This window comes from Quercus lobata, chromosome 2, assembly GCF_001633185.2.
Source record: "Quercus lobata isolate SW786 chromosome 2, ValleyOak3.0 Primary Assembly, whole genome shotgun sequence".
In the NCBI taxonomy this organism is placed as follows: Eukaryota; Viridiplantae; Streptophyta; class Magnoliopsida; order Fagales; family Fagaceae; genus Quercus; species Quercus lobata.
In genome coordinates, this window is record NC_044905.1 from 77,248,904 (window position 1) to 77,393,082 (window position 144,179).

General features: G+C 35.3%; 9 protein-coding genes and 2 pseudogenes across 11 annotated transcripts; 9 read left to right on the forward strand and 2 right to left on the reverse strand.

The window, feature by feature from the left end:
* Positions 1 to 6,042: 6,042 nt before the first annotated feature.
* Positions 6,043 to 10,416, forward strand: LOC115976701 (WAT1-related protein At5g40230-like). 2 transcript variants are annotated; one of them, XM_031098156.1, is made up of 8 exons: positions 6,043 to 6,302; positions 6,608 to 6,676; positions 7,191 to 7,304; positions 8,748 to 8,985; positions 9,265 to 9,423; positions 9,504 to 9,652; positions 9,823 to 9,950; positions 10,158 to 10,416. In XM_031098156.1, the coding sequence occupies exons 1-7, from the start codon at positions 6,112 to 6,114 to the stop codon at positions 9,938 to 9,940; spliced, it is 1,038 nt and encodes a 345-aa protein (XP_030954016.1). In that variant the 5' UTR covers positions 6,043 to 6,111; the 3' UTR covers positions 9,941 to 9,950; positions 10,158 to 10,416. The 2 variants fall into 2 exon arrangements, with proteins under 2 accessions (XP_030954016.1, XP_030954015.1); XM_031098155.1 differs by having other exon boundaries at positions 6,044 to 6,302; positions 6,605 to 6,676.
* Positions 10,417 to 12,505: 2,089 nt separating this feature from the next.
* LOC115971267 lies at positions 12,506 to 12,928 on the reverse strand. The gene has a single exon (XM_031091079.1). The coding sequence runs from the start codon at positions 12,926 to 12,928 to the stop codon at positions 12,506 to 12,508; it is 423 nt and encodes a 140-aa protein (XP_030946939.1).
* Positions 12,929 to 21,831: 8,903 nt separating this feature from the next.
* On the forward strand, positions 21,832 to 28,496 carry LOC115957466 (WAT1-related protein At5g40230-like). Its single transcript, XM_031075714.1, has 8 exons — positions 21,832 to 22,028; positions 24,083 to 24,148; positions 25,683 to 25,796; positions 26,957 to 27,194; positions 27,474 to 27,632; positions 27,713 to 27,861; positions 28,033 to 28,160; positions 28,390 to 28,496. Exons 1-8 carry the CDS (start codon positions 21,832 to 21,834, stop codon positions 28,395 to 28,397), a joined length of 1,059 nt encoding a protein of 352 aa, XP_030931574.1. The 3' UTR covers positions 28,398 to 28,496.
* A 4,562-nt stretch (positions 28,497 to 33,058) lies between these two features.
* LOC115978288 (WAT1-related protein At5g40240-like) lies at positions 33,059 to 36,373 on the forward strand. Its single transcript, XM_031100312.1, has 7 exons — positions 33,059 to 33,308; positions 33,404 to 33,466; positions 33,614 to 33,727; positions 35,072 to 35,312; positions 35,496 to 35,654; positions 35,729 to 35,880; positions 36,016 to 36,373. Exons 1-7 carry the CDS (start codon positions 33,118 to 33,120, stop codon positions 36,170 to 36,172), a joined length of 1,077 nt encoding a protein of 358 aa, XP_030956172.1. The 5' UTR covers positions 33,059 to 33,117; the 3' UTR covers positions 36,173 to 36,373.
* A 13,604-nt stretch (positions 36,374 to 49,977) lies between these two features.
* Positions 49,978 to 56,315, forward strand: LOC115971272 (WAT1-related protein At5g40240-like). The gene is made up of 8 exons (XM_031091093.1): positions 49,978 to 50,183; positions 50,291 to 50,353; positions 50,485 to 50,598; positions 51,155 to 51,401; positions 51,510 to 51,668; positions 51,741 to 51,892; positions 52,058 to 52,176; positions 56,302 to 56,315. Exons 1-8 carry the CDS (start codon positions 49,990 to 49,992, stop codon positions 56,313 to 56,315), a joined length of 1,062 nt encoding a protein of 353 aa, XP_030946953.1. The 5' UTR covers positions 49,978 to 49,989.
* A 698-nt stretch (positions 56,316 to 57,013) lies between these two features.
* On the forward strand, positions 57,014 to 64,310 carry LOC115971281 (WAT1-related protein At5g40230-like). The gene is made up of 7 exons (XM_031091103.1): positions 57,014 to 57,210; positions 57,296 to 57,361; positions 57,502 to 57,615; positions 62,953 to 63,193; positions 63,306 to 63,464; positions 63,537 to 63,685; positions 64,136 to 64,310. The coding sequence occupies exons 1-7, from the start codon at positions 57,020 to 57,022 to the stop codon at positions 64,308 to 64,310; spliced, it is 1,095 nt and encodes a 364-aa protein (XP_030946963.1). The 5' UTR covers positions 57,014 to 57,019.
* Positions 64,311 to 66,063: 1,753 nt separating this feature from the next.
* LOC115971288 lies at positions 66,064 to 94,763 on the forward strand (annotated as a pseudogene).
* Positions 94,764 to 100,944: 6,181 nt separating this feature from the next.
* LOC115971299 (WAT1-related protein At5g40230-like) lies at positions 100,945 to 105,044 on the forward strand. The gene is made up of 7 exons (XM_031091136.1): positions 100,945 to 101,153; positions 101,266 to 101,331; positions 101,432 to 101,545; positions 103,688 to 103,928; positions 104,041 to 104,199; positions 104,272 to 104,420; positions 104,876 to 105,044. The coding sequence occupies exons 1-7, from the start codon at positions 100,963 to 100,965 to the stop codon at positions 105,042 to 105,044; spliced, it is 1,089 nt and encodes a 362-aa protein (XP_030946996.1). The 5' UTR covers positions 100,945 to 100,962.
* A 2,508-nt stretch (positions 105,045 to 107,552) lies between these two features.
* Positions 107,553 to 117,540, forward strand: LOC115971306 (annotated as a pseudogene).
* Positions 117,541 to 129,069: 11,529 nt separating this feature from the next.
* On the forward strand, positions 129,070 to 133,461 carry LOC115976704 (WAT1-related protein At3g28050-like). 2 transcript variants are annotated; one of them, XM_031098158.1, is made up of 8 exons: positions 129,070 to 129,465; positions 129,575 to 129,640; positions 129,792 to 129,905; positions 131,135 to 131,369; positions 131,484 to 131,642; positions 131,738 to 131,889; positions 132,947 to 133,100; positions 133,358 to 133,448. In XM_031098158.1, exons 1-8 carry the CDS (start codon positions 129,275 to 129,277, stop codon positions 133,418 to 133,420), a joined length of 1,134 nt encoding a protein of 377 aa, XP_030954018.1. In that variant the 5' UTR covers positions 129,070 to 129,274; the 3' UTR covers positions 133,421 to 133,448. The 2 variants fall into 2 exon arrangements, with proteins under 2 accessions (XP_030954018.1, XP_030954019.1); XM_031098159.1 differs by having other exon boundaries at positions 129,071 to 129,465; positions 132,947 to 133,113; positions 133,358 to 133,461.
* Positions 133,462 to 133,881: 420 nt separating this feature from the next.
* On the reverse strand, positions 133,882 to 140,858 carry LOC115976703 (protease Do-like 9). Its single transcript, XM_031098157.1, has 9 exons — positions 140,174 to 140,858; positions 138,238 to 138,437; positions 137,945 to 138,125; positions 137,481 to 137,672; positions 136,130 to 136,362; positions 134,804 to 134,905; positions 134,638 to 134,688; positions 134,444 to 134,548; positions 133,882 to 134,352 (listed from the first exon to the last, which is right to left on the reverse strand). The coding sequence occupies exons 1-9, from the start codon at positions 140,751 to 140,753 to the stop codon at positions 134,242 to 134,244; spliced, it is 1,755 nt and encodes a 584-aa protein (XP_030954017.1). The 5' UTR covers positions 140,754 to 140,858; the 3' UTR covers positions 133,882 to 134,241.
* Positions 140,859 to 144,179: the final 3,321 nt, after the last annotated feature.

Sequence of the window (144,179 nt, forward strand, 5' to 3'; positions counted from 1 at the left end):
TTCTGTTGAACGGTAGCAGCATCTATGACACACATTACTGAAAAGTGAGGAGACTCGAGATAGGAGACAGACGCATGGCGGAGAATCCGCGTGATAGTAGAAGGGAAAATGAGCTTATCATGGGTCACCATATCCCTATAGACATCTATAAAGGAGAGTACAAAGTGAGAGGGATAATTTATAATAAGTCCCTCAAGTAGGGATAACAAAAATCGAGCATAAGGCTCAGTAATAGAGTTATAGTGAGACAACAGAAAAAGAACAAATGTCATCATCATATGAAAGAACCTCGGACCTTTTGTAAAGTCTGAGCAAAGGGTGTTTTGACGGTCACCCTAAGATGAAGGTGTCTCACAGAAAAAAAGACGAGAGTTCGTTTTTGGACACAGTCCGAAGACAATCATAGCCGGGGTAGTTAGCAAACTCTACCCTTGGTACATGTGGCACCTCGGATATAAGATTTGGAGTGACTACAATGCGAGTACCTCAAACGCGAGTGATAAAATGAGGTACAAAATAATAAAATCCGTGCATATTGGGGTAAAACTCCTGTATGATCACGGAAGGACAAGTGATCGGGGTGCCACACAGTAACTCCTAACCCCTACTATAGATGATAGTAGGAAGGTCAGTATCGGAAAAGTCCGATAGAACGACTTGGCGTTCCGCATGAATGCCGCGTTGGGAAAAGTTCTCTCAAAAGTCCTTACGGGCTTTATCATCATGGAACTTGACATGAGAGGGGGTAGAGTCAGAAGTAGATACCCCGGAACGAAGAGGGTTCTGAGACGGAGTAGACTTGCTCTTTGGTGCCATAGAGAAAACTGAGAGAGAGAGAGAGAAGTACCAAACACAGTTAATATCAATAAGAATGAAAAAAATTGGTACGTATGCATGAAAAATGCATGAACATGTGACATGCAAAAGGAAAAACATCATGGACTCAGCCCAATCCAATCCTACTAGCACACATCATTTCAACATATTAAGCACACATTTAAAATGCATGAATTATTGTTAAAATGCAAATGTGATGCAATGCATGATGATTTAAAATCATTTAAACAAAAACCAGCCCAAAAATTTTGTGAAAAACTCATCAATTTTGAAAAACCCCAAATTTTTCAAAAATCCCAAAAAGTTAGGTCAAAAGACATGAAATGCATGATAAAATGAGAGAAGAGAGAACATACCAGAGAAAGAAAGATCAAACAAGGCCGAAAAACTTCTAGGTTTGAGGTTTAGAGAGAGAGAGAGAGAGAGAGAGAGAGAGAGAGAGAGAGAGAGAGAGATGAGTTTGGAGAGGTGAAGAGACAGATTTTGTCCGGAGAGATTGGAGAGAAATGAGATAAAATAGCGCTAAGGCTTATATATAGAAAGCACGATTCTCGATGGATCGAGAGGTGTTGAGAGGTGTCGAGGTTTAAATCTTGCCAGATGTAGCTATCAAGGAGCTATTGAAAGGTGTCCACAGCAAAGTGACCTCGATGGATTAAGAAGCTATTGAGAATCTATCGAGCATACAGAAACTTTCTCGATGGATGGAGAAGTTGTCGAGTAGTTATCAAGACAAATTCTCAAAAACTTTGAAAACAAGAAATTATGATAACAACTATTGAGAAAGGAAGATCAAGAGGCTCGATAGATAGCCTAACTGTCGAGAGGTATCGAGAAGCTGTTGAGATTGCTAAAAAAAAAATTTTCAAGAAGAGAAAACGACAGATATGAATGCAATTAAGCATGCTACTTAAACAAAGATCCAAACAACATTTTAAACTCTTAAAATCATCTCTCAATAAGAGAAATGTCAAGCATTTAGATCCAAAACACATACACACACACACACACACACTAAACAAGTCTAACCAATTTAATATTCCAAAAACAAGTTAAGACAGTTTAGTGAGCATACATTAACACATGTATTCCTTGTGATGGCCAAATTACATTGTACCTGCACATGTATCAAGAGTTGTAAAGAATATTGTGTGTTGTGTGTGAAAAACATTGCAAGATTGCATGTGTCTACATGTTATGATGATTTGTGATATGTGAAAATCACTTTAACTCACACACAATCATAAGTACTTGATGGAGACTATCACTTTCGAGATATATCCTATAATTCCCACATCTATTAAAGGATACGCTTGCAATCATGTATAAAGCATTTTGATTCTTTTTGCATGTATTTTTTTTTTTTTTTGCATATTTTTCTTTTAAGCAAACCATGCATGAGCATGTAAGAGAGAGAAAAGAAATACCCAATTATGTTAAGCTCTTAACATTGCACTTTTACTATGCCGAAGCATACATATGTCGTTTTATGATTGGAGGGCAACAGTGTTGAGATGGTTATTTATGCCTTTCTCTTAAAATTTTCTAGTCATTTCTGTAAAAAACAGTGATATGAGTGTTAAGTATAAGAGATTACTTAATCTTATTCATCATAAACATGAGCCACAATGCTTACTTACTTAGTTGTGCATAGAGATACTCATCTAAGTTACAAAAGACACAAAGTTTAGAAAACTTCGTTTCAATGGCCATCCAAGGTACACAAATATCAATGTACACAAAAAACACATTATTTTTGTATTTTTCTGATTTTTTATTTTTTTTAATGTAAAACAAAATAAAGCAAAATTGAAAATAAACAAGCAAAAACATGTTAAACAAAATAAGGCATAAAACTAGACCAACTCAAAACAAGAAAGCAAAACACACAAGTAATGCATACTCAAAAACAAGAAAGGGAGAGAGAGAAGAAAAAAAAAGTGACTAAATCACTTAGAGCCTTTTTTCTTCCACACATTGGAAGAACCTTTTCGTTTGGCAAATCTTGGATCTAGCCGTGAGGGGGAAGAATTGAGACCATTCAAGTTCAAAAGGAACATGAGGACTTTAAGTAGATCTCCAAGAGGAGCAAAAGAGGATGGAAATTGATTCTAGTTTCCAGATGAGATCATACTGTTGCTCTGTTGAGTGGCTAATCACTTATAGCAATTAGGTCGAGTATGTCCAGTTGCTCCACAGTGATGACAGAGATGTTGCTTCTTCTGTTTAGATTTTTGAGTATTTCCCTTCCTAGCCCTAGGTTTTTTGATCTCTTTCTTATCAAGCTTAGAGGGTGCTCCTAAGATAGATTTATCCTTATCTATGTTCTCACTAACTAAAACAGTTTTCACATCATTGTTCTCAGATTCAACATTATTAGCAGGTAAAACAAAAATAGTAGTACTAGTAGAAGCAATATTAGGAGAAGAGAAATCATACCTTAAATCGGTTTGATCAGAAGCAGATTTCTGGAAGTTAAGCATCTTGTCGAGCTTTACATTTGAAGTCCTTTCCAACTGAGCTCTGACTTGGAATAGCTTTGCCTTAAGCTTCTTGGTCTTCTTAGCCAAGATATTGTTTTCAAATCGTAGTGCTCCAATAGTCTGATTAGTTTCATTAAACTTTGTGGAGATTTCTTCTCGTTCAAGCTCCACATCACTGAGCTTCTTGGTGGCCAACCTATACAATTTATCATGCTTTTCCGAGACCTTATACAATTTTGCATAGGTTGTGTGGATGTCATCCTGTTCATCCATTTTCTCAAACTTAGACTCCCTCAAGTCCTCTTCTTCATCCACTTCTTTATCAATCCCATCAGTAGGATTCATAGTGGTAGTGAAGGCATTTAGGATTCCATCATCCTTATTATTCAAATCATCCTCAGGCTCATTGTCACTCAAGGTAGCAGTAAAGGCCTTACTTTTCCCGATGGTCTTGAGATACGTTGGGTACTCTTGTTTCATGTGTCTAAAACCTTGACATCCGAAACACTTAGGTCCAAAGGGAACAATGTACTGACCGCCTTCCTTAGCATCCTTCTTTCCTCAGTCTTGGTTCTTGAACTGGACTACTTGCGGTCATTATCAAATCCTCTTGTATTGGCATTCTTTATGAATTGCCTTGTGATATAGGATTTCATCTTAAAATCTTCATCATCAGAAGACTCATCAGTATCACTACTTTTGGCCTTCAGTGCCATGCTCTTGCTTGATTTCCCGATCCTTGTCAAACCCAACTCATAGGTCTGCAGATTGCCAACTAGCTCTGTCAAAAGAATTTTGTCAATATTCTTTAATTCCTCAATTGCGGTGATCTAGGCATAAAATCTTTTAGGTAGAGATCTAAGCACCTTTCTAACAATCTTGGGTTCTAAAATGGTTTCTCCAAGATTAAAGGCTGAATTCACTATGTCCTTGAGCTTGGCATAGAACTCATCGAATGACTCATCCTCCTCCATCTTGATATTTTTAAAGCTTGTAGTAAGCCTTTGAAATTTTGAATCCTTGACAGCCTTAGTTCCTTTATAGATTGTCTGGAAGATGGTCTATGCTTCCTTTGCAATTTCAATGAAAGATATCTTCTTGAACTCCTCATTCGTGACTGCACTGAATAAGGTATTCAATACCCTGCTGTTGAAGTTAGTCGCTTTGATCTTTGCATCATCACAATTAGCCGGCGCTTCCTTAGGCTTGGTCCAGCCTATCTCTACAGCTTGCCACACTTTTTCATCTAATGATTGTAAGAAAGCTCTCATGCGTACTTTCCAGTATGCATAGTTAGTGCCATCAAATAAAGGAAGTATAATCAATGATTGTCCTCTATCCATAACAACAGGGGTCAATAGATCACATAACAATGATTAACCATAATCAGAGTGTGCCTACTTTGATACCACTTGATAGGCCAAGAATGTATTGACCCCTTGTGATGAATTAACCAATTAATTAGTTAAGTGAATTAATTAAGTCAATTAACATGCAATACGTGTGGTAGCACAAATAAATCACTAAATAACTAAATGCAACAGAAAATAAATTTGACATAGGTGATTTGTTTACGAATGGGGAAAACTATTGAGGCAAAACCCCACCTGTTGAATTTAAGGTCACTACTCCTGATAATCCACTATTATCAAAACAAGCGATTACAAGTAAAAAGAATCCCAGAATTAATACCAACCTACAGTCGAACCCTTATCCCAATACCTAATTGGACTTGTTCTGTAGTGACAATCTCTCCTTTCAATGCACGACTCCTAGTATATAACTAACTAATTGATGCACAGATTCAAGTACGTGACCAACCACCAACTTGAGAAGGATGTTGACTGCAAAGTTCTTCAGTTTATCAACACAATGAAGATCACGAACCTCCTTAGTTACAAAACCCCATGGCGTACAAACGTAGCAACTTCTTGAAGAGAAAGATGAATTAAGGCATATGTCTTCGATCATAATATGCTTGTGAAAAATTTTTGCATTCAGTTTCATCAGCTATGACGGCCCTTAAGATAATCCTTATAAATGTTTAGGGTTGTAAGAAAAAAAAAAAACATAAACATGTATACACGGATTTGTGTGAAATCAGATCTGAAAAACTGATTTTTGTAAATCTTGATAGATAGCTAATCTATCGAGCAGCTGTTAAGCATCGAGCTTACACAGCCTTTTAAATCTCGATAGATTTTATTTGTCGAGGTTTAAAATCAAGCATTTTTTCACTTGATTCTTGGACAAATTTGCATGGTTTTAACACTTGGACTTAAAACCTTATTCCTTAAAGTATTAAACACATCCTAAATCTACTCATTTACAAGTAAAATACGTTTTGTTAAAAGATCAGCTAATTCTATATTGACATATATTCCTAATATGATTCACATATATTCTAACATTATTGATCGTCAATATTAGGCTTGCCCTTATACCCCAAAAGGACCAATCAAGTTGCTATTGGAATCTTTATAATAATTTATAAACTCAAGATCCACCCGATAAACAACAGTGTGGGATACGAATTATACTTAGCAAAACCCATATTCATAGAATTCAGTGTTATTAAATACACCAAATTTTAGGTATCATTACTCAAGTCCACCAACCAATCAATCATACCCTCCACCAATAGAAAACAAAAACTAATAACGTCAGCATATAACTATTCATTGAAAGCAAAACCAATAATTTGCACGAGGAGAATGACATCATAAAATAACCACTGAGGGATGCAAAGTTATTACGATAGAAATCATTAGGCTGAGAGAGGGAGAGAGAAATGGCATGGAGAAATTGTTACAAGGGTGCTCTTCCATTTACAGCCATGGTTGCAACAGAGTGCATAAACGTTGGCTTAAACATCTTATACAAAGCGTCCACTTTGAAAGGACTGAGCTTCTATGTCTTTATTCTCTACTCCTCTGCCATTTCTACCCTTGTTCTCCTCCCTTTGGCCTTCATCTTTCGTGGGTATGTCTCTTGATTTCCATTTCTATATATTAGTGAAACAATACTCGATAAATTATATTTTCAAACTTATTTCAATCTTAAACTTTCAAAATATTTTATGTAAACCTCAAAGTTTTTTTTTTTTTTTTTTTTTTTTTTTTTTTTTTTTTCCAAAAAAAAAAAAATTCATTTAAAATTATATGACTGAATTATTTCATTTAAACCTCAAAGTTTGGAAAGAATCATTTTCCAGATTTTGACAATGTATTTAGTTATAGAATATTTGATGGAATATTAACAAAAATGCTACTTCATACATGTAGAAGTAGAACAGCCGGGCTTCCTACAATCAAGTGGCCTCTCATCAATAGAATTTTACTACTTGTACTGATTGGGTAAGAATGTATTACACAGAAAAGCTTTGGCAATTTGATTTTAGATTTGATAGATACGATAGAATTTCAATCTATGTAATCTGCTCTATGATGATTAATCTTTATCATTATGCTAAAATACTAATTGGTTCATGGTGTAGAAAAGGTTCGAACCCTAAATCTTTTGTTCAATGAAGATTTTATGAGTTGAGCTAACTGAAATCCACTTATTTTTTTGAGTGCATTTGGTTCCCTTGATGTAACCAAATCATACTAGCTTCCAACTTCCAAGAAATGTGGGATATGTTGGCTGTTCATAATTTACGGGAATGTTAGATTATTACAGTGTAAAGATAATGTGATTACCCATCAAATGGTTGCAATGACTAAATTGCCACCCATGGAAATATGAGATTTTATTTTAAATGACTCAATTGCCCAAATAGTAGTAACACATGCATAACTCCAAAATATGTGTCTGAAATGTGTATTTTGGTCTTATGCTTATATTTTTTATGTTTGCGAGGATATACAGGTTTTTAGCTCAGTTGTGTGGCTATAAAGGAATAGAATACAGTTCACCGACTCTTGCTTCAGCCATCAGCAATCTCTCACCGGCTTTTACCTACATACTTGCTGTTATTTTCAGGTCTTTCTTCTTCATTCTGATCAGCAACTTCACTCAAGTTATTTTTGTACCTAATTTTTTTTATTTATAATTCAATAGTTAAGGAGGAGGGATTTGAACCATGAACGTTTCCATTAGAAATCTAAGGAATTGCTAATTGAGTTACAAGGCTTTTAAGTTTTGATGGTCCCTAAAACATGTTGCAATTGTGACCCTAAATTAAAAAAAAATTAAATAATATATTTTTGCAAAGTATTGTGTACTACCACTAATAGTTTGTTTCTTTTAAAGTGGTTGAATTCCTTGATAAATATAGAGTCGTTTACACACTTATAATCTACCATTCATCCTCCCTACCTACTAAAATGCACTCATTAATTTAGGAACAACAAAGAAAAAAAAAGGAAAAAAATTTGTTAAATCATTATTTTAATGATGATCTTAATTAATATAGCTTGCTTGCCCGAAAGCGATTAGGAGTGATGATATTTGCCCCTAAATTTAAAAAAAATTAAATAACATATTTTTGCAAAGTATTGTGTACTACCACTAATAGTTTGCTTCTTTTCAAGTGGTTGAAGTCCTCGATACATATAGAGTCGTTTACACACTTATAATCTACCAGTCATCTCTACCTACTAAAATGCACTCATTAATTTAGGAACAACAAAGAAAAAAAAAAAGGAAAAAAAATTGTTAAATCATTATTTTAATGATGATCTTAATTAATATAGTCTGCTTGCCCGAAAGCGATTAGGAGTGATACTATTTGCCCCTTTTTTTATGCATTTGTTTATTCTTTTTGTGAAGTGACTTTTGTTGTGAGGAACTCAATTAGTTCATAAAATAATGATCACAGCAATATCGTGGTTTTTGTTTATTACATAAGATAATAAACTAGTCTATTACATAAATAAACAAAACAAAACAAAAGAAAACCCAAACATAGAACAGGTTGCCAAAATATACAAAGCATCTCAGGCCCTTAGGCAGAAGCCCCTGAGATGAGATATTCAAGAAAGTTGCAGTTGCTTCTCGAGCATAAAATCTTTCCTCACCAAGAATTTTGCAATGTAAGTTGATGACAGAAACTCTAGATTTAACGCCTTTGAACATGCGAATTTTTAATTTTTTAAACGAGAGGTAGAGTGATTGATTACATATCAGATATGGTACAAAGAATTACAAAGTGGAGAAGGTCTAATATATAAAGAGAGAGAAAGAGGTCATGCGCTCATTGCCTTACCTGATGTATTATTGAGCCTTTATTTATACATTTCTGCTTTGTGATAAAATTTAAACTTCTTAAACCCACCTCTTCCTTATAGATAGATACAAGCATGTATAACCGTAGTACAATGATTACGCATATTGCTTTAATCAGTGAGTGTCATGAACGCATTTATTGTTGATTACTATCACTAATTTTCTTCCTTTCCTCTATTTTTATTGGTTCTTCAAAAGAATGGAAAATCTAGCCTTGAGAAGCTCAATCACTCAGGCTAAAATCATTGGCACATTAGTATCAATATCAGGAGCATTCGTAGTGCTTTTCTACAAGGGCCCTACAATCATATCTCCATCTCAATCACTATCTCTTTCACTTCATTCTCCGCGAGGCACATCAGAAACAAAATGGGTGATAGGTGGCCTTTTACTTGCTGTTGAGTACCTTCTGTTTTCAGGCTGGAGCATTGTTCAGGTACTTTTATGTGATAGGTGATACTTCAAAGTATGAATTTGATTAAATTGGATTGGATTGTATGACTGTGTTATGTGCAGGCATGTACCAAGTCCCACATTGGGTGTTTATTGGGTAGGTCTTGGCTTGGCTTATATAAATGATTATGAGTAGCCCTGATTGTAACTTGATTAGTCCTTTCGATATATAGCATGAATGTGAGTAATACTTTTCTTGTCTCATGATGTTATGAGACAGACTTTAGAGAAGCTAAAATTGAATTCTCTGCATTTTTTATAGACCCAAGTAATGAAAATATATCCAGCAGAGATAGTTGTGGTCTTCTTATATGCCCTGTGTGGAACAATTATATCTGCACCAGTATGTTTAATGGCAGAAGGAAACTTACGTGCTTGGACGCTAAGGCCTGATGTAGCATTGGTCACCATTATATACTCGGTAAGAACCAAGAAACGTGGACAATACCAAATGATAGAACAAGTTATTGATAATATCTAACTTTCATTCTCCCCAATCAGGGTTTCTTTGGTTCATCCATCAGTGTTGTTCTCGCATGGGCCTTGCACTTGAAGGGGCCTGTGTATGTTTCAATCTTTAAGCCATTGTCAATAGTCATTGCAGCTGCTATGGGTGTCATATTCCTTGGTGATGCTCTCTATCTTGGGAGGTATATAAATCTCTCTTTCTCATCAAAATGCACATTTACGCATGTATATAGAAACACAAATTACCTTCTCCTCTAGACTAAAATGCCAATTAGAGTACTCTATCAAAAAGAAAGGATCAGCTAATTTTCACAGTTCATTGGAATTTTTTCTTTTCTTCCTAATGTTGCAGCCTCATTGGATCAATAATATTATCAATTGGATTTTATGCTGTCATATGGGCAAAAGCTAAAGAGGAATTGAGCTTGGGATCTTCGACTGATGATAAGACCCCTTTGTTGAATAGCTAGAAATTTGAAGGTACGTAGAATAGATATTTGCAGATGAATACCAGCTGATTAAAGATTGAATAGCACTGAGCTGCTTGCAATCCAATACCTCAATGGTATTTTCGCTTTTACAGTAAAAGTGCAGCTTGGAAGGGCTAAAGATGTGGGTTGATATCTGACTACCTACAATCAGCAATTAATCATTTGTTTTGTTTTGTTTTTGAAATGAGCTTCTTAGGTTGCTGATGAAGAAATGAGTGTGTAGTGTTTGGGGAGCAAGGTTATTGAAGAACAGGGGAGAGTGATTGACTGGTTCGAAGTTGTCACCATCCAAGAAGTAGAGAGAATAGAAGAAGAGAATTGAGAATGGGAAAGGAATCTGAATTACATTTCATGTATGTCAATGGGTCAATTACAAGTATTTACAGGTCATTCTGACAATGGCATTAGCCAATGAGAACCAATACAACTTAACCACAACTCAACTACGGGTATAACTAGCTCAAGTGACTAAAAAGTAACAACTAACTAATTAACTGTCACACCGTATCACTAACATCTTTATCACTTGACAGCTTATCACAGCATCATTACTGATCATTCCATCCGATAAATGCTGTCACTCAACAGTCAATATAACAAAGAAGGAGAATGATAAAGGAATTTGCATTGCATTTCAGATATGTCAGTCAATGTATCAATTACAAGTATTGATAGGAAATTCTTGCAATGACATTAGCCAATGAGAACCAATACAACTCAACCACGACTCAACTACTAGTATAACTAACTCAACAGACTGACAACTAACCGTCACACTCTATCTCTAGCATCTTATCACTTTACAGCTCACCCGCAACTCTTTCAGCATTTCTAGCTAGCTACATGACATAACCCTCCCCTTAAGAGAAACTTCGCCCACAAGTTGAGGGTAATGCTCTTGAAGAGCATGCAAGATCTCCCAAGTGGCATCTTCTACAGGGGTACCTTGCCAATGAACCATGACTTAAGAGATGACTTTGTTATGAATTTTCTTCATCCTCCTCAGCTTTAGGCTCAGAAAAAAATGACACCTTCTGTATCAACATGAGGCAGGGAAGATAAAGGAATCACATGAGTTCCCAATTTCGGCTTCAAGCAGGACATATAAAAAAACTGGATGAAGCTCAGAATGAGATGGTAAGTCCAACTTATAAGCCACTTAGCCTACTCTTTGAAGCACCTGGAATGGCCCATAGTACTCCTATATAATCACATTGAGCCAATATTTCAGATTATAGTTAGTGGCCAACTAGAACACACAAAAGATCTTCTAAAAAAAAAAAAAAAAAAAAAAAAACACACACACACACACACACACACAAAAGATAGCACTAAACAGAGCAAAGTTGCCTTGGTTCCTTTGTCAGCATCATTGGCAAATCATTGGTTGAACCGTTGAACTTGATATATGTTCTTGCTGCTGGTGGTTGTAACTCCCCCTGAATGATTTCCAGATTTGTTTGCAGATAAGTCATGCTTAGTAAAGAAACCAAAATTGCATTTGTCCGATTTACATGAGAGCATAAGTGGTTATTTACCATCACTTCCCTGCTTGTGGGCAAGAATAGAGAGAAAAGGAGAGACAGAGGACATGCTTTTTATATCCAAGATGAAACTTCTTACAGTCATCATTCATCATTGAAGCTCTCCAACATGCAGCTAGGGTCTTCCAATTCTTGACAAGTTAAACGTTCAAACTTCAAACCAGTAACCTACAGAAACATATATGCGTGTCTGTGTGAAATAGGGTGAGAGAGAATTCAGCAAGTGTCAAAGATTGAATGCCAGTCTTGCCTGAAATTTGTTTCACGAATCTAAAAAATATAATGTCGGAAGCCGTTAAAAAAGAAGGAAAACTAATGGTCATGTCACACATTTGGCGTTGATAAAGTTCAAGCCACTTATTATAGAGAAGGACTCTTGGTAAAACATAGTATTATTTTGCTAATGTCATTGGGGAAAATAAAATTTAAAATGGAATCCACATCTCTAATGGTTTAGATTAAGGATATGGATACTTTAGAAAATAACAGTAAAATGAGGAACACATTAACTGTTAAAAACAAACAAAGAAAAGGTTGTGCTATTTCAAGTGATTCCAGATCCTCTCTGCTGAACACTAAGTGACAGCACATTAGACAATTCTTCCTCACAGACTATGTCCTCATAAACAATACTAATGGAACCATTGAGCACCTGTTCCATATTTACTAAAGGAAACTATATAAGTCCTCATAAACAATACTAATGGAACCATTGAGCACCTGTTCCATATTTACTAAAGGAAACTATATAACGAATATCATAAAGAATCCCTCTTTTGCAAAGCAATTCCCATAAAGAAGAATAGAGAACCACTAAGAGATAAAGCATGAAGTACAATCAGTTGCCAAGGTTACGTCTGAACTCTGAAGCAGCATAAAAGGAAGAAAATCCAAAAACAGTGGCGAAGCAGAGAAATTTTTCCGGGGGGGCCAAGTTTTTTTTTTTTTTTTTTGAGAATCCAGACCCAAGGGTCACAACTTTATTAATAAAGAGAAAGGACTACAGAGAGTCACGGTACACAAGAGGAGCTATGTCATCAGGTGTGGACTCAATCCACACCTGCAGCTCATTACCAGATTTGGCTTTTCTGGCAAGGTAGTGGGCAACAGAGTTGCCTAATCTTTTTACATGAGAGAAAACACAAAAACTAAGGTCATTAGCTAATACAAGGGAATCCTGGATGATATGGCCAAACTCGGAGTTGCTGGTCATTCCATCCTTAAGGGCCATGATAACAATCTCAGCATCCCCTTCAACAGAGGCTGCAAAAATGGACATCTCCTTTGCGAATAAGATTGCTCTTCTACACGCTAAGGCTTCCACCGTGGCAACTGAACAAGACAGAGGAATTCTTTCAGCCAAGGCACCGATGACCGAACCTGCAGAATCATGGATAACCATGCCCAATCCAGCAGCACCCATTTCCTTAAAAATCGCCCCATCAAAATTCACCTTATACGTCGAAGGATTAGGAGGAATCCACCTACTACTGCTGCCAGAGACCGAGCGCTGAACCTGACGAGGAAACTGAGCTGAAGAGAAATCATGGAGAAAGGTTGAAGCCTTAGCACGTATTGTATGAAGGTCGGTAGAGCAGCCCCGGGGGGGCCAAGTTAGTTGTGCTTACTTGAACTCAAAATGCATTAAATCTTATGAACTGAAATTTCTAATAATCTATTTTTCTATGGACACAGTTAAACAATTTGTAATCCAGTATCACGTTATAAGGAACCAATTTTTATTTACTTAGTTTTATATCTTTGAGCTCTTTTAAGGGGTTAAACATCTAGAGTTTCCATCACTTGGGTTAAAGAATTGATTAGTAGCTTCCCAATTTTGAATATTTGTTCTTTTAAACTATACGTTAGTAATGAATATTTGTTCTCTTAGATTATAAATTACTCACATTTTAAAATTCAAATTAAATAACCAAATTTTAAAAAAAGTGTTAGATTCTAAAGACTTAGGTATTTATATATTTAGAACTCTAATGTGTAATGTTGGCAAACCATGATCAAAACAATGTGTTTAGAAGTGTTTTAGTCTTGCTCAAAGTTGTGCATTTATGTAAAGTTGGAATCGAGCTAATGCAGAAAAGATTTATGCATTTCGGCCAGGCTCGATCGATCGAAGCTTAGGCTCGATCGATTGAAACTCAGACATAATGTTTTTTTCTGCAGATTTCCAACTCAACCCTAGTTGTTTTAAAACGTTTTAGGGTTTTCTAATTTGTTCTAAGTATAAAAGGCAAACCCTAACCACATTTTAGTGTTGCTCATATTGCAGTTTGTGTAAATCTCTTGTGAGATTTAGAGGAGTTTTCCTTTACACAAACTTAGGGTTTTCAAGGAGAAGATTTATCTACACCTTGATAATCAACTCGGTTGCTGCCATTGAAGTTTAAAGAAAACACAAGTGGGTGTGCTTGTATCTGGTGGTGAATCCAAGAAAGAAGGAGTCCGTGGATTCGGAACTTGCATGCAGTCGTTTTAGTAAGTTCTACTGGTTGGTAGTAATAAGAAGTCGAGCGTGGGGGCTTGTAAGTCTTATTGTATGAACTTCGATTCTTTCAAGATAGTGGATTCAAGTTTACCTTGAGGATAGATAGGTCAAATCCTCCCCAGGTTTTTACCGATTTGGTTTCCTGGGTGATCATATCTTGTGTTATTTATCTTTCCACTGCTTTGCATGATATGATCTTTGTGATTGTGATAACCTAGATTTGTTAAATTGGACTAAGTAACAACTTGGCTAATTACCTAGGTTAAATCAATTGAGTTTTAAAGGGGTCTAAAAACCATAAAAAAGAAATAGAAAAAAGAGTGAACAACGAAGTGTTAATGTTAAAAAAAAAACCACCGTACACCCTTGGTGCGATAGTCACTCCATAAGTATAAGTGCTTGTAGAGTGTAGCGAGCAAGAGACGAGGTTCAAGTCTCTAGGAGGGAGTTTCACACATATATACACTTAGATTAGGTTAGAGTAAAAATCTATCTTGTATAAAAAAAAAATGTTAAAAAAAAAAGTAACCTAATATAAACTGTAGGGTTAAGGGCCCAAATCATATATTGGGCCTTGGGCCTAAGCCGAGAGTATGAGCAGCCCGAGGAGGAACAAATGGTAATGAATGATTCAGGTTCAGGATTTAGTGAGCAAGATATGAATGGGAAGTTAGTCCGAGGCGCAGAATAACTCCTCGGATACGAAAAGTACAATTTAAATATGTATTCCAACAATTAGGGTGACCTTCCAAGAAGCTCCATTAATAGGGACATGCATCATGAGCATACGAAAAGGAGAGGAATCCAAAAATATCTAAGGGAAAGCTGTTACCACCGTATTGAATGTACTGCAGCTACTTTTCTAGCCGCATTTATGTGGAAAAGACCATTGAACAGTGCTGCTTTGGATTTGAAGGGAACTATATAATGTAAGGGACCTTCCATGAGGAAGGGATGGGAAAAATAGAGAAAGAATATTGTAGCAATCAAAGTTATACTTGTACCCAACTGTTATTAATTTGTATGAAAAAAAAAAATACCTCCTTGGACAGTGAATTCATTCAGTTTTATTTTCTTTGCTCTTATTTGATCATCTTTTAAATTCATACTAACCGTTGTTAAATTCATTAGAGCCTAGTTCTTCGACCAATTTTCTACAAATTTATTGTACTTGGCTCATTGGGCCAAGATTCCATACACCTTGGGCTTAGGTTGCAAAACGTGTCCTTATATAAACAATTATATAATATATTGTTATTAAATAACATAAAATCAACAAAACAAATATCTATTATTAAATATCTTTTATCAACTAATAAAGTCTCTTATGGTTAAATAAAAGTTTGGGGTTCAATTCCCGGCTACTTACATAAAAAACCGATTGGTATCTTAGTTTGATAATAAAGATATATCATTAGAAATTGACACCATAAGTTGAATCTCTCTCTCTGATAAAAAGATATTATTAGGAGCAGACACCATGATCATAGGTTTAAACTCTCTCTTAAAAAAAAAAATAAAATAAAATAAATAAATAAATCTATATGGGAAATGTGTTGTACAGCTATACAACACTTCATTCCTAGGGTAAAATACTATTTGGTCCCTAAACTTTATAAAAAGTTTGCTTTTGGTCCCTAAACTTTAAAAAGGTTTTTTTTTTTTTTTTCCTAAACTTTATAAAGAGTTTTTTCAATAGTTTAGAAACAAAAATAGAAATGAAAAAAGAACTTTTTTAATAGTTTAGGGATGAAAAACAAACTTTTGGTAAAGTTTAAGAACATAAATAAAACATTTTCAATAATTTAATGATGAAAGATGAACTTCTTAAAATTTAAAGATGAAAACTGAATTTTTAATAAAGTTTGGAGATTAAAATAATATTTTATCCAAGATTCTATCTTAGATATTCAATAGTCTATTCGGCCAAGAGTTTCCATAGTAGTTTAAAGGATGAAGACACAGAGTAAGAGAGGGGGAGATGATATCAGTTGTGCAGGCGAGGAATGGTTTCACGGACTCCTAGCAAGGTGACCGTCGGTGCGGTAAATTGACACATAGCAAGGCGACGTGATGGGGAAAATTTCATGATGCCTATAATTTTTTTTTTTTTTTTTTAATGGATAAGTTCAAAAATTCTGTGGAGTCTATTCTAAATTTTGAGAGAGCAAACCCTCCAGGGGGGCTGATGAATACGTTTCGCCATTGTCCACAAAGATAATGACATGAGTACACGGAACTCGTTACTCATACTTGTTGGAAAGTAGGTAGGATATGACCTTAGCATGGCCAAAGAAAGCTTTAACAACAATTTTGGTGACAGTCAATATTAGGCTTGCTCTTGTAACATTTGTAATACCCCTAAGAAGCACTAGTCACATTTACTTTTATACACCAAAAGGACTAATCAAATTGCAATCAGAATCCCAAATTCTTGTAATCATTTATAAACTTAAAATTCACCTAATAAACACCCACATGAGATTTGAATTATACTTACGCAACTCATATTCAGTGGTGAAGCTAGAAATATTTTTTAAGGGGACTGAGCTAAGCTGTATAAAGTTCTTAAGTATTCAAGTTTCATGATTAAAAAATTACTTTATTACACAAATTATTTTCAACTCAGCAAAGTTTTGTCATCACATTAAAATCATTTACAATTGATTATGAACTAAATTTTTATTTAAAAATATTTGTAAGGCCTCAAATGTTTAAATTTCCTAATTAAATTAATTATAATAAACAACTCTATAATAATGGCTTAAGTTAAGTGGTCAAACACTACTATTAACTATTAACTATTAACTATTAATTAAACAAAAAATAATAAAAATTACTATTATCGAATTTAAGGCAAGAAATAAAATAATAAGTCTAAAGTACTAGCACTACAACTTTAATAAAATAATACAATTTAGGGTAAATTTCACTAACCACCCCTGAGGTTTGGGGTAATGCCAAACAGATCCACAACTTCTCAAAACTAACCAATTTGGTCCAAGTATGACTTAATCTCTAAACACACTTAACAGATGTTAGTTTTTAACTCTATTCTCTCTCTTCTCCCCTTTGACCCAAACTTCTCTTCTCTTCTCACTCTATCTTAGGCGTTTCTTCTCTCTTCTCCTCTCTGACTCAAAGCTCTCTTCTCGCTCAAATCACCACTATAACCACTGAGACATAATCGGCGACCTATAGCAGAAGGCAGTGGAATGGGCTTTTTCTTCTTGATTTTTTTCCCGGTATGCCACTTCGTGAGCAAGGAGAGCCACGCATGAGCTACCTCTGACTCGCCGATCCAGTCGGTGATGTCACTTTTTGCCAGGGATGTGGGCACAGGTAGGTGATCAAACTTTCTTTAGCAGCTTCAACGGAGTTCAAATCTCGGCGGTGAATCTTGGTTCGAATCTCGGCGGTGATCAGACTTTTTGATTTGGTATTTTCTGGTGTGTTGGTTTTTTTTTTTTTTTTTTTTTTTTTTTGAATTGGTGGCGATGGTTTTTTGTTTGTGGGTCTCATTGATTATGGGTTGGGTTTGACAAGAGGTGGGTTTTGTTGAATTTTCTGGTGTTTCTGGGGTGGGGTTTGTGAACCTTGAGTTTGGGTTTGTGGGTATTTTCTGTGTATATGAACCGGGGTGCGTGGGTTTAGTGGTTTGGGCGGCTGAAATTGGTTTGGTTTGGCCGTGGGTTTTTTAATTGGTTTGATTTGGGTGACTGACTGTAAATCTGTGGTGGTTGGGCTCCTATTTATGGTTTTGGTTTGTGGTGGTGGGCTTTGAGACGATGGTGGTGAGGTGGTGGTTTTCTTGTCTCAACGGGTAGATTTGTGGGTTGTGGTGGTTTCTTTTTTTCTTTCGGGAGCGATTTAAGTTCGGACTTGTCATGAATCGGCGGCGTATGTGGGTTGTGGACCTATGGTGTTGTGGTTTGGTGGTGGTCACACGGTAGTGGTCTGAGATAGAGTGAGAAGAGAGAAGAGAAGTTTGGGTCAGAGAGGAGAAGAGAGAGAAGGGAGAGTTAAGAAATAACGTCTGTTAAGTCTGGTTAGAGATTAAGTTGTACTTATGACTAAATTGGTTAGTTTTGAGAAGTTGTGGACCTAGTCGGTATTACCCCAAACCTCAGGGGTAGTTAGTGAAATTTACCCTACAATTTAACAATAAGTTAATAAAATAAGCATAAAAATGAACTACTTCACTCCATCCAAGATTCAAAACGTGTAAGAGCATTCACTGGCCACTGCATAATAGAAAAAGTTCTAAATTTTACACAATTTGGCCTAAAACAATCACGAAACAGGCTTTGATTATCTACAAACTCCATCCAAGATTCAAGTGTGTATATTTACAACCTGCTATAGTGATTGTATATTTACTGTAACTATGTATTTAATATTTTATTGTTTTTTCTCTCATCTGCTCATTATAGCTTCTCTCATTCTCTCTCTTCCCCAAACTCTCTTCTTTCCTCCTTCTCCATCTTCATCTTCATCTCCATCTCCCTCACTCACTCTCTTTTCCTCTAAATTCCTCTAAACACAAAGTCGGTCAACTAGCCACCACCGTCTAGCCACCAAACCTAAGCCAAAAATTCTAACAAAATCACCAAGTTCCCAAACCCAAGAGAGAAACCAAAGTTAAGAGATTTTGGTGGTAGCTTGTGGTGGTTGATTGGCTGAACCCATGGTGTTCGGCCATGGTGGTTGATAAGTATAATTCCTAAAACCTAAGTGATAACTGACTACCCTGTAATAGCTGATGACCCTAAAGTAGTTGACGACTTTGCTCATATTCTCTTGACTGACCCCAAAAGGTTGACGATCCATATTGGGGATGATGGGAGCAACTGAAGGTTATCAATGCATGGATTAGAGACGACCAAAATGATGTTTCATGGAAGGATAAGTTGATTGGATGAAGTTAACGGGTCCAACATGTCTCATGCATGGTTCACACGCATAGGTATATAAGGAAATATCTTGCACTCCACACTTAACCCTAATCAAGAAGACTTCTACAAGGAAAGGATTTCACAAGATACGCGAAATAAAGAGTTTTTCTCCTACAGGGAAACATCTTCTTAAACAAGGCACTGATGTCAGCCAAGGGAGTCAATATCGTACCGGAGGCTGTACCGATTTGGCCAGCGGTACGATATATTTCGGATACCAGCATACCGTTTTGGGTTTACCGCTATTTTTTATATTTAAAAAAAAATATATATATATATATATACACGTATGTATGTATGTGTGTGTGTGTGTATATTATAATAAATATAAAAGTTTACCATAAAACATTTCCTCAATTCAAAACTAATTATTCATGGTTTTAGACTTAGTATCAAAAAAAAAAAAAAAAAAAAAACACAATATAAAAAATAGAAAACTTAAAAGTTATCATTACATACTAAGAAAACAAATAATATTAATAAGTTAATGAAAATAAGTTACCATTCTGCCCTAACAAAAATTCAAAAATTACAAAACTTAAAAAAAAAAAAAAAAAAACTTTTTTGTATAAGCCGGTACGCCCGGTATCGACTAGTATTGCCCAAAATTGGCCGGTACACCCAGTACATGGCCAGTACACCCAGTATTTAAACTGGTACGAAACGTTGATGTTTCGATACTGGTATACATACCGGTACGGTACATACCGATCGGTACAGTATTGACTACCTTGATGTCAGCTCTACACTACTATAAAAGCTTCAAGACCCTTACAAGTCAAGGTACGCATAATTTCCCTCAGCTTTGACATTCTAGAGTTGTGAAAAGTTCTAACTTAACCTTCGGAAGATATTTGGCTGGCACCACACCGGTGTTCTCTGTTAGGCCTTCTCTTTTTGTTGTGCAGGTATTGTTTCGAGTGTGCAAAAGCTGTGCGGCTCACTGGTAATTTTTCGGCATCATCAATGGTTTAGGCTAGGTGGAGTTCGGGTTTAGAGAGCTTGAGAGAGAAAAGGTTTAATTTATTTAGGTTTTGGCCGTTGTGGTGGTTAGGTGAACTTCAACCATGGACATACAGGTTTGGCTTTGTGATAGTGAAGAGAGAAGAGAGCTGAGAGATGAGAGAGATCATTTTATTTTTTGAGGAAAAAATGAGAGAGAACTTGAAAAGAGAAGAGAAATAGTTATAAAAATACTAGTCTCATCACACGAGCCTTGTTCGTGCAATTAGGCTGCTTTTTTTTTTTTTGGTCTAGTGTATGTGAGATTAGGAATTAAAGAAAAAGAAAATTCAAAAAAAAAAAAAAAAAAAAAATTAAATAAAAGAAACTAGTGAGTCTTGATAAAGTAAAAATAAAATAAAAGGTTGAACGTGGTCTTGAGGGAAATATCAAAGCGGACTGAGATGGTTTTTTTTTTTTTTTTAATATATTTTAATTTTTGGATAAGTTTGTTTTGAAGACATGGATTAATAGAGAGTGTTATATTTTGTAGGCATTTTATGTGGAGTTGAAAATATATCTTTACCAAGTTATTCTCAAGTTTTGTTCCTAGTAAACGTAAGGTTTAAGGGTTTTTCTGAATCACATAAAAGTTCAATTTAAAGAGAAAACTCTTTTTATAGATACTATAGATGAAGAAAAAAAAAATAAAATAATAAAAAATAATTTCTTAAATAAAATAAAGTATATAATAGATAATTTAACGTAAGTATTTTATAAAAATATTTGTGTTAAATAGGAAAAGTAAGTCATTTCGCTAAAATAGACAAAAATAAATAAATAAACAAATTGATATGATCAATGCTCTAAGTGTCAAACATCAAATTGTCAAACTAAAGTACCAGTACTATACTCTTTCCGAATAAAAAGGCAGAACTCTTTTTTGTTTTGTTTTTTTTTTTTTTTTTTTTTTTTTTTTTTTTTTTTTGCAACAATACTTTTATTCATAAATTGAAAAAGCAGAACTCTTAACTCTTAAGATTCAACCTGAAGAAACAGAGAGACTGAGAGAGATACCTCTGTGAAGATAGATTGGCAAGTCAATTCTTCAACAGCGTGAACTGGATTACTAGTTAGAGTTGTACTTGCAAGTTTGGTGGCGTAAGGGCAATTTTTTTTTTAATTATTTTTTTTAATATCAACTTTTACTTTTACATTTTGGGAGAAAACGGCTGTGAAATTTAGAGTTTTTTTATATATTAACTATGCAAATTTTTTGGAGTTTATTTTTTATTTTTAATTAGGAGCCTTGGTTTAGAAAATATCTGGGTTTTATTTATTGCGATATTCATATTTGTTAAAATTATTATTTTTGGGGTGCTTCGGGGGCTGAAGAAATGGGCCAAATTCTTTTTTTTTTTTTTTTTTCCTGAACAAACTTAAGATTTGGGGACTGATACATGCTTATATATTTTGCCAAAATCTTAGCAGCCAATAAGTAAGTTTTTTTTTTTTTTTTTTGAACAAACTTAAGATTTGAGGGCTGATACATGCCTATATTTTTTGCCAAAATCTTAGGAGTCAATAAGTAAGTTGTTCTTAACCTTTATGGTTTTTAAGGGACGCCACCCTAGCTCCGCATATGATAGTCATATTCATACAATTCAATCTTATCAAATCCACCCAAAATCAGGTATCATACCTAAAGTCCACCAACCAATCAATTATGCCTTCAACCAATAGAAAAAAAAAATTAAAAAAAAAAAAAATTAGGAGGAGAGAGAGAGTACGAAGATTATAATATAATTTGCACATGGAGAATGACATTATTATAAAATAACCACTGAGAGATGCCTTTTTACTCTGTTCATTAATAAGAAGCAAACAAAGGGTGTTGGAAGTTACAATAGAAATCATTGGAGAGAGATGGCATGGAGATATTGTTACAAGGATGTTCTTCCATTTTCTGGCATGGTTGCAGCAGCGTGCGTAAACGTTGGCTTAAATATCTTATTCAAAGCATCCACTTTGAAAGGACTGAGCTACTATGTCTTTATTCTCTACTCCTCTGCCATTGGTACTCTTGTTCTACTCCCTTTCCATTTGGCCTTCATCTTTCGTGGGTATGTCTCTCGATTTCCATTTCTACCATAATATTAGTGAAACAATCTTGATAAATTATATCTTAAAACTTATTTCTACCACAAATTTCTTTTTCAATCTTTTCTATCCCCTTTACAGTTTGGTTTGGATTGATAGCCTTGAGAATGTTCTTCTAAAGAGGAAGAATGTTCTTAAGCCAAAATTTCACCATTTTAAGAAATATGTTTTCACATCTTGATTTTTATGTTTTTGTTATTTATTATTATTATTTTTTTGTGTTTTTAATTGTAAAAGTACAAAGGTGGGTTATGGAAGCTTAACAGATGAACCTCAAGTGGCAAAATAACAACTTTTAAACCACAGGTAAACAACTTTAATTTTGGCCAAACCACAATGAGTAGGTTGTAATTTGCCATTTTTTAAAACTTTTTTTTTTTCAAAAAATAAAACATTTTATTTAAACTAGGGGTGTCCATTAGAACCCGGAAACCGACCCACCCGCCCAAACCGCCCGGGTCGACTCGAAAACCGGCCGACCTGACGTCGGTGACGGTCGGAGACGGGTCTCCACCACCAAAAACCGATTTAGGCGGTTCGGATGGCGGGTTTTCTTCCTTAAAACCCGATATACTCGATCCTACCGACGAAAGTGAAGAAAGAAAGCCGGTTTTACCCAGATCCGTTTAGATTCGTCGATATTCCGGTGAGAAGTTTGGTAGTTTTTGGTTAGATTCGGTGAAGATCTTGGTTTTCTCTTTAGATCCGGTGAAGATCTTGGTTTTCTTGCTTAGATCCGGCGGGGAGATGAAGATTTTGCTTGATTTTTACTGAGATCCAGCTTGATGTGGTGCTTTTGCTTCGATTTTGCTCAGATCTGGGATTGATTTTTGCTTCGATTCTTGCTTGATGTGGTGCTTTTGCTCAAATCTGGGCTTGATATAGTGCTTTTTGCTTCAATTTTTGCTTAGATCTTGTGATTTTCTCTGAAATCTGGGCTTATGCAGTGGTTTTGAGCTTCAATTCGGCGAAGATTCCGTGGTTTACCTCAGTATTGAGGCCGACCGACGCGACCGTCGTTCACCGGAGACCGATTCGACTCGACCCGAGGTCATCGGCGGTCGGTGGCGGGTCGTTCGATCGGCCACCCGATGTAAGCAGGTCGGTTGCGGGTTGGACATAAACCCAACCCGGACCGACCTGTGGACACCCCTAATTTAAACCTTCCATACCAAATTCCGTTAATCTCATTAAAGGGAAAAGTAATTTATGCAACAGGCGCATGAGATACCATCTCCTCATTAAAGGTCACTTGACCGATTAGGTTTAATTTTTTTAATTATAAGGTTTAAAATGAAATTACTTTAAAGTATAACTTTTAAGTAAAATCATAGAAACTATGAGTATTAAATAAAAATATTTGAAATTATAAGATTTAAATAAAACTTATCCAAAACTATGAGGTTTAAATGAAAATTACCTGGAACTTTATGGTTTGATATTACAACCTCATTTATGAGTAGTTTCTCTACGAAGAAAAAAAAAAAATCATATATGAGTTTTTTTTTTTTTTTAAATATCTTTCATGTTCTCATATCATTTATAATGTGATTTTACATCAAGATTTTGAGGACAAGGTTTCTTCAAACTCCACTTATAACTTTTTAGTGAACGTGAACGTGAACTTTGAAAATTTAATTGTTAGATTACATGTTTTTTTTATGTTCTTAACATGTATGTTGAATGTTCAAATAAGATATTATTTACTATTTGATCAAAAAATTTTATTTTATGCATAAGTTTTTACCATAAAAACTTGAAATTTAAACATGTCATTGACGACATAGTTATTAATCTTTGATCTTCTTAAAATTTTGTAAGCACAAAATATAATAAGAACATGTAATCCAAAAGGTTAGATTTTCAAATTTTACATTTAATAAAAAGATATAAGAGAAGCTTGAAAGATATCTCTCCAGACTATTTTAGAGAGAAACCTTTTTCCAAATTTTGATGATGTATTTTGTTATAGAATATTTGATGAAATATTAACAAAAAAGCTTCTTTATACATGTAGAACAACTGGGCTTCCTACAATCAAGTGGCCTATCATCAATAGAATTTTCCTACTTGGCCTAATGGGGTAAGAAAGTATTACACCAAAAAGCTTTGGCAATTTGATTTGAGATAAATACAGTAGAATTTCAACTTATGACATCTGCTCTACAATTATTGTTTTTTATCACCAGGTCAAGATACTAATTAATTTATTGTGTAGACGGGGTTTAAACCCCAAATCTTTTGTTTGATGAAAACTACGAGTTGAGCTAACAGAAATCCACTAATTTGTTTAAATGCATTTGGTTCCCTTGATGTAACGAAATCATACCAGCTTCCAACTTCATAGAAATGTAGGATACATTGGTTCATAATTTATGGGAATGTAAGATTATTACAACTAGTAAGTTGCCCGTGCAATGTACGGATAATTTTGTGATATTTTATGTAAGACGATTTTGGATAATGTTGTACATATATTATAAAGAGAAGGTAAACTAAATTAGATTAAAGAAATATATACATTTTGAGATATTAAAAATTAGTTTAGTAACTTCACTGCATATTTGTATTCTTCTCAGGGTAACAATATATATATATATATATATATATTTTTTTTTTAAAAAAAAAAAAAAAAATCATGAAACAAAAAATTAATGCAAAAGAGTAATGAGACTATGAAAATCAACTAATTTGTGTTGCATTCACATAGACATGGTGTAGGCAAGTGTTTATGTATGTATTTTATAAATGATTTAAAATTAAACCATGGTAGAATTTGGTTTTACATTGCTTACCAAATATTCTCTCTATTTATATACTCAAAACAAAAACTATCCAACCAAACTACCCAAACCTAAATCATATTTGAACCCCTAATTTAAGAAGAAAAAAGAAAATAAATTACCAATAGGGGTTTCGGCATCTTGATGGTGATGGAAGATCAGTATAATGGAGGTGGTGACCCTTCAGATTTCTCTCTCTCTCTCTGTTTCAAATGTTTTGTCAGTCTCAAATATTTTATTTTGGTAATATATAGTGAAATTGTGCGTTTTATTTAACAATCCACAACATTTTTGTGTCTCTTTATCTCTCTTTAGAGCTTTATCTGGTTAGTTATTACTATTAGTCATTAATTATTATTATTTTTTTGACCTTTTTAAAATACTAAAATAGTGGGTATGCTAAAAGACATGAAGAATAGAGAAAGATGCTGTGTAAACTTAGGCAATTAATGAGATATTAATGAGATAACTGTAAAATAAGTTAACGTGAACTTAAAAAAAAAAAAAAAAAAAAAAAAATCCTAATGAAAGAAGTAAAAAAAGACTAAATGCAAAATTAAAGTGCCACTTAGTAGGACCTCATGCACTCTCGCATGAGGTCTCTGCTTTGATATATATATATATATATATATATTGATTGATTGATTGATGTGAAGATAATGTGACTACCCATCAAATGGTTGCAATGACTAAATTGTCACCCATGGAAATATGAGATTTTATTTTAAATGACTCAACTGCCCAAAATCAGTAACACATAACTCCAAAATATGTGTCTGAAATGTGTATTTTGATCTTATGTTCATATTTTTTTATGTTTGGGAGGGCATGCAGGTTTTTAGTTCAGTTGTGTGGCTATAAAGGAATTGAGTTCAGTTCACCGACTCTCGCTTCAGCCATCAGTAACCTCACACCGGCTTGGACCTACATACTTGCTGTTATTTTCAGGTCTTTCTTTCTTAATTCTGATCAGCAACTTCACTCGAGTCATATTGTACCTAATTTTTTATTTATAATTCAATTTTAAGAATGAGGGATTTAAACCATGAATGTTTCCATTAGAATTACCATGAAGTGCTAATTTTTTATTTATTTGAGAAACACACACGCATATATAGGGTAAGGGGGACGAGATAAGGGAATACACTTATACACCAACATTAAAACTGCATGATAGTGCCTAAAATTTGTAACATGTTGCAATTGTGACCTTAATTTTTTTTTTTTTAAAATTAAATAATATATATATATATATATATATATTTTAAAGTAATTTGTACTTCCACTAATAGTTTGTTTCTTTTCAAGTGGCTGAGTCCCTTGATGCATAGAGTTGTACACACACTTATAACCTATCATTTATCCTCCCTATCTCATAAAATATGATCATGGCAATAGCGTGGTTTTTGTTTTTGATACTTTACATAAATAAGACAATACACTAGTCTGTTAGCTACTTTAAGAAAACAGCAGAAGAAAAGAAAAGAAAACCCAAACATAGAACAGGTTACAAAAAATATACAAAACATCTCAGGCACTTAGGCAGAAGCCCCTGAGATATTCAAGAAAGTTGCTGTTGCTTCTTGAGCGTAAAATCTTGCCTCACCAAGAATTCTGCAATCTAATTTGATGACAGAAACTTCTCTCGAAAGGTATCCTACTAGTTTAATGTCGAATTTGTGACCAGTCACTCCTTTTGCATCCTGCATATACATAAACCAGCAATTTATGCATAAATAACCAGCATCACCATGGATTAAACGGCTTTGGATATCAGTACTCCAAAATTAAAGCTAAGAAATAGAGGGGTTGATTATACATTTGATATGGTACAAAGTGGAGAAGGGCTAATATATAAAGATAATGCAGGCGGCCATGCGCTCAGGGCCATACTTGATGTATTATTGAGCATTCTATTTATACATTTAAGCTCTGTGATTAAATTTAAACTTCTTAAACCCACCTCTTCCTTGTATATACAGGTATGTCTAACTGTAGTACAATGATTACGCCTACTGCTTTAATCATTGAGTGTCATGAAAACAATTATTGTTGATTACTGTCACTAAATTTTCCTCTTTCCTCTATTTTTATTGGTTCTTCAAAAGAATGGAAAATCTAGCTTTGAGAAGCTCAATCACTCAGGTTAAAATCATAGGCACATTAGTATCAATATCAGGAGCTTTGGTAGTAGTTTTCTACAAGGGCCCTACAATCATATCTCCATCTCAATCACTGTCTCTTTCACCTCATTCTCCACGAGGCACATCAGAAACAAAATGGGTGATAGGTGGCCTTTTACTTGCTGTTGAGTACCTTCTGCTTTCGGGCTGCAGCATTCTTCAGGTACTTTTATTTGATAGGTGATACTTCAAAGCATGGATTTGAATAGATTGGATTGGATTGTATGAGTGTGTGATGTGCAGCATGTGCTAAGTCCCACATTGGGTGTTTACTTTGTAGATCTTGGCTTGGCTTATATAAATGATTATGAGTAGCCATGACTGTAACTTGATTAGTGCTTTCAATATATAGAACAAACGTGAGTAATAATTTTCTTGTCTTGTGACATTGTGAGACAGTCTTTAGATAAGATAAATTTGAATTCTCTGGAATTTTTTACAGACCCAAGTTTTGAAAATATATCCAGCAGAGATAGTTGTGGTCTTCCTATACGTCTTGTGTACAGCAATTATATCTGCACCAGTATGTTTAATGGCAGAAAGAAGCTTACATGCTTGGACACTAAGGCCTGATGTAACATTGGTGACCATTTTATACTCGGTAAGAACCAAGAAAAGTGGGCAATACCAAATGATAGAACAAGTTATTGATAATATCTAACTTTCATTCTCCCCGATCAGGGATTCTTTGGTTCATCCATGAGTATTGTTATCGCATGGGCCTTGCACTTGAAGGGGCCTGTGTATGTTTCAATCTTTAAGCCATTGTCAATAGTAATTGCAGCTGCTATGGGTGTCATATTCCTTGGTGATGCTCTCTATCTTGGGAGGTATATAAATCTCTCCTTCTCATCAAAAATGCACTTTTATGCATGTATATAGAGACACAAATTACCTTCTCCTCCAGACTAAAACACCAATTAGAGTACTCTATCATGAAGAAAGGATCAACTAATTTTCACACTTCGTTGGCATTTTTTCTTTTCTTCCTATTGTTGCAGCCTCATTGGAGCAATAATATTATCGATTGGATTTTATGCTGTCATTTGGGCTAAAGCTAAAGAAGAATTGAGCTTGGGATCTTCATCTGATGATAAGACCCCTTTGTTGAATAGCTACAAATTTGAAGGTATGTAGAGTAGATATTTGCGGATGAATACTAGCTGATTAAAGATTGAATGGCACTGAGCTGCTTGCAGTCCAATACCTCAATGGTATTTTCACTTTTACAGTAAAAGTGCACCTCAGAAGGGCTAAAGAAGTGGGTTGATATCTGAGTACCTACAAACAGCAGTTAATCATTTCTTTTTTCTTTTTCTTTTTTTTTTTTAATTATTTTATTTTATGAAATGTCTTAGGTTGCTGATGAAGAAATGAGTGTGTAGTGTTTGGGGAACGAAGTTACTGAAGAACAGGGGAGAGTGATTGACTGGTTCAAAGTTGTCACCCTCCAAGAAGTATAGAGAATAGAAGAAGAGAATTGAGAATGAGAACTATTGGCTTGCAAATTGTCGTTATATTAAATGCTCTTGTAACTCTGTATGATAATGTTAAATGACAATATCCCTAACATTAATCTCAAGGGATAGCACAACTGGCTAGAAACCATGCATCATTAAGTAGAGGTTAGTAGTTTGAATCTCCAATTCTTCTTTCCTTTGGGACCAAAAGTTACCCCAAAAAGAAAAGGAAACAAAAGAAAACAAAAACAAAATATTACTGCCAAAGAAAAAAAATTTCATTCAAAACCTTAAGTGATAGTATAGTAGTAGTGACATTTTTTTATGATGTCTCATATCTATAGTTTGAACCCCATTTTCTTCTTCCTCACTATCTAACTATTAACAAAAAAAAAGAAAAAAAGAAGAGGTGTATTTCTCGTCCACTTCAACCAAGGAGAAACTCAATTTGAATATAAATTTCAATCCTCTTGTAATAGTCATTGATATAATAGTCAATACCAAATCTTTTATCCTGTTTTCTCTGGGTTTAAGCTCTTGCTAGGGGTCATAGAGACAAAGTTACTTTTATCCAATTTCCCCCTTAGCACAAGTGATTTTTGACTATCACCTCCTTATTATGTGATTTATATCTAAGATAAAATTTATTAAATTCATCGAAAGCAGCTCTCCAACATGAGGCTAGGCTTCCATTGCACACCCTTGACGCAATGGTCATTCCACAAATATAAGTTGCTGTTGGGTGTAAGGGGTAAGAGTCGGGATTCAAGTTTTCAGGAGAGAGTTACACATATATATATACTTAGATTAGATTAGAGTAGAATTTATTTCTTGTATAAAATAATAATAATAATAATAATAATAATAATAAAAACATGCTGCTAGGCCTTTCAAATTCTTTTTTCTTTTTTAAGAGATTATGCTTTTTAAATTCATGACAAATTAACCACTGAAACCAAAAGCCTAGTCTAAACTCTATAGACAATTCTTTCTCAAAGATTGATTATGTGGTCGGTATAAAGCATCTGTTTACATTTATTACCAAAAGAAACTAGTACATACAGTAATAAATCATTTTGGATCTTTCAAATAATTCATTTTATAGAGTCCCATCTTCCAAAGCAATTCACATAGCTTGCGTTTAGATACTTGAATTTAGATTTGGATTAAAATTTGAATTTGAAATACCTTAATTCCAAAATCACAAATATTAAAATATGTCTTATGGATTTTAAATTATCCAAATAAGATATTTGGATTTTAATTACTCAAATCCAAATTCTTGTGCTCAAATCTTGCCATCCAAACACACCAGTAAAGAATCTGTATCTTCCAAAGAAATTTTCATAAGAATCCTTATCCTCCAAAGCAACTTCCAGAGCGAACCGTATCTTTCAAATACTATATAGGACCAACAAGTGGTGTAGAAACCTAAGCCGCTCCGATATATTGTTTAATTGGATCATTTATGTATTTAAATAGGTAAACCTAGTAAAAGCCAACCCGTTTTTAACAATCTGGATGAGTTGTTTTCACCAAGTTAGTTTTGCAAAATTTTACTTTTATAGGCCCAATACAATATCGTATTCCAAATTTTTTTAATGAATTTGATATTAGATTTTTCAATGAAGAAAGAGTTCCAAGTTTAGCTCTGATCATAATATATTGGAATTGGAGTAGCTAATGGGATATGTAACATGCATTTAATGTAGTTTTTGGAGTTTGAGATATAATTTTGTTCCTAGAATTTTAAGATATGTAATAATAATAATATATAAATATATATATTTATTTAGAAAAAAGGTAGCTACAATTTTTGGCATTAATATTTTATTCAATGTTTTTTAGTGTTGTTAATTATGGAATTTGGTTAATTTTTTGGAATTAATTTTAATTAGTAATTTGACATGACTATTTTTTTGATTTACATATTTATTTTACGATTTCTCAAAATTTTAATATATTTCTTAATTTTTTTTATTTGATCCTATGATTCGACCAATGACCTACTAGCTGACCTATTGGCATGTTGATCACCCTTTCCTTGTGCATTAATTCCTTGTATTTAAAAAAAAAAAAATATATATATATATATATATATATATAGATAACCAATGTGAGCTTGAGTTTCTTAAAAAATTTAAATAAAAAATTTATGATAATGGTTCCCGCAAATATTTTACATAAGGAAATGATCAAACTGATACCTAATGATAAGCTACATAAATTAACAAAGAGCTTATTAATTTCACACTAACAATATAAAACATATAGTTAATTTAGCCTGTGAATTTTATTACTTTGTATAATAAATCATGGGTTGTCAAGATAAATTAGTATTTGTGGGGCCCAAATAATTTATAGGCCAGGCCCATTTACCCGTAGGGAGTCCAAAGGCTCAAGCCGAGGAGGGCTATGGCCCAAGTTTGATAATATAAAGTACAAAGATGGCCTTGGGGTACAGCCGAGGACAGTTCAGTCCTCGGCAGACCCAAAGTCCCACCGATAAGAGGGGCAAAAACGGGATAGAACTAAACTTGAAAGAAAATCTAAAATATCCAGGGAAAGCTGTCCTTACTGCCATTCAATACTCTGCACCTGACAGAGCCGTATTCCTCAGCTTTTACAACCACCCCCAACGACTTTGGGTATGGGCTGATGGGACAAGTATCAATCTTGGAAAGGTTGACCCTATACGTGGACGAATGACAGTAAACGCAGGCGAGTATAAAAGGAAAAAGGAGTAATCTAGAACAGGGGCTGGGAAAAGTGGCCAAAAAACCAGAGCCTCCCAGCCCACCTCTAGGAGAAAGACTCCGGGGGTAAAGAAAACTGAAATACGTATGAACTCCACGAAAAACCCACCACCTGGTGACCAAGGCCTAGCCTTTCAAACCCATGCTCTACAAATCATATTGTCTGGGCCTTTTTACGTACGAACCCAATACTGTTTAGGTTCGTTACAAAATCGTGTCCTTACAGTATTCAAATACATTATGAATTTTAAAATTATTTCGTATCATTATATAATAAAAAAAGTTAGGTAAATAAAATACTATTTTAATCCCTAAATTTTAAAAATATATATATATATATATTTATCTCTAAACTATTGCAAATTTCGTCTTTCATTTCTAAATTATTGAAAATGTTTTGCTTCATGTATTTAAACTTTAATAAAATGTCTTTTTTATCCCTATTTTTTTCTTTAAAATATTAAAAAAAAACTCTTTACAAAGTTTAAAGATGAAAAAAAATCTTTTTAAAGTTTAAGAACAAAAAGACAAACTTTTTGTAAAATTTAAAGACCAAAATAGTATTTTACCTAAAAAATTTATGATAACATAAATTTTTATAATTTTTACTTGACTATAATTAGTGCATAATAAAATGATGTTAGAGGTAAACACGTAAAGCTTAGATTGTAAACAAAATTCTACCCCATGTAATTTTTTTATTTTTTTATTTTTGAGAATATAACACATGTAAACTTGAACCCATAAAAAAAATTTCTAACTTCACCCACACGGCTGACCGTATGGCAAAACAGTTCGGTCCTTGTCAATTGTCGCTGTTGCTTACGACTTTTGCGGTTTTTTTTTGAATGTTGGTTATTTTCGTTGAATGTTGGTTTTCGAAGACCATTGCTAACGTGTCGGACTAAATCAAACCCACTTTGCCTAGTCAAGCATGATATTTTTAATATATCTCTGTTTTTAAAAAATTCAAGAGCCAGAAGGGAATATTGTGTCCCTTACAAAAGTATATTCTCACATTTTTTAAAAGGAAATTAATTAGATATTTAAATTATGGAATTATTGTATAGTTCATACATGTGCTGATTAATTTGCAAGAATGAGATATATATATATATATATATATTTGAGTAACTAATGATATATATATTCAAAGGTGAAAATTAATATGTTTGAAATTTGAGGGTCGGGGTTTAAGTTTTCAGGAAAGAGTTTCACACACATACACTTAAATTAGATTAAAGTAGAATTTTACCTCTGGTAAAAAAAATTAAAAAAAAACTAATGTGTTAGAGATTTGAGTACCGAAATATATATTATGTACTCTTTTGTAAACAAACCAAAAGGTCATCAAAATAATATGTATGTAACTTGACCACAACATCCCAATCTTTTTTAAAGAGCTATAGAAAGTTAAAAACTAAAAAGTCATATGAACACCAGTTATTCACTACATAATTTTTTATATAACTAGCGAGATGATATGTTATAATGGGTGTTTATAAAAGTAGTGGAAGTAGTAAGTTAATATGAATGTAATATTATTCCAATTATATATAATTTGTTGTTTCAATAGTTGTAAAAGAAAAGAATGTAAATTTTTTTTTGGTTCCTTAGCCTTACTATTTGCAAAGTAACCAACCAATCAATTATGTCTCCCAATGAAGATGAGGAAAATTGTCACTTTCTAGCTATTCCACAACATTGAAAGCAAAACCAATGATGAACGTGAAGAATACTATTATCAGCAACAACTGATTGAGAGATATTTTTTATTCCATTCATTAATATAATAAGCAAACAAAGGGATTCTGTTTGCTATAAAGATACTGCAGAATCATTTGAGAGAGAGAGAGAGAGAGAGAGAGAGATGGCAGGGAGCTATTGGTACAAGGATGTTCTTCCATTTTCAGCCATGGTTGCAGTAGAATGCACTAATGTGGGCTTAAACACCTTATTCAAAGCAGCAAATTTGAAAGGGTTGAGTTACTATGTCTTTATTCTCTACTCCTATGCCATAGCTACTCTCCTTCTCCTCCCCTTGGCCTTCATATTTCGCCGGTATGTCTCTTATAATCTCCTTTTCTATATCATACAAACATATTTTTCTCTATGATCAATCGAAATATTGACATAAAGCTGCTTGATATATGCAGACCAGGGCTTCCTACGTTCAAGTTGTCTCTCCTCTATAGGATTTTTCTACTTGGAGTTCTTGGGTACGAAAATATTACACAAAAACAAAAAGCATTTGCAATTTAATTTTGTGATTTTGAGATTTGAAGATGATAAATTTGGAAAACAAGAACTGTATTTTTCTTTTGTTTATATTCTATGTTTTTTAATTTGGGAGGGCATATATGCAGGTTTTCAGCTCAATTATGTGGCTATAAAGGCATAGAATATAGTTCACCGACTCTAGCTTCAGCTATGGGCAATCTCACACCGGCTTTTACTTTCATATTTGCTGTCATTTTCAGGTTTTTTGTCCTCTTATATTTTTTGTCCTTCTCATGGTCTCTACAATAGTGAGTAGTTTGCAATTTAATAGCTGAAATATTTAAAACTTCTATTAAATATTAATGTGTGGCATCATTGTCCATTTGAACAGAAAGAATCAATTATAGAGCTCCAAAGTAAACATTTAAACAGTAAAATTAGAATATTTTAAACTTAGAGATCAAACGAGAACTTTTCTATCTTTTAGGCATCAACACTAGTAAAGTCTAATGTTTTATTTTATTTTTATGTATCATATGCACTTTTTTTAAATGAGAGGAAGTACCAGGTTCCAACCTGTCTCAAGCTTGGCCCAAGATTCCAAAAAGGGGTGGTTGAGATGGGGGCTGGGTCCGTGACCAGTACAAAATGCAGCCCAGGCTGCAAGGTCATGGCTAAGACATCACATAATTAAAAAAGAGTTCCAGAGTCTCGCAGTCTAAACTCTATAGTCTAAGACACGTATGTGGGGATCATACACGTTAGCTTAGAAAGAATGTCACATAAAATATAAATATTTATCACATACAATTTGAATGTCACAGGATGATATGATGCAATATAATATTTGTTTGTTTTTATGCATTTGTTTATGAATGAAGATTAAAAATTTGTTAAAATATAAAAAATCTTACAAATTAACAGGTTATCAATTAAAAAAACAATATATTTATTATATCATTAAAGTGAAGCCAATTATATTTAGTACCACGTATATTTGTAAACATTTTGTAATAAAATGAACAATTTTAATATTTTCCATTGTCTATATTTCTTGGAAAGTGACCTTTGCTGCGAGGAACTCATTTCATTTCAATATATATATATATATATATATTTTGATGAAAAAATAGTATAGTGCAAGAATTAAATAGTCTTTCATTGTCTGCGCTTAGTTTATCATTTTATCATTAATATTATTATTATTATTATTATTATTATTATTATTTGGACAATTTGATAGCTGCAATAATGGAGAGGGCTATTTGAACTATGAACACTTTTATTGAAAATATGAGGAGATGTTAATTGAGATACAACACTTTTGACACATTTAGCATATCATCGAGCCTTTACTTATTCATTTGTTATAAAATTGAAACTTCTGAAGCCCATCTAACTGCAGTACTATGGTTTTGACACCTCTTTCATTAATACAAGAAAATTTGATCTATAATTTGTGACTAAAATTTATTTTAAAGGCATGGTAGTAATAACTATTTCATTACACTTTATGCCTACATAACTTTGTTCCATGCTATTTAAGTTTGATTATCATCACCAAAATTTCTTCTCTCTTCTCCTCTTATGGTTGCTTAAACAAGGATGGAAAATCTAGCTTTGAGAAGCTCAATCACTCAGGCTAAAATCGTGGGCACAATAGTATCAATCTCAGGTGCATTGATAGTAGTTTTCTACAAGGGCCCAACAATCATATCAGCTGCATCCCAATCACTATCTCTTTCATTTCATTTTTCATTGGGCTCATCACAAACCGATTGGATCATAGGTGGAATTTTACTTGCTGCTGAGTACCTTTTGATTTCAATTTGGTACATTGTTCAGGTACATTATAAGAGATGGTAAAATTAAGTACTTAGAAAAACTTTAGACTCCAATTTTTTTTTCTTTGATAAGTGAGTTTTGGCCTTAAGGGCAGGTGAAATTGAAAATTTGAACCTGTGACCGCATGGTTCCAATCTAATTAAGGTTACAAACGCTAAATTTGAATTATGTGGCATTTCACAGACCCAGGTTATGAAAATATATCCATCAGAGCTAACTGTGGTCTTCTTATACAAATTGTGTGCCACAATTATATCTGCACCAGTGTGTTTAATAGCAGAAGGAAACTTTAGTGATTGGAGACTAAGGCCTGATATAGCACTGGTGTCCATTATATTCACGGTAAGAAATTAACATTGGCTACACATGACAATTTTGGGTATTGATAATGTCTAACTTTCACTCTCTCTGATCAGGGCCTCTTTGGTTTACCCTTCACCACAGTTGTTCGCACATGGGGCTTGCACTTGAAGGGGCCTGTGTATGTATCAATCTTCAAGCCATTGTCAATAGCCATTGCAGCTGCTATGGGTGTCATTTTCCTTGGTGATGCTCTATGTCTTGGGAGGTACATAATTCTCTTTCCTTCTCATGAAATTGCAGAAGCATACGCATATAAAGACTTACACACTCAATATTACTAATGTTATTTGCAATGTACTAATTTTTTTTTCAAAAATTCACTGTGTTTCTGTTCTTGCAGCATTATTGGAGCAATTATAATATCAGTTGGGTTTTATGCTGTCGTATGGGCAAAAGCTAAAGAAGAATTGAGTGAGGACCATTGCAATGGTATTTTGGGATCTTCATCTGATGGTAAGACCCCTTTGTTGCATAGTTACAAAGCTGCAGGAATATAGAATATATGTATGCAGATGAATGCAAGCTGATCAAAGATTGAAGAGTTTTAGAGGAAAAAAAATATTAGGGCAATCACCACATTCTATATTGTGACCACTGTAATTGTTACTTTTAATTTTACTTTACGTTAGTGAGACCTTTTTGGATATAGTCCATTTCTCACAAATGTATTTAATGCTACATTAATTCTTAAGAGGAAAATGGCCTAACCATTGTGTAATTATATCTTTAAAAGGCAGAATGAAATGTTTACTTGGCCACTAACCTTGGCAAGATTGAACTTTTAGGTAACACTAAAAAAAACTTAATGAAAAGAAGTAAAAAAAAAAAAATAAAGATTACATGCAAAATATTTTGTCACAAGAATTAACCAACATATTTTGCATTTATTTCTTTAATCTCTTTTTATTTATTTATTTTTTATTTATTTTTTTATTTTTTTTTTTTACAATTACCTAAAAGTTCACATTAACTTATTTTTATTATCATCTCATTAATTGCTTGAGTTTACTCCTCACCTTTCTCTTTTCTTCATATCTTTTGACTTTTAGCATACCCACCGTTTTAGTATTAAAAATAAAAGAAAAAATAAATAAAAAACTAATAGTAATAACTAACTAGGTAAGTTATTTATTTATTTTTTTTTAATTTTTTTTTTTTTTGAGAATGGACTAGGTAAGGTCTTGGGGAGAGATAAAGAGACCCAAAAATATTGTGGATTGTTAAATGAAATGCACTGTTTCACTATTACTAAAATAATAGACTTGAGATTAACAAAACATTTTTAAGAGATAGAAAGTGAAATTTGAGAGGTCGTCACCTCTGTCATATTGGCCTCCCACCACTATTAACCTGTTGAAAGAGTATTTGGTGCTTAATATAAAGTCATATTCTACCATAGTTTTAAATCATCTATAAGAAACATGCATACACACTTACACCATGTCTTAATGCTGCATTATCGATGAGTAGAAGATGGTGAGAAAGTTGAGCATATTTTAATTTCATGGTATGTAATCTATGAACACAACACAAATTTGTTTATTTTCATAGTCATGTCGCTCTTTTGCATTTATTTTTGGTTTAATGATTTAAAAAAAAAAATTAATTTTACCTTAAAAAGGTTACAAATGTACAGTGAAACTATTAAACTAATTTATCTCAAAATGGAAATATTTCTTCTCCAAAAGAAAAATTTATAGTTTACTTTTTCTTTATAGTATATGTACCTAGGAAGCACGAGTGCGCTGATTGGGCCAGTGCAGAGTTGGATACGCATGTTTGTGGCTGAAACTTTTTTTTTTTTTAGTTTCCAATATAGCCTGATTTGGTCCAAAATAGGCCTCGAATTGGGCTGAATAATTACTTTTAAAAATAAAAAAAAAATATTTCATCAAAACACACCATTTTGATAACCTACTTTAAAGAAATAACCCTAAAATCATCTCTCTCTCTCTCTCTCTCTCTCTCTCTCTCTCTCTCTCTCTCAAATAGTCTAGCTCTCCCTCAGACTCCCTCCATCTCTCACTTTATTATCTACTAATGCTCTTAATTTGGTATATGTTTACCATTGTATATATATATATAAAAAAAAGCTTAACAATATATAGAAAATATAAATAAAATATATATATTTAATAATTTATTAATAAACGTATTCCGTTGTACCCGTATCCTACTTTTTCAAAAAAATCCATGTCGCCGCACCGCACCCGCACCCACACCCGCACTCGTACTCGAACCCAAATCTGCAACTGTGCTTCCTAAATATGTACAACATTCTTCTTTTTACATAAAATATTACGAAATTATCTATGAATCGCACATGCAACTTACTAGTTATTAATAAATGAGAAGTGCTACGTCCACAACATTTTCACGACATTTTTACAAAAAATTGTATGTGGTGAATTGTTATTGACTCTAATTTAAACCCACAATTGAAATCACATTTTTGCCAATCAGGAACAATCTATCATTTAAAATTTGTTGTGAAAACGTTGTGAAACTGTTGTTGAGATAACATTCCTCTTAATAAATGTATATTAACAACTACTATAATTATTAAATTTCATAATTTGACAACAAAAAAAAAAGGGAAAAAAATAGTATTATGTTGAACTTTTCCATATGCATTAACGGAGTAATTATTGGAAGGATGAAAGACTTAAATTTGTAATCCTTTTCTGTGTTATTATCATATACATGTAATAATGGCTGACATCAAGTTTAGCGGTATAAGCAGCTTCTCGAGTTCTTTTAGCTCAGTACGCATCAACATGCCCACTTTAGCGAGTAAAGTCTGCCCTACAGGGTGCCATTCTTGACATTTGTTAATATTTTACTCAGTCATCGACACGGCCTTACACTCTTTCGGTTTCAAAAAAGGGCTTCAAGAGGTCCTCAAATTTCTCCTATGGTTTTTGACTTATGACCACTGATGATGTTGAAAATTTGTCACCAATGGGTCACACCGTGCTCGCGACTCAGAATCGAACCTGCACGACAAAAACGATCGAGAGAAAACCTTTAGAGAGCACCGGTATGGGGCCGGCCTAACGCTCTCCGAAGATCAAGTCAGAATTCGTCCTTCCACTTTCTAAAGCGTTAGAGAGGGGTCAATTAATCTTACCTCGATTTGTGAGAATGTCGGCCCTTTTATAGTGGTGGAGAGGTGGCTCTTTACCTCCAGATCTTTCCAATGTGGGACTATAGTGGTGGAGAGTAGGCTTTTCTTCTAGAACTCCATATCTTTCCAATGTGGGACTCTGATACCAATCTTTTCAAGGCTTTACTTGGTCATTTCGGATTATGGGCCCTCAGCGATGGGCCTCCAAGGCGCGCAGGATCACCTCTACATAGGCCCAACAGTTTATATCCGTCAGGCCCATTAAGGTAGGCCCGTTAGGACTCATATTTCATCATCTTCAGTTGCCCCCTTCACCCCAATGATCCGTCCGCTTCTAGGTCAGAGGGTCAATGGGGTGACGATCACAAAGTACGGGCATGACGGGTATTTTAATGACGGAATGAGATCCGTGAGGCTAAGAAAGTTTACACTAATTGTCGGATTCATGAAAGATAAGATGACGGTTCCAGACGGATCAACCCGTCAGGAGAAGACTCATCAAGTTGATGGTTACATGAAGGGTTCAATTTGTTGAAGTGTACTGACAGGTTATCAGCATTTATTGAGCATGACACGTGTCAATCTCTAAGTGGCCGTTGTATAGGATCGAAGCGTCGCTTCGTCTTCCGTGCATCTCCTATATATATATAAGGCGCCTTACTCCCATTTTCACAATTTTTACCCTGAAAACGACTGTCAGAGCGAAACCGTCAACCTTGTCAGAGCACCCCGTCGTGGTCGAGAATCTACCGATTATAACAACCGTCACCCCTAATCCGCCAAGTGTGGTAAGTACTTCAATACATTATCAAGTACATTTCCGTCCATGCATTGTTGTTAGGCTTATTATACCCGTCAGTGATTACAAACCCGTCAGTCTTAGGTTTTATCGTCAATTGTAGGAAATGTCTAGTGCGTCAAGTAACCAGTCGGTGGTTCGTGACGGGACGGAATACGAGAGTGTATACCCGTCTGGTCATAAGGACCAAGAGAGTCCCGGCGAAGATAGGAGTCCGTCCGCCTCCTCTTCGTCCTCTACAGATGAGGATGTGGAGATAGTTGAAGTAGATGGTTCTGATGACGACGGGAATCAGGCACTGGAGTCCGTTGTAGGTGCTGATGGACTGAGGAAGTTCATCATGTTGCCAGAGTGGACAGTGCATAAGTTCACATCCGTCATCAGGGAGAAACATTTCAGCACTTTTAGAATTAACTTCCAAATACCGGACTACGTTTCCATCCGTCTGCCCCATGTGTCGGAGAAGTGTTACTATGAAGGGGTAGAGGGTGTCGGGATTTACGAGCAGGCGTTGAAGGCAGGACTCCGGTTCCCGCTCTCTACACTTCATAGGGAACTTTTGCATTACCTAGGGCTGTCCGTCACACAGATATCCCCTAACGCCTGGAGAGTCTTCATAGCCATGGAGATTCTTTATGGTGCATGGTCGAACGGAGAGAGGAGACTGACGGTACGTGAATTTCTTCACAACTACCGTCCAGATGAGATCTCTGGGTCAAGGGGGATGTATAGCTTTGCTAGTCGGAGCCCCTTGTTGAAGGTGATCTTTGAGACCCCAGACTCAAATAGAGACTGGAAGAGTCGTTACTTCTTCCTGGAGGGTAGCAGATGGATGAACCATCTAGGGGAGACGGAGTACCTGCCCGTTGACACAACCTGGGCAGTGATAAACCAATTGCGTATGCACCCGTCTTAGTTTTGTTCTGCTTTTCATATCCGTCCATTTTTATGTGTATATTCTGATCGTCTTTCTCTGTAGGTAGACGGCGCTCGCAAGTTAGCCTTGAGGAGTTCAGTTTCCTTGAAGAGATTTGCAGAAAAACTAAGCCGGAAGAAAGGACCTGGGCCAAGTTAGTGAATCCAAAAACAATACATTGGTATTGTGACGGTCCAGAACCTACTCGCGAGGCCATTGCATACGACGAAAGAATACACAAACGTGAGTCCGTCAACTTTCACTCTTGAACTTAGCTTTTAATGAGTAAAAATCTTAGTCCGTCCTGTATTTGCAGAAATGGACGACGCCAAGAGAAGGGCGATGATAAAATCACTAGCCGTCGAGCAAAAGAAGACGGGTGAAGTTGTTGTTCCTAAGATGCCGGGGTCGTCGGCTAAGAGGAAGCAGCCGCCAAAGTCTGACCGTCCATACAAGCAGCCAAAGGTTTCCTTGGAACCTGTTGTGGGCTTGATGGCTGAAGGTATTAAGACCGTCACCCAAGCCAAACATGGAACCGGTAAGGGCTTAATGCATGCCCCACCCGTCAACGAGGAGAAGCCCCCTTCCCTTCTCCGTGACGACTCGAAATATGCCTTGGAGAAACTTTCGTCGATAATTTCCGCAGAGGATTACGAGGATCTGGGGAATCATTCGACAGAGGCAATGGGGGAGACGGGTTTATTCGCTATTGGACAGGTAACTGTTTTTCTTACCGGTTTACATCCGTCATTGTATGCCCGTCCACTCTTTGCTCTCAATCTTACACTTTGACTTTGCCTATTTCAGTCCTTAGTTATGATGAAGGGTTTGATGGATCGCTGCCTTAACCGTGAAGCGGCTCTGGAGCGTGTACGGACAAAGGCTGGGCAGACGGAGGAGGAGCTTAGCCAACTGTACAAGTGGAAGTCCAAAATGGAGCAGAAGTTTGAACTGTCTGAGAAGACCAGGCAAGAGTTCGAACAGAGGACGGAAGAAGCTGAGAAGGCCTTGAGGGGAAAGGAAGATGAAGTGAAGGACCTGAAGAAGAAGCCCCGTCAGGCCAAGGAAGATGCCGTCAACGAGTATCGCGACTCAGAGGCATTGTTGAAGGAGCTTGGGGGATCATTCCTTCAAGGCTTCGACGATGCACTCCGTCAGATAAAGAAGGCCTACCCAGAGCTGGACGTCTCCATGATATCCGTCAGCGACCAAGATCAGACATCTGCTTTGCCCGTCGCTTCAGACAACACGGAGGACCTCTTTGGAGACGAAGCAGCTCAGGGTGATGGAGAGTCCGCTATGCCGAAGGAGGTTCCTGTTGCCGACGCCAAGAAAGTTGATTAAACCCTTGTAACTGTTGAGGAGGATCCGTCCCCTTTTTAAATATTTTTAGTACTTTGTAAACGGTTTGTTTTAAGTTTGCTATTGTATTGAACAATGTTTTTCTTTCATAATATGCTTCTTCATTATTTGTATCCGTTTAAGGATTTTCTCTCCGTCTCCTTGCATATTAAGCGTTAATTTGGACAAACTGTTCTGTTTATCCGTCCACTCAAAAAGTTTTCCTCAACTTTAATCGGACCCGTCTATGACGTATACGATATACTATCCGTCCATTTTTATGGATAGTTTTTTATCAAGTCGATGGTCCGTTCACCTTGTGGTGGTTATACCGTCCACTTTATGGACTTATTAAATTATTCACCGTTTAGGTGATCCGTCCACTTTGTGGAGGCTATACCGTCCACTTTATGTACGTATATAATTTATACAACGTTTTGTGCGATCCGTCCACTTTGTGGAGGCCGTACCGTCCACCTTATGGACTTGTATAATTCTCACCGTTTTGGTGATCCGTCCACTTTGTGGAGGCTATACCGTCCACTTTATGGACTTGTATAATTCTCAGCGTTTTGGTGATCCGTCCACTTTGTGGAGGCTATACCGTCCACTTTATGGACTTGTATAATTCTCACCGTTTTGGTGATCCGTCCACTTTGTGGAGGCTATACTGTCCACTTTATGAACTTGTAGAATTACTCACCGTTTTGGTGATCCGTTCACTTTGTGGGTGAAACACCGTCCAATTTATGGACGTGTATAATTTTCACTGTTTTGGTGATCCGTCCACTTTGTGGACGTAGGATTATTCAACATTTTGGGTGATCCGTCCACTTTACGGACTCGTAGAATTACTCTTCGTTTTGTTGATCCGTCCACTTTGTGGACCGTCCAACTTATGGACTTGTAACTAGCATTCGTTAACTTTGAGGACAATTGTAATGACATCCATGTAGAAGAAGATCATAGTTGTATCTAATTATAGAGATGCGTAAAGGAAAAGTGCCTGCCCCCTTGGGCTTAAAAAAAAAGGCACGACAAGATTGTAGCAAGAGAAACACAGTTTAAAGAAAAAACTTATAAATAGTTATAATAAAAGCCGAATGGAAAATTGGTTGCCGTTCGCCGTGTTACTATCACTGGTAGTATTTCCTCAAATGCTCAGCATTCCATGGATGCGGTAGCTTCTCCCCCTCTGTAGTCTCCAGGTGGTATGTTCCTTTCCTTTTCCATGCCGTGACTCTGTAAGGTCCTTCCCAGTTGGGGCCGAGTTTTCCCTGTGTAGGATCTCTAGCTGCACCCAGGACCCTCCTAAGTACCAGGTCTCCTACTTGAAAGTCTCTGTGTCGGACCCGGGAATTGTAATGTCTGGCCATGCGATCCTGGTATCTTGCGATCCTTTGCTCCGCCACCGACCTTACCTCATCTATCAGGTCCAGCTGTAGCCTAATAGATTCGTCGTTCCTGCTTTCGTCATGGTTGTGGACCCTGTAACTTGTGAGGCCAACTTCTGCGGGGATGACCGCCTCACTCCCGTATGTCAGTCGGAACGGCGTCTCTCCTGTCGGAGTCCTCGCCGTTGTCCTGTATGCCCATAGTATGCTCGGTAATTCTTCGGGCCATATTCCCTTTGCCCCCTCGAGCCGAGTCTTGATAATCTTTAGCAGGGATCGATTCGTGACTTCAACCTGGCCATTGGCCTGAGGATGGGCGGGTGATGAGTAATGGTTTTTTATTCCTAGCTGTGTGCAGAAATCGCGGAAGTGGCTGTTGTCAAACTGCCTCCCGTTATCTGAGACAAGGACTCTAGGAATACCAAACCTGCATACGATGCACCGCCAAACAAAACTTCTAATGTTCTTTTCTGTAATGGTGGCCAAGGCTTCCGCTTCTACCCATTTTGTGAAGTAGTCAATACCCACTACCAAGAACTTCAGCTGCCTTACCGCTGTTGGGAAAGGTCCCATGATATCCAGTCCCCACTGAGCGAACGGCCATGGAGCCGTGATAGGGGTCAGCTCCTCAGCTGTCTGTCCGATAAAATTGCTGAACCTCTGGCATTTGTCGCAGCTTTTAACGTAAGACTCGGCATCCTTCTGCATGGTTGGCCAGTAATACCCAGCCCGTACCAGTTTGTGCACCAACGACTGCGATCCAGAGTGGTTCCCGCATATTCCTTCGTGTACTTCCCTCATTACGTAGTCTGCCTCCTCAACCCCGAGGCATCTTAGGTAAGGGCGGGAGAAACCTCTCTTGTAAAGAATGTCTTTTATCAGGACGAATCTTGCAGCTTGGACTTTCAGCTTCCTCGCTGCATTCTTCTCTTGTGGCAGTAACCCGTCCTTCAAGTACGAAGTTATCTGGGTGGTCCAGTTTCTTTTAGTGCGTATCTCCTGCATATTGTCGGGGTCTATTAGTGGAAAGAGTTGAACAAAGGAAAGTACATTACCCGGCGTCGTCACATTTTCTGCTGAGGCGGCTTTGGCTAGCCGATCGGCGAACTCATTTTCTCCCCTTGGGATTTGGACGACCGTCGCTTTTAACCCGTTAACTCTTGCCCTCACTTGATCAAGATATCTCTTCAACCTTTCCCCCTTGCATTCGTAGTCTCCGTTTACTTGATTGGTCACGACCTGAGAGTCGCAATGGACGGCTACACTTTCAGCTCCGGCGGCCTTGGCTAGGTCAAGTCCTGCCGCCACCGCTTCGTATTCTGCTTCATTGTTGGTAATTGGGAAGTCGAGACGGACCATACATTCGATCTTGTCTCTTTCTGGTGACAACAACACTATGCCGGCCCCTCCAATTCGCCGATTGGATGACCCGTCGGTGTAGATGCTCCACTTGGGGGGTTCTTCTGCCCCCTTGTCCTCGTCACGCGTAAACTCTGCTATGAAGTCTGCTACAGCTTGTCCTTTAATGGCCACACGCGGACGATACTTGATATCAAACTCACTCAATTCTATTGCCCACAAGGTCAATCGACCTGCGGCTTCAGGACTACTCAGTGCCCTTCGCAAGGGCTTGTCGGTCATTACGTTCACGGTATGGGCTTGAAAGTAAGGTTTGAGCTTGCGAGCCGCTGTTATCAATGCGAAAGCGAGTTTCTCCATAGGTTGGTATCTTTCTTCGGCGCCGCGGAGCGCCCGGCTGGCGTAGTATACAGGCTTCTGTGCATTATCCTCTTCTCTAATTAAAGCTGCGCTGACGGCGACGGAGGAGACAGCCAAGTAGAGGAAAAGTTCTTCACCAGGTTGCGAGGGGCTCAATAGGGGTGGTGAAGATAGGTATGACTTTAATTCCTTGAACGCTCGCTGACACTCGTCCGTCCACTCGAAGGATTTCTTTAATGTGCGGAAGAAGGGCAAGCACTTGTCCGTGGCTCTCGACACGAATCTATTTAATGCCGCTACCTTGCCATTAAGGCTTTGTATCTCCTTCACATTTCGTGGGGGGGCCATCTCCACTATGGCTCGGATTTTGTCCGGGTTAGCCTCAATCCCCCTCTGGGATACCATGAACCCTAGGAATTTGCCTGCCGTTACGCCGAATGCGCACTTTCCCGGATTGAGTTTCATGTTGTAGGATCGAAGCGTACCAAACGTTTCCTTAAGATCTTCCAGGTGGTCTTCCTCCTTCCGGCTCTTCACCAGCATGTCGTCGACATAGACTTGAACATTCTTGCCGATTTGCTGCGCGAACATCTTGTTCATTAGCCTTTGGTATGTTGCCCCCGCATTCCTCAAGCCGAATGGCATTACTTTGTAACAGAATAGCCCTTGGCTGGTTACGAACGAAGTCTTTTCCTGATCGGCCTCGTGCATGCGGATCTGGTTATAACCCGAGAAAGCGTCCATGAAGCTTAATAATTGGTGTTGAGCCGTCGAGTCTACTAGGACGTCGACTCTTGGAAGGGGATAGCTATCTTTGGGGCACGCTTTGTTAAGATCTGTGAAATCCACGCACATAAGCCATTTGCCGCTCGCTTTCTTTACCATTACCACATTCGCCAGCCAATCGGGATAGTAGACCTCCCTGATGAAGCTTGCCTCTTGGAGTTTGCGGACCTCCTCCGCTATTGCTTGGTCTCGTTCCGTTGCGAACACTCTCTTCTTTTGTCGGACGGGTGGAAATGAGGGCAATACATTCAATTTGTGTACCATGACCGAAGGATCGATTCCCGGCATATCGTCATGGCTCCAGGCGAACACGTCCTTATTGCTCCTCAGGAAAGCTACGAGCTCTTGACGGATTGCGGGTTTGGCAAGCGTTCCGATCTTGGTTGTTCTGTTCGGATTGGAACTGTCCAGAGTTATCTCCTCCAGCTTCTCTGTTGGTTCCGCCACCGTTCGGTGCTCTTCTATATTCAAGGCCTGGATTTGGTCTTGCATCTCCATCATAGCGACGTAGCATTCTCGTGCGGCAACTTGACTTCCGCGTAGCTCTCCTACCCCATACTCCGTCGGGAACCTTATCATTAGGTGGTAAGTTGATGTTGCCGCCTTCCACGAGTTGAGCGTAGGTCGTCCAAGAATGGCATTGTAGGCGGACGAGCAATCGACCACCAAGAATGTCACGTTCCTGGTGATTTGTTGGGGGTAATCTCCTACTGTCACTCGTAACGTTATCGAGCCCAAAGGGAATACCCTACTCCCTCCGAAACCAACGAGCGGGGCGTCTGTCGGTATTAGCAGGTCCCTGTCAATCCTCATCTGCTGGAATGCCGGATAGTACAATATGTCGGCCGAGCTGCCGTTGTCGATCAACACTCGGTGCACGTTGTAGTCTCCTGTCCGCATGCTGACGACGAGGGCATCGTCGTGTGGATGGTGTAGGCGCCGTGCATCCTCTTCCGTGAACCCAACAATAGGGCCTTCTCCGTTTGCTATCCTTGGCACTCTGCCCGTAAACTGGACATTCTGTACTATCCGAAGGTATGTTTTGCGAGCCTTCTTTGACGATCCGGCCGCAGCAGTTCCTCCGATTATCATTCTTATGTCTCCAATTGGGGGTCCTGGTCGCTCGTTTTCTCGGCGGAGGTGTTGTTCCTGTGGGGGTTGATCCGTTCTTCCCTTGTTGACGAACTTCTGCAGCTTCCCCTGTCGGATAAGGGCTTCGATTTGCTGTTTCAAGTCGTAGCAATCGGCCGTGTCGTGGCCGTGGTCACGATGAAAGCGGCAATATTTGTCTTTGGACCTTCTGCTGGGATCACTCTTCAGCTTTCCCGGGAACGTCAGGGACCCTTCGTCCTTAATCTGCATTAGGACTTGGTCTATTGGCGCGGTCAATGGGGTGAAGCTTGTGAATCTTCCGCCCGTGGGTTTTGGACGTCTGTCCTCCCTTCGATCTCCCATTCTTCCTTTCTTCCGTCCCTGGTCTTGTCGGGGATCCTCTTGTCTTTCCCTTTTCTTGGGTCTATCTTCTCGGGCTAGTAGCACGTCTTCAGCGTTCATATATTTGGTGGCCCTGTAAAGCACCTCCGTCATGGTCTTGGGATCGTTTTTGTATAGGGAGAACAAAAATTTACCCCCCTTCAGCCCGTTCGTGAATGCTGCTACCAATATCTTGTCGTCGGCTTCGTCGATCGAGAGTGCTTCCTTGTTGAAGCGTGATATGTAGGCCCGCAGTGTCTCCTCCTCTCGCTGCTTGATATTCATTAAACAAGCCGTGGATTTTCTATGTCGGTGTCCTCCGATGAAATGCGTAGTAAATTGAGCACTTAGTTCCTTGAAGGTGCAAATGGAGTTGGGCGCTAGCCGGCCGAACCAAATTCTTGCTGCTCCCTTCAGGGTTGTAGGAAAGGCCCTGCACATAATCGCGTCTGCCACTCCCTGAAGGTGCATCAGGGTCTTGAAGGTCTCTAGGTGATCTAGAGGGTCCTTGACTCCGTCATAACTATCCATATTTGGCATACGGAACTTGCTCGGCAGGGGGAAAGAGTTGACGGCTGTTGTGAAGGGCGAGTCAGTCCTGTTGACAAGGTCGTCAAGATCACTCGACACTCGACCCTTGAGAGCGTTCATCATTACATCCATCTGTTCCTTAATCGCCTGCATCTCCACGATGATGGATTGGGGAGTCGTATCCGTCGGGGTAGGGATGTTAACGTCCCGTCGCACTGGTCTGCTCGGGGCGTTACTCTCCTGTTGTCCGTCCTGATCTCTCCTTTCAGCGCTGGTCCCCTCCTGATCCGCTCCTTGGTTATTGATCGCCGCAGTCTTTTGGTTCAGTTGCTCTTCTAGGTCGTGGTTTTGTTTGGTTAGGCGCTTCACTGCTGCGGCGAGCGTCCTGACTTGTTTCTCAAGGGCAGTCGTAGGGGTTTCTTCTTGGACGTCATGCGTGGTTGCCATTGAGCGCGTGAGTACCATGTAACTCTTTTGTCTAGGAAGCGATGAAGTGCCACACCGATTTCCCACAGACGGCGCCAACTGATGATGTTGAAAATTTGTCACCAATGGGTCACACCGTGCTCGCGACTCAGAATCGAACCTGCACGACAAAAACGATCGAGAGAAAACCTTTAGAGAGCACCGGTATGGGGCCGGCCTAACGCTCTCCGAAGATCAAGTCAGAATTCGTCCTTCCACTTTCTAAAGCGTTAGAGAGGGGTCAATTAATCTTACCTCGATTTGTGAGAATGTCGGCCCTTTTATAGTGGTGGAGAGGTGGCTCTTTACCTCCAGATCTTTCCAATGTGGGACTATAGTGGTGGAGAGTAGGCTTTTCTTCTAGAACTCCATATCTTTCCAATGTGGGACTCTGATACCAATCTTTTCAGGGCTTTACTTGGTCATTTCGGATTATGGGCCCTCAGCGATGGGCCTCCAAGGCGCGCAGGATCACCTCTACATAGGCCCAACAGTTTATATCCGTCAGGCCCATTAAGGTAGGCCCGTCAGGACTCATATTTCATCATCTTCAACCACCAATGTTGTAATCTATGACGTTTCTATAGTTTCACTGCATGAACGCAGACTGTTTGATTATATGAGATCTGAAAGAGAAGTGTGATATTAGAAGGTTTAGTACTTTTTAAGGCCAAACAAAAAATGACTATGATGTTTTCAGATACAGAAATCCAACAACTAATCTAATCAAATGGGGACACTTCCACATGCCTTAGGAAATATTTTTGCTTTGGTGGCCGATTTCCACGCCCTGAGTTAGCATTTTCGGCCTTTTGTCCTTGTATACCAGTCCAATCAAAGAGGGCAATTAGAAATACAAGCACATTGAAAGCCAATATGAAATTAACTACATTTCAAATGACATTTTTCTTAATTGTAGATTTGAAATTGGACTTGGATCTAACATTGATCAGACTAGGAGGTTGAAACTGAATACAAATTATAAAAATATAATTGTCAGTAGCCATAAATTCTTTTGACAATTTTTACACTTATACAAAAAAAATTGATTAGATAGTGTTTAGAATGGTTTAAATGGAGTACGAACCATATTTAAACTTGATTTCATAAACAATTTTGCTGCAATTTGCATTATAAAGTAGATATGAGATACTAGTGATTACTTTAACAATTTGACCAAATAATTCAATTTTAGGTAAAATACTATTTTGATCTCTTAATTTTTAGTAAAATTTAAGAATCAAAATAGTATTTTACCCTTAAATTTTTATACAGGAAGTCATGAAGTAGGAAATACAACTACAAGCATGTTCAACTTCGAAGAAGATCATGGGTGCCTTATCCATGCTCCATTCTCACTTTGGGGCATATCAAGGTCAAGGTTAGTTGGAGGGTTTTTTTGTCATCCCATATAATTAAGGTAATTTCCAGTTTTGCCTTTAATAAGGTACATAGGAGAGTGCTAAAAAAGAAAAAGTGTTTTGCAATATGGCAATAGAATATGTATAAAATAAATAATGAAAGCAATCAATTATTAAAGAGAGAAGCAAAGGAACTATTGACGAACCAATCAATTATGTCTTATACCAAAAGAAATAATTAATTATGTCACCATCTAGCGATTCATTGAAAGCAAAACCAAATTAACCAATGATATATATTACGTGTTGAATGGTATTGAAATTTACTAATAAAGAAGCAAAGGAAGGATGTGAATATGTTAACACGGATACGACAGAAATCATCAAGAGAAAGAGAGAGAGATGACAGCAGGGAGCTATTATTACAAAGATGTTCTGCCATTTTCAGCCATGGTTGCAGCAGAAGGCACTAATGTCGGCTTAAACACCTTATTCAAAGCAGCCACTTTGAGAGGGTTGAGCTACTACGTCTTTATTTTCTATTCTTATGCCATAGCTACTCTTCTTCTTCTTCCCTTGCCTTTCATCTTTCGCCAGTATGTCTTCTAATCTCATTTTATGTATCAAGAAAAAAAAAATTATCTGTATATATGATATGACCAATTAATGAAAATATTTACAATAGGCTACTTGAAATATGCAGAAGAGAGCTTCCTACATTCAAGTTGTCTCTCCTCTATAGAATTTTCCTACTTGGAGTGATTGGGTATGAAAATATAATACATGAAAAGCTTTCGCAATTTGAATTTGTGATTTGGAGATGATAAAAATGGAAATTAAGAACAAGAAATGTGTATTTTGTTTATGTTTATATTTCATGTTTGGGCTGGAGGGCAGGTTTTTGGCTCAGTTGTGTAGCTATAAAGGAATAGAATACAGTTCACCGACTCTTGCTTCAGCCATCAGCAATCTCATACCAGCTTTTACCTTCATACTTGCCGTCATTTTCAGGTTTCTTCTTAAGCCTTCTTTTTATTTTCAACATTTTTCATGATTTGGTCTATGATTTGCAAATATGTTGTGTCACCGTAATGCTTATTTGATTGCTCTTGTACGTCCACGTAGTGATTACTTAGGGTCCGTTTGAATACAGCTGAAAACTGAAAACTGAAACTAAAAACTGAAAAAATACTATAGCAAAATAATTTTTAAATGTGTAAATAGTACCGTGAGACTCATTTTTAATGAAAAAATGGCTGAAAAGTGTAATTTGTGGGTCCATGAACAATACACAGTGTGCACTGTTCATGAAAAAAAGTCAAATATTACAACTACTATTCATGAACAGTAACTGCAACAGTGACTGAACAGTAAAAAAATTGGCCAAAAACGCGTGCAAAAAAAAAAAAAAAAAAAAAAAAGAGCTGAAAAAGCAAAACATGCATTTGGGAAATGCAAACGCGCTTTCCAAACGCACACTTAATCATTGAGAGTATAGAATACATTTAAGTTTGACCACCATCACCAAATTTTTATTCATTCCTCCTCTTATGGTGTTTCAAAAAAGGATGGAAATTCTAGCTTTGAGAAGCTCAATCACTCAGGCTAAAATCATGGGCACAATAGTATCAATATCAGGTGCATTGGTAGTGCTTTTCTACAAGGGGCCTACAATCATCTCCGCTTCATCTCAATCACCATCCCTTTCACTTCCCTCTCCACCGGGGTCATCACAAGCCAATTGGGATTGGGTGATAGGCGGCCTTTTACTTACTGCCGAGTATCTTCTACTTTCAATTTGGTACATTGTTCAGGTACTTTGCGACTGAGTACCTTGCTTAATTGATTAGTACATCTAAGATGTGGCAAATTTAATGAGATATAATTTGGAAGCTAAATTTGAATTCTATTGCATTTTACAGACCCAAGTTATAAAAATATATCCTGCAGAGCTAATTATAGTCTTATTAAACAACGTTTGCGCGACAATTGTATCTGCACCAGTATGTTTGATAGCAGAAGGAAATTTAAGTGCTTGGAGACTAAGGCCAGATATAACACTAGTTGCCGTTATATATTCGGTAAGAAACTATTGGACTACAAAATCACAATCTGGCTATTGATAATGTCTAACTTTTATTCCCTCTGATCAGGGAATCTTTGGTTCATTCTTCAGCACTGTTGTTCACACATGGGGCTTGCACTTGAAGGGGCCAGTGTATATTTCAAACTTCAAGCCATTGTCAATAGCCATTGCAGCTGCTATGAGTGTCATATTCCTCGGTGATGCTCTCTATCTTGGAAGGTATATAATTCTCTCACTTCCTCTCTCTTAACGAAAAAAGACTTTTTTTTCTCTCTTTTCAAGACTAGGACATAATAGTTCTAGCTAGGAAGAAGAAAGAATCAACTACTACTTGTGTTTATTTTTTACCAATTCATTGGCTTTCTACTCTTCCTAATGTTGCAGCGTTATTGGAGCAATAATATTATCATTTGGGTTCTATGCTGTCATATGGGCAAAAGCTAAAGAAGAATTGAGTGAGGACAAGTGCTATAGTAGTTTGGAATCTTCACCTGATGTGCGGAGTACTTTACAATTTCATTTGAAATCATTTTTATGTATATTAAGACCTACATATAATAATTATTTTGTTGTATGATATTTATATTTTCCCACAATATTTTTAAATACTTTGAAACTTGATTTTCTTAATTCATATTTTATTAAAAAAATTGTATAACACTATAAAACTATAACATATTATATATTTACCTTTAAAAATAGATTTAATTTTTTAAATTGATTAAATGATTTTGAAATCTATAAATAAGAATTTAAAGTATAAAATACTTTTACATCCTAAAATTACATAAATTTAAGTAATCTTCCAAACACTTAAGTAATCTTCCAAACACTTCCTCAACCACTCTATTCTCACAACCAAATCTAGAGACCTCAATCGCAAACACCCAATTCATTATCTCAATGAAATTAAGGAAATTATTTGTAAGTATTGACATAAAGGGAACGTGATAAAACAAAGAGAAATTGGCTAAAACACATCCATTTATCAAAATTTAATTGTTTTTAGTTGGACTCCTGTATCCTTTAAAAAAAACGGAAAATACTTTGAAATCATCATCGATTTTTATTTTTATCACTATAGCTCATACTGCACAAAATAGCAGTAAAAAACTCTACAAATTATGAGTTCTAACACAAATTAAATAAATAAATAAATAAGCTAACTTCATAAATAATCAATTAGAATGTTTCTTTTTCTTTTTATTTAGTTCTAAAACAAAATACATTTATGATATTCCCAAACCAAAATCCTAAACACCTAAAGACTCAAAGTGAATTAGAACTTTCACAAAATCCACAACATCTAACTTCAACATCAAAATCGTAAGCTATCGTCACTAAATAAAAAACGCAAACCCCCTTCCTTAATCATAGCCTACTCATATAGGTTAGGATAATTAAATGGTATCACAATGTTGAGTTATGTAGGTGTCATTGAAAGGTTGAAAGTAATTAACATTGCTTTTTTTTTTTTTTTTTCCCTGAGTGTATTTGAGATGAAATGGCATGAAGGGCTGTGGGTATGTGTATATAAAGGAGTAAAAGTGAAAACGATGGATGGAAATGCAAAGAGTTTTTTATGTGTAAGAGAGAGGAGAAGTTTTGAAACATTAAAGCAAATTAAACAAACAATAATCTTAAAACATTGAATAAAAAATGTAACCAAAAGTAGTCTTGAAACATTGAACCAAAGGAAATAAAGAGCCCATATTTTTAAATTTGTTCTTATCTCTGATGTACCTTAAGAGTATTTCAATTCTCTTCATAGAAGACGTCACATGGCAGAATCTCATGCTCTCCCACATAAGGTCTTTGCTTATATATATATATATATATATATATATATATATATATATATATATTGATTTGAACTTTCTATCTTTATTACTATACATGTTGACAATTTTTTGAGTATGGGAAAAGGGAAATACTTATTGCACACAAACTATTTTATAGACAACCCAAAAAACAACTAAAATTGTGACTTTTTTAAAGTCAGAATTTGACTTGAAAATCATAACTTCAAGCCATGATTTTAATTAGTTGTTTTCTAGGTAGTGTATAAAATAGTTATTAATGCTTGTTTTTGCAAATTTGTACCTAAAAGCTCATGAGGAGGAACGCCTAATAAAAAGCAAGGGCCAAAAGCCCATGAGAAAGAAAGCCCAATAACAAGCAAGGCCTAAAGGCCCACCAAGATGACCAAGAAACAAAAGTCTAGACTTACATCTGGGCTGAGAAAGAAATGCAAGAGAAAGTGATCTGCCATAGAATACAGATCTGCTGCAATACAGGTTTTCTGCAAAATACAAATCTTCTACAGAATAACTTTAGCAGATTAAGGCAAATTGGGTCTAATACCCTTTTGATCCAATAAACATTATTTGGCCCTCAAAGGCCAATCCTTTTGTATAAAAGGATAGAAGTGAAAACTAATATAAAGAAACACGATGAAATAAAACAAAAGCAGCAATAGCAGCAGTAAACAATGCATGAATGAGAAAGAAAACAAAATTAGAGAAAAGACAAAAGTGGCAAGGCAGGCGAGTAAGGTAAGGTCTGGGTTTTGCCCTTCTACATCCTAGCCATGCAAAGGAGTAAGGTCTATGACCAATGAGGTGTAGAAGGTGTGGTTTGGTGGGGGGAGGAAAGGACCTAAATTTGGTATCTCGCCAAGACCACTTTTGGGAATATGCTTTGCTAGGAAAGCACCTTTACCAAAAATGGGAAAAAGGTAAGTGGGAGCCATCTAATGCATGCTAGAGAATGAAGACAAAGAGAATTAATGAGAGGGAGAGAGAGTGAGAGGCAAGGTTGTTGTGGCCGGTTGGCCTTTACCCAAAAAGACAAAGAAGTTTGTCGTGGAGACAAGGTAGTGGGATTGAACCCATTGCTAGTAGCCAGAAGGTAGTGGAATTGAACCCACCTACACTCGGCTAGAATAGTGCGTTATGGGTGTTGATTGAATGCCCATGACAAACAAAATGGTTAGTGAAAACAAGGGTAAAGAAGGAAAATCACCTAGGCTTGATGATCTTGGGTATAAAAGGAACAGTACCCATGAATGTGGGAACAATCACAACAACAACAACAACAATAAGGAGGGAGAACAACATCGAAACCTAAGGAAAAAAATATGAAGGAAATCTAAATAATGAGTTGAAAGTGAAAAAAGAAAGAAAAGAGAAAGAACAAGATATTTGAGAGAAGAGAGAAAGTAGATAATAAATTGTAGAATTAGCATGCATCACTAGGAATCCTTTTCTTCCTCAAAAAACACCAAAACACACTCTTTGCAATCTCCAAAGGATGACTACTTTGACTCACGTTCCAAACCATATAACTTTAAAACCTTATTTGGTAATAAGGTTGTGTGGGATGGGATTGAGATCTTTTTAGCTAACATCCTGCTGCGAATGCTCTTTACCTATGATTATTTCTGCTGAAGCTTTCATTATTTATTTGTTATTACGTGCATTGCTTTTAATATGAACTAATCATTGTTCTGCTATATGTATATATATATACATTGTAGCTCATATTTTGTAGAGTATATTTTATATATTTATATGTGAATACGTATAAGTATATATATATATATATATATACATTTTCTTGATGGGTATTTTCTTTGGGTTTTAGAGTTGTTTATGTGCAGGAAGTGAAGAAATATTTCTGCAACAAAAAAATGAAGGTCACTCACGTTGCAGAAAATTGCAAAAAAGCTTTATTGCTCAGTAAAAAGTTAAGAAAAGTTAGCTCTGCGACAGAAATTAGAGAGATGTTCCTTCTATGGTAGAAACATAGAATAAGCCCAATTTGCAGCATCATTCCTTGGACTTTGGACTAAATATTTGTGCACAAACTGGCAACGGCAGAATGGACCTTAGAGCCCATTCCGCGAGAGCGCCAGACCCAACTTCTTTCTTAGAAAAAGCCTAGAGTAAACATTGTCTAATAACATCAACACACGTGTCTAGGGTACAAGAAATGTAAAAAACACCACCACCAACAGTTTTGTGAGCAATAGACATAGCCCATGGAAAATTATAGAAGACTCCCAAGTATCGTAAATAAGTACTCTCTCCTCTTACACAAATAGTAGGTCTTATCATGTAATTAATTATAATAATAATTATTATTATTTTTTTATGAACGAAAATGGGTAGGGCATGTATTTGAAACTATCAACATTTTCTTATTTCTAGACTAAGATCTAGACTTCTTAATTCCAACTCGGTCTAGAAGGTTGACAATTCCTAAAATTGATTACAAATTAACTGTCATTAACCACCAACTCTGTTGACCTTTTGCACCAATTCAGCACAAGGTAAAATTTAGATAGACTATTTGGTATGGATTAAAATCAAATCAAGAAATATTAAAAATGAAAAGTTAATGGATGCCCTAAGAGCATTGGTTTAAGAAATATTTTTAGAAATTTTTTATGAGAAAAAAAAAAAGAATTGACTTTTTTGACACATATTTATATTTTTCATTAAAGTAGTATAAAAAATTTCCTAAGATAATCCCTTAAAAAGTACCCTAAGGAAACCTGTTAAGACTTAAGAGGCCCTTTATTAAAATTGTGTTTAAACCATATTTGACCTTGATTTCATAAACAGTTTGTAATAGGTGAATATTCTAAGGCTTTCTTACACATGTAGCCTGGTAATTTCGATTTACCCTAAATAACACACAATTTAACAAAATAATTATTAAAGATTTTAAAATAAAAATGATCAACTTAGAACATCTTTCCGTTGCTCAAAAAGAGAGAGATTACATTTGCGTGAGATGGGTCCTGGGCCTTTTTTATTTTTACTTAGCTGGGTTCTTAGACAAAGGCATTTCATATAGTGAAGTCTTCGGTTTGGGCTCGCTGATCGGCCCGAAGCAAAGTGAAGTTTTGGATCTGACGTACGTTAGGCTTTCAGTCTGAACTTGGGCTTTGGCCCTTAAATCTCTTTATTTTTAAATTAGGGTCTCACTAGTCTCTAATCCCTACAAAGTATTTAACAATCACGTCTTTTTTGAGAATCCTATAAACAATCACACGGTTAAAGAAAAGCTATAATATTTCACGAAAGCATAAGCATAAGTAGCTGGTATTAAATAAATGACCATCGCCAGCCAATCAATTATGCATGTCTTCCACCCAAAATAAAACAATTGATTATGTCAATGTCTAGCTATTCATTAAAGCAAAACCAATGATATATGTTTCGTGGAGAATTATATAGTAATTAACCATTAATTGGGAGATATTCTTGTTTACTCTATTCAAGATACATAGAAATCATTGAGAGAGAGAGAGAGAGAGAGAGAGAGAGAGAGAGAGAGATGGCAATGAGCTATTGGTACAAGAATGTTCTGCCATTTTCAGCCATGGTTGCAATAGAATGCTCTAACGTCGGCATATACATCGTATTTAAAGCAGCCACTTTGAAAGGGTTGAGCTACTACGTCTTTGTTTTCTATTCCTTTGCCATTGCTACTCTTGTTCTTCTTCCCTTGGTCTTCATCTTTCCCAAGTATTTTCTCTTAACCTCCTTTTCTATATCATACCTAATGAAAATAAAATAAAAATTTTGACAAATGGCTATTTGATACATGTAGAACAACAGGGCTTCCTACATTCAAGTTGTCTCTTCTCTATAGAATTTTCCTACTTGGATTGATTGGGTACATACGAGAATATTACCCAAAATGCTTTTGCAATTTAATTTTCTTTTTTTTTATATATTTTGCTGAATTTTTGCAATTTGATTTTGATCAATTGAGATTTGGACATGATATAAGATTTATGTTGGGCCAGAGAGCAGGTTTGTAGATCAGTTATGTGGGTATAGAGGTATAGAATACAGTTCTCCGACTCTTGCATCAGCGGTCAGCAACCTCACACCAGCTTTTACCTTCATACTTGCAGTCATTTTCAGGTTTCGTTCCTTTCTAATCCATTAATTTTTTTTTTTTTTTTTTAAATCATAGAGACGTAATATTATTCACAAATGATTATAGTAGAAACTTGTTGTCCATATTTTACATGGACTTGTCACAAACATCACTTTATTTCTTTCTTATCTATTATAATATTATTTACTTTAGTAACATTACCATCTTGATAGTTGTGGACAAATTTATGAAAAAAAGTTAGTATGTATACTTAGTGGCTTTGGTCTCTAACATTACAAAGATACCGACAACGCGGCTTTTCTCAAGATTTTTATTTTTATTTTTTTATTTTATCTATTTTTGTAACGACTTTTTTATCAATTTTTAGGAAAGATTACATCTAATTAAGTTAAAAATTGTAACTATAAAACTAGAGTTTGGAAAGTTTTTACGAATCAAAGTTAAGGTTAATATTTTACTATAATTTTTATTATATTAAACTCACAAATATGTGTCACTAATCGTAAATAGGTAATTCAAAAATTTATTTATTAGGTTATTGAAACTCACTAATAACATTCATTGTCACATCAATTTGTAAACTTAATGTAGTAAAACATGTAAGCTTTAACTTTTTTTCTTCTTATGCAGTTGTATCATATACATATATATATATATATATATATCAGTCAATTCCATATAACTTTATTAATTAAGCTAATTGTATCTTACAATATGTTAAACACTTAAAAACCATCATTCATCATCCACCCTTCCTCCCTACCACCTAGTGATGATGTGGGGTTGGTGTTCACCCACATTTACCTAATTTAAACAAAGATTAAAAAGGGAAAAGAATTTTTTAATCATCACATTTTTGAACGATGACAAATATCACTTGCTTAAGAAAGAAAATAGAAGTAAAATCATATATTTGCTTGTTTTTTATCTTGCTTAAGAAAGAAAATAGAAGTAAAATCATAAATTTGCTCCTTTTTTTATCGTATTTGGGCAATGTAGATGATTAATTAAATTTCGGTTTATGTTACAAATTAAGAATTACAAAATGGAGAAAGGTCTTAAAAAGATATCAATGGTGCAAGAAGTCAAACTTTTTGAGAAATCTAATAATCACCCCCATTGATCTAATAATCAAATTAACAATCAATTGAACTAATTTAATTAATAAGAGTTTACCGAACACAATGATTAGTAACTAGGAGTGTGCAACTATGCATCCAATCAATCAATCCAACAAAATCAACCAACCCAATTCAACCTAACATCTTGGGTTGGATTTCGTGAGTTGGTAGGTTAAGTTGGGTTGGGTTTAGGTTGATAGGCTTTTCAACCCATCTGATCAAACCCTACCCACCATATATATAAGTCTATATTATTACCCTTATTTTAAATTTTTAGTTTGAGTTTTTTTTTTTTTTTTTTTTGTATTTTAAGAATTGACTTTCATGAATTTGGAAATTCACAAAATAATTTAGGCATATTTCATAATAATTTATTTAAAATATAATTATATAGTTAGTCCAACTTTTTATGAGGTGAGAAAGATAATTATATAGGTTCCACATATTTGATGGGTTGAAAAAATCATCCAACCAAACCCATTCACACCCTAAAATTAATCATATAAGAATATACCACAATCTAAAAATAGTAAAGTAAAAGAAAAAAATCAACCCAAAGACTTGTGACAAAGTGGAAAACAAAGATGAACTTTTAAAAAATACAAAATCACTCCAAGGATAACCATCCTAATAAAAACTCAACTTAAGAAAACGATCCATATATATATATATATATATATATGAAAGTTCAATTAGTGTGAAACACTAATGCTTGTTTAGACCCCCAATTTTAAAATTACGGCTAAATTGCTTTTACTATAACTTATCAAAGTGCGAAACAAGAATAAATGAGCGCAATAAACTAGTAACACTACTCTAAGCCATATGCAACCACAATGAGCAATAAAAGTAAAGCTTAAAGAGTAGGAAAGAGATATGTAAATACAAGATAACACCAAGACGTGTTACTGAATAAGAACCCAAAGAACTCGGCAAAAAACCTCTTTGCGACTCTCCAAATCGAAATCGATCTACTATTGAATAAGTTGGAGTACACAAATAACAAAAGATCCTCCAAGTCTAATCTACCCAATGTACTTTAACCCTCCAAGCTCTTGCTACCAACGGATTTCTCGAAGTCTTAACTTCATTAGCTTTCCGAATCCCGCAATACCACTCGATTGTATCTGCCAAGCCTCATCGGCTTTTTTTGGCAAATTCCAAATGCTTCCCAAGCTCCAAAAAACTCTCTACACTTTGAATAGGTGTGAGTTGTATTTGGATACAAATCTCCTCTTAAGGTATGACGATGGGAGAGGGGAAGGAGAAGAGACTACAAGGATTTTTCACTAAAGGATGAGTAGCTCTCTCTCCCTCTAAAAGGTGAGTATGTTGTATTGTAGAAACCTATCTAGGGTTTTCTCTTTGAATAGCCGCTTTTTACTTTGTAGGTAATGAGAGTATATAGAGTATGAATGAAGGGTAAGAAAGTCACACTTAAAATCCTCGGGGCAGAGAGTTTCGCGGATACCTCACGAGATGGCCTTTCTTGTGAAGTACTCATGAAATGCAACCTAGCACTTGACTCTTCAACTTTTAACATGTACTTCTCACGTGGCCTTCTCGCAGGAACTTTTACTCGTGAACTTCTTGCGAGTTAGTTGCGAAACTGCACTAATCTTCATTGCATACTTGATTCTTCACCAACGTAATACTAAACCTAATATAGTAAAATCCCACAAAATACAAGGAAATAAATTAATGTAATTACAACACTTTTTGTCATGGAATAGAGCCAACATAAAACATAGTTATTGACAGGTCAAGAATTTATTAACTCCTTGTGATAAATTAACCAATTAATTAATTAGCCAAATTAATTAATTAATTCAATTAACATGCAATACGAATGGTAGCACAAACAAATCACCAACTAAGTTAATATACAATGGAAAATAAAATTGATACGGTGATCTGTTTATGAATAGGGAAAATCACTGAGGTAAAACCCTATCGGGTGAATTTAAAGTTACCACTCCAGAGAATCTACTATTATCACAACAAGCGGTTTCAAGTAAAGAAATCTTAGTACCTTATACCAACCTATAGTTGAAACTTTACCCTAATACCCAATTAGACTTGTTCTTTAATGACAATCTCTCATTTTAATGCACAGCTCCCAGTATGTGACTAACCAATCGATGCACGGATCCAAGTATGTGACTAACCACCAACTTGAGAAGGATGTTGGCTGCAAAGTTTTTCAGTTCATCAACACAATGAAGATCACGAAGCTCCTTAATTACAAAACTTTACGGCATACAAATGCAGTAGCTTCTTCAAGGGAAATATGAACTAGGGCATATGTCTCCAGTCACATTATGCTTGTGAAAAACTTTTGCATTCAGTTGCATCAGCTGTGACAGCCCTTAAAATAATCATTTTATATGTTTAGGGTTGTGAGAAAAGAAGGCCTAAACAAATATACATGGATTGGAGTGAAATCAGAACTAAAAATGTAATTTTCGTAAATCTCGATAGATAGCTTATCTATCGAGCAGCTGTTGAGCATTGGGCTTACATAGCCTTTTAAACCTCGATAGATTCTATCTGTCGAGCTAGCTGTCGAGTTTTAAAATCTAACACTTCTTCACTTGATTCTTGGACAGATTTGCATGCCTTTAACACTTGGACTTGAAACCTTATTCCTTGAAGTTTTAAACACATCTTAGATCTACTCAATTACAAGTAAAGTGCGTTTTGTCAAAAGATTAACCAATTCTACATTGACATATGTTCCTAACATGATTCACATATGTCCTAATAGCTATAATATAAATATATATATATATATATATATATGTGTATGTATTGTATGGCACTGTGATACCCAAGCCCAGCTGGGCCTTGGATCCTGACTCAACAGTGTGGTCCATGGCATCAACCTCTTTCTTCCTAAGGCCCTAGCCCGAGCACACAAAAGTCACTAGCCCATGCCTCATATTGCCTAAAAGCCTGAGGAGTGGATAATCTCAATTAGCACACAAAAGTCACTACCCCATGCCTCATGTTGCTCCAACTGCCTTTTTAAAAAGCAAAAGTTTTTTTTTTTCTCATGAACAAACACTTTCTTGGTTTTGAAGAGTATTGTTCATTAGCAAAAGCATTAAACTGGAATAAAATATTTCACACAACTTATTAAAATATGCAAAATTATCTCAACGGCTATAAACTGAACTGAAATCCTTTCTCTCCCTCAAATGAATCTAAATAGAAATACGCAATCAAAATACAACACAATTTTGTTCTAAAAAAACCAATTAAATCAAAACAACAAAAGAAGAACAGAAAAAAGGGACAAAGAAGTCAATTTGACCCAAGCCGAGTCGTAGTGATTCACTATTTTCAAGGAAAAATACAAGATGCAACAGTACAATGTTTCTCTCTCAAAACAACATACAAAACTCTAATCTAACACAATGGTATTTGTATCCCACATAGAGGATCAACAACGCCCAAGCTGAAACTTCATGGACTAAGCCTCAAAAAATCTCTTATTAAAAACAATAACACTTTTATATATATATATATATATATATATATATATATATCAAATCAAGTCATAATCCAAATCAAACACAAACTATATTCCACATAAACCTATAGTAAATGAGTATACTCAAGCAAGCCTTCTTCAACTTGAGATTTTCAAGTAGCTCCAATTCAACACTTTACTGAAGAAAAAAATACAATAATTACAACCCTCATTGACACACATTTGATAGATAAATTCAACAAGGCAAATCCAAATCCTAGGATTTTTATTGTCCTGCTTGGTGTGTTATTTTGAGTCTTTATTTATCTATTTTTGGTTTGTGATAAAATTTAAACTTCCTTAGGCATCTCTTCCTTATGAATACGAGACTATCTAATTAAATGCAACACAATGAATATAACACATCTTTTATATATTTAGTCTATATTTTGTAAATTTGATATTTTTCCTTTTCCTAAGGCACTTTAATACTGATTTGATTTTTCTTGCACATCCACGTAATAATTTCTTAAAAGTGATGTTATATTAGCAACAATTTCACAACAAATTTTAGGTGGCAAATTGTTAATAGTAAGTAAAATAGTGATATCAATGAGAGACCCAAATTTCCACCACTAATTTGTTATATACGAAAATTGTTGTGAATGTAGCATACTCATTTCTTAATAACCAAATAGAATACATTTAATGTTAACTACTATCACTAAATTTGATTCTTTCCTCTTTTATGGGTGCTTAAAAAGGATGGAAGTTCTAGCTATGAGAAGCTCAATCACTCAGGCTAAAATCATGGGAACAATAGTATCAATATCAGGTGCATTGATAGTAGTTTTCTACAAGGGCCCTGCAATCATATCGGTCGCATCTCAAGCACCACCCCTTACCCATCATTTTCCATTGGGCTCATCCCAAACGAAATGGGTCATAGGTGGCCTTTTACTTGCAACTGATTATCTTCTGACTTCAATGTGGTACATTGTTCAGGTACTTTATTAAGGAAATTCTTTAAAATCTCAGTGTTTTAGGGTGACTTTTGGCAAACCCAACGAAAGAGACAAATGTATAAGCTAAATTGAAATTTTGTGGCATTTTACAGGCCCAAGTTATGAAGATATATCCAGCAGAGTTCACTCTGGTCTTTCTATACTTCTTGTTTGCGACAATTATATCTGCACCAGTATGTTTAATAGCAGAAGGGAACTTAAGTGCTTTTAGACTAAGGCCAAATATAGCACCAGCTGCTATCGTATACTCGGTAAGATACGTGGCCTACAAAAGGATAATCTGGCTATTGATAATGTCTAACTTTCATTCTCTCATATATCAGGGAATTGGTTTATCATTAAGCACTGTTGTTCACACATGGGGCTTGCATTTGAAGGGGCCTGTGTATGTATCAATCTTCAAGCCATTGTCAATAGCCATTGCAGCTGCTATGAGTTTCATATTCCTTGGTGATGCTCTCTATCTTGGGAGGTATACAATTCTCTCTCACTCAAGCAAGTGAATGTGCATGCACGAAAAATACACACATGACATTTCCCCCCTTTTGAACACTAAAACACTCAAATATTTTGGAAGCACTAAAAAATAACTTAATCTATTTTTTTGGCTTTCTACTAGTGAGTAGATTATATGGATATCTGTAGGCTAAAGTAGGTCTATCTAGAACCTTCACACTTGATTGGTACATGCATACATTCACTCCCAACACTCATGCAAGAACTTCATTAATTTCATACATTAACAATACTAATTAAGTACATTTCTCGATAAATGTGTTCATATTTAAAAATCACGTTTGTTCTTCCAACAGACACTAGATTTCTGATCAAGAAGAATGATATCAGCTAGTACTTCTGTTAGTTTCCTTGGATTTATATCTTTTCACGATTCATTGGCCATCTTTTCTTACTAATTTTGCAGCATCATTGGAGCAATTATATTATCAATTGGGTTTTATGCTGTCATATGGGCAAAAGCCAAAGAAGATTTGAGTGAGGACTCTTGCTGTGACAGCCCAGGATCTTCATCTGATGGTAAGACCCCTTTGTTGGATAGTAGTAGCCTGCAATCTTCAAACAATGGCACTGCTGCATAGACCAAATTAAGGTGCTTTGGTTCCATTTTAACATGTACTGGCTCTGTGGCTCACTAGACTTTAATTTCTTCTCTGAGGTCATCAGAGCTCCCCCTAAATTATTTTCAGATTTGTTGTGCCGCTATACTAAAGAGAAACGCAAACCTCTGCAAAAGGGTCAACAATTTGACAGGATACAAGCAAACTCCTAAAATTGTTCTATCCATAAAGGTGTTCTGTACGCATGGAAATCAAGGATCTATTAATTTTCCTGTAAATGTGTATAATAATGTTAGATAAAATTATCCTTAAAATGACCCTGCTGTCATGCAAACGATTTTTTTTTTTTTTTTTTCCATTTAATATTTATAAGGAAACTCTGATTTCTTAAAATTGAAGATTAAATATGCATATTTAACATTCAACTCTGAATATTCAATTGTTTTATTTCGGTGGAGGACTAGCATTTTTTTTTTGGATGAATGGAGGACAAGCATATTTAATGGTCAGAGGCTAGTATATGTTATTTGTATCATTTTTTTTTTTTTCATTTATCCTAAATTATGATGTCGATTGTTTTAATCTTGTTTTAATGGATGGCAATTTAGTTGCAAGTGAGACTTATTTGGAGAGTTGCAATTTATGGTGTCCGCTCTTGATGATAGCTCTTTATCATTAGACTAAGATACTAATCGATTTTTGGTGTAGGCGATGATAGAACCCTAGATCTCACCAACTTGTTCCAATGAATTATCACACTTCAAATTTTATCGTTATCAAAAAAATATTTTTAAAAAAGTCTATGAGCTTTATTCCTCTATCATTAAAAAAAAATAAAAAAATAAAAAATAGAAATGGCCTCTCAAACATTATTTTTTTTTTCATTATTTTGAAAATTGTTCTTAAAAATGAGAGTCAAACACATATTAACATATAATGTAAAAATTATTATCTAAAAACAAGTTTCAATTTCAATTTTTTTAAACATGTTTTCATACAGTTTTTTAAATAAAAACAAAAACAAAAATAAAAATAAAAATCCTTCTACCAAACAAGCCCAATATTATAAAATTTGTTATGAAAAATCTGTTTTCATAATATTTTTGTTCTAAAATTGTGGCAACCTAGCATTACCTTAAAACAAAAAAAAGAAGAAGAAGAAGAAGAAGGAGAAAAGAAACGGAACCTAACATTACTGAGAGAAGCCAAAAGACGTTAAAAGTTAAAACCAAAAAAATAAGCTAAGTCTCTAATCAGTTAGGTGAGGAATGAGAGCGGACAAAACTAAAGGACATTTTAGAACAATTGCAAAATGATTTGAATTTTCCTATCAAAACTAACACACGCCTAAATACTTACTGAAATATGCTAGAATTACAACTTTTCCTATAACATTCATTACAACTTACTCGCGTAACAAGTTAGGAGTAGTAGAGTAAAAGTGGTAAGTCCATTTGAGTCCACAACTCCATGCCACTCACAACTTACCCTGTAAGCAAGTTATAGCAAAAATTATAGTCAATATTAGTTACATTAGTCTTACTTATCTAGCTTTTTCCATATCCCAAAACGCATGAATATTTTAAACTTATTTATACCACGTTAACACGTACTGTACAGCACCCATAACTTAAATAAATGACCATCACCAACCGAAATAAAACGATTGAATATGTCACAATCTAGCTATTCATTAATTGAAAGCAAAACCAAAGATGTTTCTTGGAGGGCTCTATTTAAGATACATAGAAATCATTGAGAGAGAGAGAAAGAGATGGCAAGTAGTTATTGGTACAAGGATGTTCTTCCATTTTCAGCCATGGTTGCAGTAGAATGCACTAACGTCGGCATAAACTCCTTATATAAAGCAGCAACTTTGAAAGGGTTGAGCTACCACGTCTTTGCTTTCTATTCCTTTGCCATTGCTACTCTTGTTCTTCTTCCCTTGGTCTTCATCTTTCGTTGGTATTTCTCTTAACCTGCTTTTCTATATCATACCCCCAAAGAAAAATAATAATTATTATTTGACAAAAGGCTATATATTTCATACATGTAGAACAACAGGGCTTCCTAAATTCAAGTTGTCTCTCCTCTATAGAATTTTCCTACTTGGAGTGATTGGGTTGGGTATGTACAAGAATATTACCCAAAAATCAAAAATGCTTTTGCAATTTGATTTTGACAATTTGAGATTTGAACATGATATAGGATTTATGTTGGGCCGGAGGGCAGGTTTGTAGCTTGGTTATCTGGATATATAGGTATAGAATACAGTTCTCGGACTCTAGCTTCAGCGGTCAGCAACTTCATTCCGGCTTTTACGTTCATACTTGCAGTCATTTTCAGGTTTATTTTCTTTCTAAGCTTTTTTTTTTTTATAATTTTTTTTATTTTTTATAATTTTTTATTTTTATTTTATTTTTTTATCATAGAGACCTAATATTTTTCACAAATTATAGTAGAAATTTGTCTTTGATTTTTATATAAAACTAGTCGCTAACCCATGCAATACACAAGATAGTTAAATAAAAAATATAATTTTTTTTTTTCTATTATAACTTGGCTATAAAAAAATGCTATGGTGATAACTTCACACAATGCTCAACTGCAATTAAATCTACCATTAACTACCAATATAATCTATGTTATCTTGCACATTTGTTTGCATAACAAACAGGTTGTTTTCATCTTTTTAATAAAACAATCTATGATAGAGGAAAGAGATAAATTATTCCATTGCAGGATGCATGATGAATGTCAACTTTCCCAACTTGTGTAGAATGATGTTCTCTTTTCTCTTCTTTTGCACTGCACTACATTTGATGGTGACCCGTTTCACAAAACTTTTATTTTATTTTTTTTACAGTGAGCATCCTAAAGTTGTTAACCAATACAGAAACTTGTATCCAATCGTATATACCAAGTGGGGTAAATGCCTCTATATCACCTAGAGCCCAATTGTTTTAAAGCATTTTGAATCACAAAAGCATCTGATGGCTAAAGTGCTTTTGCCAAAAATGATCAAATAGTTCTAAACGACAAAAAAAAAAAAAAAAAAAAAAAAAAAAAAACAAAAAAAAAAAAAAAAAAAAAAAAAAAGGAAGAAAGAAAAGGGTTTAAATTAATCAATAAACAAATTAGGCTAACTAAGTTGGAGAAACATGTTTCATAGAAAGAGAATCTTGTATTTGCTAATTAACCTTTCATGGTGCTACCTCAATACACAACAAAGATACGAAATTTTCATTGATCTAAATGCTCAAAGAAATATAGAGTTGAGAACTATTATATCATTTAATTATATGTGTCTCAAATTACTTCGTTTCTATAAGGTTTTGATCTTCACTACTTACATCAACAAAAGAATTGCTAAGCAAGAACCACCATTAAATTTTGGCTTCAAAAAGATTTATATGCTTATATAACAGTGGCTGTGAACATTAGAAAGTGCTAACCATTATAATGTGCATTCTTCTGCTTCCCTCTACTTCTCTAGTTCCATCAATAGACTCAATCTCTATTTCATGCAATTCAGCCTCAACATTGCAAAACATTACTGTGTCTGTCTATTTGTAAATGTTATTTGCAAGCATATAAATTTTCAACTTGTAGTATATTTATAAATGTTCTTCCTCACTAACCATTTTTTATGTTCTCAATAATAATGTAATACTAAAATGGTTACTTTAATTTAACTAAAATTTTTCTCAAATTTGAATTACATACACAAACCAAAATTCAATAATACATATAATTATTGAAGTATATGGGTTATGGTTAATAAATGCAGGGAAATGTTTGTTTTAGTAACCTTTTCAATTAGGTGTCACATTGTTTGTCCCACAGACTAACACAATGACAAAAGCAAGACTCTTATCGAACCCATATGCACAAAAAATATAAGGTAAATATTCGATTTTCCTTGATATCTATTTTCTAGGGATTTCTGTCAACTTACTTAGTAAATCTACAATACATGATGAGAGGTATAAGTTCAGTAGAAGATTGTTCCTGAGGGCGTATTTGCCTTCTTTTGTAAGTGGGATTGTAGATGTCTTCGATTTTGCCCTCCTATCAACCTTAATCAAAACCAATAACCTAAATAATCAAGGGTGTTATTGGATGAGCAGATAACAAACCAAACAAATCAGCTCATATATCAATTATCAGTAACACACCCAAAATGATAAAAATCTAAATAGATTAAAATGTTAGATTGCAAAAGAACTTAACTGTTTATTTTCAATTTAGTCAAAGAATTAGACAAACAAACAAAAAGAGAAGAAAGATATAATAACTGTTTCCAAAGCCTTGAGGGGCTTTAGCTAAGTCCTCATACTTATACTCCATCTCCACCTTTGCAATATCTTTTAAATTAAAGCATGGACACAATAAAAATGAGTGAAAAAGAACATAAATTTTTGTAAAAATTCAAAAATTTGGGAATTTAGATTTAGATTTGTTAGGTTCTAAATGTTTAGAACAATTGACAAATCATGAACACAAACTTGTCTAGATATAGATTTTAGAGTCTATAAGTTTTATTAGGCAATGCTCAATGTGATTCAAGTCAAGATTCAAGAACATACAAGCTGCAGGAAGAAGATTTCATAATCTGTCTAGTTCGATCGATCGAAAGATAGGCTCGATCGATCGAAAGTCGTATCTGCAGAATTTTAATTAAGCCCAAACAGCAATTCAAGCCCATTTAGGATTAGGGTTTCTAATCTACTTCTCCCAGTATATAAAGGAAACCCTAAGTACGTTTTTATGTGGCTTTTCAGAGAGAAAAGAGTGTGCCTCTTTTGTATTTAGGGTTTTGTTCCTAAAAAACTCTCTTATGTCTTCTACCGGTGCTATTCCTTGAAAAATCTCAAGATCCGGTATTGTAGAAGTTGCTGTCTTCTCTAGTCATCAAAGGTGTTGATGATCTAAACCTTCAAGGGTGGTCTTGGAGTCACAAACAGGAGAGTTTGTGTTGCAAAACCTTTGAGTGGGATCTCAAAGTTACGAACGGGGGTGTTTGTGTTTTGCAAATGCCAAAGAAAGAAGGAGTCCGTGAATTCGAAGCTTGCACGTGGTCGTGTCAGTAAGTTTTACTGGTGGGTAGCAATAAGAAGTCGAGCGTGGGGGCTTGTAAGTCTTATTGTATAAATTTCGATTCTTTCTAGTGGATTTGCTTTTTACCTTGAGGATAGTTAGGTTAAATCCTCCCTAGGTTAAATCCTCCCCAGGTTTTTTACTCGTTTGGTTTTCCTGGGTTATCATATTGTTGTGTTTTTATTTTCCGCTGCTATACATTGATATGATATATTTGTGTTAACCTAGATTTGTTAATTTGACTAAGTAATCACTTGGCTAATTACCTAGGTTAATCTGATTGTGTTTTTAAGGGGTCTAAAAATCTAACAAGATTATGTAATAAGAATAAAACAGTCAAGTATTTTATCTTAAAGGTGCTGTCTAACACAGAACAGATTGGATTACTGGATTGTTTTTTCTTTCTTTCCCACTAACAAAAGTAAAGTATTGTTTATGAGAAAAGTTTGAGTTGAAGTCAAGAGAAGAATATTTATAGATACAAAATATTATGGGCAATTCATATTGGAGTGGAAGAGATTGTACCTGTCAAAATCTCTATTTCAACACCTCTATAAAAAACATCCATTGGGTTTGAAGTTGACTCTTGGGAGCCTGACCAAACTCTGCAATATTGATTAAAATCTTATTACAATTCTAAATCTTCAGGCAATCATTATTACTTATACAATATCAATTAATCCAATACAGCAACTATTTTGAAGTATCTGTGCTTCCTATTTTGAAGTATGAAACCTATTATTTGAATTATTTTTTCGTGCAACAGCAAGAGTTTGAAAAAAGAATAAAAAATATTATAGTATGGAAGGGTAAAAGTTAAATGTAGATAGCGTAAAGGAGAAAAAACTCATGATGGGGAACCATATAAAGCTCCTTTCTCAAAGATTGGATTATGGACAAGATAGGACTGACAAATCTTTCCCATATGTTAGGTTCTAAAGTCTTAGGATTTTATGTATTTAGAACTTTAATTTGTATTGTTGGCAAACCATGATCAAAACAATGTGTTTAGAAGTGTTTTAATCTAGCTCAAAGTTGTGCGTTTATGTAAAGTTGGAATCGAGTTAAAGCAGGAAAGCATTGTGCCTTTCGGCCTGGCTCGATTGATCGAAGCTCGGGCAAAATGTTTTTTCTGCAGATTTTTCCAACTCAGTCCTAGTTGTTTTAAAACGTTTTTAGGGTTTCTTATTTGTCCTAAGTATAAAAGGCAAACCCTAGCAACGTTTTAGTGTTACTCATAATTGCGGTTTGTGTAAATCTCTTGTGAGATCTAGAGGAGCTTTCCTTTACACAAACTTAGGGTTTTCAAGGAGAATATTTATCTATGCCTTGATGATCAATTCAGCTGCTGCCATGGAAGCTTAAAGAAAACACAAGCGGGTGTGCTTGTATCTGGTGGTGAATCCAAAAAAGAAGGAGTCCGTGGATTCGGAGCTTGCACGTGGTCGTGTCAGTAAGTTTTACTGGTTGGTAGCAATAAGAAGTCGAGCGTGGGGGCTTGTAAGTCTTATTGTATGAACTTTGATTCTTTCAAGATAGTGGATTCAAGTTTACCTTGAGGATAGCTAGGTCAAATCCTCCCCAGGTTTTTACCGGTTTGGTTTCTTGGGTGATCATATCTTGTATTATTTATTTTCCGCTGCTTTGCATGATTTGATCTTTGATATTGTGATAACCTAGACTTGTTTAATTGGACTAAGTAACAACTTGGCTAATTACTTAGGTTAAATCAATTGTTTAAGGGGTCTAAAAACTATCAAGTGGTATCAGAGCGGGTAGCTATTTTGTTGTTGATCCTTTGATCACTGAGCTGATCCTTGACCCCTGTTGTCATGGAACACGGACACTCTCTAGTTATTCCTCCTCACTTTGATGGGAATAATTATGCCTATTGGAAAGTAAGAATGAAAGCATTCCTGAAATCCATTGATGAGAGAGTGTGGAACTCCGTTGAATACGGATGGGAGAAGCCCATAACTCCTGTTAATGAGTGGGAAACTTCTCAAAAAGAAGCAACTGCGTTTAATAACAAGGCTATGAATGCGATCTTTAACGCTGTTTCTATGGAGGAATTTAAGAGAATCTCTAATGTTAAGGTTGCTCATACTGCTTGGAATATCCTCCAAACTGTGCATGAAGGCACAAAGGTTGTCAAAATTAATAAATTGCAGCAATTGACTTCTAAATTTGAAAGCATTAGGATGTCTGATGATGAATCTTTTGATGAATTCTATGCTGAATTGAATGATATTGTTAATTCTGCTTTTAACTTGGGTGAAATCTATGATCAACCTAAAATTGTTAGAAAGATTCTTAGATCTTTAACTGAAAACTTTAGACCCAAGGTGACTACCATTACTGAAAGCAAGGATGTGGACTCCATCCCTGTTAATGAACTTGTAGGATCTCTTCAATCTTATGAGTTGGATCTACCCAAAACTACCAAATCCAAATCAATGGCTTTTAAGTCAGTTGATGATGTTAAAGGTGGTGGATTTGATGATGAGCTCTCTGCTACAGAGATTGCCTACCTTGCCAAGAACTTTAGAAACTTTCTCAGGAATAATAATAGAAAGGTAAGAGGCACAAACACTGCTGAACCTAGAAATTTTAGGAAGCATGATCCCACTAAGGTTAACAACAATGATAAACCTAGAGAAAAAGTAGATCAATCTTCCAATAATTCCTTGGGCTTTCAGTGTTTTGGATGTTAAGGGTATGGACACATGAAATCTGAATGTCCTACTTATTTGAAGTCTAAGGGTAAGGCTATGGCTTTAACTCTTAGTGATGGTGAAATTTTTGATAATGAGTCTGATTGTGATGAGGATGGAAACTTCATTACTTTCACCGCTACTGCTATAGTCGATGAGAGCATATCTGTTGAAAAGAACCCTTCTGATAGGGAACTCTCTGAAGATGCAGATCTTCAAGAGGCCTATAATAAACTTTGCAAAGTTGCTGCAAAGGATGCTATGAATGTTGAACTTGGCCTGAAGAAAATTGAATCTCTTGAGCTTGAAAAGAAGAATTTGCTTGTTAAACTGTTTGATGCTAATGAACTTTTGAACGATGTGAAAACTGAAAACATGCTTTTGCTCGATAAAGTTAAATATTTGGAACTTGATTTATCTGTTGCTAGATCTGCTAGTTCTAAACTTGATCAAATGCTGAGTGTTCAAAAGGCTTCTTCTGACAAAACTGGATTAGGTTATATTGAAAGCATCTCTGTGTCTGCTCCCCATTCCACAAAGTTTGTTCCTTCATCTTCTTCTTCTGAACCTTTCATGAGTGAGATAGTAAGTGAAACTGTCAAACCCCCTGTGAGTGAGGTTGTTAAACCCTTAGAAGGTTCATCATCTAGGAAGATTAGGATTGATCTGAAAGAGTCTAAGTCTAAGAAGCCTACCCTATCTAAGGACAAGAAACATGATAAGCCTGCATGGGTTTGTCACTTTTGTGGAAAGTCTGGACACATTCGTCCAAACTGTTACAAGCTGCAAGCTGCAAAGAGAGCAAACAAACCAAAAGTACATGTGCCTCAAGCACTTGATCCTATGGTACTTATTGGTGATTTGGTAAAGGTTTTAAACCTTTATTCCAATCCTGGAGTTGGTAATCATTCTCATGCGAATAAGAACTCCAATGCTCATGGTGCATCTAAAAGGTTTTGGATGCAAAAGACTCGAACTAACTGAGTCTTTTTGACATGGTCCTTGTGCTTCATTGCTCTACCCTTTGTGACCATTGTTCTTTGGTTTTGTTTTTGTTTTTTTGTTTTTCTAGGATTTGCATTGCATAACATTCATGCATTTCATTCTAGGTGTTTTTTTTTATAATAATAATAAAAAAAAAAAGGAAGAAAAAGGAAGCAAATTTTGTTTTGTACTATTCTTTTTGGTTTTTGAGAACAAGGTTGATCAATTTATTTTCACATAACATGTCTTTTGTACCTTGTTTAGCTTTGATGAGCTTACTTATTACACTTTACTAGTTGAAGCTTTGTAGTGCATGTTGTGTGGAAAAGATGTTTATGGTTTTTGATTATTCTGTCTTAATCTTGAAGTCACATGTTTTTAAATGTTTGACTTGAACTTTTAAAGAAAAGCATAAATAACCATCTCACCACTGTTCACTAGCCAATCATGAACACCTTAGTGCATATTATAAGATCTTGTATTCGAGAAAGTATTGCACATGCACAAAAAGAACATAAGGTGAAGCCTCGATTTAAATTGCTTAATACTTAAAATTGATGTGTACTATTAGGCTTGATGCCAAACTCACATGACTTAAAATTAGTATGTATATTATGAGGCATAAATACAAGAAACTTACATGATTGCAAGCTTATGATCTAGGAGATGTGGAAGTTATATGATGTAACTCTTTAGGTGATAGTCTCTTTTAAATTTTTTGTGATGAATTTTGTAGACTTTGTGATTGATTGCTATTCACATATCACCTCACATGTATCTCAAGTTTTTGCTAATTGCACACACTACACGAGTTACTCTTTGCTAAACTTTGTACATGTTATTGTGTGTGTTTATGGTCTGACCAACCAAGTTTTGCAAATACCTTGAATTTTGTGCAAAATTAATTTGTTGCTTGAAAATTTGTGGAGAATGAAAGAAATTTTGTTTTTGGGAATTTGGGCTTAAAATTCTTGTTTTGAAAATCATATCATCACATACTCATGCTTTTTGTTCTTAAATTTCAATGCTTTGAGTTGATTCTAAATGTTTTTCAAAAAAACTGTGTTTTTCCTCAAGTTTGGTAAGCCTCTGCCCATTTCGATCGATCCATTCTGTTTTTCGATCAATCGAAAATTTTTAAATTTGTACGAGAGAGCCTCTATCTGTTTTGATCGATCGAAACTATTTTTCGATCAATCGAACTCTTTTCAAATCTTTTTAATAGGGTCTCTGTCTGTTTCGATCGATCGAGGCTGTTTTTCGATCGATCAAAACTCGTGAAACATGTTTTTTAAAAAGTCAAATTGGACTTTTCAAAGACACTTTTTCAAAAAGTTTTTCAAACTTTCCTCTCTCTCCGACTTAGCTAAGGCTCCACCATCGATTTTTTGTCGTTTTCCTCCAAGTTTTTTGCAAGGTTTTTGTCCTTGAAGGCCGGTAAGTCTCTTTTGCCCTTCCTTTTGCATTTTATTTCATGTTTTCATGCATTTTTCATGCATTGTTGTCGGTATTTTCGGCACTTTCAATATGTTGGGGTTTTTGATGATTCAAACCTGTTTTGGTGAAATTGATCAATGGGTTTTTGTTCTAGGATGCTATAATGATGATTCTTGTAGTTTAATTTGATCAATTTTGTGGTTTTTGGAAAATTGGAATTTCTAGGGTTTGAAATTGTTCTGAATTAGGGATTTTGTCTAATTGGGTTAAATTGATGAAATTGGCTTGTCAAATTGATGTATTAGTCATTATTTTTTGAATTCTATCATGTGTGATGATCAATTCATCAATATTATTCAAATTGATCAAGTGGTTTTCCAAATTTTGGGGTTTTTGTGTTAATACCTCAATGTTCAAAGCCAATTTTGTGAATTTGAACTTTTTGGACTTAATTCACTACATTAGAACATGCATCATACCATTTAAATTTGTCATGCATCATATAGATTTTAATTCTATATTTTTTTTGTGCTAACTTGCAATCTGCCCTTGGTTTTGTGTTTTGTTCTTTTGCTCTGTGTTTTGGTCCTTATCTTAGCACCATGCCTAGGAAAACTAGAGCCAATAGGACCCCTTCCACTTCCTCTGTGTCTCCCTCTAGGGTTGAGGAGTTTAGGAATGATAAGTTCAAAGAGGCCTTTGAGAATTTGAACTGTAAGCGTAAGATTTGGGCTGAGCGAGTTGTAGTCTTAGATGAGCTTGATCCGGCTATTAGGGCCAATTTTGAGTCTAGAGGTTGGTTGTCTCTCTTAGAGATAGATCATCCACCCCCGACCACCCTAATTAAAGAGTTCTTCTCGAACCTCTCTTGCCACGTCTATGATTCTAACACCCTTGTTAGGAGTTGGATACGAGGTGTTGAGTTCACTATTACCCCTCGGGTAGTGGCTGAGGCTCTTGGGGTTCCGGTTGTTCGGGAGCCTAACTATCCCTATGATGAGTCACCCTCATTAGATGTAGTTATGTCATACATCACTGGGTTATCTATCTAGTGGGGTTCTGATCCTCGGATCACGTCCACTGAGCTTACCGAGATGGCCTATCTTTTCTTTAGGATAGCGTGTCATTCATTGTGGCCTATTTCTCATTTCCACACCATCCCTTTAGAGCGATGTGTGTTTTTGTATGCCTTTGTTTCTGGAGCGTCTATTAGTTTTCCTCACTTATTCCTTCGTTCTTTAAACGAGGTTCATAGGAGTTCTGTCGTAGGGCATGCGCTTATTCATCCTATTTTCATTCATAGGATTTTGCTTTTTTTAGATCTATATGGTTTTCCGTCTGGTGAGCTTGTTCATGTTGTTGCTCCCATAGGTGCCACCTTTCTTCGTCAGAGGGCTACTCACTTGTGAGTTTCTCCTTCACGTCCTAGAGGTGCGTTATCTAGTGGTGTTCCCCCTCCTCCCTCTTCTACAGGTGTTGATGCTGCTAAGACATCAGGTGTTGCTGCTGATGATGATGTTCCTCCACCAACTGCTTCGGATGTTTCAGACATTCGTCGTACGTTGGATCATGTCTTGACCGTTCAAGCGGCTCATGGACAGATTTTGGTGGACATGCTCGATGAGATCTGTGCCTTGCGTGCGGAGTTAGCGCAGTTTAGACCACCTCCCTTTTAATGATGGATTCTGTTTGCCCTTTGGCATTCCGTCAAAAAAAGGGGGAGTATTTTGTAGAGTTTTTGCTTTCAGGGGGAGTATATGTTTTTGGTTGGAGCTTGTGGAGTTTAGATTGTATCTAGGTGATTCACTTTGTACTTTACATTTTTAGCTCTTACCATGTTTTTGATGGGATATTCATGTTAGGGGGAGTTTTATGTTTTGTTGGTACTTTATATGTTTCTTATTTCAAACTGCTTATCGATTTATATTTATGAGTTATTCATTGATATATGTCTTTATTTGTGTGTTGTTTGAAATCAAGAAGTTAATTTGTTTACTTGTATTGTTTCCACACATGCGGTTATGCATTTTGTTTAGTGTTTCAGGAAATATACAGGTTGATTCAATTGAGCTGCTGTCTACACTTGCAACTGATGGATAGTAGTTAGGATTGAATTTGTTTTATGAGCATTATTTTGTAAAGGGCTTTTTATTTTGTAAACGGCTTTTTATTTTGTAAACTTTGAGCTTCTAGTTGTGTTTTGTCACGGATTGCCAAAGGGGGAGTTTGTTAGGTTCTAAAGTCTTAGGATTTTATGTATTTAGAACTCTAATTTGTATTGTTGGCAAACCATGATCAAAACAATGTGTTTAGAAGTGTTTTAGTCTAGCTCAAAGTTATGCGTTTATGTAAAGTTGGAATCGAGTTAAAGTAGGAAAGTATTGTGCCTTTCGGCATGGCTCGATCGATCGAAAGACAAGTTCGATTGATCGAAACTCGGGCAGAATGTTTTTTCTGCAGATTTTTCCAACTCAGCCCTAGTTGTTTTAAAACGTTTTTAGGGTTTCTTATTTATCCTAAATATAAAAGGCAAACCCTAGCCACGTGTTAGTATTGCTCATAATTGCGGTTTGTGTAAATCTCTTGTGAGATCTAGAGGAGCTTTCCTTTACACAAACTTAGGGTTTTCAAGGAGAAGATTTATCTACGCCTTGATGATCAATTCAGTTGCTGCCATTGAAGTTTAAAGAAAACACAAGCGGGTGTGCTTGTATCTGGTGGTGAATCCAAGAAAGAAGGAGTCTGTGGATTCGGAGCTTGCACATGGTCGTGTTAGTAAGTTCTACTGGTTGGTAGCAATAAGAAGTCGAGCGTGGGGGCTTGTAAGTCTTATTGTATGAACTTTGATTCTTTCAAGATAGTGGATTCAAGTTTATCTTGAGGATAGCTAGGTCAAATCCTCCCTAGGTTTTTACCGGTTTGGTTTCCTGGGTGATCATATCTTGTGTTATTTATTTTCCGCTGCTTTGCATGATTGATCTTTGATATTTTGATAACCTAGAATTGTTTAATTGGACTAAGTAACAACTTGGCTAATTACCTAGGTTAAATCAATTGTTTAAGGGGTCTAAAAACTATCACCATATAAATAAGACATGGGCAAATACACCATTCGGCAATGACACCACATCCTGCCTATTAACAAAAAAAGGATGGAAAATCATAACCAAGAAATTGAGGACAAAACCATGCTACTGCAATTAGCAACCCCCTCAATTGCTATGAAAGAGAGAGCAATAATTTGATTATTAAAGAGAGAGCAATGCAGCTAATAATTGAAATTAGCAAACCCTAATACTGGTTCCAAACCCATCAATCTATGCTAATCATTCAAAAGAAACACTCCCAAACGTAACCCTAAATCATACTTAACAGCCAAAAGCAATAGAACAAAATTAAAAACTTACTGGTAATGTTTTCGGAGAAGTTTTGGTTTGATTATAAAGTCCTTTAGATTTTTCTCTTCCTCTCTGACTCTCTCTGCTCCTTATTAAGGCTCTCAATTAACAATAATAATGTAAGGCTCCTTTGGTTTTTTTTTTTTTTTAAAAAAACCACAAATTTACTCCAAATAAAGAGAATAGGTAAGGGGGAAAACCTAAAATTAAAATAAAAACATCACTCACCATTCTTTAAAATGCCAAGAGACGAAGCCCATGTAGAATTAACAATGAAACTTATTTATCTAATTTCTTAGCCACGCAAGAATTAGTATATAACGCAAGGCAGAGGTATTTTTATACATCTAAAAATTTGCAACTCAATATCCAAAGTTATATTGAGTGCGCTCCAGTATGATAATCAATGTAAAAATAATGAATAAACTAATATAGTTTTCAATTTTCAGTTTTTAATTTATATTATTTTTTTCTATTATATTTCCACCAATTCCCTCTGTATTCAATCAAGCAATATAATAACCCAAAAAGATAGCAAGAAAAAGTAATATATAGTTAAAACGATTCCAAACTAAATATTTTATAATCTTCTACAATTCACATCCAGAATTCAAAGTAACTATCATGAAGAATAAACTTTATAATCTCACTTTCACAACTCCATAAATTTCATCCCTGCTTTCACACGCGCACATACATATATAGAAAATTCTAATCCTATAATACTTCTACGTTTTTTGATGGTATAATTCTCACTATGATCATCGCCATCAATTTTCAAAGGTTTTAGTCTCTACCATGTCTTCCTGAATATAAATTAAAAAATTAAATTAAAAGAAACTTAACGCAATTGAGTAATTAAAAGCAAAATCACAGAGACTAAAATATTGTTTTCCATTTTCTCAGCGAGCAAACAGATGATAATCAAATATAAGCAAATAGGGGAAAGAAAAATAGAGAATAAGCAAGTGTGAAAAGTGCAACTTAGAAGAGATTTCTTCTATCTTCGTAGTAGCTTTCAAGAACTGTGAAAAAGTAAATTAAAAAAAAAAAAATTAAGTTTCTTAGTTGCTATTCACTTTCACCTTTTCTTTTTTCTCAGCAAACAAACGGATTCCCTAGGTTCAACGAAGCCAACATCGAATTTGATAGCAAACCTAATCTTAGACAATTTATAAACAAATTAGAATCTTTAATTTGATGAAATTTGGAACTCTAACTTCAAATTTTTACTCATCTGACATTAAAAGTTGTGAGAGACGTGAAGGGCGGCAATACGTGGTGGCGGCAATTTGTGGTGGCGACGGCGACAGTGGGAGAATCTGAGTTTTGGGTTTTGATTTTGGAGGAAGGAAAGGGTGAGTTTTAGGTTTAGGGGAAGGAGATGTTAGTGTGTGAGAAAGAGGAGAGAATTTTTAGTTTTTTGGTTTTAAAGAGGCATTGGGTTTTCTAACATGTATTTGGTGGGCAGAAATTAGATTTCTTTTTAAATCAAATTTTAAAAATAGAAAAAATTAAATTAAATGCTTACGTGGAAAATTGTGGGAGCTTCAAAAGTTTCGGTTATATATATATATATATATATATATATATATAGATTATTACTAACATCACTTTATTTCTTTATTATTTATTTTTCATTCCATCTATTTTTGTAACGACTTCATTATCAATTTTTAAGAAAGATTACTTCTAAGTTAAAAATTGAAATTATAAAAATAGAGTTTCAAAAGATTTTAGGGAACAAATCTAACGTTAACATTTTAATACAAGTTTTATTATATTAAGCTTATAAAATGATAAACTGATGTATCATATTCATTATCACATCAAATTTTTTTTTTTAGAGAATCCATTCGGTTAGGCTTTATTGATTAAGAAGAAGGCTTGTAAGCCAAAACAAAAGTATTGATATTTGGTCGAACAGACTCCATGCATCTAGACAATTAAAGCAAAACTAAATCTAGCTTTCTTTACTAAGATACAAAATTGCCTTTCCTATAGGTATGGGAAAAACTAGTGCTCCTCAAGGAGTTTACATAGAATAGAGTATCCTTAATGAGATGACCAAAAGCAAAGTGAAACATGTCACATTTTCAAAGAGAGTTGATGACAATTTCCGAGTCTCCTTCCAATATGGAATCTTGTAAACTTAATGTAGTAAAACTCGTAAGCCTTTAATGTTTTCCTTTATTTTTTATTCTCATGTAGTTGTATCACTATATTTTTATTTTTTCAGCCGGTTCTATATAACTTTATTAATTAAGCTAATTGAATCTTACAATATATTAAACACTTATAAACCTTCATTCATCATCCACCATTCCTCCCTACCACCTAGTGATGATGTGGGATTGGTGTTCACCCACAATAATCTAATTTAAACTAAGATTTAAAAAATATATAAGAATTGTTTAATCATAAGGTTTTAACGACGACAAATATCTCTTGCTTAAGAAAGCTAAAGGAATAATATAATATATTGGCTGGTTTTTTATCGTATTTGGACAATGTAGATGGTTGATTAAATGTCAGTTTATGGTATAAATTTATAATTTCAAAATGGACAAAGGTCTTAAAAAGATATCAATGGTGCAAGAAGTCAAATTTTTTGAGAAATATAAAAATCACCCCATTGATCTAATTATCAAATTAATTATCACTTGAACTAATTTAATTGATGAGAGTTTACCGAACACAATGATGAAGTTATTAAGGGTGTGCATTCAATCAACCAATCTAATAAAACTGACCAAACCCAATTCAACCTGACATCTTGAGTTGGATTTCATCAATAGGTAGGTTAAGTTGGGTTGGAATTTTATTTTTAGGTCTCAAGTTGGGTTGGGTTCATGTTGACAGGCTTTTCAACTCATTTGAACTAATCCAACCCACCATATATATATAAGTTTATTTTATTACTTTTATTTTAAAATTTTAGTTTGACTTATTTTGGTATTTTAAGAATTGGCTTTCATGAATTGGAAATTTACAATATAATTTAGGCATATTATGTGATTTGTAATAACTTATTTAAAAAGTAATTAGATAGTTAATGAAAGTCTAATTTTTTATGAGCCGTGAAATATGTATGCACAACCCACCAACCCAACTCAACTCGACAACATGGGTTGGGTTGGTTTCCACACATTTGATGCGTGTTGGGAATTTCTCAACTCAACAAGCTTGGGTTGATCTAAAAAAACCATTTAACCCGACCCATTTATACCCTAGAAGTAATCATATATGAATACCACAATCCAAAAATAGGAAAATAAAAATAGAAAATCAACACAAAGACTTGTGGCAAAGTGGAAAATGTTTGAAGAACTTTTCAAAAAAAAAAAAAAAACCACTCCAGGGATAACCGCTATAAATTAAATAAATAAATAAAAGTCACAACAATCTCTATTGACAAAACCTTTGCATTCAAACTCAATATAAGTAAACGATCCATTTGCCTCCCACCATAGAGGATCTAGAATTTTAGATCTCTTCAACGCAATCTTCACCATGAATGAACTCATTTGCACAAATTCAGAACTTTGGTACGATAGTAAACTCATAGACAAGAGTTAACAACTTCTATGGTTTTGATGTAAACCAATTAAGGCTCTATGGGTGTAAAAGCGTAGGGAATTAAGGATTTTCTATTTAGGTTCAAGGAAGAAAAGGCTTTCTTAAATGTTTCTTCCACAACTACCTTATTCACAAAGGTTGTGAATCAAAGAGTATTTAAAGATGGGTAAAAATTAGGTTAAAACAGTCTTCGAGTAGTTATGATTGCAAAATCTATAGCCTTGGTCAAGCAAGGATCAAGAGAAGTCTCTGCTTCATTTTAATGATCTTTTGAGCAAACTAAATGAGTTTACTCAAGTGAGCCTTCTTCAACTTGAGATTTTCTAGCAGCTCCAAATTCAACACTTTACCTAAGAAAAAAAATACAATATGTAAAGTTGTGATTTACAACTAATTTGTGTTGGCTTTAATTTCGTGTCAAATTTGATTGTAATTCTATTCAATCTTATGTACCCTGTATTATATGTGGGATTTCTTTGTATGGGTTGTGTGTGAGAGAGAGTGTGAAGACTCAAGACTCATTGAAGATCAAAGGAGTTTTCGCGGGTAACTCGCGAGAAGACTTCCCGCGAAATGAAGCCATGTGCTTAGCACATGACTAGAATGCGAAGAGTCATGACAAATGGTGATAGCTGGTTTTCGCAAGTGTTTCGCGAGATACTTGCAAAACATTCTGTTTTGCCAATTTGTCATATATATCTGATACACCAGGTCTCTACCTACACTATATATAACCACATTACCCACATATTGAAAGGAATGCTTTTAAGAGAGAAAACCCTAGCCATTACCCTTGAGAGTGAGAGATTGTCATACCCACAATCCTCTACACAATCTATTGTGGTTTTCCTCAACTCCTACCTCTCCATATCCAAATCGGTGAGAGATTGATAGCCCAAACACTATTGGAAGAAGCCATTTGTTTAGTGGATGCAATCGGGCTGATTTACGTGATCCGGAGAGCTAGAGAAGATAAGGTTTCGTCAAGTCAGTTGGTAGCAGGAGCTTGGAGGGCTCAAGTACATGGGGTAGACTAGGCTTGGAGGGTCTTTTGTTATTCGTGTACTTCAACTTATTTTCTAGTGGATCAATTTACCACTTAGAGGTCGGCAGAGAGGTTTTTCGCCGAGTTCTTCGATTTCCTCTTTGATAATACATCGGTGTGTTATCTTATGTGTGCATTCTTCTTCCCTGCTCTTTTAGATTTCATTTTACTGCTGTGATTTGATGATTATGGTTTAAAGTAGTTATATTGTTTGTTCACTCGCATTTACTCTATTCTGCACTTAGTTTAAGTTAAGTTAAATCAACCGAACCGTAATTTTAATTTGGGGGTCTAAACAGCTTTTGTGTTTTCACACAAATTCGAGCTTTCACAATAATTACAATACTAGTTGACACACATTTGATAGAAGGATTTGACAACACAAATCTAAATCCTAACATTTTTTATGGTCCTGCTTGGTGTGTTATTTTGAGTCTATATTTAACTTTTTTTTCACTTTGTGATAAAATTTACATTTAGTGCGTCTCTTCCTTACAAATGCAGGATTGTCTAAATGCAGCACAATGGTTATAACACATCTTTTATAAATTTAGTCTACACTTTGTAAATTCGATATTTCCCTTTCCCTAAGGCACTTTAAAATAATGTTATATCTACAACAATTCTTAGATAGCAAATTGTTATTGGTGAGTAAAAAAGTGATGTCAAAATTGGGCCCAAATTCCCTCTAGTAACAACTTGCTACCTAAAATTTGTTATGAAAATATTATGGATATTCAACATTACTCATTTCTTAATCACCAAGTAGAATACATTTAAGGGTAGCTACTCTCACCAAATTTTATTCTTTCCTCTCCTTTTATGGGTGTTTAAAAAAGGATGGAAGTTCTAGCTTTGAGAAGCTCAATAACTCAAGCTAAAATCATGGGGACTTTAGTATAATTATTAGGTGCATTAATAGTAGTTTTCTACAAGGGCCCTACAATCATATCGGTCGCATCTGAAGCACCACCCCTTCCACATCATTTTCCATTGGGCTCGTCCCAATCCCAAACCAAATGGGTCATAGGCGGCCTTTTACTTGCCGTTGAGTTTCTTCTAGCTTCAATCTGGTTTATTGTTCAGGTACTTTTTTAGGCAATTCTTTGAAATCTCAGTGTTTTAGCATGAGATGTGGCAAACTCAACGAGAGAGACAAATGTATAAGCGAAATTTAAATTTTATGGCATTTTACAGGGCCAACTTATGAAGATATATCCAGCAGAGTTCACTCTGGTCTTTTTATACTTTGTTTGCAACAATTATATCTGCACCAGTATGTTTAATAGCAGAAGGGAACTGAAGTGCTTTTAGACTAAGGCCAGATATAGCACTGGCCGCAATTATATTCTCGGTAAGATACGTGTACTACAAAATAATAATCTGGCTATTGAAAATGTCAAACTTTCATTCTTTCATATATCAGGGAACTGGTTTCTCCTTAGGCGTTGTTGTTCACACATGGGGTTTGCACTTGAAGGGGCCTGTGTATGTATCAATCTTCAAGCCATTGTCAATAGCCATTGCAGCTGCTATGAGTTTCATATTCCTTGGTGATGCTCTCTATCTTGGGAGGTATACATTTCCCCCCTTTTGAACACTAGAACACTCAAATATTTTGGAAGTACTAAAAAATAACTCAATCTAATTTTTTTGGCTTTCTACTAGTGAGAAGACTATGTGGATATTTATAGGCTAAAGTAGGTCTATCTAGAACCTTCATACGTAATTGGTACATGCATGCATTCACTCCTAACACTCATACATACATTAACTATACTAATTAAGTACATTTCTAGAAAAATGTGTTCTCATTTAAAAATCACGTTTGTTCTTCCAACAGAACAGAAAATTAAATTTCTGATCAAGAAGAATGATATTAGCTAGTACTTCTGTTAGTTTCCTTGGATTTATATCTTTTCACAATTCATTGCCCATCTTTTCTTACTAATGTTGCAGCATCATTGGAGCAATTATATTATCAATTGGGTTTTATGCTGTCATATGGGCAAAAGCAAAAGAAGATTTGAGTGAGGACTCTTTCTGTGGCAGCCCAGGACCTTCATCTGATAGAAAGAGCCCTTTGTTGGATAGCAGCCTGGGATCTTCAAACAATGGCACTACATAGACCAAATTAAGGTGCTTTGGTTCCATTTTCACATGTGCTGGCTCACTAGATTCGAATTTCTTCTCAAGGGTCAGACCTCCCCCTAAATTATTTTCAGATTTGTTGCTGCCTTTATACTAAAGAGAAACGCAAACCTCTGCAAAAGGTTCGATAATTTGACAGGATACAAGCAAACTCCTAAAATTGTTCCTATCCATAAAGGTGTTCTGTACGCATGCAAATTTTTCTGTAACTTGGTATAATAATAATGTTAGATAAATTATCCTAAAATGACCCTGCTGTTAAGCAAACAAATTTTTTTTTTTTTTAATAGTTATAACAATGGGCTAAGGAAACCCTGATTCTTTTAAAAAGGTAAGAGAGACTATGCCACACGGCTGAACTATAAAAGTAACCGATGTAGTTGCCTAAAACCCCCAAATAAAAAAAATGCCCTACTTATATAATATATATATATATATATATATATATAACATTTATCTATATATTTTAATTAAGAAAAAAAAATTTAAGTCAATAAAATGCATTAAAAAGACCCCAATGTATCTTAAAATATAACACACTATTGACTGCACTACGCACTGTGTTAGGACATATGTAGATCATGTTAAGAACATATGTCATTTAGAATTAACTAATCCTTTGACAAAATGCATTTTATTTATAATTGGATAGATCTAGGATATGTTTAATACTTCAAGGAACAAAAGTTAAAGTTCAAGTATTAAAGTCATACAAATCTGTCTAAGAATCAAGTGAAGAAGTGCTGTATTTTAAAATTCGACAGATAGCTCGACAGATGTATATATCGAGATTTAAAATGTGAAGCTCGAAAGCTGTATCTATCGAGAATTACAAAAATCAATTTTTCAGAATTGTTTTTCACACATATCCAAGCTATGTGTTTAGGTTTTCTTTTCTCACGACCCTAGACATATATAAGGATTATTTTAAGGGTCGTCATAAAGTTGTTGCACTTGTTGTTGCAAGCATATTATGATCGGAGAGAATTTGTCCGAATTCATCTTTTTCTTGAAGAAGCTGTTACGTTTGTACATCGTAGGGATTTATAACCAAAGAGCTTCTTGATCTTCATCGTGTTGATGAACTGAAGAACTTTGCAGCCAACATCCTTCTCAAATTGGTGTGTTAGTCACGTACTTGGATCCGTGCATCAATTGGTTAGTCACGAACTGGAAGTCGTGCATTGAAAGGAAAGATTGTCACTACATTACAAGTCCAATTGTGTATTGAGGTAAGGGTTCAATTGTAGGTTGGTATAAGGAATTAGGATTCTTTTACTTGTAACAGCTTGTTTTGATAATAGTGGATTCTCAAGAGTGGTGACCTTAAATTCACTCGGTAGGATTTTTGCCTTGGAGATTTTCCCCATTTGTAAACAAATTACCATGTCAAATTTATTTTTCTGTTTCATTTAACTTAGTTGGTGATTTGTTTATACTACCATGCGTATTGCATATTAATTGACCTAATTAATTAACTTGGCTAATTAATTGGTTAATTTACCCTAAGAGGTCATTACATTCTTAGCCTATCACACTGCCTATAACATATTATCACTGTAGCACATCATAGCCACATGGCCCACACACTATCACTAAAACACTAACCTACGGTTCCCACCTATTGATCAAATGAATTTGAGCATTTATAGTATCTAGATTTTTTGAGTTTTAAGTTTTATTAACAAAATATTCTTAAACCCACCCACTGTACACACAGTACATGAATATCAACCCAAAAAATCTTGAAATTTTAAAACCCAAAATCCAAAAAACTTAAAACCCAAAAAATCTTTAGTGATATTAATTTATTGAATCACATAATAAATTAATTTTTATCTGTGTAAGTTTAGACTTTAAACTATAAAGTGGTCATAATGTTAGAAAAATTGTAATAACCAGATTCTATTATTCTATATTTCAAAATTTATTTTTTCCAAGTTCAGGGCGGTCCTATGACATGTGGTGGAGCTAGAGGGGGCCGGGGGGCCATGGCCCCCCCTGACTTTTTGAAATTTCTAATAATAATGCTATTCAAACTAAAAATTATCTTAAATTCTCAATAATTTTACTTATTCCCCCCCCCCCCCGGGCGAATTTTGAAGATAAATAAAGACTGGGTTTAGTTACTCATTTTGAAGAATTACTCTTCTCTTTAAATCCATTGGACCTCCCTCAAATTTTAAAATTAATTAATATAAACCCTTTACCAAAAAAAATCCAGCCCATTCGTTGCCCATGCCCCGTCCAAAATTATACAAACATCAACAAAAATTTCAACAAATCCCAAAACAGCATATATTATCCCTCAAAAAGAAAAACCCAATTTATTTAGAAAACGTATAACTTGGAATTGTTAATTTGCCTCTACAACTCATCGATTTTCCACTCCCAATCACTGCCTAAGCCAAAGTCAGACTCCACTTAGGCTTCTAAGATCTAACCTTGTTGTGCAGACTGCAGAGCTATCTATTTCTCTATGTTTATGTTTGACATATATGCGTGTTAGTCTAAAAAATAGTCTATCAGTTTATGTTTTTAACTTTAGAATCTTCTACAACTTTCTATTAGTTTTGTTGTGGTTTACAGCTTGCACATTATACAATTTTATTTTATTTTTAGTTTTTGTAAATGACAATAGTACTATCTACCGACTACAATATATTTTGGTAGCCGTGTATAGGTTTATAAATCTTCTACTTTTGTTATATTATTTTAACTTATATTTAGTTTTGATAGTGGTTTGAGTAATCAAACTAAGTTATTATTATTGTTAAATTAAAAAAAGGTCATTATTTTTAATTGTTGTTTAAGATATTTTATATTTGAAATAGTAATATTGTAAAATGTACTCACTCCTCCTAGATCGAGGGTTTTACATAAAGTCGCCACTTATTTAACTTAAATGGAAAAATAAGAAAACCTTTAATATAAAAAATACTTCTGTTGTATTAATGTGTATGACAATTTACATCAATTTTGTAACAAAAATTTACAATGCTTTTTTGTCCTAGATATAATCTAAGAAAAGTAAATTACATTGCTTTATTTCCTAGTTACATTCTAAAAAATGTAAAATTGCATATACAAGAGCATAGTCTAGAACCCTTGATCTTGGTTCGGAGGCTAATTTACAAGATAGGAAGGGATTAAGCACCCATCTCGCTCGGTAAAACTAGTCTCTTAGGTTAAGGTGGCCAAGATCATGTCATGTCAAACAAATACAAACAATATGTCATATAAATATGTTAATTTGCAGGAATTGTAAACAAATAAGTGTTAGGGGAATTTGACATAAAGAGAAACAGAAGGTGAAATTTGTTAGATAACAATTTTAATGTAAAGAAATCATGAAGGTAATGGCATGTTCATCCAAGAAATCAATGTAAACAAAGAATTCCTAGCCTAGACATGTTCATTTAAGCATGTGAAAGGGAAAAAAAAAAAATGTCATGTTATTTGTCATCAACATAATTGCAAAGAGAAACAAATAAAAATAAAACATTTGAGCATATTTGATCATCCAAGCAATTATGAAAAGAAGTAAAGGAAAATCCCTAGACATGTTTATCTAGAGAAAATCAAAATACTTTGACATGTTTGTTCAAGCATTTAAAAAGTAAAACAACTACCTAGACATGTTCATCTAAGTGTTGAAGAGAAAGTTGTGTTTTAGCCTAGAAGTGCTCATCTAAGCATTCAAGAGAAAATTGAGTATTAGCTTAGAAGTGTTCATCTAAGCATGTAAAAGGAATATCAATGAGACATATAGGCATGTTCATCCAAGCATATCATGAAAGAAACAAATAATGACTTGTTAAGCATTTATTCAAGCATGTGTAGAAAGTTAAGAACATAATTTACTACTTACCAGTATAGAGCATAAATTAAAAGGGGGAAGTGATCGCTTAAAGGGCTAGGGAGAAAATAAGGAAGTACTAAACTACAACCAAAGTAAGAACAATGGTTGCACAACAACTTTTCTTTTCTGCTTTCTCACTAGCTCTCTAGAGGGAATTTGGGGGTCCAAAAAATGGAAGAGGTCTTCTCTATTTATAGGGGAAGGGATGGCTTAGCTTTAAAGCTAAGTTATTAGCTTTCTTTTGAAGCTAAGGGAGGAGATAACCTGTTTCAATGAGCTGGAACAGGTTTGGTGTTGATCCCCATTTGAATTTTGAAAGGAAGTTGAAGATGATGCTACACCTGCTTCGTATTTTGGCTCTAACTTTCTGCTCAAAATTACAATTGATTTAAGGTTGGTGTTTTTCAAAAGGAAATTCAATTTTCTACGTACAACGTTTTCAGAAATAGAGAAAACCAAATTTCAATGTTTTCTACGCCAAAAATGCGTTTCAAATTGCTGCTGAAAATAGTAACGTTTTTTGAGCATTTTTAAAATTTTTCACAGGATGTATCTGTTTCTCTATCCAATTTATTTTTCAAAAAAAATTCTTCTGAAGCTAAGGAAAAGGATAAGCCTATTAGATTAGCTTGAACAGATTTGATGTTGATCCCCATTTGAAATTTTGAAAGAAAATTGAAGATGATGCTAAATTTGTGTTATCTTCTGCACCTGTTTCGTATTTTGGCCATAATTTTCTGCTCAAAATTCCAATTGATTAGGTATTGATATTTATTCAAAGGAAATTCAATTCTCTACAACCTTTATAGAAATAGAGAAAACCAAATTTCAATGTTTTCCAAGCCAAAAATGCAATTCAAGTTGCTACTGAAGATAATGACGTTTTTTGATCATTTTTCTTTTTTTCTTTTTCTTTTTTTTTTTTTTTTGAAATTTTCATGGATCATATCCCTTTCTATCTCCAAATTTTTTTCAAAAGAGCAGATCAATAAGATGCCATAAAGGAAAACATTTTTTATTATTTCTTAAAAAAATGAAATAAAATAAAATCCAATCAAAAATCACACTTAATTAATTTTAAATTAATTCTTATAAGAACCAATCAAAATTAAGTGTTTAAAATGGGACGTAATTGGGCCCATCGTATAGGTGAGCCATGATCATTGAAATTGTTTGTATGATAACTTTTGATCAGGTGGTCTGATCAAAACCCATGACATACCATTATGATCGTTAGAGCATCAAGATTTGTTTTGTATCACAAATTTAAAGATCTACCGGTTGGTTAAATGCAAGTTGTAAAATGGGGTGCCTACAAATATGTGTACTTATTTATAAAGAATATTAGTAATTATATGAAAAAAGGTAGGGTATAACCTTTTGATTAAACTATTTCATTTCATATCTATGACACACCCTAAAATTCTATGGATCAATAATGTGGTAACTATGAAATGAAGACGTCTACTTTTTTTAGTCATCAATTTTTTTTTGGTTAGGTTAGTTTGCCCCCTTAAAAAAATTTCCTGGCTTCGTCATTGCCTATGACCACCCTAAAGTATACATAGCACCACCTTTGGGCCTTGGGCCTCGGCCCTGTGGGGTACGGTCCATAACCCTAACCCCTTGTATGAGGTAGGGCCCCAGGCTCGCTAGGCCATGAGCCCTAGCCTCATGCCATGATGCCTGGCCCAATGCCCATTGGACCTATAATCTTGACCCGGCCACACTTTGAGGCCCAATCCAACCTTTCCCGATCAACTGCAACTTGGACGTGAATGTAATTCCTCGGAATGACCATGTCTCGACTACTCAGTATTGCCTTGGGAATATCGCTGCCAAACAACCTTTTGGAGGTGGGAACTAGTTCCAATGCCATTATCACCACTCCCAATGGAACATCCACTTAGAAACGATGGAATTGGACCCCCATTCCCACTAATAACTAGGAATAATCATAACACCTCCATTCATCTTGAGCTATAAATAAGGGAATAGAGTGAGAAATAAAGGGGGAGGCTAGAGAGAAAAGGAGGGAGCCACATCAAGAGTGAAGAGAGCGACCTTGTGAGGGGAAGAGAGGAATTCGTAAAGACAAGAGTGTAACTGGGTCTCCGGGCAAAGGACTACCCATAGTAAGAAACCCAAAACTCACAATACAAATAGGTTGTGAGCTCAAGTATAAGTCAAGCCCATTGGCCACACACACACACACACACACACACACATATATATTTATATATATATATATATATTTGATTTTCCTATGTCATCAGTATTTTAAAAACAGCTGAGTATAACCATTTTATTATTTATTAAAATTATTAATGACGTGACATAATTCAATCCACTCATCTATATATATAATAATAAATGAAGCTGAGAGAAACTTAAATTAGAATTCCAAATTAAAGTTCCAATTTTACGCCATGTGTCCTAAATTATTTATTCTTAAAGAGTTTTATTTCTTGATTTTAGAATTAAATGTGGGACCACATCATAAATATTCATCCAAGTGAATTACTAAGTACAAAAACCAAAGAGTCTAGACTAAATGAATCGTAAAAAAATAAATAAATAAAAAATAAATGCTTCATAATAATTTTTTTTTTTAAATGGACAATTTACATTTTATACCTAATATTATCCTTGCAAAATTTTTTAAAGAGATAACAAAATATAAATATGACTATCAATAGTATTTAAATTATATATATAAGAATTATATTATGCATCTTATTGTATATCTTTAAGTATATCCAAGCATATGCATGGAGTTACAAGCTAGTTTTAAAATTAATCCATAAAAAGACTACAAGAACTCTATGATAGAGTTAGCCTAAGAATTCTAGAGTATCCTAATTCATAAAAACTTAAATTAGGACCCAAGTTTGACTTCTCCAAATCCAAGTTCATTTTGACAAAGTGCATAATATTGTTGCATGCTTTTATTTGGGGTGTAAAATGAGAGTAAGATAAACGAATACAAGTTCTCTGTACCATTTTTTGTATACCACTTTATGCTCTGTCAATCATAACTTGTCAAGTATTGATTAATCAATACATGGCAAGTTGTGATTAATAGAACATAAAGTTGTACTTAAGCACACATTTGGAACATGTTCAATACAGAGCGGTACTTAAGCTTTAGTTGCTTTTTGAGATGTGTCTATGAGTAATAAATATTAGGCCTTGTTTGGAACATGATCTTAAACATATGTTTTCAGTTTTTAAATAACATTGCACTTATTTTCACATACTTTTTCACCTACACGTATTCCCAAAAAAACTAAAAACTGATATTTAAACTCACGTATCAAATAGGCTCTAAACTCTTTGAGACAGTATCTGCCACTACCACTTGTGAGTCGTGACAGTACTACTTGAACATTTACTAGAGAGATCAATCTGGATGGACTTTAAGGGTTCGTTTGGATGGAGGAGTGGAAAATTGGGAGGATGGAAAATTAGTGGGAGGATAGAAAATATTTAATTTTCCCTCGTGTGTGTTTGGTTAGAGGAATGGAAAAATGGGAGGGTAGAAAACTCTTTTGTTTGGTTAAAAAGAAAAGTGAGAGGATCAAAAATGTAGTTTATATAAATTGATTATTATACTCTTGTTACATAATAGGTAAGAAATATATTTATTTGTACTCATTAAATAATATTGTAAAAATATTGTAAAAATATTGTGGAAACATTTCTCAAAATTTTTTATTCTTTATATCATTTGTCCTTTCTCAACCTTCTTCCCATCCATACGTTTTTCTTCTTCTTTATTTTTCTTTATTTTTCTTTTTTTCTTGTTTTTCTCCTCCACGCGTTGTCCTTATATCTCTATCCCCCCTCTTTTATTTGCTTTGTCTTCCTCATTCAAGAACGTTCCAAGCTTCCAACTAGTGCAGGTGCAGCTCTCATTCTCCAGCGCTCTCTTTGTGTTTCTTTTTTTTTTTTCTTTTTTTTCTTTTTTTAACTTGATTCCAGAGGGCATTTGTGTAAAAATGCCATAAGTCCACTTTTCTAAGTTTTCTCCCCACAATTTTCCTCCCGATTTGGGAGGATGAGATTTGTGGGCCTAGGAGAGAAAATTTTCTCCCAGGTTTTCCATCCTCAGTGTTTTCCATCTTTTGCCAAACAGTGGAAAACACTGTTTTCCACCTACTTTTCCTCCCTATATTTTCCATCCTCCCTAAAATCACCCCAACCAAACACAGTGTAAGAGCACTGTGACATAATGTTTGCAAAGTTCAAATATCCTTCCTTCTCTTGACCCTTTGCTTGGAGAAGTGCAAGCCCAAAATACTGATTGATGTAATGCAAAGCCCTTCAGCCTCTTCCTCTAAGCTTGACACCTTTTTAGATAAGCTTATATCTAATCTAAATCATTTTTTTGTATTGGAATTTTGTTTATATACGCATACATTTAAAAAAAAATTTTAACCCATAATCTTGTTGAGTGGGCTACTTTTTTGTAATAGGGATGGGCTCCTTACCCAAGGGCGGAGCCAAGGGAGGGGGGGGGGGGGGGAAACACCCTTAGTTTCATAGCTAATACTTATTAAAAACCTCAACCTATTTTTTTCTTTTGATAGAAATAGCAATCTAGATCAAAGATCTTTTTTATCATGTGAGGAATTTCATCTAATCAAAAGCTCTACTCAATCACATTTAATGATAATTTAGCCAACTAAAACTCCACTTTGTTTCATTAGTCTTGAAACAGAGCATAACTCTACCTTCTAAGTGAATAAATAAGTAACTATAAGTCCTCTATTAGCATGCCTTACACATAAGTTTTAATGTTTCCCTACTATACTTTAGCAAAAAGGCCCTGCTCAATCCCTTCAAAAATGCAGTCTTGCATACCAATGTGGAAAGCAAAGTGCACTGCTTGGAAAGCCACAATTCATCATGAAACTTGATAAAACTCATCTATACATAACTATTATAATATTTGACCTTTTTCTTCTTTTGTGAAAGTGCATATATCATATACAAATTTTGCCTCCTTTCAACTCAAATCCTAGCTCTGCCACTGTCCTTACCATTTCTTAGGTATTTGTCTCGGAGAATGGAGATGGACACAGGCATCCCACTCCTCTTTCTTTCAAATAATATAGTATTATTCATATAAAAAATTAAAATTAAAAAAAAAAAAAAAACCCCTCAAATTTTGTATATGAATCTTGAATCAAGTGTAGGCTCTAGTCATGCTTTTTATTTATTTATTTATTTATTTAGAATGTCTCTCTGGTCAGGTTGGTTTTGGGTTTTAGAATGCAAACATAACTCAAAACTTTTTTTTTTTAATTCAATATTTGTGAAGGGGGATTTGAACCATGGGTATTTTTTCTATGTTTTGGAGGCTTTGATTTTTTTACATATCCAATAGTGTTCACACTCTTTCACATCATATACCCACATTCTTTCATAACATTTGTAAAATATGTTTATCTCATATCTGACCTAGAAGTCTGACCATTATGTAAAACATTTCACATCTAAAAGTGTGAACCAATTATCAGCCTATTATGAAAACAAGCACATCCGGTTGAATTTGTAAGTGAGGGAAGGAGTAGAAGTAAAATCATGCGAATCTCCAAAGCAACCAAGTTTTGTTGCATTGATAACTCAATTCCCTCTTGTTCTAGTTGTTTCTTTAATTTATGTATACCATAATTACCCAAAGGAATATATATGGTAAAAAAAAATCATTGAAATAGATGCTATGAATTTAGCTATAAGCAACACGCAACTGTTGTTTAGTGATGCACTAATTAATCATACAGAATCACTCTTAATTAGCTTATTGTTTAGATGATTTTCTCTACAGTCTTATTGGAGCTAGCAACAATAATATCTATCAGTTTCTACACTGTAATGTGGGGAAAAACAAAAGAGGATATTGGCGTAGACAATGGAGTTGGTTGCCTGAAATCACCATCGACCACCCAAAAGACCCCTCTATTGCAGAGCTATAAAGCTCAAGAGGTACAAGGCTAATGTGAGCTATTGTGTCAAAGCATGCTACAAATTCTACAGCACCCAGTTGTAGTATAGAGAATTATATGAATTTGCTTGTGGTCACTAGTCAGAGCACACCTTATATTACACACACAACTTTGAGGGATCAAAGAAGATCATTTCCGTCAGCTAATTTTCCAGGTTCAATTAATTTCCATACATTGAGCAGCTCACAGCAGATACCTGTAAACATCAAATGTGCCTCACTCGTATCATTTTTTTTTTTTTTTTTTTTTAAATAGTGTAGGGAATCTTTCTAAAGGAAACCCATTTGGACACGTATCTTAGTACCATCAGCAAAGTAAAATGACAGAATTGTCAGCACTCAGCAGTCTCTATAAAATGTAACTGTAGCTTCAGTGATCAGCATTATTTGGGGTCCAAGAATTAAGACAAACGCCAAGGTTGTATTTACCAAGGAAGGCGAGGTGAACTAAGAACTACAGATTTTATCTCATTCACTTGTCAACGAAAATGTTAACTATGATATTGTCAACAGTACGTGATAATGAAACATCTGTCTCGAAAGTATTATGACTTTCATGGGACTAAACTGTGCAACGCATACATGCATGTGTAATGTGCTTGCACCCAGAGCACATTTAAATGCGTGCAGTAAATTCTATCCACAAGACAATGAAAGGTTCAGAAATTATTCACGCTGCATTTACAAGTGAAGTCTTAGGCTGAGTTGTTAGACAAAGGCACTTCGTATGGTGAAGTCTTAGGCTTCATGCAGTGAGGGCTTGGGCTCACTGATTGGCCTTAAGGAAAGTGAAGTATTGTGTGATGTGTTAGAAATCAACACTAACTCTCATCTTTTGAAATTTCTTGAGTTTCTCTTAATCTCTCTCTCTGGAATTCTCTAGAGCTTCACGACATAATTTAACCTCTATTGAGGATCCTTTGCCATAACCTAAGGCTTTCCATATGTGCAACCTCTGACCCTCAATCATAGGAGCTTGTTTAGCTAATTCTTTTCACTTATTTTGTAATCAACATTTATGTGTAATTACGTTATACAATCTGTAAATGACTATATATATATGCAAAACTCTCACCACTAAAAGTGTGGTGGTTTTTCTTAACATTCTCATGGTATCAGAGCCTTACCTGGATTAGCATCCCACGATCCTCCATGGCCTCTGATTCCTCTTCCGATCCCTCTTCCACCCTTCTTCCCTTCAACACCATGATTCACATGGTTACCATCAAGCTCTCCTCCTCCAACTATCTTTTATGGAAAAGTCAACTTCTTCCCCTCCTTGAGAGTCAAGGCTTACTGGGTCATGTGGATGACACCCTTGCGCCGCCACCTCTATTCGACTCCCCCACCTCTCAGACACCAAGCAACAAACACCTGGCATGGAAAGTAGCCGACCAACGCCTCCTTAGCCTCCTCCTCTCCTCCCTTACAGAGGAAGCAATGGCTAAAGCCGATGGCCTCTCCACATCCCATGAGGTATGGACTGCCTTGGAAAACACCTTCAGCCACCGCTCCAAGGCCCGTGAAATCCGCCTCAAAGATGACCTCCAATTGATGAAGCGCGGCACCCATCCAGTCACTGCCTATGCCCGTGCCTTCAAGGCTCTGTGTGATCAGCTTCACGCAATCAGTCGCCCAGTTGATGGAATCGACAAAGTCCACTGGTTTCTTCGTGGTCTCGGTCCCGATTTCTCCAATTTTTCTACTGCCCAAATGGCACAAACCCCCCTCCCCTGTTTTTCCAACCTTGTGTCTAAAGCTGAGAGTTTTGAACTTTTTCAAAAATCTCTAGAGACTCTGGCACCCACAGCTGCAGCGTTCACTGCTAATCGAACCTCTTCTCATCGCGGGGCTGGTTTTTCTCGCCATAAACGAGGCCGCGGAAATGGCTCCAATAGCAACTCTCCCAATCACGGATAGGGTCGTGCTAACCTCACCCAAGGTCGCTGTCCACCACGCTGCCAGATTTGCCGCTTGGAAGGACACTATGCAGATCGGTGCAAGCAGCGCTATGATCGGCATGAACCCACGGCGCAACTTGCAGAAGCTTTCACCTCTTCATGCTCTGTGTCTGGCAATGAAGCATCCGACTGGTTCTTGGACATAGGGGCTTTGTCCCACATGACTCCAGCCCACTCAACTTTAGATCATTCCACCATCTACACGGTAAGGATTGTGTGATTGTAGGGAATGGTGCGTCCCCACCTATTACCCACACTGGTAAACTCTCCTCTTCCCCAGATCTTCACTTGTTAGACGTTTTGGTTGTTCCCCACCTCACTAAAAACCTTTTGTCCATTAGTAAATTGACGAATGATTTTCATTTATCCGTTACGTTTACTAATAATTTTCTCACTGTTCAGAATCGCCAAACGGGAAAAGTGGTGGCAACCGGTAAACGTGATGGAGGCTTATATGTGCTAGAGCGCGGCAATTCTGCTTTTATTTTTGTCCTTAAAAATAAATCTCTTCATGCTTCATATGATTTATGGCATGCTCGCCTAGGGCATGTAAATCATTCTGTTATTTCTTTATTAAATAAAAAAGGACAGCTTCATCTTACCTCCTTATTGCCATCTCCTAAGTTATGTGATACATGCCAACTTGCAAAAAGTCATCGTTTGCCTTATTCTCATAATGAACATAGGTCGTCTAATGTGTTAGATCTTATTCATTGTGATATATGGGGTCCCTCACCCGTAAAATCAAATTTGGGTTTTGTCTACTATGTTTTCTTTATTGATGATTTTTCTCGCTTCACTCAGCTTTATCCCTTGAAATTAAAATCTGACTTCTATGATACCTTCATTCAATTTCAAAATTTTGTGGAAAATCAATATTCTACTCATATCAAAATTTTTCAAAGTGACGGTGGTGCAGAATTTACTAGCAACTACTTTAAAGCTCACCTTCGTACCTCTGGCATTCATCATCAACTATCTTGTCCATATACTCCCGCCCAAAACAGTCATGCTGAAAGAAAGCACCATCATGTAACTGAGACCGGTTTGGCCCTGCTTTTCCATTCCCACACTTCTCCTCGCTTTTGGGTTGATGCCTTTAGTACTGCAGCTTACATCATCAACCACTTGCCCACACCACTTCTCGGAGGTAAGTCCCCTTTTGAGCTTCTATATGGTTCCCCTCCAAATTATGAAAATTTTCATCCCTTTGGTTTTCGTGTTTATCCTTGTTTACGTGATTATATGCCTATTAAATTTTTCCCCCGTAATATTCCTTGCATTTTTATGGGATACAGCTCCTTTTATAAAGGGTTCCGTTGTCTTGATCCCACTACCTCTAGGCTATATATCACCCGACATGCTCAATTTGATGAGAATTATTTTCCCTCCTTAGAAACCTCCCAGGCTCAACCTATATCCTTTCTCCAATTTTCAAATTTTCTGGAACCAAGTCTTCCCCATACAGACATGCTCCCATCCTCCCCTGCGCCCTATTCCCCGCACATTGCTCAATCCGGATCTAGCCCGTGTGTTCTTTGTACTGATCCAATGGATGAGTCTTTGCAGGCTGGTGATTCTATTGCAGGTCTTTCTTTGCAGCACTTGGATCCTAGTCCAACTTCTCTTGTACCCATTGAGCTGCCCCCTGCTGCTCCTATTGCTGCCATTCCAACGAGTTCTCATCATATGCTCACACGAGCCAAGGCTAGTATTTTCAAAACTCGCCACCTGGCAAATATTGCTGTCTTGGGATCCTCTAGTCTTCTCTCTGCTCTCCTGGCATCCACTGAGCCCAAAGGATTCAAATCTGCTGCTAAGAATCTTGCTTGGCTTGCTGCCATGGATGAAGAAATTCAAGCCTTGCAAAATAATCATACCTGGATTTTGGTTCCTCGGCCTGCTAACACCAACATTGTGGGTTCCAAATGGGTGTTTTGGACCAAGTATTTTCCCGATGGATCTATCAAGCGTCTCAAAGCCTGCCTTGTTGCTAAGGGCTACACACAGGTACCTGGTCTTGACTACGCTGACACTTTTAGCCCTGTCATCAAGGCTACCACTGTTCGTGTTGTCCTTTCTCTTGCTGTGACCAACCATTGGCCTTTCCGCCAACTTGATGTTAAGAATGCATTCCTCAATGGTCATCTTATTGAACAAGTCTATATGGAACAGCCTCCTGGGTACATTGATCCTCGCTTCCCTAATCATGTTTGTATGTTGAAGAAAGCTCTTTATGGCCTCAAACAAGCACCTCGTGCCTGGTTTCAGCGGTTCAGCTCTTTCCTCATTCACCTTGGTTTTTATTGCAGTCGTGTAGACACATCATTCTTTGTCTTTCACAGGAAGTCTGACATTATTTATTTGCTTCTTTATGTTGACGACATCATTATTATCGGAAACAACTCTTCTCTTCTTGACCGCTTTACTTGTAAGCTTCATTCTGAGTTTGCTACTAAGGATTTGGGTTCTCTCAGTTACTTCCTTGGTCTCGAAGCTACACCAACCACTGATGGTCTTTTTATCAGTCAGCCGAAATATGCGCGTGACATTCTCACTCGCGTTCAAGTACTTGACAGCAAGCCTGTTCACACCCCTATGGTTGTTTCTAAGCACCTGTCTTCTGATGGTCCTCTATTTTCAAATCCCACTCTTTACCGATCTCTTGTAGGTGCTCTTCAATATTTGACCATCACACGTCCAGATATTGCTCATGCCATCAACTCTGTCAGTCAATTTCTACACTCTCCAACTAATGACCACTTTCTTGCTGTAAAGCGCATTCTTCGCTATGTCAAGGGTACACTGCAATTTGGCCTCACTTTCCGTCCATCCGCTGCTCTTGGTACTTTAGTTGCTTACTCTGATGCCGACTGGGCAGGATGTCTTGACACTCGTCGCTCTACCTCTGGTTTTTCCATTTACCTTGGCAACAATCTGGTTTCTTGGAGTGCCAAGAAGCAATCTACCGTTTCTCGTTCAAGCTGTGAATCTGAGTATCGTGCCCTTGCTCTCACTGCCGCTGAACTTCTTTGGCTCATGCATCTCCTTCGTGACCTCAAAGTTTCTCTTCCACGGTGGCCTCTTCTATTATGCGACAACAAAAGTGCCATTTTTTTGAGCTCCAATCCTGTTTCTCACAAGCGGGCCAAGCATGTTGAGTTAGACTACCACTTCCTTCGCGAACTTGTTGTCGCTGGCAAACTTCACACACAGTACGTGCCCTCTCACTTATAGGTTGCCGATATCTTCACCAAAAGTGTGCCTAGGCCTCTCTTTCAATTTTTTCGATCCAAGCTCCATATCTGTTCCAATCCGACGCTTAGCTTGCGGGGGGGTGTTGAGGATCCTTTGACATAACCTAAGGCTTTCCATATGTGCAAACTCTGACCCTCAATCATAGGAGCTTGTTTAGCTAATTCTTTCCACTTATTTTGTAATCAACATTTATGTTTAATTACGTTATACAATCTATAAATGACTATATATATATATGCAAAACTCTCACCACTAAAAGTGTGGTGGTTTTTCTTAACATTCTCAACCTCAGCCACATATTCTTAACTTGTCTAGAAGGTTGGTGAAAGAAAGATAAGAAGTGAGGTGAGGTGAGGTGAAATGTGAAGTGAGGGTAACCCATATATAAATATGTAGAGGTGAAGTGAGGTGAGGTGTGTGAAGTGAAGAAAAGAAAGTCAAGAGTTAGTGTGTGTAGGTGTCAAGAAATGAGGTGTGCAAGTATATTTATGTGAGTTGATGTGTGTCTTGTTAAAGGTCAATTGATGGAGAAGGGCGAAGGCAAAAATAAGCAAGTGTGACTTGCGCCCTTGAAAAAATTTTGTTCTCTTCAACACGTGTTGTCCTCTTTTGTTCAATATGATGAACTAATAATTTGATTGATTGTATGGGTATGTGATGAGTCTCACATCTAGCATATATTGAGTTGAACAAGATTTTATTAATAACTACAAAAAGCTTCAATTATAATTAATCATTTTGAGGTATAGCGTAGATGTGACTAGTACTGATTTTCCCGATAATCCTATATGAACTTAGAGACACTACTCCATTGTGTGAGCCCACTCCACTATGTGAGCCCTAATGAGAACCCTTATTTTTATTGTAAAAATGTTGTATCTATAAATAATCACATGGTTATCTATAAATAATCACATGGTTAAAGAAAAATCTGTAGTATTTCACGAAAGCATGAGAAGTTAGTATTAAATAAATGACCATCACCAACAAATCAATTATGCATGTCTTCCACCGAAATAAAACATTTGATTATGTCAATGTCTAGCTATTCATTGAAAGGAAAACCAATGATGTTTCGTGGAGAATTATATAGTAAATACCCATTGGGGGAGATTCTTGTTTACTCATCTATTTAAGATACATAGAAATCATTGAGAGAGAGAGAGAGAGAGAGATGGCAAGTAGCTATTGGTACAAGGATGTTCTGCCGTTTTCAGCCATGGTTGCAGTAGAATGCACTAACGTCGGCGTAAACACCTTATATAAAGCAGCAACTTTGAAAGGGTTAAGCTACTACGTCTTTGTTTTCTATTCCTTTGCCATTGCTACTATTGTTCTTCTTCCCTTGGTCTTCATCTTTCGCCGGTATTTCTCTTAACCTGCTTTTCTATATCATACCCCCAAAGAAAAAAATATATTAAAATAAAAATAATTTGACAGAAGGATATATATATTTTTTTTTATTTGATACATGTAGAACAACAGGGCTTCCTACATTCCAGTTGTCTCTCCTCTATAGAATTTTCCTACTTGGAGTGATTGGGTATGTACGAGAATATTACCCAAAATGTTTTTGCTATTTGATGTAGATAATTTGAGATTTGGACATGATGATATAAGATTTATGTTGGGCCGGAGGGCAGGTTTCTAGCTCGGTTATCTGAGTATATAGGTATAGAATACAGTTCACCGACTCTTGCTTCAGCGGTCAGCAACCTCACTCCGGCTTTTACCTTCATACTTGCAGTCATTTTCAGGTTTCTTTTCTTTCCAAGCCTTCTTCTTCTTCTTCTTCTTCTTCTTTTTTAAAAAAAGTTTGATTTTAGTATTTTTGATCATAGAGATGTAATATTTTTCACAAATTATAATAGTAGATCGTCATTGATTTTTACATGAAATTATCACTCATATCACTTTACTTCTTCCTTTTTATTATCTATTTTTGTAACAACTTCATTATCAATTTTTAAGAAAGATTACACCTAAGTTAAAAATTGAAATTATAAAACTAGAGTTTTGAAAGTTTTTAGGGATTAGAGCTAAGGTTAACATTTTACTACAAGTTTTATTATATTAAATTTATAAATTGATGTGTCACATTCATATTCATTATCACATCAGTTTGTAAAATATAACGCAGTAAAACTTATTGTAAGCATTTAATGTTTTCCTCTCTTTTTTTCTTCTTATATAATTGTATCATATTATATTATATTATTTATATATATATATATATATATATATATATTTCAATCGGTCCCACATAACTTTATTAATTAAACTAATTGAATCTTACAATATATTAAACACTTATAAACCATCATTCCATCCTTCCTCTCTACCACCTAGTGATGATATGGGATTGGTGTTCACCCACATTAACACAATTTAAACAAAGATTAAAAAAAATATAAGAATTGTTTAATCATCATGTTTTTCAACAATGACAAATATCTCTAGCTTATGAAAGCTAAAGGAATAATATAATATATTTGCTGGTTTTTTATCGTGTTTGGGCAATGTAGATGATTGATTAAATGTCAGTTTTTGGTACAAATTAAGAATTACGAAATGAACAAAGGTCTTAAAAGGATATCGATGGTGCAAGAAGTCAAAACTTTTGAGAAATCTAATTTTGACCCCATTGATCTAATAATCAAATTAATTGTCACTTGAACTAATTTAATTGGTAAGAGTTTACTGAACACAATGATGAAGTAATTAAAGGTGAGCATCCAATCAACCAATCCAACGAAACCAAGGGCATTTAAATATAGATAAAAATTAGGTTAAAACAGTCTTTGAGTAGAATTAGGATTGCAAAATATATAACCTTGGTCAAGCAAGGATTAAGAGAAATCTCTACTTCATTTTAATGATCATCACCCGAGCAAGGTATATGAGTTTACTCAAGCAAACCTTCTTCAACTTGAGATTTTCAAGCAACTCCAAATTCAACACTTTACCTAAGAAAAATACGATAATTACATCCCTCATTGACACACATTTGATAACACAAATCTGAATCCTAATATATTTTTTAATTTTCCTGCTTGGTGTGTTATTTTGAGTCTTCATTTATCTATTTTTGGTTTGCGACAAGATTTAAACTTCCTTATTGCACCTGTTCCTTATGAATACGAGATTGTCTAAATGCAGCATAGTGGATATAATACATCTTTTATGAATTTAGTCTATACTTTGTAAATTTGATATTTTTCCTTTCCCTAAGGCGCTATAATATTGATTTGATTTATCTTGCCGTCCATGTAGTAATTTATTTATTAGGTAAATTACAACTTACCCACCTATGGTTTGGCTGAATTTAAGTTGCCCACCTATGGTTAAAATTTTGACATTTTACCCATATGAGATTTGACCAAACTTTAAGTTGCCTACATGCGTTTTGAAATTCTATGATACAAGTGTTGCAATGGACAGTTTTTGATCTTATATTTTTATGTTTTTTATATTTTTGAAGGACAAAACATAAAAGTGAAGCAAAATTACATATTTAGCTATGTTTTTAACAAAAGTGGATTACAGAAATCTAACTGAGCTGATTTCAAGTGGATAAAGTGTCAAATTTCAAACCATAAGTAGGCAACTTAAATTTCAGTCAAATCACAAGTGGAAAAATTGTAATTTTCCCTTAAAAATAATGTTATATCCACAACAAATTTTAAGTAGCAAATTGTTACTAGTGAGTAAAAAAGTGATGTCACTGGTACGAGCTCAAATTCCCACTAGTAATAATTTATTATTTTGGATTTGTTATGAAAATGTTGTGGACATATAATATTACTCATTTCTTAAATCACCAAGTAGAATACGTTTATGTTTAACTACTATCACCAAATTTTATTCTTTCCTCACCTCTTTATGGGTACTTCGATAAGGATGGAAGTTCTAGCTTTGAGAAGCTCAATCACTCAGGCTGAAATCATGGGAACTTTAGTATCAATATCAGGTGCATTGATAGTAGTTTTCTACGAGGGCCCTACAATCATATCAATCGCATCTCAAGCACCACCCCTTCCACATCATTTTCCATTGGGCTCATCACAAACCAAATGGGTCATAGGTGGCCTTTTACTTGCAGTTGAGTATCTTCTGACTTCAATCTGGTTCATTGTTCAGGTACTTTATTGAGGCAATTCTTTGAAATCTCAGTGTTTTAGCATGAGATTTGGCAAACTCAACGAAAGAGACAAATATATAAGCTAAATTTAAATTTTGTGGCATTTTACAGGCCCAAGTTATGAAGATATATCCAGCAGAGTTCACTCTGGTCTTTCTATACTTCTTGTTTGCGACAATTGTATCTGCACCAGTATGTTTAATAGCAGAAAGGAATTTAAGTGCTTTTAGACTAAGGCCAAATATAGCACTAGCCGCTATCGTATGCTCGGTAAGATACATGGACTACAAAAGGATAATCTGGCTATTGATAATGTCTAACTTTAATTCTCTCATATATCAGGGAATTGGTTTATCATTAAGCACTATTGTTCACACATGGGGCTTGCACTTGAAGGGGCCTGTGTATGTATCAATCTTCAAGCCATTGTCAATAGCCATTGCAGCTGCTATGGGTGTCATATTCCTTGGTGATGCTCTCTATCTTGGGAGGTACACCATTCTCTCTCGCTAAAGCAAGTGTACGTGCATGCACAAAAGATACACACATTACATTTCCCCCCTTTTAAACACTAGAACACGCAAATATTTTGGAAGCACTGAAAAACAAGTTCATTTATGTTTTTGGCTTTCTACAAGTGAGTAGATAAATGGATATTTATAGGCTAAATTAGATCTATTTAGAACCTTCATAATTAATTAGTACATGCATTCACTCCTAACACTCATACCAGAAGTTCATTAATTTTACACATTAACAATACAGTATTGCCACCCCTAACAATACTAAGTACATTTCTAGAAAAATGTGTTCGTATTTTTAAATCACGTTTGTTCTTCCAACAGCAAATTAGATTTCTGATCGAGAAGAATGATATCAGCTAGTACCTCCGTTAGTTTTTATCTTTTAACAATTCATTGACCATCTTTTCTTACTAATGTTGCAGTATCATTGGAGCAATTATATTATCAATTGGGTTTTATGCTGTCATATGGGCAAAAGCTAAAGAAGATTTGAGTGAGGACTCTTGCTGTGTTAGCCTGGGATCTGCATCAGATGGTAAGACCCCTTTGTTGGATAGCAACCTGGGATCTTCAAATAATGGCACTGATTAGACCAAATTAAGGTGCTCACTGGAGTTGAATTTCTTCTCTGGGGTCAGAGCTCCCCCTAAATTATTTTCAGATTTGTTCCTGCCACTATAATAAGAGGAACAAAAACCTCTGCAAAAGGTTCGACAATTTCACAGGATCCAAAACTAGCATGAAGCAAACTACTAAAACTGTTCCTATGCATAAAGGTGTGTTGTACGCATGCAAATTGAGGATCTGTTAATTTTCCTGTTACTTTGTATAATAATGTTAGATGAAATTATCTTAAAATGAAACCGCTTTAGTGCAAATTATTGTTTTTTATAAAAAAAAATAAAAAAATAAATTCAATTATTATAGAAAGAGAAATATTATGTCCACAATATTTTTACAACACTTTCATAACAAATCTTATGTGTCAGGTTGTTATTAGTTGTTATGAGTGGGCAAAAAAGTAATTTAAGTTATGGATTTAATTTTAGAACCAACAACAACTTTCTAGTTATGATTTGTTGTAAAAGTGTTATAAAAATATTGTAGACACAATACTTATCTTATAACAACGGGTGAGAGAAATTCTAGTTCTCTTAAAAAAGAAGAGACTATGCACCCAAACAAGACCTTGGAAAAAAATCTAGTGCTAATCAAACAAAAGAAAAACTAATATAACTAATAATTTTTCATTCTTTAGAGTACACAACTAGAAGTTGATTCTTTCTTCTTCCTAGAACTATAATGTCCTAGGCCTGAAAAGGGAGAATTTTTTTTAGAGTACACAAGTAGTTGTTGATTCTTCCTAAAACTAATATAACTAATACTATATAGGCATAGAGTATTCCATAAATATGTACTCTCTCTTCTCATATGAATAGCGGATCCAACCATGCATATTTAATTAGTGGAATCCATTATTATATGAGATAGAAGAGATAGTAAATATTTATTACACTGCTGGAGTACTCTATCTATAATAACTCGTGAGTATGGCATAAAACAAGGCAAATCAATTATTCTTCATTCAAGACCTAATGAGTTCCTAGGTTATAATCTTCTCTTTTACAGGAGAAATTATTCACTCCTTGGGCCACCATATTCAGAAATTTAGAGATTTATCACAATAAAAATATTTATAAAAAAAAAAAAAAAAAAATTTGTTCTTTCCTTCTCATTCTTATCTCGTTATAGATATGAAACCATCAACATTTTCTTATTTCTAGACTAAGATTTGGACTTCCTAATTCCAACTCAGACTAGGGGTTGACAAGTCCTAAAATTAATTAAAAATTAACTATTATTAATCACCAACTCTGTTAACCTTTTGTCCCAATCCAGCTCAAGGTAAAATTTAGATACAGTGTTTAGTATGGATTAAAATAAATTAAAATATTATTAAAATTGAAAAGTTAACGGATGCCCTTAAAGTATTGGTTTAAGAAATATCTTTAGAAAATTTTTATAGGAAAAATAAAAAGCAATGGACTTTTTTGACACATTTTTATATTTATTATGAAAGTGATATAAAAAAATTTCTAAAATTTTCCATTAACAAATGCCATAAAAACGGCCATTAAGTGGACCCTTATTAAAATTGTATTTGAACCATATTTGACCTTGATTTCATAAACATATTGTAATAGGAGAATATTCTAATTCTTTCTTACACATGTAGCCTAGTAATTTCAATTTACTCTAAAGAATATACGATAAACTAGTGATTATTTTAACACAATTTTGCCAAATAATAATTAATGTTTTTAAAATAAAAATGATCTAGGATAGCCATGAATGAGGTATAAAAGCATGTTCAACTTTGGGCTAAATTTAACCACCACAAGTGCATCCGGCCTCATTAATTTTGTGCATGACGTAAACCCAAAGCCGAAGGTACCATGTATAGTGAAGTCTTAGGCCCCTTTGCAAGCCACGTGTGGTGCAGCCTTGTGTTTCTGTCGACCCTAAAATCTCTTTTTTTTTTTTTTTTTTTTTGGTTGAAAGAAAATGGGAGCTTTTTTGGCTATATTTTGAACCGTGACATAAGCTCAGGCCGTTCTAGCCAAATTGTGCAGGGAGTTAACCCCATTAAGAATGCCCACCAACAATTGACTGTGGAGGTGACTCGAACCCAAGCCTGACAAGCAAGGCCACAAGCTCCTTACCACTAAACCAACCGACGTGTTGGCAAAATCTTCTTATTTTTAAATAGGGGCCCTTAACCCTCACTTGTCTCTATAAACAATCAAAATTTTTATTTTCGAGAATCGTATAAACAATCACATGGTTAAAGAAAAGCTATAATATTTCAAGAAAGCATAAGTAGTTGGTATTGAATTAATGACCATCACCAACCAATCAATTATGCATGTCTTCCACCGAAATAAAACAAACTGATTATGTCAGTCTAGGTATAGCTTTTCATTAAAGCAAAACCAATGATGTTTCGTGGAGAACTATAGAGTACCACTGGGGGAGATTCTCGTTTACTCTATTTAAGATACATAGAAATCATTGAGAGAGAGAGAGAGAGCGAGAGAGATGGCAAGTATCCATCGGTACAAGGATGTTCTGCCATTTTCAGCCATGGTTGCAGTAGAATACTCTAACTTCGGCATATACACCTTATTCAAAGCAGCAACTTTGAAAGGTTGAGCTACTACGCCTTTGTTTTCTATTCTTTTGTCATTGCTACTCTTGTTCTTCTTCCCTTGGTCTTCATCTTTCCCCGGTATTTAAAAAAATCATGAACCCCCCAGCCCATCATCCGACCAGTCCAGCAGCCCATGACCCAGGTAAATCTATTAAAACAAAAAACAAAAAACAAAACTCAGCTCTTAGTAGTCAGTAGTCCAACACTGAACGAAGAAAGCAAAAAAACCAAGGAAAAAAAAGAAAGGAAAGTAAGAGTGAGAGGCGATACAGAGGATAGAAAGGCGAGACAGAGAGTGAGAGAGACCCACTCACCCACGCCAACGATGCCGCCACCACCACCCACGCCCACACCATGTCTCCGTGAGTCCGTGACACCGTGACGCTTGCGAGCCCATCTTGATCTTGCTAGTTGCTACCTAGTACCCACGCCGGCGAGAGTGCGAGACCCACTTGCCACCGCCCATGCGATTCCCACTTGCCGCCACCGATTGCTCGATCTGCCCAGCTCAGCTTCGTTGCTCCAGCCTTCACAGTTCACAGGTATTTACTCTTATCTTTTCCTTCAAAACCTAATAAAATGTTTGTGACTTTGTGATTTGAGAATCTGAGATTCATAGAAAGTAGAAACTATGTTTGTGTTGTGCCTTGTGAATTGACTGAGAATTTGACTCTGTGCTGCTACCTGTGGTGTTTTTTTTTTTTTTTTTTTTTTTTTTTTTTTTTTACTTTTGCTTTGTGACTCTGTCACTCTGTGTTTGTGACTCTCTCTCTTGTTTATATAGATGAAGAGAGAGAGAGAAGAGAAGAGAGAGAGAGAGAGAGAGAGAGTTTGTAAAGATAGTTTTTTCTTTGTTGACTGGTAGTTGGGCAGGAACGGACCCACGTTAAGCCCAAAGGGGGCTCGGGCCCCCCTGGGCCAAAAAAAAAATTTTTGAGTAGGTAAAATTTTCAAAAAAAAAAAAAAAGAAAAGAAAAAAAGAGAAGGGCTTAGGCCCCCTTAGTTTTTAGTTCGGGCCCCCTCCCAAAAATCATGAACACCCCCAGCCCATCATCCGGCCAATCCAGCAGCCCATGACCCAGGTAAATCTATTAAAAAAAAAAAAAAAAAAAAAAAAACTCAACTCTAAAAAAAAAGGGCTTGGGCCCCCCTCCCAAAATCATGAACCCCCAGCCATCATCCTACCAGTCCAGCAGCCCATGACCCAAGTAAATCTATTAAAAAAAAAAAAACAACAAACAAACAAAACAAAATAAAACTCAGCTCTCAGTCGTCAGTAGTCCAACACCGAACGGAGAAAGCAAAAAAAAAAAACCAAGAAAAAAAAAGAAAAAAAAGAAAAAAAGAAAAAGAAAAGAAAGGAAAGTAAGAGTGAAAGGTGAGACAGAGGATAGAAAGGCGAGACAGAGAGTGAGAGAGACCCACTCACCTACGCCGACGACGCCATCGCCCACGCCCACACCGTGTCTCCGTGAGTCCGTGACGTCGTGACGCTTGCGAGCCCATCTTGATCTTGCTAGTTGCTACCTAGTACCCACACCGGCAAGAGTGCGAGACCCACTTGCCGCCACCGCCACTTCTGCCGATTGCTAGATCTGCCCAGCCCAGCTTCATTGCTCCAGCCTTCACAGTTCATAGGTATTTACTCTTATCTTTTCCTTCAAAACCTAATAAAATGTTTGTGACTTTGTGATCTGAGAATCTGAGATTCATAGAAAATAGAAACTGTGCTTATGTTGTGCCTTGTGGACTTGTATTGTGTCTTGTGAATTGACTGAGAATTTGACTCTGTGCTGCTGCCTATGGTGTTTTTTTTTTTTTTGGCTTTTTGGCTTTGTGACTCTGTCACTCTGTGTTTGTGACTCTCTATCTTGTTTATATAAATAAGACAAATAGAGAGAGAGAGAGAGACAGAGAGTAGAGTTTGTAAAGATTAGCTTTTTCTTTGTTGACTGGTAGTTGGGCACAGGGACGAACCCATGTTGAGCCCAAATGGGGCTCGGGGCCCCCCTGGGCCCAAAAAAAATTTTTTTTAAGTAGGTAAAATTTTCAAAAAAACAAAAAGAAGGGCTTGGGCCCCCTTAGTTTTTAGTTCGGGCCCCCCTCCCAAAAATCATGAACCCCCCCAGCCCATCATCCGACCAATCCAGCAGCCCATGACCCAGGTAAATCTATTAAAAAAAAAACAAAAAAACAAAACTTAGTTCTCAAAAAAAAAGGGCTTGGGCCCCCTCCCAAAAATCATGAACCCCCCAGCCCATCATCCGGCCAGTCCAGCAGCCCATGACCCAAGTAAATCTATTAAAAAAAAACAAAAAAAACAAAAAACAAAAAACAAAACAAAACAAAACTCAGCTCTCAGTAGTCAGTAGTCCAACACCGAACAGAGAAAGCAAAAAAACCAAGGGAAAAAAAGAAAAAAAAAGAAAAAAAAAAGAAAAAGAAAAGAAAGGAAAGTAAGAGTGCGAGGCGAGACAAAGGATAGAGAGGCGAGACAGAGAGTGAGAGAGACCCACTCACCCACGCCGACGACACCGCCACCCACACCCACGCTGTGTCGCCGTGAGTCCGTGACGCCGTGACGCTTGTGAGCCCATCTTGATCTTGCTAGTTGCTACCTAGTACCCACGCCGGCAAGAGTGCGAGACCCAATTGCCGCCGCCGGTTGCTCGATCTGCCCAGCCCAACTTTGTTGCTCCAGCCTTCACAGTTCACAGGTATTTACTCTTATCTTTTCCTTCAAAACCTAATAAAATGTTTGTGACTTTGTGATCTGTGAGTCTGAGATTCATAGAAAGTAGAAACTGTGCTTGTTTTGTGCCTCATGGACTAGTGTTGTGCCTTGTGAATTGACTGAGAATTTGACTCTGTGCTGCTGCCTGTGGTGTTTTTTTTTTTTTTTTTTTGGCTTTTTGGCTTTGTCACTCTGTCATTCTGTGTTTGTGACTCTCTCTCTTGTTTATATAGATAAGAGAGATAGAGAGAGAGAGACAGAGAGTAGAGTTTGTAAAGATTAGTTTTTTCTTTGTTGACTAGTAATTGGGCATAATAGGGACAAGTGGAGTTGGGCAACAGGCAAGTGACAGAACAAACAAAGGGTAAAATTAAGAAAAGTTTTTGTTAGTAGTGCAGGGAATAAATTTATAGTGTCGGTAGTGGGATTCATTAGGTTAGTGGGTCAGTGTCAAAAAGATGGAGACAATCCAAAGACATAAATAAAGGCAAACCAAACACAAAGATATAAATAAAGGTAGACCAAACACAAAAAGAAAAAAACAAATCATATATTATAGAAAATTGTCACACAAATTTAAGAAAATAACGGTGATTCTTATTTTATTTGTAGATCATGAAAAAATCAACTACAATGCTTGATTTTTTCAAAAGAAAATGTTCAAATTTTTCCGAAGTCAACGTGGGATTGCCAACAACTAATGTTGCTATTCCAATTCCAGAAAATGTGGATACTCCAATTCTAGAAAATGTGGAGGATGCTCCAATTCTAGAAAATGTGCATTTCCCAATTCCAGAAAATGTTGATGTTACAATTTCTCAAACACAATTTCAAAGAGTCGATCTTGATTCTTTGGATTATGATCCCAGAACACGCAAACAAATATGGGAATATCATGTTAATCAACGTGATGAAATTCGACGGGCTTACATTAAAAAAGGTCCGCACGAACTTCCTCTAAAGACATACAAAAAAAGTGGAAAGCGCAATCGTAGCTTTCAAGCTTCTTGGTATGGATATCATTCAACATGGCTTGAATATTCTCCTATGACAGATGCAGCTTATTGTCTACCCTACTTTTTCTTTAATAATCCAAATGGGGTTGTGGGACAAAATACATTCACTGTTGGTGGATTTCGAAATTGGAAAAAGGTTGAGGGCAAAGATTGTTATTTTCAAAGTTATATAGGAAAAGATCCTAACTCAGCTCATAGAGTTGCCGAGCAAAAGTGTAAGGATTTGATGAACCAATGGCAGCATTTATAAAGGGTAGTTAATCATTTCACTACTGTACAAATTGCAAATAATCGGTTGCAATTGAAGGCCATAGTTTTTATTGTTCGATATCTTGTCTTTCAAGCTATAGCTTTTAAAAGTCAAGATAAAAGTTGTAGTTCATTAAATCGTGGAAACTTTCTTGAATCATTGGGTATTGTGACTTTTTGGAATAAGAAGGTTGCTGAAATAATAGAAAAAACTCCCAAAAATGCAACCTACACATCACCAAGGATTCAAAAAGAAATTTTATATGGTATGAGTAAAGGGTCCATGGATAAATAGAGAAGGGAGTATTTCTAATCGTAATTAAATCTTCAATTTATGATTTGTATAAAAGAGATTTTCTCAGCCAAAGTGAAGAAGGCCATTCGGGAAGAAATTGGTGATGCAAAGTTTTGCATAATGGTTGATGAAGCTCGTGATGAGTCCATGAAAGAGCAAATGGCTGTGGTTTTTAGATATGTTGATGCAGAAGACTTTGTCAAAGAACGTTTTTTTGGGCTTATTCATGTTGCTGACACTGCGGCTTTGACTCTAAAGAAGGGAATATATTCTTTGTTATCTCAACATTGCTTAGATATACAAAATATTCGAGGGCAAGGATATGATGGAGTAAGCAACATGCGAGGTATGTGGAATGGATTACAAGCTTTGATTTTGAATGATTGCCCATATGCTTATTACATCCATTATTTTGCACATCGCTTACAATTGGCATTAGTAAAAGTATCAAAACAAGTTAATGTCATTAGTCATTTTTTTCTTGCATTGCTTTTTCTGATCTAAACTGTTAATGCTTCATGCAAGCGCAATGAGCAATTGAAAGTTGTCAATGCTAATGAAATAGCACGTTTGATTGATCTTGAAAAGCTTGAGACTGGAAGTAGACTTAATCAAATTGGCACTTTACAACGACCTGTAGAAACACATTAGAGTTCACATTTTAGATCAGTTTCTAGCTTATTAAGGATGTTTACTTCAACTGTTAAAGTTTTACAAAATATAATTGATGATGCAATTGATGGAGAACATCGAGCAGAAGCAGAGTCAGCTTATGAGGGTTTAACTTCATTTGAATTTGAATTTGAATTTGTCTTCATCTTGAGAATGAGACTATGGAGATCACTGATAAACTTTGTCAAGTTTTACAAAACCAATCTCAGGACATTTTAAATGTCATGCATTTAGTTTCATCTACTAAAACACTTATCCAAAAATTTAGAGATGATGGAGGGGATGGCTTACTCACCACTGTGATATCATTTTGTGAGAAGCATTGCATTAATGTCCTGGATATGAATGCTCGTTATGTTTTGAGGCGAGGTCGAGCTCGTAATCAGCAAGATAACGTTACAATTAAGCATCATTATCGAGTAAATATTTTTTATGCTACAATAAATTCTCAACTATAGGAACTAAATTATCGGTTTAAAGAAGATGCAATGGAGTTACTTAGGCTTAGCTCAGCTTTAGAACCTTGAGAGGCATTAAAATCTTTCAGAAGTAGTGATCTTCGTTTGTTGGTAGAGAATTTCTATCCACAAGATTTCATAGATTATGACAAACAAGTGTTGAAGAATGAGCTTTATCATTTTGAGCATAATGTAGTCCAGGATCTAGAGTTCAAAGAATTGAAAAGTTTATTTGAGTTGTCTCAATGGTTAGTGAGAACTAGAAATTCAGAACACTACAAACTTGTTTATAGAATTGTGAGACTTGTGCTTACTCTTTCAGTTTCTACTGCTACTACAAAACGAGCATTTTCAGCTATGAAAGTTGTCAAAACTAACCTTCGAAACAAAATGGAAAATGATTTTTTGACGGACTCTTTGATGTTATACATTGAAGAGAATATAGCTTCGACATTTAATTTGGATTCAATCGTAGATGATTTTGAAGATTTAAAAGAGCGTTGAATTCCCTTTTCATAGATGATTGTATAAAGAAATAATAGTGTTTCGTGTCTTTTGTTTTTGTTAGTAGATGATTGTATCTTAATATATTAAGAAACAATGACTTTTGGGTATTTCTCTTAATTGATAGTTTATTAATACTATATGGATGCGTATTTGAAATTTTTTTTTTCGCTTATCTCTGCCCCCCCTCCCCCTCCCCCTCCCCCCAACTTAAAATCCTGGGTCCATCCTTGAATATAAGTACAATGGGCTTAGAATCTTACACCCATTGTTCTAGGTTTTTTGTAATCCACATATATTACTTGTATAACACATTTTATCTACTAGCTATATAAGGGGTAGACTCTTGTATTTTATTTTACACGGCTTAATATACAATATTTCAGACTTTAATTAATTAATATGATGCATGCAGAACAGCAGGGCTGCCTACATTCAAGTTGTCTCTCCTCTATAGAATTTTTCTACTTGGAGTGATTGGGTACGAGAGAACATTACCCAAAATGCTTTTGCAATTTGATTTGATTTTGATAACTTGAGATTAGGACATGATATATAAATGGGAAACTAGAAATGTGTGTTTTTCTTGTGTTTTTATATAAGATTTATGTTGGGCTGGAGCCTGGAGAGCAGGTTTGTAGCTCAGTTATGTGGGTATATAGGTATAGAATACAGTTCTCCAACTCTCGCTTCAGCCATCGGCAACTTATTCACACCGGCTTTTACCTCCATACTTGCTGTCATTCTCAGGTTTCTTTTCTTTCTAAGTTTTTTTTTTTTTTTTTTTTTTTACAAGTTGGATTGAATATTTTTGATCATAGAAACATAATAATATTTTTACAAATTATTATAGTAGTAAGTTGTCCTTTATTTTTACATGAACTTATCAATAACATCACTTTTTGTTTTTTTTTTTAATCAATTAATGAGACTTTATCATCTCAATAGTTGGGGTTAAATAATATAATATTTGCTCTTTTTTCTTATTGTATTTGGGCAATGTAAATAGTTTATTAAATGTCGGTTTATGGTACAAATTAAGAATTACAAAATGGAAAAATGTCTTAAAAAGATGGTGCAAGAAGTCAAATTTTTTTAGAAATCTAATTTTGACCCCATTGATCCAATAATCAAACTAATTATCACTTGAACTAATTTAATCAATAAGAGCTTACTGAGCACATTGAAGAAGTAACTTAATAATGTATGCATACAATCAACCAATCCAACAAAACCAACCCAACCCAATCCAGCTTAAATGTTTCTTCTACAACTACCTTATTCATGAAGGTCATGCTTCAAAGGGTATACAAAAATATGTGCAATAATTACAATCCTAATTGACACATATTTGATGGAGGAATTCGACAACACAAATATAAATCCTAATAACATTTTTTATTGTCCTGTTTGGTGTGTTATTTTGAGTCTTTATTTATTTGTTTTAGGTTTATTGTGATAAAATTCAAACTTCCTTGGCGAATCTCTTCCCTGTGAATATGAGAATGTGTTAATTTTGTACAATGGTTATAACTTGTAACACATATTTTATAAATTTAGTCTATTCTTTGTAAGTTTGATATTTTTTTTATTTCCATAAGGCATTTTAATTCCAATTTGATTTTTCATGTATGCCCATGTAGTAGTTTCTTAATAACAATGCAATACCAACAATATTTTCACAACACATCTTACATTGCAAGCTATTACTAGTGGGTATAAAAGTAATGTTAATAGTGAAACTAAATTCAAACCAGCAACAACTTGTTACTTCAAATTTGTTTTAAAAATGTTGTAAACGTAACATTACTCATTTCTTAATTACCGAGTAAGTAGAGTACAATTAAGGTTAACTACTATCATCAAATTTTATTTGTACCTCTCCTTTTATGGATGTTTCTGTTAGGTTCTAAAGACTTAGGAACTAATGTATTTAGAACTCTAATGTGCATTGTTGGCAAACTATGATCAAAACAAGTTGTTTAGTCTTGTTTAGACTTGCTCAAAGTTGTTTCTTTTATGTAAAGTTGGATTCAAGCTAATGTAGAATTAATAGTGCATTTCGGCCTGGTTCGATCGATCGAAGCTTAGACTCGATCAATCGAAATTCGAGCATAATGCGTTTTTCTGCAGAATTCCAACTCAGCCCTAGTTCATTAGAACGTTTAGGGTTTTATGTTTTTGCCCTAGGTATATAAGGTAAACCCTAACCACGTTTTAGATGTTCCTCATATTGCTGTTTATGTAAATCTCTTGTGAGATCTATGAGGAGCTTTCCTTTATACCAGCTTAGATAACTTTATACAAGCTTAGAGTTATCAAAAAGGAGATTCGTTCAAGAACTTGATGATCATTCAGTTGCTACCACAGAAGTTTAAAGAAACACAAGTAGGTGTGCTTGTACTTGTTGGAGAATCCAAGAAAAAAGGAGTCCATGGTCTCGGAGCTTGCATGTGGTCGTGTCAGTAAGTTTCTATTGGTGGGTAGCAATAGGATGTTAGCGGTCTAAGTCGTATTTTAAAACTTCGATTCTTTCATAGTGAATTCAAGTTTATCTTGAGGATAGCTAGGTTAAATCCTCCCCAGGTTTTTACCGGTTTGGTTTCCTAGGTCATTATATCATTGTGTTATTTATATTTCCGCTGTTTTGCATGATATGATTGTTTGATTGTGATAACTTAGATTTGGAATTTGGACTAAGTAATAACTTGGCTAATTAACTAAGTTAATCCAATTGTGTTTTAAGGGGTCTAAAAACTCACAGTTTCAAAAAGGATGGATGTCTTAGATTTGAGAAGCTCAGTCACTCTAGCTAAAATCATGGGTACAATAGTATCAATATCAGTTGCATTGATAGTAGTTTTCTACAAGGGCCCTACAATCATGTCGGTTGCATCTCAATAACCACCCCTTTCACATCATTTTCCATTGGGCTCATCACAAACCAAACGGATCATAGGTAGCCTTTTACTTGCAACTCAGTATCTTTTGGCTTCAATCTGGTACATTGTTCACGTACTTTATTGAGGCAATTCTTTGAAATCTCAGTGTTTGCATGAGATCTGGAAAACTCAACGAGAGAGGCAAATGTATCAGCTAAATTTGAATTTTGTGACATTTTACAGGCCCAAGTTATGAAAATATATCCAGCAGAATTCATTCAGGCCTTCTTATTCTTTTTGTGTGCGACAATTGTATCTACACCAGTATGTTTAATAGCAGAAGGGAACTTAAGTGCTTTTAGACTAAGGCCAGATATAGCACTGGCCGCTATCGTATACTTGGTAAGACACGTGGACTACAAAAGGATAATCTGGTTATTGGTAATGTTTAACTTTCATTCTCTCATATATCAGGGAATTGGTTTATCATTAAGCACTGTTGTTCACACATGGGGCTTGCACTTGAAGGGGCCTGTGCATGTATCAATCTTCAAGCCATTGTCAATAGCCATTAATTGCAGTTGTTATGAGTGTCATATTCCTTGGTGATGTTCTCTATCTTGGGAGGTATGCAATTCTCTCTCACTCAAGCAAGTGAACGTGCATGCATGCATGAAAGATACAAACACATTGCATTTCACTCCTTTGGAACACTAGAACACCCAAATACTTTGGAAGCACTGAAAAACAACTTAATCTATGTTTTTGGCTTTCTACAAGTGAGTAGATTACATGGATATTTATAGGCTAAAGTAGGTCTATTAACAACCTTCATAATTAATTGGTACATGCATTCACTCCTAGTCTCCTAACAGTCATACAAGAACTTCGTTAATCTCATACATCAGTAATACTAAGTACATTTCTAAATTAAGAGAAAAATAGATTTCTGATCCGGAAGAATGATATCTTTTCTTACTAATGTTGCAGCATCATTGGAGCAATTATATTATCAATTGGGTTTTATGCTGTCATATGGGCAAAGGCTAAAGAAGATTTGAGTTAGTACTCTTGCTGTGACAGCTTGGGATCTTCATCTGATGGTAAGACCCCTTTGTTGGATAGCAGCCTGCGATCTTCAAACAATGGCACTGCTGCATAGACCAAATTAAGGTGCTTTGGTTCATTTCCACATGTACTAGCTCACTAGACATGCATTTCTTCTCTGGGGTCAGAGCTCCCCCTAAATTATTTTCAGATTTGTTGCTGCGTCTATACTAATTAAGAGAAACACAAACCTCTGCAAAAGGTTTGACAATTTGACAAGATCCGAAACTAGCATGCATCAAACTATTAAAATTGTTCCCATGCATAAACCTGTGCCGTACATATATATATATATATATATATATATAATTTTTTTTTGAGAAACCAGACCCCAAAAGGAGCTGGGCTTTTATTGAAACAATGAAAAACACATTAAGGGACATCACTCAAAACGAGGGGGGCAATGTCTTCAGGACAATCCTCTAACCAAACTTGTAAGTCAGGTCCTGCTTTAGCACGTTTGGCCAAGGCATCTGCTACTGTATTACATAACCGAGGAGCAAAACAAAAAACAGAGGAAGATAAAAGAGAAGCTTGGGCTAAAATGTCATCAACTATGTGACCATACACGGACTGGTTGGCCGATCCCTGAGCAATAGCATTGATGATCACTGCTGCATCACCTTCAAAAACCACTTCATGTAGACCAATTTCAACAGCGAATTGGACTGCTCTCCGACAAGCTAGAGCTTCAACCATTGCCACAGACTGGGGTAGTGGGACTCGGGTTGACAGAGCGCCTATGAGGCTATGACCGCACCGTTGGAGTCTCGAATTATCACACCCAAACCGACTGAGTCATTGCTTTTGAAAATAGCTCCATCGAAGTTGGCTTTGTACTACGGCTGTGCTGGGGCAGACCATTTCTGCTGGACTGGGTTCCGAACTATGGCTGATGCGTTGTCCTGAGCTTCAACGAAACCTTGCAATATTCTGGCAGCCTCCAAGAACACCTGGTTCAGTGGCCGAGTCGAACGGTGAAAATGAATGGAATTTCGTCTACTCCAAAGCAGCCAAGCTGAAATGGCAAAGATCTCCACCCTATAATCGTCCCGGACCTGCAAAAAACTTAAGAAAAGGTTAGAGAGATCCCCCGGAGAGTGAGGGATTGAGTGTTGCACCCAGCTGAGTGTACTCCACAGATTTGCCACCTCAGGGCAGCCCCAAACCACGTGCAAGATATCTTCAGTTTGGGTCTGGCAAGCGTTGCAGCAGGCAGAAGGAGTTATGTGGCGACGATGCAAGTTGTCCATTGTTGGAAGTGAGTTATTGCAAGCTCTCCAAGTAAAGTGCTTCACCTTATTTAGGGTTTGTAGCATCCAAACACCTCTCTAAAGATGTCTCTGGGGGTGAGGATTTGAGCTACTTGGGTTGCTGACCGAAGCATCTTGAACCAACAGCTTGTAGGCACTTCAAGTTGAGAAAATACCTGAAGGCGTTTTTGACCATATAGGGCTATCTTGAGGCAGTCTGGTACTAAGAGGGATGCTCATGATTTTCTTTACTTCATGTGGCAGAAAATTTTGTTTAATTTCAGCTTCCTTCCATGTTCCATTCTCCTCATCAATAAACAAACTAACCTTTGCATCGAGGGGAATAGAAGGGAGAGGGGAACTAACCGAACGGTACACTTGATCTGGGAGCCACTTATCCTCCTTTAAACTCACTGTTTTACCATCACCTATCCACCAAACCATACCTTTCCGCACCACATCCCTTGCACTTAAAATGCTCTTCCATGCATACGACCCATTAGCCGAGGGGTTAGCTTCAAGAATGGAGCAATCCGGGAAAAATCAAGCTTTAAAAACTCTATGACAAAGTGAATCCAGATTTTTCAACATACGCCAAACTTGCTTGGCTAACAATGCATCATTAAACTTCTCAATCTCCTTAAACCCCATGCCCCCACACTCTTTAACTTGGCAAAGTCTTTCCCACTTTACCCAATGCACTCTCTTGCTGTCACCAATGCAACCCCACCAAAATTTGCGAATCAGAACCTCAATTTCCTAAATTAGTCCCTTGGGAAGTTTGAAGCAACTCATGGAGTAGGTTGGAATGGCTTGGATTACAGATTTGATGAGCACCTCCCTACCCGCTTGAGATAGAAGTTTCTCCTTCCAACCTTGGATCCTCTTCCAAATTCTCTCCTTGATGTAGGCAAACCCTTGTTTCTTCACTCTCCCCACAAACACAGGTAACCCCAGATATCTCTCATATTGCCTGATAGCTGGAACACCCAACAGGTGTTGAATTCTGACTTGGATATCTTGGTGAGTATTAGAGCTGAAAAAGATGTTTGTCTTATCTCTGTTTATCTTTTGACCCGAACCTCTCTCATAGACAAATAAGATATGAAGGATTTCCTGGTATTCAGATTCTTTAACACAACAGAAAAGAACACTGTCATCAGCAAAGAATAGATGAGAAACACGTGGCCCATTCCTGCAAATTGACACTCCCCTAATGGTTCCATCAAATTCGGCTTTGTGGAGTAGGCCTTGTAGACCCATGGCACATAACAGAAATAAATATGGAGACAACGAATCACCTTGCCTCAGCCCCCTACTAGGCTTGATAGTTCTACCTAGCACCCCATTAAGCAAAACAGAATATGATACAGTCTTGATGCAAGACATAATAGTGGCAACAAAACTACCAGAAAACCCCAAATGCACCATTGCCCTTTCCAAGAAATCTCACTCCACTCTATCATAAATTTTGCTCATGTCAAGCTTTAGAGCCATATACCCATCTTTACCTTGGGTTTTTCACTTCAAGAAATGGAGGGTCTCAAATGCAACTAGTACATTATCAATAATCAGCCTTCCCGAAAGAAAAGCACTCTGTGAATCAGAAACTACATAGGGAAAAATTAGTTTCAAACGGTTAACCAACACTTTAGCAATGAGTTTGTAAACCACATCACAAAGACTTATTGGCCTAAAATCTGAAACTTTCTTTGGGTCTTTTATTTTGGGGATAAGTGCAAGAAAGGTAGAATTAATAGATTTTGAAATGGTTCCTAAATTTAAAGCTGTCAGAACTACCTCCAACACATCTTTACCAACTATATGCCAAAAAGATTTGTAAAAAATAGGGGACATACCATCTGGTCCTGGTGTAATGAGAGGGTCCATTTGGTGGAGAGTTTTGAGAACCTCTTCAACATTGTACGGTTTGTTCAAACTAACATTCATCTCATCAGTGACTGCAGGGAGTAATCCACCCAAAATTTCATCAAAGCCAGTTGGATTCGAAATGGTGAACATAGTATCAAAATAAAAGCTTGCCACTCTGCCCATTTGATCTTCATCTTCAGTCCAAATACCAAATTCATCTTCCAACCCCAAAATATAATTATGCTTATTTTGTTGATTGGCCCTACAATGAAAGTATCTAGTGTTGCGATCACCCTCCTTCAACCACTCACTATGAGAGCGCCACTTCCACATTGTTTCCTCCTTAATCTTAAGCAAATTAATTTCAGATCGAAGCATTTCAATCTGGTCCGGATTGGTGCTGTACAAACCAACCTCCTCAGCATGAGTCAAATCCTTCAATTTCTTGGCCAAAGTGTTTCTCACATGCCCAAAGGTAACCTAGTTCCATGTGCTAAGGTTTTCTTGATAGCTTGTGATCTTTTTCAATAGAATTCTGACCAGGTTAGAGTCATTTAAGTCAGCCCATAAGTGTTTCACCACATCCTCACAAGATTTATCTTTAAGCCACATAGATTCAAACCGGAAAGGCCGCCCCTTTTTATAGAACCTCTTTTGCTCAGCATCTGAAATAAGCAGAAGCAGTCTATGATCCAAATGAAAACACTCTAAGTGATGAATGCGTGAAGTAGGAAACCTTAAAATCCAATCCACTATTGCCACCCCACGGTCTAATCTGATCCAAACATTATGGACACCCGGTCTTCTATTGCACCAGGTAAAAGGGAAGCCATTAAAACCAAGATCTTTAAAAGCACAATAATCCAATGCATCCCGAAACCCTTGCATCTGTCTTTCAGGCCTATCCAACCATCCCTGCTTCTCTTCGAGTTTAAGGATTTCATTGAAGTCACCCAGACATATCCAAGGTAAATTGTATTTGTGGCTCAAATCTCTAAGTCCAGGAATTTTCCCAGCTGGCAGTTTTAGGCTCTCCATAGAAACCCGTGAAACGTCAGGCGTCATCCATTCCTTGATCCACCAACCCATCAATGTGATTATCAGACGAAGTGAGGACTTTCATTGCAAAATCCTCTTTCCACAACAAAGCTAGCCCCCCTCCCCTATTATGGCGTGGGACAACAAAAAAATTTTGTATTGCAATTTATGACTTATCCTCTCAATAACCTCCTTATCAACTTTGGTCTCCATGAGGAAAACCATTTTGGGATCTTTTTTGCCAACCAAGTCAGCAAGTTCGGCTTCTGTCTGTGGATTCCCAAGCCCACGATAGTTCCAGCTAAGGCAACTCATTGTGGCTGGTGGTGCTGGTTCCCAGCCACCACCTGATCATTTTCTTTACCCCCCTTACTTGCTACACTAACCCTTTTCTTCTTTCTAACAGTCAAGTCCAAGGTTTCCAACTCTGAATGCCTACTCTCTAAAATCTCCATATCTAAACTTGAATCAGGTTCTCCAACCTCACGCAATAGTCGTGACCATTTTTGCTTAGAGCTTTTTTGAGACTCTGTGGTTGCCCTATTAGTGATGTCTACTAATGGGGACTGTTTTGCACTGAAAGAAAAAACACCATCCAACCCCTCACTAAGTCCAACCCCACCCTCCATACTTAGGCCTTTTGCATGGGAATAATGTAAGTTGGCTGGCCCACTAAGTTGCCCATACTATTATTCAAATCAATAGAGTTCCCACCAATATCACTAAACTCATTTCCATGCAAAATATCAAAATTAGTAATAAACCCACTTGTTGGTTCGTCCTCCATAGACACTGCCTCAGTCCGAGAATTGTTTTCCACAACCCCCTTGCCAAAATCTAAGCCATGAGCACCTTGGCTGGATAAATCTTTGGTCATTGACTGTTTCTTCTCCATTGCAGGTCCCTTCTTCCACAGCGGTTTTCCACGGGAACTTCCAAAAACAACCACCACTGTTTTTTTTTTTTTTGTGTTACGCACTGGTTCAGCACGAAGCCATTCTTTTTTGTGCTGTACATTATATAATAATGTTAGATGAAATTATCCTAAAATGAACCCCATTTGTTTTCCTAATTAAATTGAACTCATTGTCATGTAAACGATTTTTTTTTTTTTAATATATTCAATAGTTCTAACAACTAGTCGCAGAATAGATGATTATTTTATAATGTAATATAATGTAAAAAAAAAATTCTCTAAAATTTGTTGAAGATAATTTGTTCTCCTTATAAATAAAACAATTTCTATTCGGTCCAATTAGGTTTATTTCAGTCCTATTCGATCCATTTCGGTCACCTTTAATCCATCATAGACTAAGTGAGCCTTAAATGGATTCTTTTTGTAGATTGTCTTTTCAAGTTTAGCATAAAATTTCTTTTTTTTTTCCCTTAATTTTTGGGTTGAAAAGTATGAAATTTTATTATATTTTGGATAAACTCTTTAGTTTTGAGTTAAAAAATACCAAGAAAATAGACATTATAAATTAGAAATATGAGCCCTAAAAATGCAATAAAAATTATAAATATTCAAAATTCTTATTTGGTCCACACAGGTTCTATTCGGTCCATTATGTCTACTTTGGTCCTATTCATTCCTTATGGTCCTAATCGGTCCATTCCGTTCTATTTAGTCCATTCTATTCACTAAAGTTCTATTCAATCCCTTTCTCAAAAAAAAGTTCTATTCAGTCCACTTCAGTCCATTTGGTCCACATTCATCCTATTCTGTTCACTTCCGTCTTATTTAGTCCATATCAGTCTTATTCGGTCCATTTTTTCTACTTTAGTCCTATTCGGTCCACTTTGGTCTTATTCGGTCTATTCTATCCACTTTTGTTCTAGTTAGTCTTATTCAGTCTATTATGTCCACTTTGGTCCACTTCAGTCCTATTCGATCCACTTTGTCCACTTTGGTTCTATTAGGTCGATTTCGGTCCTATCAGTCCACATTAGTTCTATTCGGTCCACTTCGGTCAAGTCTATCCATTTTGGTCCTATTCTGTCTACTTTGGTCTCTTTCAGTCTATTCTGTTCACTTTGGTCATAACCTGTCCATTCATTCTTATTCAGTCCTATTCGATTCACCTTATTCTTATTCGGTCCACTTTGTTCCATTTGGTCCAATTTAGTTCATTCGAATCACTTTGATCCATTTTGGTCCGCTTCAAACTATTCTTGATGCTGCATGACATGAGTTATAATATTGTTTGAACAGTCAGCCAATATCTTAATATGTATCTGTATATATATTATTAAAGTATTATCAAAATTAAACATCAATTATATATGTGTGTATATATATAATGATTGCAAAACTGTATAAAAAAACAAAAACAAAACAATAATAATAATAATACTATTACTATATCGGTTGATTATTGGATTTATTCGCTATATCAAATATATATAAATAAATAAATATATATATATTTATATATATATATATAAGAATGCTAAAATAATAAAAATTATTAAAAAAAAAAAAAATTGGTTGCTACGTAAATGTCAGCCAACGTATTCAATAGCAAGAAGATATTGTTTTCGCCAAACCACTAAAATATGGAAAATTATTAGAGTTTGTTTAAATACCACTTATTTTGCTAAAACTGAAAAATTATTACTGAAAATACGGTAGATAAAGATAAAAATTAGTTAAAATAGTATAGTAGAACCCATAAATAATGCAAAAAAGTACAATAAAACCTATAAATACTAGTAAAAATAAGTTGAATTGTGAAATAATTTTAATTTATCATTGTAACTTAAACGCATACTTAGTTAAATATATATATATATATATATATATTTAAAGATCTGTTAGTTTGCTAGTACAATGTCTGCTTACCCATATTTAAGGTCCATTTGATTACAACTTATTTTTACTGAAAACTGAAAACACTGTAATAAAATAATTTTTAAATGTATGAATAGTACCATAAGATCCATTTTTAATTAAAAAATGACTAATAAGTTAAGTTTGTGCTACCCATAAACAGGGATGCAAAGTTAAAAAAAAAAAAAAAAAAAAAAAAAAAAAAAAAAAAAAAAAAAAAAAAAAAAAAAAAAAAAAAAAGCGCTGAAAGTTACAAACGCTGACACACAAACACGCTATCCAAACCAGACTTTAAGGATAGTCACGAACACTCCAAAAAAGTGTAATAAATAAAAAAAAAAATTAAGAACATTTTAAAATAGTGCTTGCAAAAGAGTCCAAGTCATGGAGAAAGGTGAAAGGATGGTATCCCACATGCTATCAAAAAAGAAAAAAGGACGGTGTCCCACATTGCGGACAATACAAGAGATAGTGCGGTCCATAGTCTAATCGGCCCCTCTTTCCCTGCAGAATAACTAATAAGAGTGTGTGTGCCACGTTCTTCTCGGAATTTAGAATACGAGCTAAAACATATTTTGCTATCATTTTTTTTTTTTTTGGCCCAATTACAAATTTTATTCCCTTTTTATCTTCATCCCTCAAATTCCATTTTATTTTCAATGCGATCTGTCCCTCCAAAGGCGGACTATATTCCATTTGGCACCAATTTATTTAGTTTTTTTTATATTAAAATTTGGTTAGAATATCATATATTGACAAATATATGTGTTTAATATTTTTTGTGGATTATTAGTAATTATATAAATTTATATTGGTAAAAAAATAGAATATTAAAAAATATATATTCAACTTGGTATCCTCTCCCTCTAAATTTATCCTTGTAAAAAAAATAAAAAAATAAATAAAAAATAAGAACTAAGAAGAAGGGATTTTTAAAAAGGAGATGGAATCACTTCAAATCTTTTGACTTTCCTCATTTGAAAAACTTCCAAGCATGGCCATGGCACAAGTTACCCAACTGTTCTCATGTCATTTTCTCTCCCCTCTCTCCCCATCCAAAATCCAAGGTCCCCCCTCCCACTTCCCTCTTTTTTAAAGATACTATACTATTAATTTTCCCATTAAAAAAAAAGATACTATTAATTTTATTACAAAAATTTTATAATTTAACATAACAATAAATATGATTGGTGTCATATCAACAACATAATAAAAAAATTAATTACTTTATTATTTTTTATTTAAAATTTAACACATCAGTTTGTAAGATTTATACAGTAAAATTTGTAATGAGTCAAATTTCACTCTTATAAAATAGATAACATTTAATGGTTTATTCTACTTAATAATTTTGAGTTAAACTAAAACAAGAATTATTCAATTTATTGTGTTTTAAAAAAAATTATAATATTCATTTCATGATAAGTATGATCTATCTAAATAATACTATATATATTATAATTCCTATCGTCTAAATTTATATGTAAATTTGGATCATGAAAATTTTTAACAGTGTATTTAGCGTTTACACGATCAATATTAAAGTATATAAATGATTACGAAAAGTCGATTACTAACACATAGATGAAATAACGTTTGCAAGTTCAAAAATCCTCCCTTCTCTTGACCCTCTGCTTGGAGAATCCCAAGCAACTCACCTTACAGTTTCTTAAGGAGATTCTAAAATACTGATTAAAAAAAATGCAAAGCCCTTCTGCCTCTTCTTCTAAGCTTGACACCTTTTTAGCTAAGCTTATATCTTATATCTAATATCTAATATGAGTCATTTTTTGTATTGGGATTTTTTTTATGTATGCACACATTTAATTTTTTTTTTACCCATAATCTTGTTAAGTGAACTATTTTTTGTATTAGGGGTGGGCTCTTAAGTCCTAACCATCTCTGGGTCTCTGTCCCTGATAATGGAGATGGACAGAGGCATTCCACTCCTCTTTCTTTCTAATAATGTATTCTTATTTATATAAATAAAAATAAAAATAAAAATAAAAAGAACACCCCTCAATTTTTGTAAAATGAACCTTGTGTCGGGTGTAGGCTCTAGTCATGCTTTTTCTTTTTTCTTTTTTCTTTTTTTAAGAATCTAGCTCTGTCAGGTTGGTTTTGGGTTAACATAACTCAATAATTTTTTTTTTTTTAATTTTATATTCGTGAAGCAGTATTTAAACCCTAAATGCATGGATGGAGCTATGATTGGACTTGGGGGGCAATGCCGACCCCCCCCCCCCCCCCCCCCCCCATATTTTTTTAAAAAAAATATTATCATATATATTGGTACTAATTTTAGCAATTTTATTTTAGAAAATTACACTTTTACCCCCTTAAAAATATTATTGATTCTTTTAAGAGTATTTTTATAGTCACAAATTTTTTTATAACATTTTTATAAACTGTTAAGGTAGCAAATTCTTATTGATTCACATTTGGGCTCATCATTTACATTATCTGCAATTTGTAAAAAAGTTTGTAGTTCAAACATTTTTCTCATTTTAAAGACCGTTAAAAAATATTTATAAGTCTAAAATCTAAAAAAGAAATATACAAGTCCAAAAAAATTAGTACAACAACAAAAATTACCAATAGTAAAACAAAACAAAAAATTAAGCCTAGTCAACCAATTTTACCTAAAATAAATAACCTGACCTTTTAAAAAAAATTTAACAACTAGAAGCTAAACGACTAAGTAACAACAAAATCGGATGCCAAAGTCACTGCACACAACCAACAGCAACACTGCCACCCCTAACTCTAAATTCTAGCTCCGTCCTTACCTAAATGTCTCCGTTAAAAATACTAAAAGGTAATTAAATACTTTATTTGAATATCATTTGTTAAATTTATTTTTTAGTCTTTTTAAGGCTTTGATTGTTTCACATTCAATAGTGTTCACACTCCTTTCTCAAAAAAAAAAATAATAATAATAATAATAATGTTCACACTCTTTTATACCGTGTATCCACACTCTTTCGTAATATGTGTAAAATATGAATATCTCATATCTAATATCCGTTTGGATACACGTTTCTGCATCCACGTTTGCGCATTCTACTCTCTTTTTTTGGCACATATTTCAAGAGCAAATAACACTGTTACGGCTACTCTTCATGCACTGTTCATGAACAGTAGCCATAATATTTTACTTTTTAGCAATTAGTGAGTCCCGTGCACTGTTCACGGGACCCACAAATCTCACTTTTCAGTAATTTTTTCATCAAAAATGGGTCTCACGGTACTATTTACACATTTAAAAATTATTTTGCTACAGTATTTTTAGTTTTCAATTTTCAACTTCAGCAAAATAAGTTCTATTCAAATGGACCCCTAACCTTAAATTGATCTAAATTTCTGATCATTATGTAAAACATTTCACATCTAAAAGTGTAAAACAATAATTAGCCTATATTCCAAAACACGCACATCCGGTCAGATTTGTAAAACCGAGTTTTGTTGCATGGATAACTCCCTCTTGTTTTTTTTTTTTTTTTGAAAAGAACTCCCTCTTGTTTGTTTCTTTAGTTTGTGTATACCTTAATTACCCAAGGGGAAAAAATAGATATGTTGAAAAAAATTAAAAAAAAAAAAATCATTGAAATAGATGCTATAACTTTAGCTGGAGCAACACGCAATTGTTTGTTTCGTGACGCACATGCACTAATAATGCATAACCACTTTTAATTAGTTTATCATTTAGATGATGTCACATGAAAGAAATTGACATGCTAAATTATTATGCGAAAGATTCTTTTCACACTTCAATGTTACCCAAATAATACTTATTGTACTTATCAAAAAAAATAATAATAATACTTATTGTAATTATTATAGTCTATTTTTATTAGGTTTTAAAAAATAAATTGAGTAATACCTAATAATAAAACCTTAAACCTAAACAAAATAAATTAATATTGATCTTGCTAAATGAATCCTATCATCACTTACAAATCCATTAAAAAATTAATAATAAAAGGAAAACACATGTCGATATCACAATACAATATTTTTATTATACATCAATCACAACATATTATGTTAATCCAGCTCCATCAAGGACACTAGTGTTCTCGATGAAGTTAGGTGTATAGTTGTGGCTCATTCAGATATTTTGTTCTTGTAAGTCCAAGTCTAATGAATAAAGTGTTACTATGATCACATCAAGGTGAAAATCGTCAATTCAAATCATCCCTTCTACCCATTTTTTTACATAAAAAAAAAATAACAGTGAAAATTGAAAAGTATTATGTTTTCAAACTTATTCATAAAAAATGATTTAAAAGGGATTTTTTTTTTAAATGAAAAAAATAGCTTTTATCTTCTTCTTTTTTTTCCCTTTATTTTAATTTTTAAAATATTATTTTAAAATGAAAAAATAGCCTTCATCTTCTTCTCTTGTTAATTTTTTCCAAATTCAGTTTTTTCTTTTTTCTTTTTTTTCTTTTTCTTAAAGCACTAAACAAGCCAACAATAATAGTATACTACGTTTTCCTTACTCATTGTCAAGTCAGCCTTAACTAAAATGGGACTGTCCCAGTCCCACCTTTCATAGTTGCCTTCGTCTATAAGCACGGTCCCTCCCATGGTATTCCTTCTTGGAAAGCCTTAAGAACTTGGGAAAAAACTTTATCTCTTCTTGCCTCACTCTCAGTCTGTGATTCTGTCTTTGTGCGTGTGCAATTGAGAGAGAGATGGGAGGGAGGTATTGTTACAAAGATGTGTGGCCCTTCACAGCCATGGTGACAATGGAGTGTATCAACGTTGGGTTAAACACTCTGTTCAAGGCCGCCACTTTACAAGGGATGAGTTACCATGTCTTTGTTGTCTATGCTTATGCTATTGCTGCTCTTGTTCTCTTTCCTGCACCTTTTATCTCCAGAAGGTCTCTCTCTTTTTCTCATCTTCTACTATTAGAAGTGTTACAAAGTTCAACAAAATTAGACATGGTCTAATTGTTAAATTTCCATGTTCCTTTTCATATGCTTTTGCAGATCAAGGGTGCTTCCTCCCCTTAACTTTTCCATAATGTCCAAAATTGGTCTTCTTGGAATCATAGGGTACAGTTTTTGGGTTTACAAAACAAACCCATGTTTTTCTTTTGGATGAAGTTTAGCTTATTTTTGTTGATGTCAGTATAAGAAGTAAGAAACCCAAGAAATTTCTGATTGTTGTTGTTTCAATTTTTGTGTTAAATTTGGTCTGAGACAGGAGTTCATCTCAGATCATGGGATATACAGGCATCAATTACAGTTCTCCAACACTTGCTTCAGCCATCAGCAACTTGGTGCCAGCCTTTACCTTCATACTTGCCATCATTTTCAGGTTTTTTTTTGTAAACTTTTTCCAACTTTCACTTCATGGTTACCAAAGTACCCTCCTCATGTCTTAAACATCAAAATCAAATGGCGCAAATATTAAAGTTTGGTTTGGTTTGGTTTGGTTTGTGTTGTGTTGTCCAGTATGTAGATGTTACACGAGCAAAAAACCTATCCAAAATTCCCTTGTGTCAATCACTGTCCTGTTTTGTCCAACTTTATCTTATGGTAAAGTTGAAGAGAGTTACGTGTTGTTGAATTTTGCAACTTGTTAAAGGGTACAAGGGTCGCTGTAATGTAACTCTGTTTTGAGAGATCCCTTTCTTGGGTTGCCTAAAGAAGTATCTTTGGTAAAAAAATAAAAATGCAGTTTTTAGAAAATGTCAAATTAGAACCCCTGGGATGGGTAAGAGTAACGTGTAAGTTAACCTCAGATTGGAATTTTTACCCGAGCCTAGACTATCGAGTATGGACTACGGACAAAGACTCAAAGTTCGTGGCCTAAGTCATGTAATCAGCCCAGAAGAAAACAAAATTGTTTTGCTGTAGTGACACGGAATTGTTTGCCACAAACAATTTGTTTTTTTAAATTTGTTTGCCACAAATCTTAGGACCTAAAACCTTTTTAAATTGTGATTTGATTCAAAACAAGATTGGGATCCCCTTCTCCACTTAAAATAAATTAATATATTTTTTATTAAAAAAATTCAATTTTGCATAGATTTATTTTGGCACTTTTTTTTATTAATTATTATATACCAAACACAATATCATCTTAAGAAAATTTGAAAAAAATTGTATGACTCATGTTCGTGCACTTAATTTTCACTTTCACTTCTCTTATATGTGGGGGTGTAGGAAAGATGATTAGTGGTCAGTTTTTTACTTCTTCTTTTTTCATTTCTTTTTTAGCTGTTAGCATACAAAATATTAAAGTTTTGTTTGTGGTTAAAATGTTTCTTGACCTGGATAAATATCTTAATAATTGTAGCTCAAAATTTATATATATATATATATATATATATATATCTCTCTCTCTCTTAATAATCCAAATAGTTTAATGATAATGACCACTAACTAAACCAATTTCAATGAAATTGTCATCCTATTGGCCTATGGTCTTATCACTTGAAAAGTTGGGTCAAAATCCTTCTCAAAGTGGGCCACTAACTACTTTTATTATTCTCACAATTTTTGTTTTTTTTTTTTTCTTCTCATTTTGGGCGGCATCAAAAGGATGGAAAAGGTAGCATTGAGAAGCACAAGCAGTCAAGCAAAAATCTTGGGCACCATAATATCAATATCAGGTGCATTTGTTGTGACTCTCTACAAAGGCCCGCCAATCGTCATTGCTCAAAAATCATCAGTTTCACTTAATCAACCTCTAAACTCATTAAAATCAAATTGGGTAATTGGTGGACTTCTACTCACAGCTGAATATATTTTGGTTCCACTATGGTACATTGTTCAGGTGAATTCATTTTTACCATTACCTAAAAGACAATTTCAGAATTTTTTTTCAATGTCTAGCACTAGATGAGAAGTGATACAAAGTAATCTTAAGCTTGTACTACTTGTTTTACAGGCACAAATTATGAAGGAGTACCCAAATGAACTTACTGTAATATTCTTTTACAATCTAACTGTTAGCATCATAGCTGCAGTTGTAGGTTTAATGACAGAAAAAAATCCAAATGCTTGGAGATTGAGGCCAAATATAGCATTGGTCTCGGTTGTGTGCTCGGTAAGAAACTAGCACGAGACTATTGGTACAGTTTGATTAGTAAAACAGTCTATCATCATTCCTTTAATGTCTTAATGAGAATTTCTCTTGTGTAGGGAATTTTTGGATCATTCATAAACAACACAGTTCATGCGTGGGCGTTGCGCGTGAAAGGACCTCTCTTTGTAGCAATGTTCAAGCCCTTGTCGATTGCCATTGCTGTTGCCATGGGTGTTATGTTCCTTAGTGACACCCTCCATCTTGGCAGGTATAGAACAAAGATTTTCACCCCCAACACAACCCTCCCCGCTCTGCTGGGGCAAAAGATGAATGTTAATTATTGTAATTAAGGTCTTTTTTAGATGAAACTTTGACTTATTGGATGGTAGTGTAGGGAATTTAACCGAAATCCCAACCTGTGAAAAACAAAAAATAGAGAAAACACATGCTAAAGAAAATAATCACACGCACAAGACAATATTTATGTGGTTCGGCAATTTACCTACGTCCACGGAGTTGCCAAAATTTCACTATTATCAGGGAAGAATACAAAAGTGCAGCTACAGTTTTTTCTCTCTCAAAAACACGGCAACACCACAAACCCTAATCACACAATTGCATTTTATACACAAAACGGGCCAAAAAAAATTTTCCCAAGGGTGTTGCCCCTGGACCTCCAAGAGGCTTGTCCATGAACGCTCCGACTTGGGCCTATTGGCCCAAGCCTCCAATCCACGGACCAAACATCAGAAAATCTCCCATTAAAAACCATACAACATTATTCTGGTCGGGTCGTCAAACCGGTTCAAACAAAACTAAGCTCCACAAAGCCCAACAGGTAGCTAATCCCAAAGAAAGAAAACTCTAATTCTTAAGAAGATGCAAATCCATTCTATCCTTTATGTGAGACTTGGGACAGTTGCTAATCTCAACGACCTATCTTAGATTATTCCTTTCTGAACCTCCTTAGAAGATGTCTTTTTTGTTCCTTGTCTTATTTAAAGCTTCAGCACCAATGATGTATGTTTCCACTAAACAAAAGTAAGCTAGGAAAGATGTTTTCTGTTCCTTGTCTTATATTAGCTCCAGTGGCAATAATGTATGATTCCACTAATCAAAAGCCTATATAATAAATCAATGATCTAAGCCAGCATTATACTTGGGCGTAATGCATGCCCTCTAGACAATGGTCCACATCACACGAGAAGTTATTGTCATCTTTGGTTATTTAAATTAAAAAATTCAATACTGAAAAGAACTATACAATGCTCTAGTTTGGTCACTGTTTGTTGTCATTAATCAGTTTTCCATTTTCTTCTCTGCAGTCTTGTTGGAGCAACAATAATATCTTTCGGCTTCTACACTGTAATGTGGGGAAAAGCCAAAGAGGAGATTGGTGTGGACCATGAAGTTGGCAGCCTGGAATCACCATCTACCACTCAAAAGACCCCTCTATTGCAGAGCTATAAAGCTCAAGAGGTATAAGCTAAATGTAAGCAATTGTATCAAAGCATGCTACAAATTGTACAGCAACCAATTGTAGCATAGAGAATTATATAAATTTGCTTGTGGTCACTAGTCAGAGCACACCTTATATTACATACACAACTTTGAGGGATCAAAGAAGATCAGGCTCAATGAAATTCATACAAAGAGCAGCTTACAGCACATACCTGCAAACATCAAATGTGCCTCACTCTATATCGTTTTTTTTTTTTTTATATTTAATAATGTAGGGAATCTTTCTAAAGAAAAGCCATTTGGACTCATATGTTAGTACCATCAGCAAAGTTAAATGACAGAACATCCAACTCACAGTAAATGTCAGCACTCAGCAGTCTCCGTAAAATGTAAATGTAGCTTCAGCATTTGAGGTCCAAGAATTAAGACAAACACCAAGGTCGTATTTACCAGGAAAGCGAGGTGAACTAAGAACTGCAGATTTTATCACATTCACTTGTCAACAAGTATGTTAACTAAAGATATTGTCAACAGTACATGATAATCAAACACCTGTCTCGAAACTATTATGAATTTGATGGGACTTGTACCGTGCATATATGCGTGTGTAATGTGCATTCACCCAGAGCACAAAGTACATGCACGCAGTAGATTCTATCTACAAGAGAATGAAAGGTTCAGAAATTATTCACGCTGCATTTACAAGTATTAAAATGGTCAAGAAAGTTAAGTCAACTCCACCATAATGAAGGTTTAGTGCACTAATCAATATATAATAAATATGGAAGTAATATGAAGATAATCAAAAACCCACCAAAAAGGGGTGATATGCACTGTTCTTATAACTTTGCCAGGATACAAATTTGAAATTACATGGAAGATATTTTCGAAAAGTTTCTATCTTGGGGGTTAAAATTAACAACTGAAAATCATAAGAGGTTTGTGAACAGTGAAAACCAACCTTCACATCCTCCCTACTTTGTTCTATTCATTAAAACAAAAGGTGTGAATATAAATATAAATATAAATGAAAAATCTCACCCCCATTAATTAGACTTAAACGTTACAATAAGAATCACGTCAGATCCGTGGGGTCAATCAAACAATGAACTATGAGGATAGCTAAGGCTAAGGCAGGGTAATCTTCAGTGCCTTCCCCCTACAATCTTGAGTCAATCTTGAGGTCATCAGACATGGCAGAAGGTATGCAATGTGTTGCCAGAATATCTAAAGTTGCAGCCTTGGCAGTCTTGGTCTGTAGGACAACTATCTGCACAAAGTTTAAGACTTGCCATGGTTAAGAGAATGCATGCACACGTGTCTCTGTGTGTGTATGTGAGAGAGAGAGAGAGAGAGAGAACCTGTTGGTACTCTAGTTCAAACTTGAGATATTCTTCCTCGCAGCTCTCGACCATGCTTGCCAAGCTCTTAAGATTCTTCACAGGTTTACCATTGAAAGCATGAACCTACAAATACAAAAGAAAGATGTTAGCAAGTGCACTTTACGTCATTTCAGATATGTTATAAAACAAATGTTATACACATATTTCCTGACCTGAGTATTAACGATATCCTCATACCCAATATTAATGTCAGCAACAAGAACCTAGCACAAATTTTGAGGAAAAAAGCAATGAGTTCCAGATAAAATCGTGCACCAATATGGTGAAAATGAAATGAAATGTCATAGGAATGACAATGAGAGAGACTAAGAGAGAAACCTGAGAAATAACAACGAGTTGTTCATCTACCGATTCAGCCATTGCGTGCAGATGCTTGTCCAGCAGTTTGACTGGAGCATCAAATTCATAATCCTTTCCATACTGGAGATGAGTAAAAAAAAAAAAAAACAAGAGTTAAGAATTAACATAAAAATCCCTCTTATAGGCAGAAGCATAGAATTTACTATGTTAGGATCTCACATCTGCATTAGGGAATCATAAATAGGTTTCACACCCTTAAAACTTTATACATATCTCATTAACCAAGAGAACTTTATCTTTTCTTCTTCTTCTTCTTTTCTTTTTTCTTTTTTTTTTTTTTAAATAAGAAAATATAATGTTATTCTATAGACAAAGGATACGGCAATTTTTCAAAAGTAAATACATAAATAAATTATTCAATATTCACAGCATACATGATTCACACAATGTGCAACACGGAACAGGAGAAAATAGGACCTCAGCTTCTATAATGTCTCAGCATCCCTTCCGCAATCAGTACGTTAATTTGACAGGGGACACAGTTTTGTATTGGGTTTTACTAACGTATGCCCTAAGGGCATATGTTAGTAAATCATTTTAGGAATTCTTTTGTGGAAAAATGAAAAAGTAACTAACTGATATGACAGGTTTTTCAATTTTCTATAAAAAGTTTTCTAAAATGGATGGTTAATGTATACCCTATTACACTTTTTGAGTTACATGGGGCACACTAGCAATTGCAAGCACATTAGTCCCTGAGTGCCACAGTGACACCAGTTCTGATCAGCTGAACATTGCACCTGATATGACTAGGCAGACAAATTTAACCTAACAACATCAGGTTGAATTTTCAGCAATTCACTTGTTACCCAGGAATAGGGTTGCACATACACATAAGGATGCAACTCTACTGAACAGCAGAACAAACGGGTTCCAAAATCTTAAAAAATGCTAACAGAGGATAAATTAGAAGAGCAAAGAGTGGAAGGAGGGATCAAAACATAAAAGGATCACAATGTGGGCAACACTGCTGATGATTTCATTATGACCATTTATATAGTTGATACTGTACACTATTACAGAATCCAATCTCATTATAAAACTGAGCAGCTCATGCTTCTCAAACAATCTAACCTATGAACATAAGTTTTAGAGCCCCATCAAGCAGAAAGTATCGGACAAACAAAAGAAAAAGAACACACAAGTGCATCCAGATGCATTTCTAACCAAAGAATGATTCAACGAATTCTCTGATAAAGCAACTCAGAAATTAACAAAGAGAAAAGAAATAGAGAAAAAAGAAAAGAGAGAGAAAGCAATAATGTAGTGAGCTTAAATACACACCTCAGAACGCAGATATGGAACAGATACAGAGGTGAAAACAAATCCAGCAATAATGTAATAAGAAGGAGGTCTGCCCCTGATGTGTGCTGGGATGAGCCGCTTGTGAGTAGCGAGCTTTATGTTGAATTCAAGTACCTTGGAATCACGGAGAACTTTTACCAAGGCATAATCCCCAGTGTATTTCTGAGATACAAGATAACTAAAACCAATGCGCTCGCCTTGCCTGAATGGAACTAAAAAGAGGAAAAAAGCAAGAGTTAATAGGTCTTTCCAAGAGACTATTAAATTCAAAAAAAAAAAAAAAAAAAAAAAAAAAAAAAAAAAAAAAAAACACCCTTTAGTTACCCATGGAAGGTCATAGGTCTTTACAAGAGACTTATCAAATTCAAAACAAAATCTTCAGTAATTCATGGAAGGTCTTGGTTCATTGAAAAATTTTGGGCCACACTAAAGAGAATGACAATTATCTACAAAGGAGTGACCACACCACCTCCAGGTGACCCTTATAAAAGAGAACATGAGGTACAAAAGCACTTCAGACAAGCTTCAAATCTTATTATCATCTGCACTTTAACACAATCATCAGGGATCAAGTACAGGAGTTTTTTTTTGTAGAGAATAGAAACTGTTACTTTCTCTGACTAACAACTCAATAATGCACTTTCTTTCTCAGTCATCCTCAGATCTATGAATAGCATTTAATTTAATCAGAAGACTCCACAGTTGAGCAGCATCTCAATCAGCTGCCCTTGTTTAGCCATGAGCTGAAGCTAAGCTTCTGCCAATGTTCAAATTCTTCTGTTTTTCACTTATCCAAAAAAAGTCTACTTTCTATGGCTGCCAACAATCAACCTCTTAATTACACATTCTTCCTATTTTACCTATTAAGCATTAGCATCTCCAACTTACAGGAGAAAAAAATTTATGACAGGAGTCACTTTTCTACTGGTAAGTTAAACACACCCAAATACACAATGGATCTTGAACCCACAATCTCACTCTTCACCTCGCTCCAACAAGTGGAAGAGGTGCTTTTTGAATTAGAGCTCATTCACTTTTTATAGGTGTCACACTTTTGACACCCACATAAGTCTTGTCTCCAAATGACCATAAATAAATGTTAAACCCACAGAAATACTTTTAAAAATGCCAACTTATACGAGATTTTTATAGAAGGATATCATAGTAAGTTAATCATTCCTCGGAGTAAATGTTTCTTAAGACTGATCACTTACACATGAAAAACATACAGTACACGGTAGTAGCAACAAACTTTTGAGCTTAAATAATTACCAACAGGTGTGTGTGTGTGTGTTTTGGAGGGGGGGGGGGGGGGAGAGGAGTTGTTTACCTGTTCCGTCATTAGCAATATTAATCCCATCAAAGCTAAGGATAACATCAGATGGCTTCAGAACCTGAGATTCAGGAGCTGTAGGTTCAATTCTTCTGATACGGACACCCTTCTGATCAGATTCCATCCCCATTGCTATGCGTAGATCAGGATTTTCCATCTTCTGCCACTCAACTCCAAGAATTGGGAACCCTGACAAATTTCAAATGAACATAAGATTATACAAAGGATATGAAAATCAAGTCAATTATTCTAACAAACAAACAACCTCAACATTCAGCTATTCTCCCCGTTCTACAATTGCTGATCAGATGTGCAAGAGAGGAAAATATATGGATAAATAAGCTCTAAAAGGTTATAAATAATATATCTGCACTAACTTTTCTTCTTTATTATATTATTCTGGGTCTTTTACTTTCAGGGGGAACGAGGGTTGAAAAAGTAGAAGTACACTCTTAACATACCTGTATATGCCCCATTCTTCTCATAATCTTTAATGAAGTGCTCAATAACTGGTGTTGGTATGACATAACCAATGTTCTCCACATCTTCATGCTTAAGAGACTGAAATGCAATACCCACACACTTTCCCTTATCATTAAAAGCTGGCCCACCAGAATTTCCAGAGTTTATTGCAGCATCTATCTGGGAAAAAGCATGTTAGAGACAAGGGACAACAAAAAATTTGTCAATAAACAAGTAATATATGATAAGAAACAGTAAGTCTTAACAGAAGATAAGATCAAAATTCTATAACCTGGAGTCCGAGAAGTTCTGTTGATCCATGAACATAAGAAAGTATCTCAATGCGTGACACTACACCACTAGTCACAGAGATTGTGTCACCCCCAATTGGGTAGCCCACTACAGTTACAGCATCTTGGAGTGCAGGCAGATCTCCAAACTCCACAGGTGAAACTCCTTCCCAAAACTCATCATCACTCACTGTCAACAATGCTGAGGCATTGCAAAACAGGGGTAGGAAAGTACCCTTTGGATTATACATACATGAATTGGAACTATATCTTTTGCTGAGTTGTTAATACTATTTCTAAAGATTAACTAGAATTAAACAAGACATTAGGATTGCACATGACTGTAGAACCATAAATTGATGAATCATCAACATGTTCTTTCTCTTCTATTTTGGAGCACACCAGCATCTTGTACAAATTCATTTCATCATACATGCAAATTACGATTTCTTCAATATTTTTATACAACTTTTAAGAAATTCTATCAATTACGTATAATAACTACAAGATACCTAGTTGGATAAGTAAAAGATATTTGAGTTGATAAAACCATAGTTAATAATTCTTCTTCTTCTTCTTTTTTTCCCTTTCTATCTTTGATTAATTACCATTTAGATTTCTATTAGTACTATTGCAACCCAAGAACTAACCCTTCATGTCACCCAACAATCTACACATTTAGTTTTAAGCTGTTGGCACTTTCTTCCCAATCCAATTCATCAAAATCCATCACGTATGTAGTCATGTTTCTCAATAAAAGCAACTTCATACCCGCACACACTATCCCTTTGTTTGCAAAAATTGAATGGAAAGCTTAAAAAGACAACCATTTGCATAAAACCAGATACCAAATTAGTTCAAACTAACTAAAAAACAAACTTTCCATACCAATATCTCATTATGTCTTAAACACACTAACCCTTTGTTTGCAACAACAAAACATAAATGCTAAAAATCCAAACATTCTCAGTTTCTCACTATACTCAGATACTAAATCGCCTCAGACTAACTTAAAAACCAAACTTTCTCATACCATTAACACATTCAATCCCAAACACTAACCTTTGGCTTGCAAATACCTAATGGAAAACTTAAAGGCCAAGCATTTTTCCCAAAACACCAGACACCAAATTAGCTCAAACTAATCAAAAAACCAAACCTTCTCATACCAACATCACATTCATTCCCAAGCACACAAACCCTTCAGAAAACCCAGATACCAAATTAGCTCAAACTAACAAAAAATAAACCATTTGCGTACCAATCTCACATTCAGTCCCAAACACAACAACCCTCTACCTTTTTTTTGATAGGTATCAAACACACCAACCCTCTACTTGCAAAACTGAATGGAAAGCCCAACATTTTTCACCAAACCCAGATACCAAATTGGCTCAAAAAATAAAAACCCCAAACTTTCCCATAACAATATCACATTCAGTCCCAAAAACTAAACTCTTCATTTGAAAAAAGTAGATGAAAAGAAAAACATTCTTCACTAATCTCAGATACCAAATAAGCTCAAACTACCTAAAAAACCAAACTTTCCCATTACAACATCACATTCAATCCCATACTCACTAACCCTTTAATTGCAAAAAAACTCGATGCAATGCCAAACAATTTTTTTAAAACCCAAATACCAAATTAGCTCAAACTAACTACAAAACTAAACTTTCTCATACCAACATCATATTTGGTCCTATACACACTAACCCTTTCATTTGCACTAACTGGATGCAAAGCCAAACATTTCCAAAAAAAACCCAGATACCAAATTAGTTCAAATTAACTATAAAACCAATCTTTCCCAAACCAACCTTTATTTGCAAAAACTCAAAGAAAAACGAAAACCAAACAATTTTCACCAAAACCCAGATAACGAATCAGCTCAAAACAACCCAAAAAAAAAAAAGGAGCACAAAATGTATCCCATACCAATATCACATTCAGTCCCAATAGCCAACACAGTAGCCAAGTACTTAGTATCCGAACCCCGCTTCTTCAACTTCACCTGGGTATGGTGCTCCACAGAATGCGCATTGGTCAAGACCCTCCTTCCTCCGATGATAAACCCACTGCTACTCGAGCTGTACTGCCTCTTCCTCTGCCACATCAGCGAGAAATTCGGCTCCGTGTGAACGCAAAACACCTTCACCACCGCGTCCATCGAAGGCACCACCTTGACCACCGTCTCCCACTTCACCGGCTCCGAAACGCCAACCGCGTCCGACGTCGTAGCAGCTATCGCTGTTGCTGCTGTATTGGTCGTCGTAGAGTGGGTGAAGTCGCCGTTTTGGTCAGCGTGCCTTGAGCCGCGGCGTTCGGGTGAAGCCGCTATGTTTGGGCGCGGGTTCTTGCGCGGACGGGCCCCACCGCCGCGTCCTCTGGTGGGGGAGGATGAGGGGTTGTTTGGGTCGGTGGTACCGGGTTCGGTGGTTGGGATTGGAACGATGTCGTTTGGTGATGTTGCTGTGCTTGGGTTTTGGGGTTTATGATGACCCCGTTTTCGTTTCATACTGCTTTTTTTTTGGAGAGAAAAGGGATAAAAGAGTTTCCACTTTCCAAATGGGCTTGTAAAGTTGTAGACTTTAGAGGGATATTTGGTACTGTCTTATTCAAATAGAGCGATTGTTTTTGGTTAAGTTCACAGAAGTTGTTTCTTTTGTAATAAAGAGAGAAAAAGATTAGGGAGAGATAATGGGCTTGTGAGAAAGTAGTCAAAAAACCCAAGATCAAGGATCAAACAGTTGTGGATCTTAGAGGCTGACTTGACTAGACTATGAAACTTGCAAAGAGGGGTATGTAGTTGCAAAATATACTCGATGATGGGCCTTCTTTTTGTTTTTCCTTACAATAAGTGATGAAAAGGGATTTGAACTCTTTTTAAGTGTTTTTTTTTTTTTTTTTTTAGGTACAAGGAGAGTTTCATAACTAGATTGAGTTACAACACTTAACAATATTTTTATTATTATTATTAGTGGTACAAGATCTAAATGGTTGCTCTTCGTCGATTTCGACTTGAAACAAATCGCCGCTGACTTGAACCGAAATCGACTCGACCCGTGGTTACCAATGATCAACGGCAAGTCAGCTTTTTTGCCACCCGAATCTGGCGAATTGATTCCAAGTTGAGCACAAACCCGACCCGAACCAACCCATAAATAGCCCTACGCCCCTACTTACAAATCTATTAACAAAAACATTTTTCTTTAATTACTAAAATGTAACATTTTCTATACTACTCCCTCCTTCCCAATTTGTTTGTCCTGCTTGAAAAGTCAAACTTCTTAAGGGAACATTATTTATTGTATCCTTAAATAAATTTATCAGCTTTTTTTTTTTTTAAAGTTATTCTTAATGAGGCAACTAAAAATGTGCCCCAATTAGATTGATTTTTCAAATATTTGTTAGTATTCTTTTCAAATAGTTTTGAAAATAAAGTTGGGATATAATAGAAATATTAGTGAATTAATGACTTTTATTTTTAGAAACAGGACATTATTTTGGGAAATCCCAAAATGGAATAGAGGACAAACAAACTGGGACTAAAGGAGTATTATTTAAGAGGCTTCCCCTGTTTAGACCGGATTTTTTTTTTTTTGGTCTAGAATACCCCTATGTCCTAAGTTTAAGTAGAGACAAAATTAAAGGATAATCTCGTAAAAATACTTATCTAACTCCTATTAAAACTTTGCCTATAAAATAGGATCACTCTCCTGTTAGTTTTCAAATTGCTTTTATTCACTTATCAATTAGATAAAAATAAATAAAAATAAAAAAGCACAAAAGCCTTTGTTAGTTTTCAAATGGCTTTTATCCACTTATCAATTAGATTAAAAATAAATAAATAAAAAAGCACTGAGCCTTTTCTTCAATGAGAAACCCATCACTGCATTTCTTTTCTATGTTCATTTTGTAGTTTGAAGATTAAAAATGGGTTTTACTGTTTGAGTGTTGTCGCTTAAAAGATGAAAATTTTTTTAGGAACCTAGAAGAGATCCCATGGGTCAGGCTTTGAGCTGAATTTGTGGTTAAGTCCACTACTGTTTTCTCCAAAAGGAAAAGGTTGCTGCCCATTTGAAGATTTGCCTTTTCTTTTTTATTCAATTGTAAGAAACTGTGTTATACATCAAAAAAATATGTTTGTGTTTTAATATCATATGGGGTTGTAAAAATTTGTGCTTTTCTTAGTTTTTTAATAAAATTCGATTGGGTTTGTTTCGAAATTCTTTTTGTAATTTTGTGATATTAATTGACAGCACAAGAACAATAGTACACCTTCCTTTTTCTTTTTCTTTTTCTTTTCTTTTCCTTAAAAATTGAATTCTTCATAGTCATCCTTAGTCTCCAACAATGGAGATTCTGTTTTGGGGCACCGAGTCACCATTAATGGAGATTAAGAAAGTGGTTTGCAATAAGTGTATCTCTCTAACTTTGAGTATGATTTTTTTTTTTGGTTATAGTAATGGGTTTTCATAAGTACATTTTGTGAACAGTTATGTGCATTTCTTATTTATTTTTAATTTCATATTATTATTGGCTCCTTAGATTACTACTTGCTATTTGTAATTAAGGAGGCTCGGAAGTTATTCGACAAAATATCTCATTGGATGAGTGCTTTTTTTCCCCTAACATGTTGTTTAGATTTTTATATCCATTATATTCATTGGATTTTGTATTTTACATTATTTGTTTGAATGGGTGGGAATTCGTGGAACAAACTGTGTTCATCAAACATGGTTTTTAGTAGGATGATTTTTTTGCTAGCACTAATTGAAGACATATTGTAGTTTTGTTAATATTTTGTTATTCATTTTCATTATTCCTATATTTTTCATGACTTTTGTTTACTCTAACTATAATTTATTGAATAATAGATTTGGGTTTAAACATTTCGAAGTTTTGCTACAAGTGAAATACTTTTTTTGGGCGCAGGTTCTTGCGCGGACAGGCCCCACAGCCGCGTCCTCTGGTGGGGGAGGATGAGGGGTTGTTTGGGTCAGTGGTACTGGGTTCGGTGGTTGGGATTGGAACAACGTTGTTTGGTGATGTTGTTGTGCTTGGGTTTTGGGGTTTATGATGACCCCGTTTTCGTTTCATACTACTTTTTTTGGAGAGAAAGGGATAAAAGAGTTTCCACTTTCCAAATGGGCTTGTAAAATTGTAGACTTTAGAGGGATATTTGGTACTGTCTTATTCAAATAGAGTGATTGTTTTTGATTAAGTTCATAGAATTTGTTTCTTTTGTAATGAAGAGAGAAAAAGATTAGGGAGAGATAATGGGCTTGTGAGAAAGTAGTCAAAAAACCCAAGATCAAGGATCAAACAGTTATGGATCTTAGAGGCTTGCTTGACCTGACTAGGCTATGAAACTTGCAAAGAGGGGTATGTAGTTGCAATATATACTCAATGATGGGCCTTCTTTTTGTTTTCCTTACAATAAGTGATGAAAAGGGATTTGAACTCTTTTTAAGTGTTTTTTTTTTTTTTTAAACTACGTATTTGTATTATATTTTAATTTAGTCATTAGCCTTTCAATTATATCAATTTGATCCCTAGCATTTCAATGTCGTATCAATTTAGTCCCTACCGTTATCTTTTAGATGGAAAAGCCTGACATGTCAAACAGTTTAAATAAATAAATAAAAATTTGCCACATCAATTGCCCACCTGGACTAACTTGTCAACATAATTTTAAATTAAAAAAAAAAAAAAAAAAAAAAACAACAACAACAACAACAAGAGTAACTTTTGGGATCAAAATCCCTAACTCACGTCTATCAACAAAAAAAATCCCTTTCCTCAATTAAAAATAAATTCCTAAGTCACGAGTTCTTCACGTTTCTTAGTTCTTCACATTTTGGTCCTCTATAGAGAAAGGTGAGAGACCCTACAAGGAGATGATTAAAATTTTTTGGTAATCTAAGTTTGGTCTTTGTCG

What these genes read in the sequence shown, in the direction of transcription:
- LOC115976701 (XM_031098155.1), top strand. Translation starts at nt 6,112, where the DNA reads ATGGCATGGAGAAATTGTTACAAGGGTGCTCTTCCATTTACAGCCATG. An exon ending in ATACTTGCTGTTATTTTCAG is followed by an intron (nt 7,305 to 8,747) that starts GTCTTTCTTCTT and finishes GTTCTTCAAAAG; the next exon opens with AATGGAAAATCTAGCCTTGA. An exon ending in TGGTCACCATTATATACTCG is followed by an intron (nt 9,424 to 9,503) that starts GTAAGAACCAAG and finishes CTCCCCAATCAG; the next exon opens with GGTTTCTTTGGTTCATCCAT.
- LOC115971267 (XM_031091079.1), bottom strand. Translation starts at nt 12,928, where the DNA reads ATGGGTGCTGCTGGATTGGGCATGGTTATCCATGATTCTGCAGGTTCG.
- LOC115957466 (XM_031075714.1), top strand. Translation starts at nt 21,832, where the DNA reads ATGGCATGGAGATATTGTTACAAGGATGTTCTTCCATTTTCTGGCATG. An exon ending in TTCCTACTTGGCCTAATGGG is followed by an intron (nt 24,149 to 25,682) that starts GTAAGAAAGTAT and finishes GAGGGCATGCAG; the next exon opens with GTTTTTAGTTCAGTTGTGTG. An exon ending in CGGGCTGCAGCATTCTTCAG is followed by an intron (nt 27,195 to 27,473) that starts GTACTTTTATTT and finishes AATTTTTTACAG; the next exon opens with ACCCAAGTTTTGAAAATATA.
- LOC115978288 (XM_031100312.1), top strand. Translation starts at nt 33,118, where the DNA reads ATGGCAGGGAGCTATTGGTACAAGGATGTTCTTCCATTTTCAGCCATG. An exon ending in TTTCTACTTGGAGTTCTTGG is followed by an intron (nt 33,467 to 33,613) that starts GTACGAAAATAT and finishes GCATATATGCAG; the next exon opens with GTTTTCAGCTCAATTATGTG. An exon ending in GATGCTCTATGTCTTGGGAG is followed by an intron (nt 35,881 to 36,015) that starts GTACATAATTCT and finishes CTGTTCTTGCAG; the next exon opens with CATTATTGGAGCAATTATAA.
- LOC115971272 (XM_031091093.1), top strand. Translation starts at nt 49,990, where the DNA reads ATGACAGCAGGGAGCTATTATTACAAAGATGTTCTGCCATTTTCAGCC. An exon ending in TTGCCTTTCATCTTTCGCCA is followed by an intron (nt 50,184 to 50,290) that starts GTATGTCTTCTA and finishes TGAAATATGCAG; the next exon opens with AAGAGAGCTTCCTACATTCA. An exon ending in CAATTTGGTACATTGTTCAG is followed by an intron (nt 51,402 to 51,509) that starts GTACTTTGCGAC and finishes TGCATTTTACAG; the next exon opens with ACCCAAGTTATAAAAATATA.
- LOC115971281 (XM_031091103.1), top strand. Translation starts at nt 57,020, where the DNA reads ATGGCAATGAGCTATTGGTACAAGAATGTTCTGCCATTTTCAGCCATG. An exon ending in TTCCTACTTGGATTGATTGG is followed by an intron (nt 57,362 to 57,501) that starts GTACATACGAGA and finishes GCCAGAGAGCAG; the next exon opens with GTTTGTAGATCAGTTATGTG. An exon ending in ATACTTGCAGTCATTTTCAG is followed by an intron (nt 57,616 to 62,952) that starts GTTTCGTTCCTT and finishes GTGCTTAAAAAG; the next exon opens with GATGGAAGTTCTAGCTATGA.
- LOC115971299 (XM_031091136.1), top strand. Translation starts at nt 100,963, where the DNA reads ATGGCAAGTAGCTATTGGTACAAGGATGTTCTGCCGTTTTCAGCCATG. An exon ending in ATACTTGCAGTCATTTTCAG is followed by an intron (nt 101,546 to 103,687) that starts GTTTCTTTTCTT and finishes TACTTCGATAAG; the next exon opens with GATGGAAGTTCTAGCTTTGA. An exon ending in CAATCTGGTTCATTGTTCAG is followed by an intron (nt 103,929 to 104,040) that starts GTACTTTATTGA and finishes GGCATTTTACAG; the next exon opens with GCCCAAGTTATGAAGATATA.
- LOC115976704 (XM_031098158.1), top strand. Translation starts at nt 129,275, where the DNA reads ATGGGAGGGAGGTATTGTTACAAAGATGTGTGGCCCTTCACAGCCATG. An exon ending in TGGTCTCGGTTGTGTGCTCG is followed by an intron (nt 131,643 to 131,737) that starts GTAAGAAACTAG and finishes TCTCTTGTGTAG; the next exon opens with GGAATTTTTGGATCATTCAT. An exon ending in AGAGCTATAAAGCTCAAGAG is followed by an intron (nt 133,101 to 133,357) that starts GTATAAGCTAAA and finishes TTAATAATGTAG; the next exon opens with GGAATCTTTCTAAAGAAAAG.
- LOC115976703 (XM_031098157.1), bottom strand. Translation starts at nt 140,753, where the DNA reads ATGAAACGAAAACGGGGTCATCATAAACCCCAAAACCCAAGCACAGCA. An exon ending in TGGGACTGAATGTGATATTG is followed by an intron (nt 138,438 to 140,173) that starts GTATGGGATACA and finishes GCAATGCCTCAG; the next exon opens with CATTGTTGACAGTGAGTGAT. An exon ending in TTGAACTAGAGTACCAACAG is followed by an intron (nt 134,353 to 134,443) that starts GTTCTCTCTCTC and finishes AACTTTGTGCAG; the next exon opens with ATAGTTGTCCTACAGACCAA.